Below are 144,179 nucleotides of genomic sequence, written 5' to 3'. Positions count from 1 at the left end.
GAGCTGAGAGGTGTACGGTACAGCAGACGCAGAACAGGGAACGCCACACTACACAGGAAGGCTGAGAACCGATTGGAGAGGAGCGTGACGACAACATCCCAACCCATTCCAACGCTAGCCGTGCCAGGCTACTGCCAACCCCAGGACGCCATGATGATGACCGTAATGATGATGATGGCGATGATGGTGACATGTAGCTCCCTGCTCCTCTTGGGGCTCAAGGCCTCCCAGGTCTCGTCCAGCGGAATTCCCAAGACCAGCGACTCCTCTTCACCCTCCTCATCCTCCTCACACCCATTCTCCTCCTCCTCCCCTCGCATGAAGCTCTCCTACAAAGGTAAGGCCTGCTATGCTCCAGTTGCTATAATATAGAGGCATAGCCTTTTCATAAACACCTCTGAACAGTAGCCAGCAGGACTAATGTGGTCACTGTTGTTCTTGGCCGGGCTCACTGGAACAGGGTTGGGTTCTGTCTCGTGAGTCACTTCAATGTAAGATGTCAGCTCAATGATGAACAAACCCACACAAATTAGGTGCTTTTCTATCCTGCACAAAACACAAGGCCCCAGTGTGGGTTTACCAGCAGTTCAGACACCTACAAGTGTTCCAGAACTACTTCTCATCTACATGATGACACAGGCCCTGTTCGGAGAATGTGCCATTAAATCATGGGATATCCCTGTCTCAACGGTTACAGTTGAACACTGACAGGGTTCCCCAGTGAGAGAGGAGATTAGGCCAAGGAGAGCATGACACTTGCAAGGCTAGGGCTGTGGGTTTATATTCATTGAGTCACCCTTACATTACTGTGAGAAGCTTTGGATAAAAGTGTCTGCGAAACGGCATATATTTGTATTATTATATTATGAGAAGAGAATCTTAGAAGCCAGATCTTAGAAGCCCTGCTGAGACAGCTGATTCCAAAGCTGTAACAGAGACCAGGCTGCTGAGGGGAGGACGGCTCATAGTAATGGATGGAACAGAGCAAATGGAATGACGTAAACCATGTGTTGAATGTATTTGATACCATTCCACTGATTCCGCTCCAGCCATTACCACGAGCCGGTCCTTCCCAATTAAGGTGCCACCAACCTCCTGTGCCATTCTGACGAGTGACACCACTGCCCTGGACTGACCCTGGCAGTAGAACTAAACAACCACTTCCAGTTGTATGGCCTTGTAAAAAACGTCATAACCATCAAATAGGGACTCATTTATCGACATAAGCAGAGCAAAACACCTATTTGCTCTGATGAAAAATGTACATTTCAGGGCCCTTTTGACTAGGAGAGTTCAATGTAATGTCTGTATGATCCACTGTGTGTGTTGTGTTTCAGAGCTGCAGCAGTTCCATGGCGTGCGGCGGTTCGAGCTGGAGCGCTCGTGCTGTTTCAGCGCTCTTTTATTGGATGAGGAGAGAGGACGGCTGTTCGTGGGCGCACGCAACTTCCTCTTGTCACTCAGCCTGGATAACATCGCCAAGCAGGAGCACAAGGTCAGTCTGCCTGTCATCCATTAATCAATCAATCAATGACCAATTTACCCCATGCTATGTGAAAATGTTTACACTAATGTTAGTGAATATCATAAATCTGACATTTTCATGAAACTGAAAAGTAATTTTACATTGATATTTCCTGTGTGTCATTTGACATACATTCAAAATGGTCCAATGATCCATTTTTGTAAAGAATGTGATGTTAAGATAAGATGACCCAGGTTTGGACACACAGATATCTTTGTTATGGTAGATAATCATAGAGATAAGACAACACTCTGCTATGTCATGGTGAATTAGTGGTGCTCTAGCGTGTCACAGTTGTGCTGACAGACTGATGGATCTCATCTCACTCTTATCCTCTCGGAGCAGACATGGGGATCAAGGGTTACCATGGCGATTTGGGGGTCACACAATCTCTGATTACCTGTCAACACCTCTCTCACACACATGCACACGCGTTCAGACAGATGCACACACACACATACGTTTGTTTTACTATCCTTGTGGGGACCAAACAATTGACTCCCATTCAAAATCCAGTTTTCCCTAACCCCTAACCATAACCCTATACCCTAATCACAAACCCCTAACCATAACCCTATACCCTAATCACAAACCCCTAACCCTAAACCATAACCCTATACCCTAATCACAAACCCCTAACCCTAAACCATAACCCTATACCCTAATCACAAACCCCTAACCCCTAACCCTATACCCTAATCACAAAGCCCTAACCATAACCCTATACCCTAATCACAAACCCCTAACCCTAAACCGAACTCCTAATCCTTAACCCTAACCCCTAACCATAACCCTATACCCTAATCACAAACCCCTAACCCTAACCCTAACCCCTAACCATAACCCTATACCCTAATCACAAACCCCTAACGCTAACCCTAACCCCTAACCAGAACCCTATACCCTAATCACAAACCCCTAACCCTAAACCGAACTCCTAATCCTTAACCCTAACCCCTAACCATAACCCTATACCCTAATCACAAACCCCTAACCCTAACCCCTAACCATAACCCTATACCCTAATCACAAACCCCTAACCCTAAACTGAACTCCTAATCCTTAACCCTAACCCTAACCCTAATTGTAAACCTAAAATGTGCCTATTCCTTGTGAGGACCGTTGAAATGTCCCCACATTTAATTTGTTTTATAGTTTTACTATCCTTGTGAGGACACACGCACGCACACACACACACACACACACACACACACACACACACACACACACACACACACACGTAACTCACTAACCCATACCCTATAACCAACCTAACATGCACCCTATAACCCTACACTTTACAGGGTCTGTAGGTTCTTGCAGACTGTGTGAAATCTGAGTGCTGAGCAGATTGTTTGACTCTGTTTGTGGTTTGGTGAGATATGATTTACAGCTTGTTTTCGCACTAGTGGCTCTCTTGTCGTTAAAGCTGTTTTCGCTCGTGGTCGTGTGCTTTTCTACTGTGTGACTTGTGGATTCTCAGCTCTATCATGGTGTGGGGGCCAGGAAGAGAGGAAGAGAGGAAGAGTGATAGAAAGTAGGAGAGAAGAGAGGCGCTCCCTCAGAAATGTCCCTCAGGGTGGCGGGCAGGCCTGTCCCTGCTTGAGGTCACGACCCCAGACCTACCTCCATCCTGCTGCCTCCTCTGACCTCTGACCTGTGCATTTCAGATCTACTGGCCAGCCCCGGTGGACTGGAGGGAGGAGTGTAACTGGGCAGGAAAGGACATCAATGTGAGTAACAGCCACTGCTACCATCACAATACTTTATTTAGAGGTTTTAAACTCTCATGTTTATTCTGATATACAGCATCTCACAGAGGCAGACAGTACATTGGTTCCTGTGACTCTGAGGATGTAAGACTTCTCAGACAGAAATAAACCAGCTGTGAAAGGTCACTTTCCAACACTACTCTTATTCAATATCACCACCCAGTTAAAGCCACAGTATATCCGGACACATCTCACACTCTGATTTCCTAATCCTCCTTTTGCCTTTCACCCACTCACATAGAGCGGAAGTGTTAGTAACTACAGTGTGCTGTATGTCAGTGAACTAAAGGTTTAGTTGACTGGGTTGTTTGTGTTGGATGGTGAATGTGTGTGACTGTCCAATCCTCTCCATTGTTCTGACCTGGGGCCTGAACACTCCTTCCTCTGGCTGTAGGTGGGTGCAGACAGGGTAGGGTTCCACTGACACACCCTACAAACTCCTTAGGCCACTCAGACCACCCAAATATACACTTTGCACATCTAGCTCTCTCACTTAAAGCTAAATGTGTGTCTGTATGTGAGTGTGTGTATTCACATAATGCATGTTCGTGGATGTGCTTGTGTGTTCGTGCACATTCGTGCGTGCGCAGGATCTGTGTGTGAATGTGTGGAGCTCTGGATAACAGAAATCCCTAATCAGTATGATTACACAGCTGGAGGAGACCGACAACGAGCCCCATTCATAATGCACAACTGGCTCCTGTTTCACCTAAAAAACTGTGTGTGTGTGTGTGTGTGTGTGTGTGTGTGTGTGTGTGTGTGTGTGTGTGTGTGTGTGTGTGTGTGTGTGTGTGTATGCTGGAGAGAAAAGAGGTGAGGAAAAGACAGAATGAGCAAAGGAAAGAAGTAGGATCACATTAGGGCCCAAGATAAATGCTTTCATTGTATTTTCCCTCCTCTTTCTCTCTCTTCCGTTTCCTCCCTTTTCTCAATATCACATGGTGACCCTGACCATGTGTGTGTCTCTGACTGTGGACGTGTGCCTACATTCATCTGTGTGTGTGTGTGTGTGTGTGTGTGTGTGTGTGTGTGTGTGTGTGTGTGTGTGTGTGTGTGTGTGTGTGTGTGTGTGTGTGTGTGTGTGTGTGTGTGTGTGGATTAGGCAGTGTCATTATCTGGTCTCCTGGGTGTTTGCTCTGTGGTGTGTTGTGTTTAAATAATGACACAGACAGACTACACCAAGCATCACTGATTGACGTGGGTGTCTGAATGCACTGAGAAGGATGAAACCAGCTGTTTGTCCTCTCTCTCTTTCTCTCCTTTCTTTTTCATAAAATATGTAGGTGAGGTTTTGGTCTTCTGTCTGCATTTGTCTTAAGTCCTATTCGGCCGGGATTAGTTTTACTGGGGAGTTCAGGTGATGTTGGGGGTGGCAGGTAGCGACAGGTAGCGACCGCCTAGTGGTTAAAGCTTTGGGCTAGTATAAATCTGTTGTTCTGCCCCTGAGCAAGGTAGTTAACCCACTGTTCCGAGGCCGTCATTGTAAATACGTTTTTTTTCCCTAACTGACTTGCCTAGTTAAATAAAATAAAAATGTAATTTGGAGGTCAGGTAATGTAATTATGTGCACGAGCACAAAACACCACATCTGTCATTTTAGTCCTGTCCGTATCTGCATTGTCAGTCATTTTTATATGGCAGGAGAGTAACAATTCCAGCCAGAATCATTTACAGTTTTTTGGCAAACTCCAAACTCCTCTGTTAACACTAGTCCCATGCCAATCGAAATTCCATGCCAATCCCTGTGTTTTGAAAGAAATGTCGGAGTTTGACATGTGTTGCTCACGGTTTGAGCAAGAAAAGAATAACTGATTTGATACATTTTATGACGTGCTGCTCATAGCCTATAAATGAAGGGCCTAAATGTTTTTTTACAGTCAATGCTTTTATGACGTATACTGCGGATCGCTAAAATATTCCTCAATTCAAATATAATGGCGACACTTTACAAAACATGGTTTGGTATGGTAAAGAAAGTTGGGAAACAAGCGCGAGTTAACAGTGATGCCCTGTTATCGACCTGAATATCTTCACTACTAGAATAAAAACCTCCAGGCTTCCATCATAACTGTACATTTATTGAAAAAAATGAACAATTACTGGAGGCAGTTTGTAAAAAGAAACTATCCCGTCTGAATTGTCTGCTGGAATAACCGGGTAATAATTACATAATCAACGTTCTCTAGTAATACTAGTCCCGTGCGAATAGGACTTTCGGAGACAAGGTGGGCTGTGCCATAGACAGTGTGACTACATAAGCTCATAAGTCATCCGACTGTGAGGTCCTAATATCACCTGAGAGAGACACACACACACACACACACACACACACACACACACACACACACACACACACACACACACACACACACACACACACACACACACACACACACACACACACACACACACACACACAGTGATCTCACTCTTGACCCCTAATTATAGTGCAGTGTGTGTCTCTGCAGGGAGTGGCCTGAACCAGGGCAGGAAAGAAAAAAGAAGTTCTCTCTCTTTTCCTCTTTCACTATCTGTTTTTCTATCTGTCCTGTTTTTTCCCAGAGAAACAAAGAGACTAATTTCATTTTATGGATGAGCCAGGACTGTCTTGGTCCTGTCTCTCTGCCTCTCACAAATGTGCTCCGTTTTCACAGGGTGATTCTCAGCCCAATGTAGCCGAGGAATCAAAGTCATATTCTGTACGCACTTCACACAGTAAACAGGTCACAAAGGATGAGGACAGATCTATTTCAATGTCTTCGGCTTTCTGCTAGACTGCTTAACCTGCAGTCCTAGCCAAACGTTAACGTGAAATGTTGTCTGGTAATACATGGGATTCATTCCGGACTTGCTAAGTAGAATGGCATTGTGTAAGGGCAAAATAATTAGCAAGCAAAACTGTCCAAGGGTATGCTTTGGATTTTATTCATTTTTTTTACTGCTCAAAATTATTTCCTTCTACTGTAAAGTGCTTAATTATGGGAGCACCCTGCCACTGTGCACCGTGTTATTCTTAGTCATTAACATTATTAAAGGAAGGAATTTCCTGGATGGTTTCTCTATCCTGGTTCTCACAGAGCTCTATTGTACTAAACCCCTGACTGTCAGAGTGCCACTCTCTTACCACAGACCAGCCAAGCGTTCAGCACTCTGAGAGTGAGAGAGAGAGAGAGAGAGAGGTAGAAGGGGCTGGGGGTTAGAGAGATATAGGCAGTATGTATAGTATAGAAGGATAAAGACAGACAGACAGAGATAGAGAATAAAGAAGATGAGAGAAATGAATAGGTAGAGACAGAGATAGAGGTGGGAGAGAGAAAGAGAAAGGAAGGGAAAGAGAGAGAGTAGGATAAAAACAGAGAGAGAGAGAGTCACCCGCCCTTGTGTGCTGTAGTAACCTGCCCTGTGTAGCGGCTGTGATGTGCATGTTCTCAGTCAGAGGAGAGGAGTGTTTAATGAATGGGCTATTGTGGGGTCAGGGGTCAGGTGACCCATGCGAGTGGAGTCAGGGAGAACCCTGGCTTCTGACATTGGGATCACTTACTCAATTCCCCCCTCCCTCTCTCTCTTAAAGCCTCTTCTCTTCATACCTTTTTTCTCTTCTCACTCTCTCTCTAGCTTCTCACTCTCCCTCGCTTCTCACTCTCTCTCTCTCTCGCTTCTCACGTTCTCTCTCTCTCTCTTGCTTCTTACGTTCTCTCTCTCGCTTCTCACTCTCTCACTTTCGCTTCTCTCTCTCTCTTACAGTATTTTTCTCTCTCTCAATCACTCTCTTTCTCTCTCTCTCTTTTATCTCTTTCTGTTTATACCCTTCAACTCATAAGGCTTTATTGACAAGGGAAATGTGTTTAAATTGCCAAAGCAAGTAAAATAGATAATAAACAAAAGTTAAATAATTAATCAAAATGAACAGTGAACATTTCAAAGGAATAGAGATAATTCAAATGTCATATCATGGCTATGTACAGTGTTGTAACAAAGTGCAAATAGTTGAAGTACAAAAGGCAAGACTATGCTCAATAGCAAGGCCATGCTCAATAGCAAGGTCATGCTCATTAAATCTGTACACAGTTAAAGCATTTCTTAATTTTGGGTCAGTCACAGTGGTCAGGTATTCTGTCGCTGTGAACTCTCTGTTTAGGGCCAAATAGCATTCCAGTTTTTGCTCAGTTTGTTTGTTAATTCTTTCCAATGTGTCAAGTAATTATCTTTTTGTTTTCTCATGATGTGGTTGGGTCTAATTGTGTTGCTGTCCTGAGGTTCTGTGTGGTCTGTTTGTGTTTGTGATCAGAGCCCCAGGACCAGCTTGCTTAGGGGTCTCTCCTCTAGGTTAATGTCTTTGTAGATGATGGCTTTGCAATGGAAGGTTTGGGAATCGCTTCCTTTAGGGGGTTGTAGAATTTAACAGATATTTTGGGATTTTTTATAATTAGTGGGTATCATCTTAATTCTGCTGTGCATACATTATTTGGTGTTGTACGTTAGTCACGGAGGATGTTTTTACAGAATTCTGCATGTTGTCTCAATTTGGTGTTTGTTCCATTTTATGAATTCTTGGTTGGTGAGCGGATCCCAGACCTTACAACCATAAAGGACAATGGGTTCTATAACTGATTCAAGTGTTTTGATGTTCCTTTTGATGGCGTAGAAGGCCCTTCTTACCTTGTCTCTCAAATCGTTCACAGCTTTGTGGAAGTTACCTGTGGTGCTGATGTTTAGGTGGAAGTAGGTATGTTTTTTGGTGTGCTCTAGGGAAATGGTGTCTAGATGGAATTTGTATTTGTGGTCTTGGGAACTGGGCCTTTTTTGGATGACCATAATTTTTTTGTCTTACTGAGATTTACTGTCAGGGCACCCAGGTTTGGCAGAATCTGTGCAGAAGATCTAAGTGCCGCTGTAGACCCTCCATGGTTGGGGAGAGAAGCACCAAATCATCAGCAAACAGTAGACATTTCCCTCACCAATTGTTTGATATACATGTTAAAGAGGGTGGGGCTCAAGCTGCATCCCTGTCTCACCCCACGGCCCTGTGGAAAGAAAGTGTTGTGTTTTTTTTGTTTTTTTTGTTTGCCAATTAGGGTGTGCAGGGTGAATACGTGGTCTGTCGTACGGTAATTTGGTAAAAAGCCAATTTGGCATTTGCTCAGCACATTGTTTTCGCTGAGGAAAGAACTAACCTGCTGTTAATAATAATGTTGAGGATTTTCCCAAGGTTGCTGTTAATGCATATCCCAGGATAGTTATTGAGGTCAAATTTGTCTCCACTTTTGTGGATTGGAAGGACCAGTCCTTGGTTTCAAATATTGGGGAAGATACCAGAGCTGAGGAGGATGATAAAGATCTTAAGTATAGCCATTTGGAATTTGTGGTCTTCATGTAAGATACCCTCAACACCACAGGCCTTTTTGGGTTGGGCGGTTTGTGTTTTGTCCTGTAGTTCATTCAATGTAATTGAATGGGTTCTGATAGTCTTTAATAGGCTGATTCTAAGATCTGTAATTGATCATGTATTTGTTTTTGATGTTTGTTCTTTGTTATAGAGACACACATAATGGAGAAGTGGTTTATCCATACATCTCCGTTTTGAATAGATCACTTTTCGTGTTTGTTTAGTTTTTGTTGTTTGTTTAGTGTTTGTTGTTTGTTTAGTGTGTTCCAATTTCCCCAGAAGAGGTTAGATTCTATGGATTTTTCAATTACATTGAGCTGATTTCTGCCATCCTGTTCCTTATTTTTTCCGTAGTGAATTTCTATATTGTTTTAGTGATTCACCATAGTGAAGGCGTAGGCTCAGATTTTCTGGGGTCTCTATGTTTTTGGTTGGATAGGTTGGATAGGTTTCTCAATTACTTTCTTAGGTTTTTGCATTCTTCATCAAACCATTTTTCATTGTTGTTCATTTTCCTAGATTGGCTGGTTGAATTTTTGTTTTTAATAGGGAAGTTAAAGGTCAAATATAATATTTGGCCTTCCCTGCCAAATGTACACCTTCACTATTACAGTGAAACATTTGTCCAGGAAGTTGTCTAAATGGGATGGAAATTTTTGTTACCTAATTCATTTCTACACTACTTTCCTTCCATCGATAACATTTCTTAATATTATGCAGTTCCGTTGGCTGTAATGCCTCAGGGTTGAGTATTGCTCTGTTCAGGTAGACTGTGATTTTGCTCCAATCTGATAGGGGTGTCAGTGGGCTGACTGTGAACTCTGGGAGAATCTGGGTTGAGGTCAGTGATAAAGTACTACAGTACTACTGCCAAGGCATGAGCTGTAGGTGTACCTACCATTGGAGTCCCCTCAAAGCCCGTCGACTATGTACAGACCCAGCATATGACAGAGCTGCAGGAGTTGTGACCCGTTTGGGGGGGGTAGGTGTTTGTCCCCCTGTGTGCTGAGAGTGTCAGGTTAATGTCCAGTTCTGGCATTTAGGTCGTCACAGAGTAGTACATCTCTCTGGGTCTGGATGTGGTTCATCTCTCCATCTAGGATGGAGAAGCTGTCATCGTTAAAGTATTAGTGGAGGTTGGGCCTGTTGCTCTGCTCATGGCCTGGGCATATGTGCGGCTGTCATGTTGAGGTCCTTGCTGAGGGGGCGGAGGCATGGGTGGAGGGCAGAAGAGGTGTAGGTCTGATCTGGAAGGGTTTGGCCAGGGTTTGCTTGGGGGGGGGGGGGGGGGGGTGTATGTCTCCTTGCCGCTGGTGGTTCTCCCGGTACAGGTCCTTCGGGAGGGGTTAGCGCAGGTCTGGGAGGGTGTCCTGCTGGTCTGGGCGGGGTGTCCGTTGCTCTGTTACTCCTGTGTGAGGTGCTGGGGCTCCAGTTGAGGGTGACCTCACCCTTTCTCTCTCTCTCTCCTCCACATTGCCAAACATCAAAGCCTCCCTCTGTCTGCCTCGCTCTGTGTGTGTGTGTGTGTGTGTGTGTGTGTGTGTGTGTGTGTGTGTGTGTGTGTGTGTGTGTGTGTGTGTGTGTGTGTGTGTGTGTGTGTGTGTGTGTGTGTGTGTGTGTGTGTGTGTGTGTTAGAGTGTATGCAATAGGGCTGCAATACCAGAGGGTCTGCCTCCCCCCTGGTCTCTGACAACCCCCCCATTTCTGACCCCCCTTTGGTCTCTGACCCCCATGGTCTCTGACACCCCCAGTCTTTGAAAGCGCCAGGCTCTGTGAAGCCCTTTGTTCCAGACCAGGGCAGCAGGGCTGTGTGTGTCTGGGTTAATGAGGCAGAACTCCGGTTAGCAGGCAGGGCCAGGCTGGGCTACAGCGTCACTGGGTACATAACCCTGTATGTCACTCACTGGGGCGGGGCACAGCCAAACAGGGATAAAGACAGAATAGAGAGAACAGAGACGACTGGTTAACAAACATGTCTAAATTCTAGTTCAACATCAAACACTCACATACAGGCTTAAAGTTTAGTGACACGCACATGCACACATACACACACACACACACATACACATACTTGCCTATGATAGGTGGACTATTCAGTATATTATATTTATTGAGGAGATGAAATGACCTCTTATATATTTTCCCTCCTAGCATTAATAGCTGAAGGGTACAGGCTTTGTAACCCCCCAGATTGACCCAGAGGGACACTGGCTAATTCCAGAGAACAGGACTAGATGGATGAATCAGACACTAAGTTCATGTATACTGACTTATAGGCAAATAGAGACACTGACAGAGAGAGGAGCCGACACACACGAGAAAGAAGAGATACATTGATATCTCCCCAGTGTGGTGTCAGCTCTCTTTGTAAACCTCTTCTCCGGTGTTCCCCCGGGGTCCAGATGGATAAGGGGTGAAACCTGACCCTGGACAGACAGATGTGATGTGTGTGTTCGTGCATGCATACGTACGTGCGTGTGTGTGCCTGTGTCTCCGTGTGTGTTGTTCAATAGCTGGTGTCTGGGGGGTTACTCCACACGCTGGAACCAGTGACCTGCTCAGATGAGCAGATAGAGGAAGGAGGGAGAGGGGTGGGGGGATGGCCCCATAGATAATTACAGTATGGGAGTGGAGAACAGAACAGCTGGTGCCGCACTAAGGGACTGAGGGAAGGGGCAAGTGTAGAGTGGGGGAGTGGTTGTTAACCTCTCTGGCTGTCTCTATCAGAGGTAAAGGCCTTGGTCCGTCTGGTAGGGGTAAACATGGTTGTATGGAGTAAGATGGGTTCCTTTTAAACCTCTCCTCTCCTTTAACCTCCCTGTGTGTGGCTCAGTCACGGCCTGTAGAGTTTACTCATTAACTCAGGGCCCATTGTGCAAGGTGTCCCACCCTGCCTGCCCTCCCTGCCCTGGGCCTGTGGAGCTTGTGTTTCAGCTGCACACTGTTATTCCTGGGGGTCAAAGGGCACCTAGTGCAGGATGTTACGTCAGGGCTTTGTTTTGTCAGTGACCACCGACTTTCTAGAAACGCTGGTATGCTATAGCAAGCGGCCATTACGGGCCGTTGAGGGGTAGGGTTAGGTTTAGGGTTAGGGTTAGCCCTAACCCTCTACTATCCTCTATTCCATTCTACTCCCCTCTACTCCTCTCTGCTCCCCTCTACTCCTCTCTGCTCCCCTCTACTCCCCTCTGCTCCCTTCCGCTCCCCTCCCCTCCGCTCCGCTCCCTTCCACTACCCTCTACTCCACTCGACTCCACTCTAATCCCCTCTACTCCTCTCTGCTCCCTTCCGCTCCATTCCACTCCCTTCTACTTCACTCTGCTCCCTCCCACTCCCCTCTACTCCCCTCTGCTCCCCTCCACTACTAACTAATCCCTTCTACTCCCCTCTGCTCCCCTCCACTACCCTCTATTCCCTTCTGCTCCCCTCCACTCCCATCGACTCCGCTCTACTCCCATCTGCTCCCCTCTGGTCAACTCTGCTCTACTCTGCTCCCCTCCCCTCTGCTCCTTTTTAGGTCTGCTCTTCTTTCCTCTGCCTTGCTCCTCTCCTCTACTGCTCTCCGCTCTGCTCTGTTCTGCCCTCCCCTGCTCCTCTCTGCTCTACTCCACTCTGCTCTGCCTTGCTCCTCTCTGCTCTCCTCTACTGCTCTCCACTCTGCTCTGTTCTGCCCTCCTCTGCTCCTCTCTGCTCTACTCCACTCTGCTCTGCCTTGCTCCTCTCTGCTCTCCTCTACTGCTCTCCACTCTGCTCTGCCTTGCTCCTCTCTGCTCTCCTCTACTGCTCTCCGCTCTGCTCTGTTCTGCCCTCCTCTGCTCCTCTCTGCTCCTCTCTGCTCTACTCCACTCTGCTCCGCCTTGCTCCTCTCTGCTCTTCTCTGTTCTTCTCTGCTCTCCTCTTCTCTCGCCTCTCCTCTCTTCTCTGGCGTCACTGAGGCTGATATCACTGCCAGGAGGCCACCTAGTCATAACTGATGACCAGGATCACTGTGTAATACAAGATATCGAACAAGATACCGAAGGGGACAGTTTATGTCAGACAGAACGGCAGCAGTGGATATGAGGAGGGGAAGAAGGGAGGAGGGAGATGTGGTGCAGACAGGAGAAGAGAATAATAATGTTTTACAAGCAGGCAGTGTAAGATATGTGAAGAATGCACATCATTAAATGCATTGTGAAGGTAGAAAGTTAAAGTAAAATGAGGGGATGCTCTGTTGATGGAGCTTGTAACTGAGGGGAGAAGGGACATTGTTAAACTGGTGTGTGTGTGTGTGTTTGTATTGCAGACAGACTGTGTGAACTATGTGAAGATAGTGCACCACTACAACCGCACCCACCTATATGCCTGTGGAACCGGGGCCTTCCACCCCACCTGCGCCTTCGTAGAGGTGGGACAGAAGATGGAGGTAAGAGGCACACATACAAGAAAACACACACACACCTCCATCTTCCTATTTCCCAGTTCTCTCTCTCTTTCATCCACACAAGTAGAGACCATGGATGAGATCCTATCTGATCACCTGTTATATATCTATGATGGTTCTACTCTGCACTGTAACCCCCCACTCCCTCCCCTCTCTCCCTACTCCCTCGCTCTCTCTCTACCCCCCTCTCCCTCCCCCCCTCCCCCCCCCCTCTCCCCCTCTCCCCCCCTCTCCCCCCCCCCCTCTCTCCCCCCCCTCCCTCTCTCCTCCCCCCCCTCTCTCCCCCCCTCCCCCCCCCCCCCCTCTCTCTCTCCCCCTTCCATCTCCCCCTCTCCCTCTCTCCCCCCTCCAGGACTATGTGTTCAGGATTGACCTGTCCAAGGTGGAGGATGGGAAAGGGAAAAGTCCATATGACCCCCGTCACCCTGCAGCCTCAGTACTGATAGGTGAGTCTTACATTTCTGTCAGCCTCTCAGACAGAGTAGGTGGAAGTTTCTCCTTATCTGATACAGCGTCAAAAGCTTGTCATCCTCTTAACGGTTTAGAATGGTAAATAGTTTAGGTAATCTGATCCTAGATCTGTGGTTAGGGATACATTCAACCTTTAGGCTATCAGCCTACTCTACTAAATGTACTTCCTATGACTGTGATGTGTGCTTGTCCCACCTAGCTACCTAAGATGAATGCACTAACTGAAAGTCGCTCTGGATAAGAATGTCTGCTAGATGACTAAAATGTACACAAGTACACAAGAGCCTTCAAGGCGTCTTTTGGTGGTACGAGATGGCACTGCAGCCACTTACACAGGTACTATAAATTCATTGCGTAGCAACTGCATGTTGTCCCCCTCTCTTTCTGTCTCTAAGGTGATGAGCTGTATGCGGGTGTGGCCACAGACCTCATGGGACGAGACTTCACCATCTTCCGCAGTCTGGGGGGACGACCATCCATCCGCACTGAACAACACGACTCACGCTGGCTCAACGGTGAGTGTGTGTATGTGTTGAGTGTGTGTATGTGTGTGTTGAGTGTGTGTGTGTTGAGTGTGTGTATGTGTTGAGTGTGTGTATGTGTTGGGTGTGTGTGTGTTGAGTGTGTGTATCTGTTGAGTGTCTGTGTGTGTTGAGTGTGTGTGTGTTGAGTGTGTGTGTGTGTGTTGAGTGTGTGTATGTGTTGAGTGTGTGTATGTGTTGAGTGTGTGTGTGTGTTGAGTGTGTGTGTGTTGAGTGTGTGTATGTGTTGAGTGTGTGTATGTGTTGGGTGTGTGTGTGTTGAGTGTGTGTATCTGTTGAGTGTCTGTGTGTGTTGAGTGTGTGTGTGTTGAGTGTGTGTATGTGTTGAGTGTGTGTGTGTGTTGAGTGTGTGTGTGTTGAGTGTGTGTGTGTTGAGTGTGTGTGTGTTGAGTGTGTGTATGTGTTGAGTGTGTGTATGTGTTGAGTGTGTGTATGTGTTGAGTGTGTGTGTGTTGAGTGTGTGTGTGTTGAGTGTGTGTGTGTTGAGTGTGTGCACTGTTTGTCAGTGTGGGTGTGTAGCTGCATATGTAAGTATGTGTTGTTGATACTATTAGCACGATTCCTACGAGACCAAGTTTGTATCTCTAATTGTGTATGATTGTGTGTGTAAGTGGTAACATTTTCTATGAGACACACACATATAATGGCTCATATAAGTGAATGTATATTACCTATTGTGCCTTATAGTGCATTATAACACATGCAGTGTTTTCTCCTCCAGAGCCTAAGTTTGTGGGTTCGTTCTGGGTGCCAGAGAGTGAGAACCCAGACGATGATAAGATCTTCTTCTTCTTCCGGGAGACGGCGGTGGAGGCTCAGGGTCTGGGGAAGTCCACCTACTCCCGCATTGGACAGCTCTGCAGGGTGAGAACGCCACTCAGATTATACTGTACCTGTACTGTATTACATCTTATACTGTACCACACTGTACCATACTTAATCATACTGTATCATACTGTACCACACTGTACCATACTTAATCATACTGTATCATACTGTACCACACTGTACCATACTTAATCATACTGTATCATACTGTACCACACTGTACCATACTTAATCATACTGTATCATACTGTACCACACTGTAACATACTTAATCATACTGTATCATACTGTACCACACTGTACCATACTTAATCATACTTTATCATACTGTACCACACTGTACCATACTTACTCATACTGTATCATACTGTACCACACTGTACCATACTTAATCATACTGTACCACACTGTACCATACTTAATCATACTCTACCATACTGTACCACACTGTACCATACTTAATCATACTGTACCACACTGTACCATACTTAATCATACTGTATCATACTGTACCACACTGTACCATACTTAATCATACTGTATCATACTATACCACACTGTACCATACTTAATCATATTGTACCACACTGTACCATACTTAATCATACTCTACAACACTGTACCATACTTAATCATACTGTACCACACTGTACCATACTTAATCTTACCGTACCACACTGTACCATACTTAATCATACTGTACCACACTGTACCATACTTAATCATACTCTACCATACCTGCCCATACTTAATCATACTGTACCACACTGTACCATACTTAATCATACTGTACCACACTGTACCATACTTAATCATACTGTACCATACTGTACCATACTTAATCATACTGTATCAGACTATACCATACTTTATCATACTGTATCATACTTAATCATACTGTACCATACTTAATCATACTGTACCACACTCCACCATACTTAATCATACTTATCATACTGTATCATACTGTGCCATACTGTACCATACTTAATCATACTGTATCATACTTAATCATACTCTATCATACTTAATCATACTCTACCATACTGTACCATACTTAATCATACTGTATCAGACTGTACCATACTTTATCATACTTAATCATACTGTACCATACTGTACCCTACTTAATCATACTATATCAGACTGTACCACACTGTACCATACTGTATCATACTGTATCATACTTAATCATACTGTATCATTATATACCATACTGTATCATACTTAATCATACTGTATCAGACTATACCATACTGTACCATACTGTATCATGCTGTACCATACTGTACCATACTGTACCATACTTAATCATGCTTTATCATACTGTATTATGCTTAATCATACTGTATCATACTGTATCACACTGTATCATACTTAATCATGCTTTATCATACTGTACCATACTTAATCACACTGTACCATACTGTATCACACTGTATCATACTTAACCATGCTTTATCATACTGTATTATGCTTAATCATACTGTATCATACTTAATCATGCTTTATCATACTGTATTATGCTTAATCATACTGTATCATACTGTATCACACTGTATCATACTTAATCATGCTTTATCATACTGTATTATGCTTAATCATACTGTATCATACTTTATCATACTGTATAATACTGTACCATACTGTACCCTACTGTACCATACTTAATCACACTGTACCATACTGTATCATACTTAATCATACTGTACCATACTTTATCATACTTAATCATGCTGTACCATACTTAATCACACTGTACCACACTGTATCACACTGTACCATACTGTACCATACTGTATCATACTGTACCATGCTGTACCATACTGTATCATACTTAATCATGCTATATCATACTGTATTATGCTTAATCATACTGTATCATACTTTATCATACTGTACCATACTGTATCATACTTAATCATACTGTATCATACTTAATCATACTGTGCCATACTGTATCATACTTAATCATGCTGTACCATACTTAATCATACTGTACCATACTTAATCATACTGTACCATACCGTACCCTAGTTAATACTATTCCATACATTCATAACTTTTCCTTCGCCTCTGGTGGACACATCCAGTATACTGTGTCATTGACACTGTTTTGTATACAACATTGTTCAATGATTATTGTTCATACAACAGTTACATATTATTACGGGTATCTTGACTTTATAATATTGGTCTATAATGTCTATTTGGTTTGTTGTTGCAGAATGATATGGGTGGCCAGCGTAGTCTGGTCAATAAGTGGACCACCTTCCTGAAGACTCGTCTCATCTGTTCTGTGCCAGGCAGTGACGGCAGTGACACCTACTTTGATGAGCTCCGTAAGTAACCGTTAAAGTCTGAGTTATCTGATCCTAACTCTCACTCCAGGCTATATCTGGGCAGGGGATATCTACACACAACCAATGAAGATTCATCTGAGCTAAATGGACAGAGCGGGAGGTTATGTTTGTGTTTCTCTGACGTTTGACCTCTGACCTGTGTACCTGCCACAGGGGACGTATTCCTGCTGCAGACCAGGGACAGGAAGAACCCTCTGGTCTACACCGTCTTCTCTACCTCTAGGTCAGAGTTTAAACAAGGCGATGTATTGAGTTATTCTGTGTGTGTGTGTGTGTGTGTGTGTGTGTGTGTGTGTGTGTGTGTGTGTGTGTGTGTGTGTGTGTGTGTGTGTGTGTGCATGTGTCTTCCCACCCTGTGTGTTACTGTAGTTCCTGACTATGATAGTGTGTTTAATAGTAGGCCTTGTCTCTAACTGTGCGTCCCCTGCCTCCCAGCAGCAGTGTATTCAAGGGATCAGCTGTGTGTATCTACACCATGAATGACATCCGCAGGGCCTTCCTGGGGCCCTTCGCCCACAAAGAGGGGCCAAACTATCAGTGGGTCCCCTTCCAGGGCAAAGTCCCCTACCCACGCCCTGGCATGGTACGTAGCTCTGTGGAAATTTACTGAACGCAGATGGCTACCCGTTGTTTCCACAATTCACTGAACAGAAAATACATCCACCCCAATTCTGCAGGTTTTGCTGCGAAGACACAAAATCATTTTTTGTCGCAGGTTCAGGATTGGCTGAAGAATTGCAACCTTTACCTGGAGTTAACTCTGCCAATAGCACTGCTGGGTGATCTGAAAAGTCATAGTCATTCGATCAATAAAAGCAAGCGATGCTATTATCTGAGCATAGCACCATAGTAAACAAAAGAGAGAAAACATTTAAACCCTGCAGGCGCGACACAAAACTCAGAAATAAAAATATAAATCATGCCTTACCTTTGACGAGCTTCTTTTGCTGGCACTCCAATATGTCCCATAAACATCACAAATGGTCCTTTTGTTCGATTAATTCCGTCCATATATATCCAAAATGTCCATTTAATTTGGCGCGTTTGATCCAGAAAAACACCGGTTCCAACTTGCGCAACTTGACGACAAAATATCTCAAAAGTTACCTGTAAACTTTGCCAAAACATTTCAAACTACTTTTGTAATACAACTTTAGGTATTTTTTAAAGTAAATAATCAATAAAATTGAAGACAGGATGATCTGTGTTCACTACAGGAAGACAACAAACTCAAGCATGCTTTCTGGTCTTGTACCTCTATCAAACAGTACACATGAAGTGACACTTGTTCAAGATGGCCGTACTTCTTTATTACACAAAGGAATAACCTCAACCAATTTCTAAATACTAGTGACATCCAGTGGAAGTGGTAGCAAGTCCCTTAGAAATCTGGAATCCCAATGAAAACTCATTGAAAAGAGGGTGACATAATTAATTTAAAAATCTGAATGGTTTGTCCTCTGGGTTTCACCTGCTACATAAGTTCTGTTATACTCACAGACATGATTCAAACAGTTTTAGAAACTTCAGAGTGTTTTCTATCCAAATCTACTAATAATATGCATATCTTATCTCCTGGAGATGAGTAGCAGGCAGTTGAAATTGGGCATGCTTTTCATCCAAAATTCCAAATGCTGCCCCCTATCCTAGAGAAGTTTTAAAGATACAGCATTTGACAGTCAATGAAAATAATAAACATTAAGTTCATAGATCATAGAAACGCATATTCTCTACATACAATGTTTGGTCTAGGAATGACCTTCTACCCTTTTAACCTTTAGTTAGAGGACCATGTCTGTTTTTCACTTCAGACTCATTTAAATAGGCTTATATGTGTGACATTTGTTACAGCCTGTTTTAACTAATTTTAACCTCCCGACAACCTCATAATAACCTTATAATAACCCTAATAACCTGATAATAATCTTATAATAACCCCAATAACCTCATAATAACCTAACAATAACCCTAATAACCTGATAATAATCTTATAATAACCACAATAACCTAACAATAACCGCTGTGCTGTTACTCTGTTTGACCCCTTAGTGCCCCAGCAAGACGTTCGGCAGTTTCGAGTCCACCAAGGGTTTCCCTGACGACGTGATCCAGTTTGCGCGTCACCACCCTCTGATGTTTAACCCTGTATACCCCCTGAACCGCCGGCCAGTCTTCCTGAGGACCAACGTAGACTACAGCTTCACCCAGATCGCTGTGGACCGGGTGGGCGCCGCCGACGGGCAGTATGACGTCATGTTCATTGGCACAGGTAACTACTTATATGTAGCCCTTACTCGTTATGCTTAGCCTGGTCCCAGATCTGTTTGTGCTCTTGCCAACTGTCAACATGTCATTTTCAATCCAAACATTTTGCATGACAATTCCATTAGGAGTTGTCAAGAGAGCAGAAACAGACTGGCATCCACACTTATACACACTTATACTGATAACAGTGTAAGTGTGCTTTGTTTTCCCCACATTGGCACTTCTGTGTGTTATACTAAGTAGAGTGTATAAAATGAGCCGTGTGTATATGGAATAGTAAGCAGGGATAGAGTGTGTGATCCAGTCGGAAACCTGTCTGTGTTGTAGACAAAGGGACCGTGCTGAAGGTGATCTCTGTACCTAAAGAGAGCTGGAAGAACATGGAGGACCTGCTACTGGAAGAGCTAGAGGTGTTCAAGGTGAGAGGACCCATCCATCATGCTGCCTCCGTATGTATACATTATTGAGTATATTATGGAAGTATATAGTTATGTTTATATTTAGGAGTGGGATAATTAACCATTTATTATTCTCTGCAGGATGCCTCATCCATCATTAACATGCAGATCTCCTCAAAGCGGGTAAGAGACACACTTACCTCTAAAGAATCTGTTAAGCATCTTCTGAGGGGCATAGAAAGGTGGGGGAGAAAATATAAAAATACATTTGCAATGAGAAAAGAGCTAAGCGCTAACATAACATCCGAAGGATAGGCACCAATGTACGAGCTCTCCAAGATGAATTCCAAGATATTTAATATCCATTTGACTGTATGTCACTAACATTGCTCCTCTATCTCTCTCTCTCTGCCCATAGCAACAGCTGTATGTGGGTTCAGACACGGGTCTGGCCCAGGTTCCTCTGCATCGCTGCAGTGTCTATGGGAAGGCCTGTGCTGAGTGCTGCCTGGCCAGAGACCCATACTGCGCCTGGGACGGCACCTCTTGCACCCGCTACCTTCCCAACACCAAACGGTTAACACATTTCCAAATTCTAACGTACAACCTAACATGGTATCTTCCCAACACCAGATAGTAAACAACCTACAGTATATGCTATTTGCCCAACAATGGACCCTAACCAACCTTACCTACTACCTTTAAAACTGTGAACATCACCAAATCTGATCCTCTACCCAGTCAACTCTAAACTCCCCAACCCTACTCTTAGTGTACATACCCCAATGGACTACTACCCTAGTCATTATAATCACAAGAGATCAGACATAGCAACGCTTCGTACTATGTTCTATCAACACTTTGTTCTTGTTTTCCAGGCGTTTCCGTCGTCAGGACGTGAGGAATGGAGACCCCAACACCCTGTGTTCAGGAGGTAAGACTCTTTCACTCTGCTGTAAACTCCCCAACTCAGACTTTCACAGAAATTAGACTGATGTCAATAGGAGATTTGCAGAAAAGTTTTAGTTACACACTCTGATCTCAAGTTAGCATTCAGCGCACTGTGACCAGGATCTAACTCCCTCTCCCATGCTCCCACTCATAGAGGGCAGGGTGATTAGTGGGATTCTGTGCCATAATCTCTCTTTGGCCCGTGCCAAAGCCACATCCTGACCTCACTCACCCCTACATCCCAGACTACAATAGAGCATTCTGTCACTCACAATGACATGAATTATTATACAAATTACCCAAATGGCACGACATGGTGATTTCACACAATTATGTCATATCATGTGCTCAGTGAGGGCGTTGCACAAGAAAGGGAAAGGTCTGTGTGATTATCTCAGAGTTTGGATGGCATATTAACACCCATGCACATTTACTTACACTACTGGAAATAATAAGTTGTCAACCTCAAGACTGTAAAATAAATGTTGAATAAAATTGCAATCTCACATTATCTGATGGGGTACAGACCACCACAAGCACCGCGTGGCAGAGAGGAGGCTGTTTGGGGTGGAGGGGAGCAGTACCTTCCTGGAGTGTATCCCCAAATCCCTGCAGGCCAGAGTGACCTGGACCTTCCAGAAACACCCCCACAACCCCAGGGAAGAGGTGAGAGCACGTAGAGGGAGGTATGAAACTACTAGGCAAAATTACAGTTAACGGCTGTACAGTCGAGAGGTCATTCATAGTAACTCTTTCCCCTCCAATAATTATTTTTTGATTGATTGAAGTGATTTTTGGTTCAGATTGACTGTTTCAAGCTCTAATCTTCAGTTGTGTGTGCTTTAATCATCCAGCTGCGTCTAGATGACCGTGTCCTGCACACAGAGCGGGGACTGTTGGTAAGGAGGGTACTGAAACGTGACACGGGCCTCTACCAGTGCCACGCCATGGAGCACGGCTTCACCCAGACCCTACTGGACATCACACTGGAGGTAGTACCCTCTTCCTCCTCCCCCTCTCCACCCGCTGACCCTCTCCTCCGATTGGACCCCCGTAGCGGCGGCCCACCCTCCACCAGTCAGAAGATGTGGTACCGGGACTTCATGCAGCTGGTGGACCACCCCAATCTTAGCACCGTGGACCAGATCTGCGAGCAGGTCTGGGCGCGCAAGAATGCCCAATCGGGAAAGAGCTTCCCGGCTTCTCCTGCCAAACAGGCCCCGCCCCTCAGCCCTGTGGTCCAGGCCCCTAACAAGAAGTGGAAGCATCTTCAGGACATCCGCAAGGGGAGGAACCGCCGAACCCACGACGGGAAGCCCTCCCCACGAGCACCGCGAAGCGCAGGGGAGTAACAACAGTCAGAGAGAGGAGAAGGAGAGGGACTGATACAGACAGAGTTTAGGGAGAGAGGAAAAAAGAGGAGGAAAACAGAGGGACAGAGACTGATAGAGACCAAGGACTTATGGAGGGGGTCAACCACACACACACAGCACCTCCTTCTTTGTGAATATTTACCTTCCGACACCCCACTATCTACTGCCCCATGATGCTTCACTCTTCCCTGACACCTGACCCCTGACTACCACCCCTTGCTTGTATTGCCTCCTATTAATACCCCATCCTAATTCTATCTGCCCCAGCTGTCAGTCACTTTGTATGCACTCTGCTGGAGAGCTTCTGATAGAGACCTCACCACAGCAGAATAAACTGAACAGACAGCCAGCCAGACAGACAGACAGCCAGACAGACAGCCTGACAAGTTAAAGGATGGCTCAGTGTGTGTAACTCAATCTCTCAACGGAAATACAACTGGCTCATAACTGGAATATCAGAACGGAAACAGACATACACACATTACAACCCATGATGACAATGAATTTGATGATGATATGGATGACAAATCGTAAGATGGACAAAAACAATGGGATCAAGACAGAATACACATAACTTCAAATGCAGATTGATCCACGTAGATATAATCACATTTCACGTGTTTTATATGCAAAGATAACATAATGTAGACGTGTGCTTTGTGGTAGAGCTAGGCTTTGATATACTTCTTAGCATTTTGGTCCAAACAACTACAGATTGGAGAAGGCGCTATACTGTCATTCCAGTATATATAGAGTACTCACAATGAGGGTAGATTCTGAAGCAGAGAGAGTGTACAGGATCAATAGAATGGTTCTATTGTGATTTTGTTTTACAAAATGGCTGACAAGGTAGAGCAAGTGGAAGGTATTCTACGTATATGTTCATGGGGTGACAAGAAATATGTTTTATTTAGTATTTTATTTAAATGACCTGTGTGTATTTTCTGATTGTAATGACTTGTGTTGTGTGCTGACACAATGACATGTGGGAGTTGAGATGGTACTAGTGACAGATTGCTCAACATCAATGTGTAGGTGGGATTGCAAGGCCTTGTGAAAGAATAGTAGACTTTAAATACGACATCCCATCTTTGGGCTAAAAGCATGATATTTATGTGTGAAAACATCTTGATTCTTATTCTAAATGGTACCTACTTTGTTCTTTTACACTGTTTATGTAGATGTGTGTGTCTGTGTGCATGTGTGTGTGTGCATGTGTGTGTGTGTGCGTGTGTGCATGTGTGCGTGCGCGTGTTGGCAAGAGAGCTGAAGAGTGTTTCTGGTCAATTCCCTGCTATGTAATATGTCCATCATATCATAAACACATACAGACAAATTTCACCACTGAGGTGCCAAGAATTGCAAAAAATGACAGTTTTGTCTGAATTCAAGGACAATAATCAGGTACAATAAAACAAAATGATAAAGTACAGACATTATAAAAATTCCCCTCCTTGCTGCTTTTTCTGTAGGCCCGTCTCTGTGTGTCAATTACACAGGATACCGTTGCTGCCTTGTGTTCAGCAAAACCTGTTTGTCCTCTGTGAAGTGGTGTGAGTAGAGCGCAACCTAGTGATTTTTCTGTGTACAGACCTGGCCTGGTCCAAGGACTTTCTGTGGTGATTCAATATACTGACATATAGTCTGTTGTGAAAGACAAGTGGCTTTGTAAAATAAAACATGCTTTTTCCCTTATCCCAGTGGAATCTACGAGAGCGTTTAGAGGTATTAAATCCTGTCTGTTATTTATACCTGCTTTATAAAGATGTCATTATTAACTCTTGAATGACTGAGGAAAATAAGTTAAGTGGACTGTAGTTTTGTGCTCTTTAATTGCATGACCAATGTTAGTGGCTACATATGGACATTGGAGACTTTGGCTGCCTCCCTAAATGGCACCCTATTCCCTAAAGTGCACTGCTTTTGACCAAGGCCTACAGGGTTCTGGTCAAAAGCAGTGCACTATGTAGGGAATAGGGTGCCATTTGGGACATACACTTTGAGATAGCCCAAATGCCTGCAGATGGCGATATTGAGTCATTTCATCTTACCGTCCAAATGGAATGGAATGCAGCCGGCTGTACACTCATGTCCCACGTCGACCTGTTCGTACATAAAACATTCTCCATTCAGGCTACAAATGTATACATTTCATCCTTAACTTGATTTAATGGTGAGAAAGCAGATAGAAATGGGGAAAATATGCATACTTTATGAAACACCATTTTCCACCACCATGCTACAGTAGCTAATGCTAGTCCTGGATGATGCATATCGTGTTCAGCCAATCAGGTTGCAGCAATATGCAACATCCAAATATAAAATAAAATAAAATTGTATTGGTCACATAAACATATTTAGCAGATGTTATTGTGGGTGTAGCTAAATACTTGCTTTTCTAGCTCCAACAGTGCAGTAGTATCTCACAATTCACAACAATACACACAAATCTAAAAGGAAAATAATGGAATTAAGGAATATATAAATATTAGTACTAATATTTAGCTACTCTATCATGATGGTGGAAAATAGTGTTTCATAGTGAGTACGCATATTTTCCCTGTTTTTTCTCTCTACCTTCTCTCAATTAAATTGGGTTAAGGAGAAAATGGACACCTTAGCAGCCTGAATGGAGAATGTTTTATGTACGATCCGGTCCAGGGGAATGGGAGTGTGTACATTCCCTTTGGATGGTAGGATGAAACGACTCAATATCGCCATGTGCCGGCCTTTGGGCTACTTCTGAGAAGTGCGACTGAGTTGAGAAAGCACAATGTCAATATGGTTATGCTATGTATTTATGTGTGCAGATAAGCTAATATGATGTGGAGGATGTTTTTGTTTTCTTGTAGAGACTAAGGGCTCTATTCAATCTGTATTGCTGAAGCGGTAGAGTTTCCACACTAGAAATGTTAAGGCAGTTTCTGATTGAGCTGCCTTTAAATTTCAATTACGCTGTAACGCTGAACCTCTGTGATACGGATTGAATAGAGTGCTTATATTTGTACCATAGGCCTACACATTCTCCCAAAAATACCATCATTTAAAACATCTTTCTGTAAATGTTGATCCGGTTGTCCAATTAGCATCATTGTTCTTTACACTGCCCTCCAATCGCTGATCCTTTCTATTCCTTGCTATGTTACGCACCCCAACATTATTTCTGAGAGAGAAAGAGTGTGTGTGTGTCTGTGTGCGTGCGTGAGTGTTTTGTGTATATTTGGGGGAAAGGAGAGCTGATATTGGTTAAGGAGGAGAGGTGGTCTGTGAAGACAGTTCAAAGTTCAAGGCCAAAGTTGGCATGGTGCACTGTATTACTTCCAAAGTTGGCATGGTGCACTGTATTACTTCCAAAGTTGGCATGGTGCACTGTATTACTTCCAAAGTTGGCATGGTGCACTGTATTACTTCCAAAGTTCTTTGTGGATTGTTATGTCAGATCATTTTTAACACAATAAAATACCCAGTTACTTTACATCTGAGGAGTTTATTGTCATATGTCATCTACTATGTTTTACACTACTACTGCAGCCTTACATCAACAGCCAACAACTATGCAATTCCTATTTCGTACACAGGATGGCATCCCTGTATCGACAGAGGAGAGGGGGGGCTCTGTGCCTGTACTGTGGGGAAGTGGGAGCCCCGTTTCACTCTCCTCTTCCCATTATCTACAAACCAATCTGTGCCTTCATGTCCCCCAACCCCTTATAGGCCACCCCTGCCCCTTAACCCCTTCATATCACTGGGCCCTTGACATTCTCCAGGAGCGGCTTTTGTGGAAAAGGGGGGTTAGTGGAGCAACCATACCAACATTATGCCTCACATTCTTCATAGAAATATCATAATGGCCCTGCTGTCACAGAGCTGATCAATGTTCATGCCCATGCACAAATACACACATGTACAAACAACACACACACACACACACACACACACACACACACACACACACACACACACACACACACACACACACACACACACACACACACACACACACACACACACACACACACACACACACACAATGCAACCATACCAACAGTATGCCTCACATTCTTCATAGAAATATCATAATGACACACACACACACACACACACACACACACACACACACACACACACACACACACACACACACACACACACACACACATGTACAGCCTTATTCAAAAATGGATTGAACTGTTTTTTCTCATCAATCTACACATAATACCCAATAATGTCAAAGCAAAAACAGTTTTTTCAATTTTTTGCAAGTGTGTAGAAAATAATTATGAAATATCACATTGACATATTACTGTATTGCAACCCCCCCCCCCCCCCGTACCCCTTACCGTGCTTGCTAGTAGAGAAGGGCTTGGTATGTGTGTATGAACTCATGAGCTGGGAGGTCCGTGGGGTCCTAGGACCAGCAAGCCTAATTGAGGACTCATTTCCGCAGCCTGTTTTACAGGGTTACAGAGGGGCTTAGATTAACATGCAGTTGAGTACCTCATGCCCTCTCCTGAGATTACAGGGCACTCTCAGAGGGGCACACATTGCACCAACATGTAACAGGATAGTAGTATACACTGTTTGAATGTTTGGTTTTTTAAATATTTTAATTTAATTTATTTAACCCTTATTTTACCAGTAAGTTGACTGAGAACACATTCTCATTTACAGCAACGACCTGGGGAATAGTTACAGAGGAGAGGAAGGGGAATGAATGAGCCAATTGTAAACTGGGGACGATTAGGTAACTGTATGAGGGCCAGATTGGGAATTTAGCCAGGAAGCCAGGGTTAACACCCCTACTCTTACGATAAGTGCCATGGGATCTTTAGTGACCACAGAGAGTCAGGACACCCGATTAAGTTTCCAATCCGAAAGATGGCATCCTACACAGGGCAACGTCCCCAATCATTGCCCTGGGGCATTGGGATATTTCTTTACGCCAGAAGAAAGGGTGCCTCCTACTGACCCTCCGACACCACATCCAGCAGCATCTGGTCTCCCGACTGGGACCAAACAGGACAAACCCTTTCCCTAACCATAACGTCATGTCCATACCCCAGATCAATCCTAACCATAACGTCATGTCCATACCCCAGATCAACCCTAACCCTAATGTCATGTCCATACCCCAGCTCAACCCTAACCATAACGTCATGTCCATACCCCAGCTCAACCCTAACCATAACGTCATGTCCATACCCCAGCTCAACCCTAACCATAACGTCATGTCCATACCCCAGCTCAACCCTAACCATAACGTCATGTCCATACCCCAGCTCAACCCTAACCATAACGTCATGTCCATACCCCAGCTCAACCCTAACCATAACGTCATGTCCATACCCCAGCTCAACCCTAACCATAACGTCATGTCCATACCCCAGCTCAACCCTAACCATAACGTCATGTCCATACCCCAGCTCAACCCTAACCCTAACTTCATGTCCATACCCCAGTTCAACCCTAACTTTAGCTTCATGTCCATACCCCAGCTCAACCCTAACCCTAACGTCATGTCCATACCCCAGCTCAACCCTAACGTTAGCTTCATGTCCATACCCCAGCTCAACCCTAACCATAACGTCATGTCCATACCCCAGCTCAACCCTAACGCTAACGTCATGTCCGTACCCCAGCTCAACCCTAACCCTAACTTTAGATCCTAACCCTAACCCTAGCCAAAACCATAACCCTAACCCTAACTTTAGCTCCTAACCCTAGCCAAAACCATAACCCTAACCCTAACTTTAGCTCCTAACCCTAGCCAAAACCATAACCCTAACCCTAACTTTAGCTCCTAACCCTAGCCAAAACCATGACTCTAACCCTAACTTTAGCTCCTAACCCTAGCCCCCGCCAAGTTCTTTTTTCACTGATTCTCATGCACCTAAGAGAACGCTAACATAATAATAATAATTTGATGGGGGCTTATAGTTGTCCTATTTCAAATATGATTTTGCATATCACAACTCCTCGAGACACCCTCTGAGAGTGGGGTCACAGCCAGGGTCACACACACACACACACACACACACACACACACACACACACACACACACACACACACACACACACACACACACACACACACACACAACCATGTATGTATGTAAATTGTAAAGCCTTTTGTCTGTAATGTCTTTTTCACCCTCTGAGAGTGGGGTCACAGCCAGGGTCACACACACACACACACACACACACACACACACACACACACACACACACACACAACCATGTATGTATGTAAATTGTAAAGCCTTTTGTCTGTAATGTCTTTTTCGTTATGTGTCGGATCCCAGTAAGACTAGCTGTTGCCATTGGCGTTGACTAATAATAATAAATTAAATTAAAATCAAATTATGTAGTTAGGTAGGTAGCTTACAGGTAAAAGTGTTGGGCCATTAACTTAAAGGTTGCTTGTTCCAATCCCAGAGCCAACAATGTGAATTTATTTTTCGATGTGCCCTTGAGCTTTAGGGTGTGTGTGTGTGTGTGTGTGTGTGTGTGTGTGTGTGTGTGTGTGTGTGTGTGTGTGTGTGTGTGTGTGTGTGTGTGTGTGTGTGTGTGTGTGTGTGTGTGTGTGTGTGTGTGTGTGTGTGTGTGTGTGTGTGTGTGTGTGTGTGTGTGCATCTATCAGTTACACATGCAGTACATGTCAGTACATAAATAGTCACACAGGTCACCTGGGGAAAACATTTGAATGCATCTTTATGACTGTTGCTTCCAGGGTTGTTTTGCACATCATTACAACCCTAAGGGGAAACTTTATGGGGCCACCACTGGGCCACTGGAATGTGTCAAGGAGAGTGATCTCCTCATCTCAGCTCTCGGCATCCTGGCCGGGGGAAGAAGAGATAGAAGGGGGGAAGAGAGATATGTACAGTATATACAGTATACAGGGATAGAAGGAGAGACTGTGGCGACTGAGGCAAGTGGCTTCTACATCCAGCAGTCATCATAGGAGAATCATAATTTCTCTGCCTCTCACTCAATGATTTAAGCACTGTGCTTTACTGCCTGAGGAGAGGCCAAGTCTCTTCATTTACTGTGTAATACTCACTGATTTTCTAACTTCCTAATGTAGCTTTCTTTACTGAGCTTATTCATTATTTTTCCTTAGCCAAGCAGGACGTCTACAGTATATGTTTTAAGGTGCATTCTGAATGAGTCTGGCCTCCGTGGTTAAAGAGTTAAAGAGAGGGCCAGTGTCCAGTGCAGGCAGTATGGTGGAAAAACCCTGAAAAGTCTCTCACTCTCCCTCTCCTCACTGCATTGTAACAACTACTTAACGACACATAAACGCAAACACACACACACACACACACATACCCCCCACCCCCCACCATGCAGTGACAGGTCTAATGATGAATGGTTCTAATTAGAAGTAATTATCTCCTTCTTGTTGGAGTGATTAACCCCAGTGTGTTGTGTTGGAGAGAGTGTTGACATAAAGGAGGCAGGGTTTCAGTGACAGCCCTCTCTCGCTCCCTCCCCTCCCCTCCCTGAGCCCTGGACATTGGGCCACGAGAAACACTGACAGATCTAAGCCACAACCACAACCACAACACCCCACAACCCAAACACACACCAACAGAAAGTGTTTCTTTAAAAAACAAACAGCGAGAGGTGGGCAGAGAGCGAAGGAGAAGAACACGGAGAGGAGAGGACAATGAGCAGAGTGTGTGGGGGAGAGGCAGAGAGAGACAGAGAGAGGCTGGGAGAGGCTGAGAGAGGCAGAGAGAGACATAGAGAGGCTGGGAGAGGCAGAGAGAGACAGAGAGAGACATAGAGAGGCTGGGAGAGAGAGAGACATAGAGAGGCTGGGAGAGGCAGAGAGAGACAGAGAGAGACATAGAGAGGCAGAGGGTGCTTACACAGCCTCCAGGGCAATTTACACAGAAAGGATGGAAACCATACCTCAAATTACCACTTAAAATAAGTATGTTTCATTAGGACTTGAACAACATTATCTTAAAGGATCAGATGCTGGATTGATGGGGGCAATGTTGTGGGATTCATTTTTTATTATAATTTTTTAACAAATTCTTATTTACCTACCACCCTAAAAATACTGTGACGTCATCTAGCTGTCTGCTTCCTTGTGATATAGCGTGCCTATGGTCTTTTATTTATATGTCTTTATTTACCCTTTATTTAACCAGGTAGGCCAGTTGAGAACACCTTTATTTAACCAGGTAGGCTAGTTGAGAACACCTTTATTTAACCAGGTAGGCTAGTTGAGAACACCTTTATTTAACCAGGTAGGCCAGTTGAGAACACCTTTATTTAACCAGGTAGGCTAGTTGAGAACACCTTTATTTAACCAGGGAGGCCAGTTGAGAACACCTTTATTTAACCAGGTAGGCCAGTTGAGAACACCTTTATTTACCCAGGTAGGCCAGTTGAGAACACCTTTATTTACCCAGGGAGGCCAGTTGAGAACACCTTTATTTACCCAGGGAGGCCAGTTGAGAACACCTTTATTTACCCAGGGAGGCCAGTTGAGAACACCTTTATTTACCCAGGGAGGCCAGTTGAGAACACCTTTATTTACCCAGGGAGGCCAGTTGAGAACACCTTTATTTACCCAGGGAGGCCAGTTGAGAACACCTTTATTTACCCAGGGAGGCCAGTTGAGAACACCTTTATTTACCCAGGGAGGCCAGTTGAGAACACCTTTATTTACCCAGGTAGGCTAGTTGAGAACACCTTTATTTAACCAGGTAGGCCAGTTGAGAACACCTTTATTTAACCAGGTAGGCCAGTTGAGAACACCTTTATTTACCCAGGGAGGCCAGTTGAGAACACCTTTATTTAACCAGGTAGGCTAGTTGAGAACACCTTTATTTAACCAGGTAGGCTAGTTGAGAACACCTTTATTTACCCAGGGAGGCCAGTTGACAACACCTTTATTTACCCAGGTAGGCCAGTTGAGAACACCTTTATTTAACCAGGTAGGCTAGTTGAGAACACCTTTATTTAACCAGGTAGGCTAGTTGAGAACACCTTTATTTAACCAGGTAGGCTAGTTGAGAACACCTTTATTTACCCAGGTAGGCCAGTTGAGAACACCTTTATTTACCCAGGTAGGCCAGTTGAGAACACCTTTATTTAACCAGGTAGGCTAGTTGAGAACACCTTTATTTACCCAGGTAGGCCAGTTGAGAACACCTTTATTTACCCAGGTAGGCTAGTTGAGAACACCTTTATTTAACCAGGTAGGCTAGTTGAGAACACCTTTATTTAACCAGGTAGGCCAGTTGAGAACACCTTTATTTAACCAGGTAGGCTAGTTGAGAACACCTTTATTTAACCAGGTAGGCTAGTTGAGAACACCTTTATTTACCCAGGTAGGCCAGTTGAGAACACCTTTATTTACCCAGGTAGGCTAGTTGAGAACACCTTTATTTAACCAGGTAGGCTAGTTGAGAACACCTTTATTTAACCAGGTAGGCTAGTTGAGAACACCTTTATTTACCCAGGTAGGCCAGTTGAGAACACCTTTATTTACCCAGGTAGGCTAGTTGAGAACACCTTTATTTAACCAGGTAGGCTAGTTGAGAACACCTTTATTTAACCAGGTAGGCTAGTTGAGAACACCTTTATTTAACCAGGTAGGCTAGTTGAGAACACCTTTATTTAACCAGGTAGTCCAGTTGAGAACACCTTTATTTCACCTTTATTTACCCAGGTAGGCCAGTTGAGAACACCTTTATTTAACCAGGTAGGCCAGTTGAGAACACCTTTATTTCACCAGGTAGGCCAGTTGAGAACACCTTTATTTCACCAGGTAGGCCAGTTGAGAACACCTTTATTTCACCAGGTAGGCTAGTTGAGAACACCTTTATTTAACCAGGTAGGCCAGTTGAGAACACCTTTATTTCACCAGGTAGGCCAGTTGAGAACACCTTTATTTAACCAGGTAGGCCAGTTGAGAACACCTTTATTTAACCAGGTAGGCCAGTTGAGAACACCTTTATTTAACCAGGTAGGCCAGTTGAGAACACCTTTATTTAACCAGGTAGGCCAGTTGAGAACACCTTTATTTCACCAGGTAGGCCAGTTGAGAACACCTTTATTTCACCAGGTAGGCCAGTTGAGAACACCTTTATTTCACCAGGTAGGCCAGTTGAGAACAAGTTCTCATTTACAACTGCGACCTGGCCAAGATAAAGCAAAGCAGTGCAACACAAACAACAACGCAGAGTTACACATGGAATTGTCACGTTCTGACCATAGTTCTTTTGTGTTTTCCTTGTTTTAGTGTTGGTCAGGACGTGAGCTGGGTGGGCATTCTATGTTGTGTGTCTGGTTTGTCTATTTCTATGTTTGGCCTGATATAGTTCTCAATCAGAGGCAGGTGTTAGTCATTGTCTCTGATTGGGAACCATATTTAGGTAGCCTGTTTTGTGTTGGGTTTTTGTGGGTGATTGTTTCCTGTCTTTGTGTTTTATGCACCAGTTAGGACTGTTTCAGGTTTTCAGGTTTATGTTTGAGTTAACTTATTAAATTAACATGAACTCTAACCACGCTGCGTTTTGGTCCGCCTCTCCTTCCCAGGAAGAAAGCCGTTACAGGAATAAACAAACATACAGTAAATAACACAATAGAAAAAAATCTATATACAGTGTGTGCCCAATGAGGTAAGATTATGGAGGTAAGGCAATACATAGGAAGTCATGGCGAAGTAACTACAATTTAGCAATTAAACACTGGAGTGATAGATGTGCAGAAGATGAATGTGCAATTAGAGAATCTGGGGTGCAAAGGAGTGAATAAATAAATAACAATATGGGGATGAGGTACTTGGATGGGATATTTACAGATGGGCTATGTACAGGTGCAATGATCTGTGAGCTGCTCTGACAGCTGATGATTAAAGTTAGTGAGGGAGATATGAGTCTCCAGCTTAACCAGTGAAATAAACCTGCTGGAGCGTGTGCTACGGGTGGGTGCTGCTATGGAGACCAGTGAGCTGAGATAAGGCAGGGCTTTACCTAGCAGAGACGTATAGATGACCTGGAGCCAGTGGCTTTGGCGACGAATGTGAAGTGAGGGCCTGCGAACGAGAGCATACAGGTCGCAGTGGTGGGTAGTATATGGGGCTTTGGTGACAAAACGGATGGCACTGTAATAGACTGCATCCAATTTGCAGAGTAGAGTGTTGGAGGCTATTTTGTAAATGACATCGCCAAAGTTAAGGATCGGCAGGATAGTAAGTTTTACGAGGGTATGTTTGGCAGCATGAGGGAAGGATGCTTTTTGTTGTGAAATAGGAAGTCGATTCTAGATTTAATTTTGGATTGGAGATGCTTAATGTGAGTCTGGAAGGAGGGTTTACAGTCTAACCAGACACCTAGGTATTTGTAGTTGTCCACATATTCTAAGTCAGAACCGTCCAGAGTAATGATGCTGAACGGGCGGGCAGGTGCGGGCAGCGATCAGTTGAAGAGCATGCAGCTGTGGTCTGAGTGTTAGGTTCAGACCACAGCACATTAGTAAATACATTATCTCCATTATGTATTCTAGTCTCTCCTGGATGGAACTGTATGGTGGATAGACTAAACTGGGACCCACTATCAGAGAAAGTTGCATTCTCTTACTATCCAATCCATCAATGACTTCACCTATGTCCAGTAATGTGCTTTCCGAAGCAGAACTACATTGTGTTGCTTTGCGCTACATTGAACTGTGCTGTGCAGAGTAAATAGAGCAGGGCAGTGTATTTGAGCTACTGTAAGTGAGTGGACAGGAATATATGGCTATAAAGAGACAATGCTTACGGCAGGGCCCACACCCACAGGAAGGAAGTAGCACGAGAAGGTGGCTCTCAGAACTGGAGACATCCTGTGATTACAATGAAAGACGGCTGAGTGAGCTGTGAAAACACTGAAATGTAGGGAAATGATTTAACTCATAAGCCATTCATTATTAGTTCTAATGTGTTTTCCTATTGATTTACCCTAATTTGTTTGTATTAGCACGGGATGTAACAGGTTTAAGTGTGTGCGAAAGAGAGGAAGTGAGTGAAGGAAAACAACTGAGAGAAAGAGAGTTTGACTGTATCTGGTATCCATTGTATGACCTACTTCTGAACAGTGTATCTCAGGTTCCTTAGGTCGCTGTGTTATTACTTAGCACAGCTGGTGCAGTTATCACATGGCTGGAGTCACACACTGCCTGTTCCTGCTTTTTCACATCACACTCTACCCAGCCTGCGCTGCGGCCCTCTTTGGTCATTAGTTCTGAGATAACACACACACGCACGCACGCACGCTCACACACACACACACACACACACACACACACACACACACACACACACACACACACACACACACACACACACACACACACATCCTCTGTACTGATTATGACTGTGTTGCACTATCTGGGAGATTCCCATATTGGCTCACAGCGATTGGTTGCCTGTAAATGACAAGAGTTCTTCCCTGTATGACTGTAGTTGGTAATGTTCTGGGAAGAGCAAGATTACGAAAACGAGTCATCTTTTGGCATTATTGTTTAACCTACTATCAAAATGTGTCATTTTTTTAAATACAAATCAATATTTCAGCAATAGCTGGTAGAGATCATGAGGAATTGCACAGCATGAGGAATTCTTTCAAAGACACTGAAATAATTCATTGACATGCCGCTCGCAGGCACACAAGCACGAACACATACGCACACACACACACACACACACACACACACACACACACACACACACACACACACACACACACACACACACACACACACACACACACACCATAGAGCCATTCAAGTTCATCCTTAAACTAAGGACCCTGGGATTAAACACCTCCCTCCGCAACTTGATTCTGGACTTCCTGACGGGCCGCCCCCAGGTGGTGAGGGTGGGAAACAATACATCCTCCATGCTGACCGGGGGCCACGACAGCGTGGCCGCACACGACTACTTCACCATCATTAAGCAACCTCTCCCTCAACGTCAGCAAGATTGTGGAAATTCACATAAATGGGACTGTAGTGGAGCAGGTCTAGATCTTCAAGTTCCACATCACTAAGGAATTATCATGGTCCACACACACCACCAACACAGTTGTGAAGAGGGCACCACAATGCCTCTTCTCCACCAGGAGGCTGAAAAGATTTGACGTGGGACCTCAGATCCTCAAAAAGTTCTACAGCAGCATCTTTGAGAACATCTTGACGGGCTGCATCACCGCTTGGTATGGCAACTGATTGGCATCCAAGCGTAAGGCGCTACAGAGGGTAGTGGGGATGGCCCAGTACATCACTGGGGTCGAGCCACTGCCATCCAGGACCTCTATTGCACGTTGTGTCAGAGGAAGGCCCTGCAAATTGTCAAAGACTCCAGCCACCCAATGATAGACTGTTTTCTCTGCTACCGCACAGCAAACGATACCGATGCACCAAGTCTGGAGCCAACAGGAACCTGAACAGCTTCTACCATCAAGCCATAAGACTGATAAATAGCTACTTAAATAGTTAACCAATAGATACCCGGACTATCTGCATTGACCCTTTTTGCACTGACTCTTTTGACATATACTGCTGTTACTGCTCATGTTCTATCGTGTTGACTAGTCACTTTATCCCTATCTACGTGTACAGTACATTTGGAAAGTATTCAGACCCTTTGACTTTTTCCACATTTTGTTACGTTACAGCCTTATTCTAAAATTGATTAAATCGTTTTTTCCCTCATCAATCTACACACAGTACCCCATAATGACAAAGCAAAAACAGGTTTTTAGAGGTTTTTGCAAAAGCCTGGAATGGAACCCGATCGAACATCGCTTGAGAGACCTGAAAATAGCAGTGTAGCAACGCTCCCCATCCAACTTGACAGAGCTTGAGAGGATCTGCAGAGAAGCATGGGAGAAACTCCCCAAATACAGGTGTGCCAAGCTTGTAGCGTCATACCCAAGAAGACTTGAGGCGGTAATCGCTACTAAAGGCACTTGAACAAAGTACTGATTAAAGGCTCTGAATACTTACACTACCTTTCAAAAGTTTAGTTGTTACAACATGAATTCAAAATGTATTAAATATACGTTTTTTCTCACCCATCTACACACTACACCCCATAATGACATAGTTTTTGAAATCTTTGCAAATTTATTGAAAATGAAATACTTACGTAAGTGTTCACACCCCTGAGTCAATACATGTTAGAATAACCTTTGGCAGCGATTACAGCTGTGACTCGTTCTGGGTAAGACGCTAAAGGGGCCGATTCCGACCCAAGTTAAGTGAACATAAATAGAATGGAAGTCCTTTTTATGCCCTTTCTCTCTATGCGTATTCTGACCTTGAACTTAAGCATGGGAATAACATACTATTCACCAACTATTCATTTAGAGTGGAGATCAAATAAATTAAGGTGTGGCTGAGGTGTATATTTGGCATTGTGTTTTAGGTTATTGTCCTGATGAAAGGTGAATTTGTCTCCCAGAGTGTGTTGTGATCATGTGATCATCCTGTCTGGTTTGCCCCCCCCCCCCCCCCTTGGGTTGTGCCGTGACGGAGATCTTTGATCTCAGCCTCGTCTCAGGATGGTAAGTTGGTGGTTGAAGATATCCCTCTAGTGGTGTGGGGGCTGTGCTTTGGCAAAGTGGGTGGGGTTATATCCTTCCTGTTTGGCCCTGTCCGGGGGTGTCCTCGGATGGGGCCACAGTGTCTCCTGACCCCTCCTGTCTCAGCCTCCAGTATTTATGCTGCAGTAGTTTATGTGTCGGGGGGCTAGGGTCAGTTTGTTATATCTGGAGTACTTCTCCTGTCCTATTCGGTGTCCTGTGTGAATTTAAGTGTGCTCTCTCTAATTCTCTCTTTCTCTCTTTCTTTCTCTCTCTCGGATGACCTGAGCCCTAGGACCATGCCTCAGGACTACCTGACATGATGACTCCTTGCTGTCCCCAGTCCACTGCTGCTGCTCCAGTTTCAACTGTTCTGCCTTATTATTATTGGACCATGCTGGTCATTTATGAACATTTGAACATCTTGGCCATGTTCTGTTATAATCTCCACCCGGCACAGCCAGAAGAGGACTGGCCACCCCACATAGCCTGGTTCCTCTCTAGGTTTCTCCCTAGGTTTTGGCCTTTCTAGGGAGTTTTTCCTAGCCACCGTGCTTCTACACCTTGCTGTTTGGGGTTTTAGGCTGGGTTTCTGTACAGCACTTTGAGATATCAGCTGAACGAAGGGCTATATAAATACATTTGATTTGATTTGATTTGTTGGAAAGTAGACTGAACCAGGTTTTCCTCTAGGATTTTGCCTGTGCTTAGCTCCATTCCGTTTATCTTTTTATTCTAAAGAACTCCCCAGTCCTTCCCGATGACAAGCATAACCATAACGTGATGCAGCCACCACCATGCTTGAAAACACAGAGAGGCACTCAGTGACGTGTTGTGTTGGATTTTCTCCAAACATAACGCTTTGTATTCAGGACATAAAATGAATTTCTTTGCCACATTCTTTTGGTGTTGCAGTTTTAATTTGGTGCCTTATTGCAAACAGGATGCATGATTTTGAATATTTTTATTCCAATCCCTACAACTACCTCATTCTTCTACTGTATATGTGTTCCAGAAGTACTGATACTGGTCACATTCGAGTGTACTGGGATGTTGATGTGACATTGAGTAGCTGAGGTGTATGTTAGATAGACATCTTACCACAGATCCATTAGTCTATCCTTTTTTCTTATGCGCTCAACCAAGGCTTCAATGCTTATAGCTAAATAAATGGGGATAGTGGATATCCTTTCCTCGACCTTTTAGAAATAGAGCACTATCTACAATATACCTTTAAATGGCTATGTTCCAAGTGAATGTATGTTTTACTTAAACAAAAGTCGAATGGGGTTTTCCAGCTTCTGAATCTGGCAGGTAAATGTTGCCAGGAAATGGTGATGTTTCGAATAGGCCTAGCTTGTTCCTAATGGTTGAGATCCATAGAGCACGTAGGGACGATGAAACAATGGAAGCCCATTCATTTAAATGGTTGTGAAATGGGCGGGGCGACTGTCAGGCAATGCAAGCATGGGCGAGGGAGCGGGAACAGGGCAGGACCTAAGTTGGGGAAAGGTGAACTTTATTTAAATACTCTGAACACTGGCGGCAGTAAACCCTGAACCACCAGTGGTCGGTTGATAACAAAGCCCCATATCGGATTATTTTGAGTACATTAATATGAGAGAAAAAAGTTAATGTATGTGTTAGATGGAGATCAAAGGGACAAACCCTTCCAACTTGAAAGTTCACCTGAACAATATCCACAAAGAAGCACTCAAACAATTTGACAAAGTCAGACAGCCACAAGAACTAGCTGCTGCTTTGACAATGCAAATGGCAACCTCTTCCCCAGGACAACAGAGCAGAAACCTGGCAACCTCATTTCAATGAGTATAAAAAAAGCGAAGAAGCATTGGTTCAGTTATTCATTGAGTCTGGCAAGTCCACAAGACTAGCCTCCCATGCCTAGGCTACGTTCTGTCCCTAATAGGGTTGGGTGGTATCCCGATTGTCATATCCTCATGTAACAGTATATCTTTAGACCGTCCCCTCGCCCAAACCCGGGCGTGAACCAGGGACCCTCTGCACACATCAACAACAGTCACCCACGAAGCATCGTTACCCATCGCTCCACAAAAGCCGCGGCCCTTGCAGAGCAAGGGGAACTACTACTTCAAGGTCTCAGAGCAAGTGACGTCACCGATTGAAACGCTATTTAGCGCACACCACCGCTAACTAAGCTAGCTGTTTCACATCCGTTACACTCATATAGTCCTTCTCTCACACCGGGAATTATGGTATTACCGGCTTAGTACACAAGGGGCACCAAAAAATGCAAAAAGGACCATTGGGCATCTATTGCCAGAATTCTAACAACATTAGCACAAGTAATAGCGAATTTCCTTGGAGGCTGCAAGCTAAATATGCTAACGAGCGCAAACAAAAATAAACAAATTGCAAAGGCAGGCAATTCAGCTTATAAAGTTATACATATATATAGGTAGGAGTTACCGAATGTCATTTCTGGTCACTTACATGCGAATGTGAATGAGAAACATTGCAAATTAAAGTTTTGATGCATGCTTGTCTGAAGGAAGAACACTACTGTGTGCACACTGTGTCTATGTGGAGTCTGGGAGTTGCTAGGGAAACAGGCCTGCCTGCTCTGCTTGGAGAAGATAGGGGAGGAGCAGACAGCCCCAGATCTGACAATAAAAAACGCAAGGAAATCAAACTGCAGTGGCAGCTGTACAGAATTCATCCAAAGGGCTTTGACTTCTCAAGCACGGCAGGAATAATATTAATTCAGCCACTTGCTTAGATAACTAGCAAGTTCAACTTAGGAGTCGCCCTGATATTTGGTAAAATGCAACATTAACTTTAAGCAAAACATTTGGACATTTGGCTGATGATATTCTTTCTATGGTAAACATTAGCAATATCATGGTCAGGCACAGTTTCTTTGCAAAAAAAGACCTTGCTTTTACATTGTCAGCTCATTGACTTGTATGGCTGCCAGCCAAATGGTGTTGCAATTCTGTTGTCATCTGATGACAATGAAGCTATTTTCTGCTGAATGTGTTGCACTAATGCATTTTCTGTGAAGGACAACTATAGTTGCATGTCCCTGATCACTCGATTGAAGCAAAAAAGCAATGACTTGAAATATAAAAGTGATCCCTGTCAACACACAGCTGAACTCACCTGCCCCCGCTTTCTCCTGTTGTGTTATTTACAAATGAACACGTGACTGGCTCAACTGTTTTGGGGAACTACGGTAAGCTTCATAGTGCAAAATAATGTGACAGGGGAAATGAAGAACGCAATCTGCTTTATCTCCAACATATTTCACAAGTTGATTGCATGCATTTACTTAAAAGTAGCTACAAATATAGAAATGTATTGAAAAACTATGGTAAAAACCATCCCGGGACTATTTCCAAATACCCCGATATACGCTATACCCACCAAGCCTAGTCCATAATACTACAACTGAAACTTAAAATAAAAAAAATCAAATAAATGTTTTTATAAAATTAAAACTTACTAGTAAATAAAGTCTGAATACTAACAAACAGAATTATATATATATATACATATATCTTTGAAATGTATATAAATAAAAACACAACTATAATAACCTTGAATCATTCTTCTTCCACCTCTGTCTGTGTGTCCCACCAGAGGAGAGGTGAGGTCTGCCCCTGGCTCTACTGGCAGCTGAAGAGTGCCAGTTACACACAAACTGTCTGTCAGACCCAGAACTTTGTCCCAACCTTCTGCCTCCCAGAACACCACATTGGCAGTTTGACTGCAGGTTGGGGCTAGAGACAGAAATCTGATCTGGGAACAGTCATCAAATCCTCTCATGTCTGATTCTGGTGGACGTTTCAAAGACTTCATAGACCAGACAGTTGTCAAAAGCTATGAGCTGTTTGGATTGGGCTCTGTGGATGGTGTTTTTTCTCTGGTGTATTTTCAGTGATTACCCTGTAGACGGACTCAACCTCTATTACATCCAGGTTGAAGCCATGACTAGCAGTTTAACAATTGCCAATTTCATCTGTGCTCTATAGCAAACACAACCCCGGATGGCGTGTTGCTGCAGATACATGCTGGGATTTCTACACCTGATAAACCACAATGTGGACATAAGTCTGTACATAGCACATTCATGGAGCAGCAGTATCTCTATAGACAGTCAACTAACAGGGTGTGTTTTGTGTATGAATCAACAACCAGCAATTATGTCACCAGAGTGATGTTGGATTGGGCCTGTGGCATTATTACAGTGTTTTATATTGTCTAAACGTTATATAAAGTGTGTTTATGGGATGTTAAACAGGGATAGTGGTTATGTAAGTTTGTGCGTACTAGCTGGTGAAACCATTAACTAAGGCATGTACATTATATTGTCACTGTCGAGGAGTACTGTAGTGAACTATGTAGTAATATAACTACATTTTGCAGTAGCTTGGCGGTAGTTGAACTAATGCAAATATTGGTAATGATTTCCGTAGTTAATTTCATTTTTGCCATGTTGATATGTGGCTTACTACTGGACCTGCACACTGCTTTTTTGCAAAAATAAAATAATGGTGAAGTAGCCAAGAATTGATTTCATTTTTCAATATCAAACCTGCCAATTGTCACTTGAAACAGTGTTAAATAGGCTAAATGACACATTCTGTTGACATCTGACACCAGAGTGATCTGTTCTCGCAATTTGTAGTCTGACATTTCAGATTTAGATATGATAATTTACCAGAAAGTAGTTTGGATGTAGTGAACTACTTTTTCAAAGTACATTTAGTTAAGTAAACTATATTTAGCTATAGGGTAGCTTAACTTCTTCCAGTGTGAAGTAATTGGTAGCTTGGTAAACTATATTTTCAGAGTAGCTTCCCAACACTATCTATAGGGGTACTTTCTCTGCCTGTAAGCATTTTTTCATTTACATTTGAGTAATTTATCAGAGGCTCTTAACCAGAGTGACTTACAGGAGCAGTTAGGGTTTAGTGCCTTGCTCAAGGGCACATCAACATATTTGGCACATAATCGTCTCTGGGCCTGTTTTAGTGTGTACATTTTATATTTACTTAACACAATGGAATAGGTAAGGTTGACATGGAGTTGTATGGCCCAGCATATCACAATGCAACGTCATTACATCATTCATATTAGGAAACCCCCTTAGTTGTCAAAAAACGTTGTTCACGTTGCAGGCCTTAATGCTCAAATCTGTCTAAAGCCTTGTTCACGTTGCAGGCCTTAATGCTCAAATCTGTCTAAAGCCTTGTTCACGTTGCAGGCCTTAATGCTCAAATCTGTCTAAAGCCTTGTTCACGTTGCAGGCCTTAATGCTCAAATCTGTCTAAAGCCTTGTTCACGTTGCAGGCCTTAATGCTCAAATCTGTCTAAAGCCTTGTTCACGTTGCAGGCCTTAATGCTCCAATCTGTCTAAAGCCTTGTTCACGTTGCAGGCCTTAATGCTCAAATCTGTCTAAAGCCTTGTTCACGTTGCAGGCCTTAATGCTCAAATCTGTCTAAAGCCTTGTTCACGTTGCAGGCCTTAATGCTCCAATCTGTCTAAAGCCTTGTTCACGTTGCAGGCCGTAATGCTCAAATCTGTCTAAAGCCTTGTTCACGTTGCAGGCCTTAATGCTCAAATCTGTCTAAAGCCTTGTTCACGTTGCAGGCCTTAATGCTCAAATCTGTCTTGTTTTTCAACAAGTGACCAAATCGGATTTGTGTGTGTGTGTTCAGACAGCAGTAATTTGCTGACATGGCTATGCTAGTTGTCATAGTAACAAAGGATGGGTGAGCAGTGGTGAAGGCTGGTTGGTGGTGCTTGTGCTTCCTATCACTCAGAATATGTACAGTATTTATAAATAGAATTTTGTAGCAATTGAAGGTGACAACAACACCTTCCATTGATGTTTCCCAGTTGCTTTGAACGTTTAAAATCATAGTGTAAAGCCTCAACGAATAAGATGATCCAAATGTCAAAGTTCTTTTTGATTAGCCACAGCAGTCAACTAGGTAGCTGTGTAGCTTTTTAGCTCATTCACTAATGTGTTTGTAAACAATCAACATGCTAGTTAACTACCACATGTTCTTGTCAAACTGTCAACAGGGTAGCTAGTAAGCAACAAGACATGCCAAGTATCAGTCTAAAAACACTTGAAGGCAAATAAATCAGATTGGACTGTTCAGGCACACGCATATTAGGGCTGACTGGCTATCGTTCAGGCAAATAAGAAAGTGCACTCAGGCTATCCAGAAGGCCAAAGTTAGTTACTTTAAAAAGGATCTGACCCTTTTTTTCAATTTTCACCTAAAATGACTTACCCAAATCTAACTGTGTCACGCCCTGACCTTAGAGAGGGTGTGATTTGGGTGGGCATTCTATGTTTCTTTTTCTATGTTTTGTATTTCTTTGTTTTGGCCGTGTATGGTTCTCAATCAGGGACAGCTGACTATCGTTGTCTCTGATTGGGAACCATACTTAGGTAGCTTTTTCCCACCTATGTTTTGTGGGTTGTCATTTTCTGTTTAGTGTTTTCTGCACCTGACAGGACTGTTTCGGTTTCGTTTATTCTCTTTGTTATTTTGTTCCAGTGTTCAGTTCAATAATAGTCATGAAAAATTACCACGCTGCGCTTTGGTCCTTCAGACGACGACACCCGTTACAATTTGCCTGTAGCTCAGGCCCTGAGGCACCATTTGAAAGGAAACACTTTGACGTTTGTGGAAATGTAACATAACAGAAGTGTATGTGCAACGTTTTAGACTTATCTAATGAACCATTTAATTTCTGTTCAAAATGTTGTATCAAGACTCCACAAATGTGCCTAATTTGTTTATTCATTAGGAGTTCTCAGTTCTCTCTCTGTGGGTCGATCCCCAAGAAGTTCTGGAAAATGGTTAAAGACCTGCAGAATAAACCCTCCTCCTCACATCTGCCCATGTCCCTTAATGTTGATGATGTGGTTGTTACTGACAAGAAGAACATGGCTGAGCTCTTTAATCACCACTTCATTAAGTCAGGATTCCTATTTGACTCAGCCATGCCTCCTTGCCTGTCCATTTCCTCATCTCCCACCCCTTCTAACGCAACTATCCCGATGCTCCCCCCCCCCTGCCCTGCTACAAAGTTTCTTCCTGCAGACAGTCACTGAGTCTGAGGTTCTCAATGAGCTGCTTAAACTTGACCCCCAAAAAACATCTGGGTCAGATGGTTTAGACCCTTTCTTCTTTAAGGTTGCTGACCATATCATCGCCAAGCCTATCTCTGACCTTTTTAACCAGTCTCTCCTTTCTGGGGAGGTCCCCATTGCTTGGAAGGCAGCTACAGTTTGTCCTTTATTTAAAGGGGATCAAGCTGATCCTAACTGTTATAGGCCTATTTCTATTTTACCTGTTTATCAAAAGTGTTGGAAAAAACTTGTCAATAATCAACTGACTGGCTTTCTTGATGTTCATAGTTTTCTCTCTGTACCAAGGAAAAGCTTTTGATACGGTAGACCATTCCATTCTTGTGGGCCGGCTAAGGACTATTGGTGTCTCTGAGGGGTCTTTGGCCTGGTTTGCTAACTACCTCTCTCAAAGAGTGCAGTGTATAAAGTCAGAAAATCTGCTGTCTCAGCCACTGTCTCTCACCAAGGGAGTACCCAAGGCTCGATCCTAGGCCCCACACTCTTCTTAATTTACATCAACAACATAGCTCAGGCAGTAGGAAGATCTCCCATCCATTTATATGCAGTAGATACAGTCTTATACTCAGCTGGCCCCTCACCAGATTTTGTGTTAAATGCTATACAACAAAGCTTTTTTAGTGTCCAACAAGCTTTCTCTACCCTTAACCATTTTGGACACCTCCAAAACAAAGTTCATGTGGTTTGGTAAGAAGAATGCCCCTCTTCCCACAGGTGTTATTACTACCTCTGAGGGTTTAGAGCTTGAGGTAGTCACCTCATACAAGTACTTGGGAGTATGACTAGATGGTGCACTGTCCTTCTCTCAGCACATATCAAAGCTGCAGGCTAAAGTTAAATCTAGACTTTGTTTCCTCTATCGTAATCGCTCCTCTTTCACCCCAGCTGCCAAGCTAACCCTGATTCAGATGACCCTCCTACCCATGCTAGATTACAGAGACGGCTAGATGTTCTTTAAAAGTCAGCCATCAGATTTTCCACCAATGCTCCTTATAGGACACATCATTGCACTCTATACTCCTCTGTAAACTGGTCATCTCTGTATACCTGTCGCAATACCCACTGGTTGATGCTTATTTATAAAACCCTCTTAGGCCTCACTCCCCCCTATTTGAGATATCTACTGCAGCCATCATCCTCCACATGCAACACCCATTCTGCCAGTCACATTCTGTTAAAGGTCCCCCAAGCACACACATCCCTGGGTCTCTCCTATTGTCTGTGCCCAATTATGTTAGTACCATGTTTTGTGCTGCTACCATGTTGTGTTGCTACCATGTTGTTGTTATGTTGCGTTGCTACCATGCTGTGTTGTCATGTGTTGCTGCCTTGCTATGTTGTTGTCTTAGGTCTCTCTTTATGTAGTGTTGTGGTGTCTCTCTTGTTGATGTGTGATGTGTGTTTTGTCCTATATTTATATAGTATTTATTTTTTATTTTGAATCCCAGGCCCCCGTCCCTGCAGCAGGCCTTTTGCCTTTTGGTAGGCCGTCATTATAAATAAGAATTTGTTCTTAACTGACTTGGCTAGTTAAATAAAGGTTAAATAAAACAATACAAGTCTTATGGCCAGGAATCAGATTTGTATCTGATTTCAAACCACCTACAAAAGTGGTTTGAAATGTGGGTTGAAACATCAGATTCAACGTGCTTATTGGCTGTTCAGACTGAAAAAAAAGAACAGATTCAAATCAGATATGCAAAAAAATTGGGTTTGAGCCACTTCAAACTGTCGATATGAACAGGACTTAACAGTCCTGATCTCCCTCCCACACTAGCTTGCCTGGCACCCAGGCTTCTTCAAAAGAGGTAAAATTATTGAAGGAGACCCACCTGTTTAAGCTAATCCTTGGTGGCTCCTAACGAGCACCTAAAGTGACTGTAACCAGTGTGCAATGCTGATCTTTAACGAGTTAAGGGCCTTAAGTGAAATGGCTGCAGCAGCTGGAGTTCCCATCACCCCTGCTGTGTGGATAAAGAGGGTTTATGGGGGATTGGGTCCAACGGAGCCTCTACGGTTAATGCTGCTGCCCATAAGTCTGTCCCACTAAAGCTGCGTTTACACAGGCAGACCAATTCTGATATTTTTTCCACTAATTGGTCTTCTGACCAGTCACATCAGATCTTTTCACGAATCTTTTTCATAGGTGATCTGATTGGTCAAAGTCCCACTAAAAAAACAGAATTGAACGGCCTCTGTAAACGCAGCCTATGTCCCTCCGACAATGTCACATTGTACCACTCTGCGGTTTTGTTTCACACAGTGAAGAATGTGGACAGAATGGGCTGAGGTGTTTTACAGTTTCAGGACAGACTCGGTGGTTGTGTCTGTGCTCAGGTTGTCAAGGCATTTAGGTGGTTGGGTTGGGGTTGGGTTTATGAGACCATGTCTTTTGCTTCCCCGACAAAAAACAAAAAACAATTCTAAGCTTTTATACAGATGTTACCCTGGCAATTACGCTACAATTACACGCAAGAGTACCTTCATTGATAACAATAACAAGGCTGGGGGCTGGAGTTCGCCAACTAGGAGTTCAAAAATGAAATGCACCATAACCTGCTGCACGTTTACACTCAAATAGGGCATATCTAATGTTTACACTCAAATGGGGCATGTCTAATGTTTACACTCAAGAAAACATTTTATCCTAGAATCAATTCAATCTTTTTCAGACTCATTGGCTGTGTTTACACAGGCTGCCCAATTCTGATCTTTTTTTCACTAACTGGTCTTTTGACCAATCAGATCAGCTCTGAAAAAAATCTGATGTGAAAAGATCTGATGTGATTTGTCAAAAGACCAATTAGTGAAAGAAATATCATATTTGGGCTGCCTGTGTAGACAAAGCCCCTGAGATGTTACTCAGGGATAGTATTACAATTGATTTGGCATACTTCATTAGCCTGCTCCAAACATGCCAACAACAGACAAAACATTGAACTGCCAGATGACAAACAGACACACTCATACACAGAGCAGCCGCTGATCCCTGGACACAAATACTTGCTGCAAAGGCACGCAAGCAAGCATCTTGTAGATTGATAAAAGCAGTCTGGTCTGTCTGTGTGATTGCATTATTCCTGGCTCTGATCAGGACTCTCCTTCCTCTCTGACCTGACAGAACTAATCTCTACCACTGGACAACATCCCACATCCCCACACCCTTGCCTACAACTCTCACAGCCTTAAAAAGCAACAAATCCCTTTGAAAACGGCCTAAGTGATATGAATATTAGTTAGAAACAGTTATTTTAGTGTCAAAATTGACTTCAACGTGTAAACAGGATAAGTTTGGTCTTAAAGTCAGTCTCGTCTAAAATGGAGTTTGGAACATTCGTGTGTCACAATGGGTAAATTAAGGTTGGGTTTTGATTTGACAATGTACATTTGCCCACTAACCTGTGGTGAACGTACTTGAAAATAAGAATTTGTTCTTAACTGACTTGCCTAGTAAAATAAAGGTTAAAAAAAACCCAGCTGCGGTGATTGCTCTCTATCCAATGGCATAGACAGTGAGGCAGACCTGCTCAGCAGCCCGACTATGTTTACGTGAGCCAAGATGGCCATTTTTTTTTAACTTGAGAATAATGCACCACACACCTTAGGTAGATTTACAATTGCCAACTGAAACATTCTCAGTAAAAACTTAATTTAATCACAGATTTCCTATATTATCTTAGACTCATTCAGGGAATTTTGAGGAAGTGAAATATGCTTCCGTCTCTACAGTGTCTCAAGTGGGACAAGCATCATTAACCAAACGTGGAATTGGCCAGGAAACACACCTACAAGACAGAAGTCTTGTTTTTCTAATTGGCAACAGAAAACCACATGTGCCAATCTGCTTGTTCAATGGCTCGTTAAACCATTCCCCACCCATATAGGCCCACAAATTTACAACACCACAAACCCACCACAACCTGGTCCCTAAACGTCACCACGCAAAACATCACAGAAGCTCTCCTACAGAAAGACAGACAAGTGTATGGGAGTCAGCAAGAAAATGCAGTCAGAGGTTTATGTTTGGGGGGAAGAAATGCATTTATACAGTTCCAGTCCAAAGTTTGGACACACCTACTCATTGAAGGGTTTTTCTTTATTTATACAATTTTCTACATTGTAGAATAATAGTGAAGACATCAACACTATGAAATAACACACATGGAATCATGTTGTAACCAAAAAAGTGTTAAACAAATCAAAATATATTTTATATTTGAGATTCTTCAAAGTAACCACCTAGATGACAGCTTTGCACACTCTTGGAATTCTCTCAACCAGCTTCATGAGGTATTCACCTGGAATGCACTTCAATTAACAGGTGTGCCTTGTTAAACAGTTATTTGTAGAATTCCCTTCCTTCTTAAATGCATTTGAACCAATCAGTTGTGTTGTGACAAGGTAAGGGTGGTATACAGAAGATAGCCCTATTTGGTAAAAGACCAAGTCCATATTATGGCAAGAACAGCTGAAATAAGCAAAGAGAAATGACAGTCCATCATTATTTTAAGAAATGAAGGTCAGTCAATCCGTAAAATTTCTAGAACTTTGAAAGTTTCTTCAAGTGCAGTCACAAAAACCATCAAGCGTTATGATGAAACTGGCTCTCATGAGGACCGCCACAGGAAAGAGTAGGTGAACGGATGATCTCCGCATGTGTGGTTCCCACCGTGAAGCATGGAGGAGGATGTGTGATGGTGTGGGAGTGCTTTGCTGGTGACACTGTCTGTGATTTATTTAGAATTCAAGGCACACTTAACCAGCATGGCTACCACAGCTGGTTGTGAGTGAAGTGAAGTAAAAGCAGCTAACAAGTGCTCAGCATACAGTATGTGGGAACTCCTTCAAGACTGTTTGAAAAGCATTCCAGGTGAAGCTGGTTGAGAGAATGCCAAGAGTGTGTAAGGCTGTCATCAAGGCAAAGGGTGGCTACTTTAAAGAATCTCAAATATATATTTGGATTTGTTTAACACTTTTTTGGTTACTACATGATTCCATAGTTGTGATGTCTTCACTATTAATCTACAATGTAGAAAATAGTAAAAAATAAAGAAAAACCCTGAGTAGGTGTGTCCAAACTTTTGACTGGTACTGTATGTTAAGTACACTTACACCACATGCAGAAGAGCTCATTAAATAAGACATAAATACAACATTTAAATGAGGCTCTTCCCTGTGAAAGAGACCAGCCAATGAGTTACAAACCACACGTCATCGACATTGGAAGTCTCACTTTATGTTGTAGTCTAAGATTGACATTTTCATAACAAAGCATGTCAAAACAACTGTTTTGTTCTTTAAACTATTGCTGATAGTAACTGCGAGATGGAGCTCCAGAAAAATCTAAAACAAATGGCATTTTGTCAGTAACCTTTTCATTGTTTTATTCATATTCACTGTTATTGTTTCTTTTCGTTACTCAACAAGCCTGTTTTTGCATAGTTGTGTGCCATAAGCTATTGTGTTGTGTGCAGCAGTGTATTTTCCCCTTTGGTGAAAAATACTGTGTTAATGCCATCTTTATAACCAATCAGAATAAGATCTGGTACTGTATAGTGAACCACTCAAACCAGGGCATACCTACAGTAATCCAATCATCAATAGTCATCAACTCCCCATTCTTGTCTATACAAGTCCTGCGACACTCTCTCCGTCACATCTGGTCGGTCTAACATACGATCAGAAACAATATTTGGAGAGAAAGGAGAGGACAGGAGGACAGGAGGCTAATAATTGCTCTCTCTCTCTCCCAACCTCCGCTACAACCAGCGCCCGTGGAAGGAGAGCTTCCAGTGAAGTATGTTAGTGAAACATTGTATTTCAACAACGGAGACAGAAATCCTGTATTTAAATTAAGAACCAGTGTTTACAAAGCATCAGCAGAACATTCAGCCAGCGCCAATGACCCTTTTTATTTTCCTTCCTTTGTCAGGAGTGAGAACAACACCTACGACACACAAAGGAATAGTGGGACCTGGAGTCTAGCTGATAATACAAAGCAACAAACAGGCCTTTTCTCTGTTGAACCGTCAACAATCGTCTCATGGCAACTTCCAGTTAAAGCAATTGTCTGGTGTGTTGTTATGGCTGGTTGAGTGAAGGTTGTGTGAGTGTGCTGGTGTGTTGTTATGGCTGGTTGAGTGAAGGTTGTGTGAGTGTGCTGGTGTGTTGTTATGGCTGGTTGAGTGATGGTTGTGTGAGTGTGCTTGTGTGTTGCTATGGCTGGTTGAGTGATGGTTGTGTGAGTGTGCTTGTATGTTCGCTCAACAGTGTGTGTGAGTGTGTGTGGATAGAATTTGCTGTTGTGAATAATTTGCAGGGTGATGGGATTACACTGCTAAAAAATAACGGTGCTTTGGGGTTCTTTAAATAACTTTTTGAGTGTATATGAAGTGAGCCATAGGACAATGTTTTTTCTAGCAGTGTAGGGTGTGTTGAGGTGCAGGGTAAGGCAAAGGCTCTGGAAATGCAGTTTTAAGGGGTACAGAGCAAAGAACACAGAAGCAGCCACAGAATGGGTAACATGGAATGGGCTCAATGACCTAAGAGAAATGAGTTCAATGTTGGGTTGAAGGAGATCAGTTGTAGCAGTCTGACACAAACACTATTTGCAGCATGTTACAGTCAATCCATAATCATACAGAGACACTGAGGTTGCAAGGGTGCGTGGAGAGGAGAAGGGTCCCTTTGTGGAAACAGTTGAGAGTTTTTCATGAAGCAAATGAGAGTTGATGAGTGCCATGAGTACCTGTCGCTCTCTTTCTCCTCCTCCCTTCTGCCTCCAAATCAGTCTCAACCCTCATCCCTGTTGGCAGTACATCTTCCTACAATAGATATCACTACCACATCTTCGTTCTCTCATTCATCATGTCATGTAGTCCTTCTCTTTTTCCTCCCTTCATCTGTTTCTCCCTCCCCTCTACGGCTGTCGGTTACTGACGTCCCGCGGTGTCCGGTTGCGTTCCCCGGAGCCCTTATTGCGGGTCTTGCGCGCGCTGTCCTGTGCCTGCCGGTACTTGTCCAGCATGCTCTTGTGTTTACGCCGCAGCTTGTCGTTGCACCACATCCTCTCACAGTACTCCTCCACGTGCGGCAGGTTGGACGGGCCAATCAGCTGCATGATGTCCTTGAACCAGGGGCGCAGGTGGCTGAGGGGGTTGGTGCTCCTGTAAGCATGGCAGGGTGGCCAGGACCGGTACCCCTTTACCCCCAGGGGACCGTCGAGGGGGGTGTCGTCACGGGCCAGCAGCTCACTCAGTGTGTTCCCCTGCAGGACCTCCAGGGAGAGGTGGGTGAGGGTCTGGGTGAAGCCGTGCTCACGGGAGACACACACATACACACCCTCATCCTGACGGAACACGCGGCGGAAGAGCAGGCCCTGCTCCATATGCATCACTCGGTCATCCAGCTTCACCTACAGGGAGAGAGGGAGGGTGAGGGAGGGAGGGAGGGAGGAAGAGAAGGGAAATAACAAGAGAGAGATATGGAGGGAGAACAGAAGAGATTGAGAAGGGGAGATAGGAAGGCAAGAGGGGAACATGTAGAGGTCAAAAATAACAGAAGAAATAAAGAGGAGCAAAGTGGTGGTGAGATGGAGGGATGAGGGGATGCAAAGTGGTGGTGAGATGGAGGGATGAGGGGATGCAAAGTGGTGGTGAGATGGAGGGATGAGGGGATGCAAAGTGGTGGTGAGATGGAGGGATGAGGGGATGCAAAGTGGTGGTGAGATCAAGGGATGAGGGGATGCAAAGTGGTGGTGAGATGGAGGGATGAGGGGATGCAAAGTGGTGGTGAGATGAAGGGATGAGGGGATGCAAAGTGGTGGTGAGATGGAGGGATGAGGGGATGCAAAGTGGTGGTGAGATGAAGAGATGAGGGGATGCAAAGTGGTGGTGAGATGGAGGGATGAGGGGATGCAAAGTGGTGGTGGGATGAGGGGATGCAAAGTGGTGGTGAGATGAAGGGATGAGGGGATGCAAAGTGGTGGTGAGATGGAGGGATGAGGGGATGCAAAGTGGTGGTGAGATGAAGAGATGAGGGGATGCAAAGTGGTGGTGAGATGAAGAGATGAGGGGATGCAAAGTGGTGGTGAGATGGAGGGATGAGGAGATGCAAAGTGGTGGTGAGATGAAGGGATGAGGGGATGCAAAGTGGTGGTGAGATGGAGGGATGAGGGGATGCAAAGTGGTGGTGAGATGGAGGGATGAGGGGATGCAAAGTGGTGGTGAGATGGAGGGATGAGGGGATGCAAAGTGGTGGTGAGATGGAGGGATGAGGGGATGCAAAGTGGATGAGGTATGGCACAGAGAGGGGGAAGGGGTGAACGTTGAGTTTTTGTGCTGTTTTCTCAGCTTGGAAGGCTATGAAGAATTTTGCCATGAAATTCAGCAGTAGTTTTTTTGTCCTTTCTCTCTGCCACGGTGTGTATTTGTGCCAAAGCAAACAGGGCAGCCTGGTTTTTCCAATTGACAGCTGAGAGACAGGTTTATTTGGTGGGAAATAGAAAGCTGCTCTAATGTCTTAATACGTACATGCTTGACTGAAACACTCCATTAAGCCTAGAGGAACCATAAAGAGACCCTGGCATTGAGGAAACAGGAGCTTTACTGTACATGTAACAGGGCACTAAGCTGGAGCGGACTTGTCTCTCTCTCTCCCTCTCTCTCCCTCGCTCTCTCCCTCTCTCGCTCTCTCCCTCTCTCTCCCTCTCTCTCTCTCGCTCTCTCGCTCTCTCAAACATCTCTTTAAATCTCCCCCTGAGGTCTTTCAGTTTAAAAAAAAACTTGTTCTCTGCTTTTTGTCTCATACCTCTTATTGCTCCATCTCTTGCTCTATCCTCCATCAGACTTTCCCTCTCTTTCTCCCCATCTCTTTCCAACACTCTCGTGATTCCTCCATCTGTCTCTCACACTCTCTCCCTCCCTCCATTGATCAATCTATCTCACCTCTTCCTTGCGGCCGTCTCGTTGGAGCAGCCATGTAACAGTGGCCTGTGGGGAGCGGGGGACACACTCCAGGAAGGTGCTGTTGTTCTCTGTCCCGTACACAACCCTGTCTTCTGTTACGTCCAGCTCCTCCACTGTAACACAGCAGACACAACATTAGAATATGTACACTTAGAAATGTGATCTTCAGAGTATGGTGTGTTCTCAGTAGGCCCTGTGACTTTGGTCATGTCATCTTCAGCTATGGTAGACACAAAATCTCCCTTTTTAGTACCTTTATTCAATGTCAGTGTAATGCAATCCAACCCTAAGGAACTCCTAGGCCTGGCAGAGAACTTTCATCACCCCTCACACACACCTTCGGGTGAGCAAACACACATTCTCCGCCCCTCTGACTGCTACACCCTTCCTTCTTTTGTTCCCCCTCTCTCCGCCCTTCTGTTCCCCTCTCACACCATGATAAACCGACAGGGATCTGTCTTATTCTCAGCACAGGCGTGTCAAGGTTCAGTGAAGCTTCTCCATAAATACAACCTAGTTTCCATTACTTGGTAAATTAAAAGGTTCTTAAAGACCCTCTCATTCAGCCCACGGCTTGTGTATGATGTCATTTCTTACACAATGCTGTGTATTTCAACTGCACCATAGCATATGTTTCATACCTATAAGATACAGACAAGGAACCCAAATACAGCACAAGTTGTGTATATTTGTGATAATCTGTGTTACAGTATCTGTCTGTGTACAGTATATACACAAGTGTGTTGTTTTAAGATAAAGCATGTGTTTCATGTTGCTATCACTCTGGCTCCCAACAGAGGGATGCACATTTTACACAGGGACCTGACACCTCAGTCAAACACAGCTTGTGTTCTATCAGATAACAACTTCGCTCTAGACCTGACACAGGGATATACAATATAAACTACACATGATTTCCACTTCCCTCTACAGTCGTGGCCAATAGTTTTGAGAATGACACAAATATACATTTTCACAAAGTCTGCTGCTTCAGTGTCTTTAGATATTTTTCTCAGATGTTACTATGGAATACTGAAGTATAATTACAGGCATTTCATATGTGTCAAAGGCTTTTATTGACAATTACATGAAGTCGATGCAAAGAGTCAATATTTGCAGTGTTGACCCTTCTTTTTCAAGACCTCTGCAATCCGCCCTGGCATGCTATCAATTAACTTCTGGGCCACATCCTGACTGATGGCAGCCCATTCTTGAATAATCAATGCTTGGAGTTTGTCAGAATTTGTGGGTTTTTGTTTGTCCAACAGCCTCTTGAGGATTGACCACAAGTTCTCAATGGGATTAAGGTCTGGGGAGTTTCCTGGCCATGGACCCAAAATATCAATGTTTTGTTTCCCGAGCCACTTAGTTATCACTTTTGCCTTATGGCAAAGTGCTCCATCAAGCTGGAAAAGGCATTGTTCGTCACCAAACTGTTCCTGGATGGTTGGGAGAAGTTGCTCTCACAGGATCTGTTGGTACAATTCTTGGCTGGCTGGCTGTGTTCTTAGGCAAAATTGTGAGTGAGCCCACTCCCTTGGCTGAGAAGCAACCCCACACATGAATGGTCTCAGGATGCTTTACTGTTGGCATGACACAGGACTGATGGTAGCGCTCACCTTGTCTTCTCCGGACAAGCTTTTTTCCGGATGCCCCAAACAATCGGAAAGGGGTATCATCAGAGAAAATGACTTTACCCCAGTCCTCAGCAGTCCAATCCCTGTACCCTTTGCAGAATATCTGTCTGTCCCTGATGTTTTTCCTGGAGAGAAGTGGCTTCTTTGCTGACACCAGGCCATCCTCCAAAAGTCTTCGCCTCACTGTGCGTGCAGATGCACTCACACCTGCCTGCTGCCATTCCTGAGCAAGCTCTGTACTGGTGGTGCCCCGATCCCGCAGCTGAATCAACTTTAGAAGATGGTCCTGGCCCTTGCTGGACTTTCTTGGGCGCCCTGAAGCCTTCTTCACAACAATTGAACCGCTCTTCTTGAAGTTCTTGATGATCCGATAAATGGTTGATTTAGGTGAAATCTTACTGGCAGCAATATCCTTGCCTGTGAAGCCCTTTTTGTGCAAAGTAATGATGATGACACGTGTTTCCTTGCAGGTAACCATGGTTGACAGAGGATGAATAATGATTCCAAGCACCACCCTCCTTTTGAAGCTTCCAGTCTGTTATTCGAACACAATCAGCATGACAGAGTGATCTCCAGCCTTGTCCTCGTCAAAACTCACACCTGTGTTAACAAGATAATCACTGACATGATGTCAGCTGGTCCTTTTGTTGCAGGGCTGAAATGCAGTGGAAATATTTTGGGGGGGATTCAGTTAATTTGCATGGCAAAGAGGGACCTTGCAATTAATTGCAATTAATCTGATCACTCTTCATAACATTCTGGAGTATATGCAAATTGCCATTATACAAACTGAGGCAGCAGACCTTGTGAAAATTAATATTTGTTTCGTTCTCCTAAACCTTTTGGCCACGACTGTAGAACTGACACTGGGCTATACAATATAAACTACACATGATATCAACTGGCCTTTGGTCATCCAACCTATACATTGTTTACAGTGTATGTCTTGTTCGCTCTCCCCTAAGAGAAAATCAGAGATGCTATTTATATTTATTTCTCTACAGACCCAGGTTGCAGCCCAAATGGTACCCTATAACCTATATACTGTAGTGTACTATACTTTTGACCAAAGCCCTGTAGTCAGGGTTGGGGTGTAATCTGGTTACAAACTGTAATCAGTTATGTTACCAGCACAAATATTGTAATCAGATTACAGATACTTTTGAAAAACTAGATGATTACTTATTGGATCACTTTTACATTCAGACAAACCAAATTTATGATGACACACTACATGTGTTTGATGGGTCATTTTTGTCTTCATCTAATGCCTTTTAAAGTAACTGAAAGTAATCAGTTACCGAGTTTGGGTAATCCAAAAGTTAATCCAAACATTCCCGATAAACATTTTGGAGAGGTAACTAGCAGCTATAACGGATTACATTTAGAAAGTAACCAAACCAATCCTTCCTGTAGTACACTATGTAGGCAATAGGGTACCATTTACGATTTGTTATTATTTTTTAAAAAAATATTTCACCTTTATTTAACCATAGTTAAATATAGTCGCATAGTTGAGAACAAGTTCTCATTTACATTACAACTGTGACCTGGCCAAGATAAAGCAAAGCAGTTAGACACATACAGCAACACAGAGTTACACATGGAATAAACAAACATACAGTCAATAATACAGTAGAAAAAGTCTATATACAGTGTGTGCAAATGAGGTAAGATAAGGGAGGTAATGCAATAAATAGGCCATGGTGGCGAAGTAATTACAATATACCAATTAAACACTGGAGTGATAGTTCTGCTCCAGAAGATGAATGTGCAAGTAGAGATACTGGGGTGTAAAGGAGCAAGATAAATAAATAAATAAATAAATACAGTATGGGGATGAGGTATTTGGATGGGCTATTTACAGATTGGCTATGTACAGATGCCGTCCCAGTGTTTGTCCTACCTCACCTCTCAGTCTAATGCCTCTCAATGGACAGGTTTTACCTCTGTGACCTCCCTGGAGCAAATACTTTGGGTCAATTTCCGCTTGGCCACCATGACAGCCAGACTAGCTCACTCCCCTCACCCCTCTGTCATGCACAACATTGTAATAAGCATTTATCAACAGGATATTAGAGTGCCCTACTTTCCTCCAAGGGCACTTGGCATGTTGTGAGTCTCCGTACTGTATATCCTCACATAGTCTATCATCTTCATTTTGTAATTCATTTACACTCATTTCATTCCCAAGCTTTTCATTCCCACCCTTTACCCTCCATCTCCCCCTCTCTCACCACTGAGGTTCTGGTCCATACACTGCAGGGCCGGGTTGCCATGCCTGATGTCCTGACGGCGATAGCGGCGTCTGCTGAGCGAGGTGTAGCGAGTGCAGGAGGTGCCGTCCCAGGCACAGTAGGGGTCTCTGGCCAGGCAGCACTCAGCACAGGCCTTCCCATACGTCTCACACCTGTGAAGCCTCAGCTGGGCCATACCCACCGGAGAACCCACGTACAGTGCTTGCTGTGTGCGGAAAGGGGTCAGAGTACAACCAGAGAATGAGAATGTAATGTTTTTATCGTGGTGTTGGCTTCAGTGCTTGCATGTTTTCTTTAAGTTTATGTCAACTGTGATAAATCATTTACATTTACTCACCCTTTTTACTGAGATCTCCAAAGAGGTAATGGGAGTTGGCACCTTGATAACATAAAAATCTGATATTTCATTCGCATTCAGACATTGTGAATTGGTTAGACTTTTAAATACATGAGGAGGAGGGGAGACAGAGGAGAAAGGAGGCATCTTATCTAGTTACCTTAAAGACCTGCATCTCCTCCAGAGTGACCTCTTCTGTGTCCAGAGTGTTGCCGCTGCGCAATGCAATGACCTTCAGAACAGTGCCTATGTCTGGGGTCAGAGGTCAGAGGTCAAAATGGTCAACTTACATCCCAATACACTCATGTTTCCTGACTAGTCACCACTCAGACTAATTACAGAAATGTGGAGAAGTTAGGACGAACCGGTGCCTATGAACATGACGTCATACTGTCCATCCTCTGCCTCTACACGGTCCACCACGATCTGTTTGAGGCGGTAGGGCAAGTTGGCCTTGACCAGCAGAGGCTGCTTCATGGCCGGGTACACCGGTCGCCACATCAGGGGGTGCCCTCGGGCAAACTGGAGCACTGCATCTGGGAAGTCCTTGGTACTGCCAAACTGTCTGCCAGGCTGGTTGGTGATCTTACTGGGGCACTGGAGATGAGAGGAACTCTTTAGTAATCATTTTATAAAAACATATGATTTGTGTTAAATGTAAAAGGGGGAATGTGACATGAACGTTTTATTCAGCGGTGTTTTTAGAGATCAATTGATGAGTCATTTAGTAAGTTAGGTCTGTGTTTCTCTGTGACTCCCTTACAATGTTTGGCTGGGAGTTATATTCAACACTGATTGGGAAGATTTCTTAAAATTCTGTCATAACATTGACTAATCCATAGGCACTTCTGACAGCATTGCAAAAAATTATTTCAGTTACTGTAAGTTGGAATGGACATAGAATGGACGTGTACTCATAGATGCCAACGGAAGCCAGGCTTCCCCCCCCAAAAATGACAAAAAATATATATATAAAATGTATCTTTCGTCTCTATGTTTCATCATTTTCCTTCAAATCGCAAGAGGCTGAATGTATCTGACCGGAGATAGCACCCGAGCGAGCAAAACAGCCCCTCTGTATGTGTAGGCCATCTATCTAAAGCAGTCTGGTCCAAAAGAGTATGACAGTGTTGCTGCCCATAACATTGAATGTAAGGGATGCCCGTGACCATTTGGCCCCCCTTGATCATTTAAAAAAAATAATAGCCAATCAGCATTGGTCCTGGCGCACCAAAAAAAAAGTGTAAAGGGAAGCCAGTTTGGATTTGGCGTCACTCCTATCAAATCGCATCGAGAGCATATGTCATTGACAGAAACAACTTGAATTGTTGCATCTTGTTGTGTTGCTGCCCTTTTCTAAATTAGCCATGGATGGAGATGGGGATTTGATCTTGTGGTTTTACTTAATTCTATGTACTAGCCAATGATTATAACGCCGATTCTGATCCAACCAATGTTTGCTACATTGTGCACCTAGCCTGAGACGATGGGAGTTCAATATGTAGCTAGATGTAGAAGGCTAATGTTAACGAGCTAAAGTTGCCAATGAAAATAAGTTACGCTAGCTAACAAGCATTTTAGCCAGGTAGCCTAAACAACAAAAAATTCAAGCGGGTACTGTATGACAAAGTTTTGGACTAAATTGTGTTTAGTTTCTTTGAGTTGTCGCTGTATTAGAGTAAACATTGGTGATTTGATGATGTGGAAATGTTGAAATGGTGCTGGAATAATGGAGGCATCTCCTGTGATGAAACAAAGCTGTGGTTGAATTTATTATGCCAATATGTCTTCTCTTTGTCTCGGCCTTTAGGCCTATATATCACAGTCGCAAGGCATATGAACTAACAGGATACAGAGCAAACAATGCAATTATCACAACACAATACAGCACAAGTCTAGAGTTTGGACACACTACTCATTCAAGGGTTTTTCTTCATTTTTACTATTTTCTACATTGTAGAACAATAGTGAAGACATCAAGACTATGAAATAACACATAAGGAATCATTTAGTAACCAAAAAAGTGTTAAACAAAACAAAATATATTTTAGATTTTAGATTCTTCAAAGTAGCCACTCTTTGCCTTGATGACAGCTTTGCACACTCTTGGCATTTTCTCAACCAGCTTCATGAGGAATGTATTTCCAACAGTCTTGAAGGAGTTCCCACATATGCTTAGCAATTGGTGGCTGCTTTTCCTTCACTCTGCGGTCCAACTCATCCCAAACCATCTCAATTGGGTTGAGGTCGGATAAATAAATAATTTACAGTGTCACCAGCAAAGCACCCCCACACCATCATACCTCCTCCTCCATGCTTCACGGTGGGAAACACACATGCGAAGATCATCCATTCACCTTCTCTGCGTCTCACAAAGCGAATGGAACCAAAAATCTCACATTTGAACTCATCAGACCAAAGGACAGATTTCCACCAGTCTAATGTTCATTGCTCATGTTTCATGTCCCAAGCAAGAATCTTCTTCTTATTGGTGTACTTTAGTAGTGGTTTCTTTGCAGCAATTTGACCATGAAGGCCCGATTCACACAGTCTTCTCTGAACAGTTGATGTTGAGTTGTGTCTGTTACTTGAACTCTGTGAAGCATTTATTTAGGCTGCAATTTCTGAGGCTGGTAACTCTAATGAAGTTAACCTCTGCAGCAGAGGTAACTCTACTTTGAAGAATCTGTTTTTGTTTAACACTTTTTTGGTTACTACATGGTTCCATATGTGTTATTTCATAGTTTATTCTACAATGTAGAAAATAATAAAAACCCTTGATGAGTAGGTGTGTCCAAACTTTTGACTGGTTGTAGGTTGTAATAATGCTTTTTTTTAGCTTCCCCAGTGATTTCACCCACGCACCACTACTGCTATCAAAGCCTATCTAAATTCCTGAATTGACAGGAATGGAGAAAAAATTGTTGCCAAATTCTTATCTACTCTCATTACGGGTGTGAAAACTATGCACACCGCCTAAGCACTAAATCACAGAAGATTGCACAATAGCTTGCAGAAACAGTACAGCTGAGGTGATCTCTGTTTGAGGGAGGAGATAGCCAAATGTCTCCACAGTGCCAAACAGAGGATACATCCAAAATGGCTCCCTATGGACAATGGACAGAAGTCGTGTACTTTATAGGGAATAGGGTGCTATTTGAGACACACACAGATCCAAGCCAGTCAGCTATATATTGATCCAGTAATTTAGGGTGTCTTTGGCTTAGGAGTGTTTACATTGGTGAACCTCAGGAATGAGCAAACTGGAGCAGATTCCCCAAGCATATGTAGAGTATTAGTATAGGAGCATGTACACAGTAAATTCTCCAGTGTCTATACGGGTCCACACTTGTCAGTGTTAAATTTACACAATGCTCGGTCGGGTAAAGCCATATTTGAATATTTCCCAGAGTGCCTTGGCTTTCCAGTGAATTGTAGTTAATACCCATGACACATTTTTTTTGATGGACACATGGTTGTTGCATTCATCGATTTGTAGACCTGTGGTCTTCACTAAGTGAGATCCTAAGCGAATATGTTATCATTAACATTCAATTCTTTAACACAATACAACGTACAAAGTATTTATTAATGAGGTCTTATTTTGAGGGCCTAGTTTTACCCTAATACAATGACCTAAAACTCATGGGTTTCAGGCCTGCAAGTCACATTATGATGTGTATTTCCTATTGGAATCCATCCAGAGTGGGGATATCCAACATTTTGAATTATTCAGAATAACTGCCAGGTTGGGAAAACTACTAATACAGCATATGAGACCATTACATCTCAATCAGACAACACATACACTAACCATTTAAACTGGAACAACAAGTAACATATTGGATTAGTTTAGATAAATATATATTATTTATATTTGAGTAGCATTAGATGAATTAATAAATCAATTTAGTTGCAAAAACATAGAGATTGAAACAAACCATTTTAAAAGGTCAACATTGCTGGGGTTCTTTTACAACAATGGGTGTAAAAGAAGCCTAGTGGTTAGAGCATTGGACTAGTAACCGAAAGGTTGCAAGATCGAATCCCTGAGCTGACAAGGTAAAAATCTGTCGTTCTGCCCCTGAACAAGGCAGTTAACTCACTGTTCCTAGGCCGTCATTGAAAATAAGAATTTGTTCTTAACTGACTTGCCTAGTTAAATAAAGGTCAAATAATTGTTTTATTACAGGCGTGCCCCTGAATGTCCTCTCTCTCTCTTTCTCTCTCTCTCTCTCTCTCGGCCAGGACACACTTCTTAATCAGGCCTGTGTGTGTGGATTGAAACCACAGAGGTGCCGACTCTGCTCTGACACTCGGGCCCTGAATGAAGCTAAATTACAGCGATGTGGATGACAAGAAAACATGAGGCAGAGCTGCTGAGGGGAGGACCAACAGTAACCACACGGGACTAGCTCTTTATCCCTCTGTTGAAGTTTCTTCTTCATTCTCTCTGTCGCTGTCTGTCTCCCTTTCTCATTCAATTTCTCTCTCTCTCGCCCCAGTTTGATCACCTGATCTCTCTCACACAAGCAAGCTGACAAGGAGTCTGAAACAAAGTATTAGTTTGTAGATATGCCATGGTAGCCTGCAGTATGGTACTGTATGGTATTACTCACCACCCCAGGTCTTGGATAGGGCACTCTGCCCTCGTAAGCCCCCCACTGGTAGTCAGGTCCCTCCTTGTGTGCAAAAGGCCCGTTGAAGGCTTCTCTGATGTCTGCCATACGGTACACACAAACTGCAAAGCCTTGGAACACGTTACTAGGGGAGAGAGGAACGTTTAACGTTAGGGACTGATTTCATTAGGGTTTGGTTCCTCCATTGTACATGTTAAAGCTACAGACTGGGATTTGAAAAACAACAAAATATCCGCCTTGCCGCTTGTTTTTGGTAAGGGATGGGTCTGGAGGAATGCAACCACTGTCAAATTCATAGACGGCGATATGGACGTGTGTAACCATGTGTGGAGCTCACCTGATGGTGCTGAAGATTGCATAAACATCTGGGTTCTTCTCATCCTTGCCTCTAAGCAGGAAAACATCCTCTGTGAAACAAAATACAAGGGTTATTGAGTACTTTTGTTAATGTGCTCAGGTTTGGTGCCTGCGAGCATACATTATTTGTGCTTGTGTGTGTATGTGTGTATGTGTGTCTCACCCAGCTCGTCAAAGTGTGTGTCAATGCCATGAGGCCCAGGTACAGAACACACCAGTCTGGCCTTGATGAAGGTGCTCCATTTATTCACCAGCACTCTCTGTCCACCTACATCATTCTATAGAGGACACAGACAACACGCCACCACCATCACCATAACATTTCAATCACACAGACAACTCACCATCACCATCACCACCATCACCACCATTACATCTCAAACATACAGACAACTCACCATCACCATCACCACCATCACCACCATTACATTTCAATCACACAGACAACTCACCACATCACCATCACCACCATCTCAAACATACAGACAACACATCACCACCACCACCATCACCATCACCACCACCGCCACCATCACCACCACCACCACCACCATCACCACCACCACCACCACCACCATCACCACCACCACCACCACCACCACCACCACCACCATCACCATCCCCACCACCACCACCACCACCACCACCACCACCACCACCATCACCACCACCACCACCACCACCACCACCATCACCATTACATCTCAATCACACAGACAACACATCACCACCACCATCACCACATCACCACTACCATCACCACCACCACCACCATTACATCTCAATCATACAGACAACACATCACCACCACCATCACCACATCACCACTACCATCACCACCACCACCACCACCACCATTACATCTCAATCATACAGACAACACACCACCACCATCACCACCATCCCCACCACCACCACCATCACCACCACCATTACATCTCAATCATACAGACAACACATCACCACCACCATCACCACATCACCACTACCATCACCACCACCACCACCACCATTACATCTCAATCATACAGACAACACATACACTAACCAAAAGAGGGAGGGAGAGAGGAGAGATGGCTCACACTGACTAGACATACAGTATAATTGTCAATACGAGGCAAACAAATAGAGTTTATCAGTTACACCCAAACAAAGAATAACCATTATCCATACGACAGCAGGACTAAAAAGCATAGAAGTACATACTGTAGCTAACTAACTCTGTCTGTCCTCTCCCGTGGGAAAGTTGTCTAGTAAACCCTTCTATAACCATGCACTGGACACTGGGGAGACAGAGAGCACGGGTTATAGAGATGTAATCATATGAGCTTGTCTTCTCCTCCATACTGTTTTATAGTGTATTGTTGTAGCGCTAGCATACTGGCAGCGTACAGACAGACAGGGACGTTTAATAGACACCAGGGCTGTGTAAGCTGTCTGGGATCAGATCATTGCTTTCTTGGAAGGATGTGGTCCTGTTCTGGTGGAGCTGATAATAGCAGGCAGTGTTTAACAACGCCTTGGGGAGGGATGTACAGGAAGAAATATAAGATGTATGGAGAGAGATTTGGGGGGGACTGTGGGGACTGTGGGGACTGTGTGTGTTTGTTTGTGTGAGAACCATAGACTTGTAAGTGTGAGCAAAGGAATGTTACACTATAAATTGCCTAGACTCTAAAACAGATGGCGAATCTAAAGCAGGTTGCGAACTTGTCAGCTGTGGTGTGTGTGTGTGTGTGTGTGTGTGTGTGTGTGTGTGTGTGTGTGTGTGTGTGTGTGTGTGTGTGTGTGTGTGTGTGTGTGTGTGTGTGTGTGTGTGTGTGTGTGTGTGTGTGTCAGAAGGGATGTATGACTGTGTGAGAGAGATGGGAGCCATGCACACTCTGACGCTCATACCAGAGCACATCCAACAGCTGTGTGTGTAAGGAGGAAGAAAGACGCCAATTGTTGGGGAATGTCAGCTCTTTCCCTCCAATGTTGGTGGATCAGTGTAGTATGTGTGAGTGTGTGGGTAGAGTCCAGTGAGTGTGCATAGCCTAGTGGCTAGAGTGTTGGCCTGGGAACCGAAAAGTTGTAAGATCAAATCCCTGAGCTGACAAGGTAAAAATCTGTCGTTCTGCCCCTGAACAAGGCAGTTAAGCTACTGTTCCTAGGCTGTCATTGAAAATTTGCATTTGTTCTTAACTGACTTGCCTAGTTAATTAAATAAATAAAAAATTGCATTAGTGCAAGAGAGTCAATGCAAATAGTCTATGTAGACATGTGATTAACTGTCCAGCAGTCTTATTGCAGTTGCCATACCATGTGGTGACGCAGCCAGACAAGATGCTCGCAATAATGCAGCTGTATAACTTTCTGAGGGTGTGAGGGACCATGCCAAATCTTTTCAGCCTCCCGGGGGGGAAGAGGCATTGTCGTGCCCTCTTCAAGACTGTGTTGGTGTGTTTTGACTGTACAGGCTTTGCTTTCTCCATTTATGTTTTGAGGTTGGACTTTAGCGTGTGTAGCTCGTTAGCACGTAGGGCGCACCATTGGGGTCACCTCGTTCGTTAGCACGTAGGGCGCACCATTGGGGTCACCTCGTTCGTTAGCATGTAGGGGGCGCACCATTGGGGTCACCTCGTTCGTTAGCACGTAGGGCGCACCATTGGGGTCACCTCATTCGTTAGCATGTAGGGCGCACCATTGGGGTCACCTCGTTTGTTAGCATGTAGGGCGCACCATTGGGGTCACCTCGTTCGTTAGCATGGAGGGCGCACCATTGGTGTCACCTCGTTCGTTAGCATGTAGGGCGCACCATTGGGGTCACCTCGTTCGTCAGTATGTGTTATACCTGTGCTGGTTGCCATCTCGTTAGTGGGAAGGTGTTTCACCTGTGCTGGCCCATGTGCTATTTAAGAGTGGCTGGCCCATGTGCTATTTAAGAGTGGCTGGCCCATGTGCTATTTAAGAGTGGCTGGCCCATGTGCTATTTAAGAGTGGCTGGCCCATGTGCTATTTAAGAGTGGCTGGCCCATGTGCTATTTAAGAGTGGCTGGCCCATGTGCTATTTAAGAGTGGCTGGCCCATGTGCTATTTAAGAGTGGCTGGCCCATGTGCTATTTAAGAGTGGCTGGCCCATGTGCTATTTAAGAGTGGCTGGCCCATGTGCTATTTAAGAGTGGCTGGCGCATGTTCTATTTAAGAGTGGCTGGCCCATGTGCTATTTAAGAGTGGCTGGCCCTTGTGCTATTTAAGAGTGGCTGGCCCATGTGCTATTTAAGAGTGGCTGGCGCATGTTCTATTTAAGAGTGGCTGGCGCATGTTCTATTTAAGAGTGGCTGGCCCATGTGCTATTTAAGAGTGGCTGGCCCTTGTGCTATTTAAGAGTGGCTGGCCCATGTGCTATTTAAGAGTGGCTGGCGCATGTTCTATTTAAGAGTGGCTGGCCCATGTGCTATTTAAGAGTGGCTGGCCCATGTGCTATTTAAGAGTGGCTGGCCCATGTGCTATTTAAGAGTGGCTGGCCCATGTGCTATTTAAGAGTGGCTGGCCCATGTGCTATTTAAGAGTGGCTGGCCCATGTGCTATTTAAGAGTGGCTGGCCCATGTGCTATTTAAGAGTGGCTGGCCCATGTGCTATTTAAGAGTGGCTGGCCCATGTGCTATTTAAGAGTGGCTGGCCCATGTGCTATTTAAGAGTGGCTGGCGCATGTTCTATTTAAGAGTGGCTGGCCCATGTGCTATTTAGAGTGGCTGGCCCATGTGCTATTTAAGAGTGGCTGGCCCATGTGCTATTTAAGAGTGGCTGGCCCATGTGCTATTTAAGAGTGGCTGGCCCATGTGCTATTTAAGAGTGGCTGGCCCATGTGCTATTTAAGAGTGGCTGGCCCATGTGCTATTTAAGAGTGGCTGGCCCATGTGCTATTTAAGAGTGGCTGGCCCATGTGCTATTTAAGAGTGGCTGGCCCATGTGCTATTTTAGAGTGGCTGGCCCATGTGCTATTTAAGAGTGGCTGGCCCATGTGCTATTTAAGAGTGGCTGGCCCATGTGCTATTTAAGAGTGGCTGGCCCATGTGCTATTTAAGAGTGGCTGGCCCATGTGCTATTTAAGAGTGGCTGGCCCATGTGCTATTTAAGAGTGGCTGGCCCACCTTTAGTTGGCACTCCCTATTTTTTTTAATTAAATAAAAAATAACATTCCTTTGTCTGATTTCCCTGATTTAATTTTGCTCCACATTTTTGGTTTGCTTCCTGTCTTTAAGTTTATTGTGGGGGTTTTCTTTTGTTTGCCTCTTCTTAGGCAAATTTAGTGGTCCCTCATGGTGAGTGTCGTTTAGGTTCCAGTTATTGTTGTTAGTCAACTTTCAGTGGACACACCCATGAGTGTCTTACAGAACCCCTGCTAAAACCCACCTGTTTTGTGTAGTTGTTGTCAGTGACTCTGTTAGTTTCTGTTTGAGCAACATTATTTGGATTTCTAGCTGGGGAACGTAGCAGGACCATGATAGGTCCTTAGTGATGTGGATACCAAGGAACTTGAATCTCTTGACTGGCTCCACTACAGCCCCGTCGATATGAATGGGGGCATGCTCGGCCCTCCACTTCCTGTAGTCCACCATCAGCTCCTTTGTGTTGCTGGCGTTGAGGGAGAGGTTGTTGTCCTGGCACCACACGGCCAGGTCTCTAACCTCCTCCATATATGCTGTCTCAGCGTCTTTGGTGATCAGGCCTACTACCATTGTTTCAGTAGAGGCAAACTTAATGATGGTGTTGGAGTCGTGCGCGACCACACAGCCTCTGGTGAACAGGGAGTACAGGAGGGGACTATGCACGCACCCCTGAGGGGCTCCCATGTTGAGGGTCAGCATGGTGGATGTGTTGTTGCCTACCCTCACCACCTGGGAGTGACCCGTCGGGAAGTCCAGGATCCAGTTGTAGAAGGTGTTCAGTCCCAGGGTCCTTAGCTTAGTGATGAGCTTGGAGGGAACTCTGGTGTTGATTGCTGAGCTGTAGTCAATAAACCACATTCTCACATAGGTGTTCCTTTTGTCCATTTGTGAAAGGGCAGTGTGGAGTGCAATAGAGATTGCATCATCTGTTGATCTGTTGGGGTGGTATGCGATTTAGTTAGGTGCAACTGTATGTATATTTCTCTTACCGCACACACACGTCCTATTCGGGTGTGGATGGCCCCCTCTCTGTTCCCGGCCTCCATGGCCTTCTCCGTGAAGAAGAAGTACACCTTGTCATTGTCACGGTCATCATTATCAGGGATGAGGTGGGCCGCAACAAACTTAGGATCTGGAGAGAGGGAAGAAGAGAGAGTAGGTGAGTGGGTGAGTGGGTGAGTGAGAGAGTGAGAGAGTCAGTGAAAAGAAAGAGAGCAAATAGGAGTTATTTCTTAGCAAGTAGTGTCTATAGAAGATGTAAGAACCAAGTGGTGTAGAATGGGTGTATAATTGATATTGGTTTAGGTGTGTATTCAGTGTGGGTGCTGAGTACAGTACAGTTGTTGTACCATGCAGCAGTCTCTGGTCCGTCTCAGTCCTCATGGTGGAGCGACCTCCCAGACTACGGAAGATCACTGAGTCTCTGCCCAGGAAGTCTGCAGTCAGCCCTGTGTATAACTCCCCACCTGGGAACAGACAGAGAGGAAAGGATGGAGGAAGAGAATGAAAGAGGAGGGGATGAGGAGAGAGGATGAGGAAATAAGGGATGGCAGGGGAAAAATGTCACGATTACAGGAATACAAAATTGGCCAATATAGTAGACATACCCCAAGCCACATGTCCTGCATCCCTAGAGAAGGTTCATAGACTGGACAAAGATCAGATCAACTGTCTGTAACAGCATCTCCCATTGAATCAGACAGCATTCCCAACTGAACTCGTATCAGATGAAATGCTATCCCTACTCTACATGACAGAGCTCAGGTCATGCTCCTAACAAGAGTATATTCATCTACAGTGGCCGTGTCATAGCTCCCTAAGCCCTGCCATCACTTCACTGACTGAGGATGGAAGTGCCTATGTGTGCGAGCACACGTGTGTGTATCTATGGCTCAAATGATCGTTTCCCAACCAAGGAGCTGAATTATAATAGCAGATAGCTGTACAGAGACAGTGGGGCTGCCTTACACCCCTGAGCACAAACAGATAGTCAGTCTGACTTGGTCCCACAGAGTTTTGAGAAGTGTGATTAATGCAGACTCTGGCCCCGCTGAAAGGCAATAGCTTCTTTCAATAGCTGATCCCAGAGAAAGAAGAGATGCAGAGAAACATCAGAGGGATGCGTGTGTGTGAGGAAGCAGGGAGGAGGGTTACTGACCTCCTGTCCTCCCCCTGCCAAAGAGCTCTCTTTACTAGTGGGACACAATGGCCATGACAAATACACTCTGTCTTCCTCTCTCTCTCTTTTTCTCCTTCTCCGTCTCCCCTTCTCTTTCTCTCTATTTTATTTCTTCCCCCATCTCTCTTTCTCTCTCTATCTCTGTCTGATGAATCTATCCATTGCGACCAGAAATTACACCTTAATCATGATTCAAAAGTCCCTACAGAATGAATAGAGGATAATAGATGTGTGATTCAACAGTGTAGAACATGTACACAACGTGTGTGTGTGTGTGTTTAGTGTGTTTTTCCATGTTAGCTTTATACAGTGTATGTGAGTGAGCATTAGTGGAATATTACGTTGTTTGTGTAGGGTTTGTCTTTTGTGTATCAGTGTGCTCAAGGATAGACTGCTGGGCCTTTGGCCGTCCCTGTGTGTCTGCCTGCCAGATCCAATGCATTTTGGGACAGATCCTGGAGTTTGTGGGGTTCAGCAGCAGAGGCAGGGTGGGAGGACACACGCGCACACACACACACACACACACACACACACACACACACACACACACACACACACACACACACACACACACACACACACACACACACACACACACACACACACACACACACACACACACGCACACACACACACACACACACACACACACACTTTTCACCCCTGCGACTTCTAGAGTTGCATGCTGATGCAGTAAATCTGGCTTATTTCACAAGCTATGTGGAATGACAACAAGAGAGGAACACCCTTACTACAGTGTATCTCACAGAATCAGAAACCTCAAACCCCTTCCGGCTGTTGTGTTGAGATAAACATACTGGACTAATAAAGACACAGAATACAGGACCTACCAATTAAGGTGCTAGCGAAGGGGAGGCTGGGGTCGTGAGGAACCTTCCCCCGTCCGTTCTCCATTTTGGTAGGGTCCATGGTGAAAACATGCTGTTTAGGGGAAAAAAAGAGAAATGGGATTAGGAAAAATTCAGATATCACATATCATATCACATATCATTAAAATATTAGATTAGAAGTTTAATAGTCACATGTCCAGGGTTGCAAGTGCAAATACAGGCTACAGTGAAATTCTTAAGAAAGGCTATGCATACCAAGGCTATGCTCACTGAGTCTGTACATAGTCAAAGCTTTCCTTAAGTTTGGGTCAGCCACAGTGGTCAGGTGTTCTTTCTTTCTTTCCCTCCCTCCCTCCCTCCCTCCCTCCCTCCCTCCCTCCCTCCCTCCCTCCCTCCCTCCCTCCCTCCCTCCCTCCCTCCCTCCCTCCCTCCCTCCCTCCCTCCCTCCCTCCCTCCCTCCCTACTTCATCCATCTCTCCCTCCCCTCTCTCTCTACTTCATCCATCTCTCCCTCCCCTCTCTCTCTACTTCATCCATCTCTCCCTCCCCTCTCTCTCTACTTCATCCATCTCTCCCTCCCCTCTCTCTCTACTTCATCCATCTCTCCCTCCTCTCTCTTTACTTCATCCATCTCTCTCTCCCCTCTCTCTACTTCATCCATCTCTCCCTCCCCTCTCTCTCTACTTCATCCATTTCTCCCCCTCTCTCTCTACTTCTCTACTTCTACTATACCTCATTCTCTATACCTCATTTATCCTCCTTACAGCACCTCTCTACTCTCTTTACTTTACCTCCTCTCTTTTGCTTCTCCCTCCTCTCTCTACTTCATCCATCTCTCCCTCCTCTCTCTCTACTTCATCCATCTCTCCCTCCCCTCTCTCTCTACTTCATCCATCTCTCTCTCCTCTCTCTATACTTCATCCATCTCTCTCTCCCCTCTCTCTACTTCATCCATCTCTCCCTCCCCTCTCTCGCTACTTTCATCCATCTCTCCCCTCCCTCCCCTCTCTCTCTACTTCATCCATCTCTCCCTCCCTCCCCTCTCTCTCTACTTCATCCATCTCTCCCTCCCCTCTCTCTCTACTTCATCCATCTCTCCCTCCCCTTTCTCTCTACTTCATCCATCTCTCCCTCCCCTCTCTCTCTACTTCATCCATCTCTCCCTCCCCTCTCTCTCTACTTCATCCATCTCTCCCTCCCCTCTCTCTCTACTTCATCCATCTCTCCCTCCCCTCTATCTCTACTTCATCCATCTCTCCCCCTCTCTCTCTACTTCATCCATCTCTCCCTCCTCTCTCGATACTTCATCCATCTCTCCCCTCTCTCTCTACTTCATCCATCTCTCCCTCCCCTCTCTCTCTACTTCATCCATCTCTCCCTCCCCTCTCTCTCTACTTCATCCATCTCTCCCTCCCCTCTCTCTCTACTTCATCCATCTCTCCCTCCCCTCTCTCTCTACTTCATCCATCTCCACCCTCCCCTCTCTCTCTACCTCATCCATCTCTCCCTCCCCTTTCTCTCTACTTCATCCATCTCTCTCTCCCCTCTCTCTACTTCATCCATCGCTCCCTCCCCTCTATCTCTACTTCATCCATCTCTCTCTCCCCTCTCTCTACTTCATCCATCTCTCCCTCCCCTCTCTCTCTACTTCATCCATCTCTCCCTCCCCTCTATCTCTACTTCATTCATCTCTCCCCCTCTCTCTCTACTTCATCCATCTCTCCCTCCTCTCTCGATACTTCATCCATCTCTCCCCCTCTCTCTCTACTTCATCCATCTCTCCCTCCCCTCTCTCTCTACTTCATCCATCTCTCCCTCCCCCTCTCTCTCTACTTCATCCATCTCTCCCTCCCCTCTCCCTCTACTTCATCCATCTCCACCCTCCCCTCTCTCTCTACTTCATCCATCTCTCTCCTCCCCTCTCTCTCTACTTCATCCATCCTCTCCCTCCCCTCTCTCTCTACTTCATCCATCTCTCCCTCCTCCCTCTCTCTCTCACTTCATCCTCTCTCCCTCCCCTCTCTCTCTACTTCATCCATCTCTCCCTCCCCCTCTCTCTCTACTTCATCGATCTCTCCCTCCCCCTCCTCTACTTCATCAACCTTCTACTCCATCTCTCCTCTCCCTCTCCCTCTCCTCTCTCTACTTCATCCCATCTCCCTCCCCTCTCCCTCTACTTCATCCATCTACTCCCTCTCTCTCCTCCTCCTCTCTCCCTCTACTACTCTCTACTTCTCCATCTCTCCCTCCCCTCTCTCTCTACTTCATCCATCTCCTCCCTCCCCTCTCCCTCTACTTCATCCATCTCTCCCCTCCCTCTCTCTCTATTCATCCATCTCTCCCTCCCCTCTCTCTCTACTTCATCCACTCTCTCGCCTCCCCTCTCTCTCTACTTCATCCATCTCTCCCTCCCCTCTCTCTCTACTTCATCCATCTCTCCCTCCCCTCTCTCTTACTTCATCCATCTCTCCCCTTCCCCCCTCTCTCTCTACTTCATCCATCCTCTCCCTCCCCTCTCTCTCTACTTCATCCCTCTCTCCCTCCCCTCTCTCTCTACTTCATCCATCTCTCCCTCCCCCCTCTCTCTCTACTTCATCCATCTCTCCCTCCCCTCTCTCTCTACTTCATCCACCTCTCCCTCCCCTCTCTCTCTACTTCATCCATCTCTCCCTCTCTCCCTCCCCTCTCTCTCTACTTCATCCATCTCTCCCTCCCCTCTCTCTCTACTTCATCCACCTCTCCCTCACCACCCCCCTTCTCTCTACTCCCTCCCTCCCTCTCTTTCTCCTCCTGGCTAGTCTCTGTCAGATCCAGTCTCTCTGTGGTAACTCGGTGCAGAGCGAGGGGACTGGCGCTAGTCATGTCTGTTGTCGTTCTGTAGTCAGCCCTGCCAAGCCAAACAGCCCAGCAACCCCACTACGAAGCCTGACACGACTACTGGCACACACACATGCTCTTTGATGCGCGCACACACACACACGCACGCGCACACGCACGCACGCACACACACACCATAGGAGGTTGGTGGGACCTTAATTGGGGAGGACTGGCTCGTGGTAATGGCTGAAGCAGAATAAGTGGAATGGTATCAAATCTTAAACATATGGTTTCCGTTATGAGCCGTCCTCCCCCAGCAGCCTCCACTGCCACACACACACTAGTTTTAAGACCGCAGGACTTCATTGCTAAAAAATGTTTTTGTTGTTGTTGTTTCTTTTATCCATTCATATTTTATTTGCTCATGGGGGGGGGGGGGTCATGAACCTTCAGGCCGGTTTGTGGGTGGGATGACCTTTGACAGGGTGTTTCCCCTCTGTTCCAGGCCTCCCCAGGACAGATGTGCAGTCAGCTGCCTTACGTCGCCTTCACACCTTAACACACTGTATCCATCTACCAACACACACAGGCACAGAGAGACATAGAAACACACGCACAAGCATGCACACACACACACACACACACAAACAAACACACACACACACACTATGCTGCTCTACTCTACAAAGTAGATGCATTGTTCTCAGTGTCATGGTGAGCTTGTCAGAGGCAGCACAGAGATAAGACCTAAAGGTTTTTAATGAAGTGTCATAAAGCATAGGTCCAAACCACACAGGATGATGAATTTAGAGAGAGGGTCAGCATGGCAGAACACACAACCCTCCGCAGTTAATCCAGCAGCCTCCACCCTAACTACCAACACACACACAAACACACTAAGACCCCCAATATGACCACCACAGACAGACCACCCTTCCACTCCCTGCCTATAAATATACCCTCCCTGTCTCACATAACACCCTGTTGGTTCCACAACCTCCATCCCCCAACTTGAATAGGTGGAACCCTCACCAACCCTCCAAGCCCAGTGCCTCATTCCCTCATGCCCAGTCCGATCCCCTCCTGCTGGGTGAGCCACATGGGCCTGTGTGCAGCTTTGTGGGGTTTCACCACATACAGGCACCTACAGAGGGCCTCACACCAGGGCAGCAGGGCCCCGCTGGACAGCTGCATGCTCGAGCACAACCCTGGGTCATGTGTCCTCAGCCTGGAGCTCTGAGCCTGGAGCCAGAGCACTGAACGTTACTGACGGCTACAGGCTGCTGCCTCTTTCTGTACACATTGTCTCAGAGAGAGAGAGAGAGAGAGAGAGAGAGAGAGAGACTGGATCCAATAAGACAGTATCAGGTATCAAATACTATACAACGGAGACAGACAGACAATCCATAGGGAGTAGTTGGTACTGCCATGATCACAATACTACAGCTTTACAACGAGGTGAGGAGACTGAGGCAGTCAAAGGTATGGGAGTCAGTCAGCATAAGACCAGACCAGACAGCCTCATCTGATTACTGGCTGCTGGAGGAGAGAGTATGTAGAGCAAAACCAGGGTGACTCATCTGTCAGAGCCTCTGTGTGTGTGTGTGTGTGTGTGTGTGTGTGTGTGTGTGTGTGTGTGTGTGTGTGTGTGTGTGTGTGTGTGTGTGTGTGTGTGTGTGTGTGTGTGTGTGTGTGTGTGTGTGTGATGCAGTGGGGTCTTACCTCTCCACGGTAGCCCACGTACACATAGGTACACATGGGTTGGAATGCACCCGTACCACAGGCCAGCAGATGGGTGCGGTTATAGGGCTGCAGCAGGCGCACAAAGTTGGCACACTCCGTCTGTGAACACACACACACACACAGGTTAAATAAATACACATACACAGGACAACAATAAACTGTCAACCAATTTCTGACCATTTTGTGTAGAGCAAAAATATTTCTTAACAAAGGCCATTGATTCCACATGTTAGCAATAAGGGCCAAGAACAAGATTTGAAAAGATGAAAAACAATAAACTTGAACAAACGCTGGGCTTCCCAGATCTTTCCCACAGCTAAAGACAGGGCCACATGGAGGGATCAGGCAACAGAGAGAAGAGAAGGAGAAAGATGGAGAGCTAGAGAGAGAGGGGTAGGGGGAGAATAAGAGAGGAGATCTAGAGACAGAATAAGATAAAATTGAATCCTCGAGCCCTCAGGAAGAGTAGGGCACAGATGTATCCTTTTCTTAAAGTTTCACAATAGAAGCTGAGGAGTGGTGTCACAGTGACCAACAGGAAACAAGCCAAGAGTGTCACTGCCCTAGGGTGAGAGGGTCAAACTCGTCCACTTAGCTGCTGTGTGTGTGACTTAAAAAAATAATAATAACCAGGAAGGGCTCATTGAGATTAAAATCTCTTTTTCAAGAGTGCCCTGGCCAAGATAGGCAACACCAAGTCATTACAAAAAAATTACAGACAGACAACATGAAAAACTACAAGTAATCTAGTAAAAACCATTGACTTCACAAGAGTATAAAACAGCAAATGATAAACATAAGTCAACATGGGCCAGCATGGGCCAGCATCCCTGTGGAACGCTTTCGACACCTTGTAGATTCCATGCCCTGACGAATTGAGGCTGTTTGAGGGCAAAGGGGGGTGCAACTCAATATTAGGAAGGTGTTCCTAATGTTTTGTACACCCACTGTACAGTATATTGGAGGTTTGGAGTGAAGCCAGGTGTGCGTTTTATCTATCAGCCAAACATGACTCGGCTCTCCTTCCTGTCCAGACTATAGCTGAACGCACGCACGCACGCGCGCACACACACACACACACACACACACACACACACACACACACACACACACACACACACACACACACACACACACACACACACACACACACACAAACACACACTCCTCACAAACACACTCCTCACGCACACACCCCTCACGCACACACTCCTCGCGCGCACACACACACACACACACATATACACACACACAGACATACACACACACACACACACACACACTCCTCACAAACACACTCCTCACGCACACACTCCTCACGCACACACTCCTCACGCACACACTCCTCGCGCACACACTCCTTGCGCACACACACACACACACACACACACACACACACACACACACACACATACACACACACACTTGTCATGCACACACTCCTCATGCACACACACACACACACACACACACACTCCCTCCTCACGTAAACACACACACTCCTCACGCACACACACCCCCCACGCACACACACACACACACACACACACACAAACACACCCTCCTCACTTAACACACACACTCCTAACGCACACACACACACGCACACACACACACCTCACGCACACACTCCTCACGCACACACTCCTCACGCACACACGCACACACACACACTCCTCACGCACAAACACACCCTCCTCACGTAAACACACACACTCCTCACGCACACACACACACACACTCCTCCTTACGCACATACTCCTCCTCTCAGGTTTTAATTACCCAAAACGCTCCCTCACTCCCTCTCTTCACCTACCACCATCCCTCTCTCCTCCCCTGCTCTGGTAGAGTATAGAGGGTAGGTTGTAGTGAGACGGACTGTAGAAATAGACTCCAGACTGGTCCCAGTGGAGAGAAGCAGCCTCCTGGCCCTGTCTCCTCCATATTCCTAATGTTTTATACACTCAGTGTATAAACTGATGAGTGGCAGATCCTTCGTAATGTATTTCTCTATAATATTGAGTGTGTAACAGACAGGCGGGGTGGTAGGGTAATACCATCAGACCTCAGATGAATATACTGAGGGATGGAGACATCTTGTTCCAGTGTAAACAGCATGCATTCACTGGAGAGCAATCAGCGCTGTTAACACTAACAGGAAATCACGACCATCGTTGAGGGAAACACACAAACACACGCAGAGAGAGAAAGACAAACACACACACCCTCAAACAGGCGTACAGCTGTGCACACACACTCGAAGACACACATGGATGCAAACACACACAAAGAGGCACACACAAAGCTGTTTTGGAAAAAGCAGGATGCTTCAGTCCAAGTCTCTGTGGTCCACACAGCTGGAGCTACATGGAGAAGAAAGAGCAAAGAAGCAGTGTGCTGAGGAGAAGGCCAGATGAGCAGACTACAGATGTGAACATTGATAACTTAGACAGACACACAACACAATCCCACCAGCTCCCAGACAAGTGGTAGACACAAGCGTAGGCATCAAATGCACTATAAGACGTGTTCAACTCCTAAAGTTTGGTTGCTTTAGCCCAGCAGTAGTTGTTCATACCAAGTAAGCTTAGACTTACTGTTAGCCGAGAGCGATCCACAGTGTCTGTCTGCATATTTGTCCTTGGTTAGTAGATGATTCACTTTTTAAACCAAGTCACTTCCACGTTTGTACCCATAAGTACGGCTGTACCCATTAATGAACATAGTGGAATGTTTCCTCTGGCAGTGCTGGATAATGCCAGGGCACTGTGCCAAATGGCACCAAGCTGAGTTTCCAGCTCCCTGATGCATGAAGTCTCAGAGTCTCACAAAGTTCTTCAAAAGTCTCCTACAAATCCTTTAAACATTCAAATCTCTCACCCATCAACTCAGACTAATAACTCTCCCAAAGCCCCAACCCCGGTAGTTCCTGCTTTGTTATTGTCTGGTTCCTGCTGAGGGAGGGGCTGTGGGACATCTATGTCTGCTGGGGGCAATGAAATTAGGGGTCATGTGGTCGCGACCTGTGAGAAAGGCCATCATAAAGCAAACACGTTAGGTGTTACCCAGTGGTCAACCAGCGGGGTCACACAGCCCCATTGAACAGCCGGGTCCCCTCCTTTAGCCAGTCAATAAAATACCCTCACAGACACGCACCCACCTCTAACTCCTCCATCCCCTCACAGTCAATGGAGGGAAGTAGTATGCACATCCTACAGCTCCAAGACACAGACACATTGTTTATAAGGGAAGGAGACAGATTGCGACCATCAGAACGCTGAATAGGTGCAACAATAGTAACACAACGCGCTCCGGCTTTAAAACCAGCCAGGCTGTCTAGTCAGTGTCTAGTCAGTGTCTAGTCAGTGTCTAGTCAGTGTCTAGTCAGCGTCGAGTCAGTGTCTAGTCAGTGTCTAGTTAGTGTCTAGTCAGCATCGAGTCAGCGTCTAGTCAACGTCTAGTCAGTGTCTAGTCAGTGTCTAGTCAGTGTCTAGTTAGTGTCTAGTCAGCGTCTAGTCAGTGTCTAGTCAGTGTCTAGTCAGTGTCTAGTCAGCGTCGAGTCAGTGTCTAGTCAGTGTCTAGTCAGCGTCTAGTCAGTGTCTAGTCAGTGTCTAGTCAGCGTCGAGTCAGTGTCTAGTCAGTGTCTAGTTAGTGTCTAGTTAGTGTCTAGTCAGCGTCGATTCAGCCTCTAGTCAGCGTCTAGTCAGCGTCTAGTCAGCGTCTAGTCAGCGTTGAGTCAGTGTCTAGTCAGCGTCTAGTCAGCGTCTAGTCAGCGTCTAGTCAGTGTCTAGTCAGTGTCTAGTCAGTGTCTAGTCAGTGTCTAGTTAGTGTCTAGTCAGTGTCTAGTCAGCGTCTAGTCAGCGTCTAGTCAGTGTCTAGTTAGTGTCTAGTCAGTGTCTAGTCAGCGTCTAGTCAGCGTCTAGTCAGCGTCTAGTCAGTGTCTAGTTAGTGTCTAGTCAGTGTCTAGTCAGCGTCTAGTCAGCGTCTAGTCAGTGTCTAGTTAGTGTCTAGTTAGTGTCTAGTCAGCGTCTAGTCAGTGTCTAGTCAGTGTCTAGTCAGTGTCTAGTCAGTGTCTAGTTAGTGTCTAGTTAGTGTCTAGTCAGTGTCTAGTCAGTGTCTAGTCAGTGTCTAGTTAGTGTCTAGTCAGTGTCTAGTCAGCGTCTAGTCAGCGTCTAGTCAGTGTCTAGTTAGTGTCTAGTCAGTGTCTAGTCAGCGTCTAGTCAGCGTCTAGTCAGCGTCTAGTCAGCGTCTAGTTAGTGTCTAGTTAGTGTCTAGTCAGCGTCGAGTCAGTGTCTAGTCAGTGTCTAGTCAGTGTCGAGTCAGTGTCTAGTCAGTGTCTAGTCAGTGGCAGCGCCCGCTTCACTCCACAGTGTTTGTTTAATGGGAGGTCTCCATGTCCAACACTGCCTAACAAAGTTAGAGAGGGAGGGATAGCTCTGTCCTCACTCACCCGCCCGCTGGCATAGGCAGACAGGGTATATTTAGAACACACATTTAAATGTCCATCTGTGACGGAATGATCTGCTCTGTACACACTCACATGTCCCTGCACCCACTGGGATAACATCAGTCCTCAGGAAGGGTTGTGAACCAAGCCTTTCTCTCTGCCAAGAACACAAACAAGTCCATTTCAACCAATCAAACCAACACCTATCCATGCCTTTGCAACTTTTTGACTTATGACATTGCCTGGGGTTTTGTCTAGCGGGGAAAGGTGCAAACAGAGCCCTGATTGAGTGTGTGTCCATGTCCGAGTCTTTGTCAGGTAGAGAACAGCGGCAGAGAGGGCACCCCATCAATGACCCAGAGACAACGACATAACTGGGCCTGTCCACTGGGGACCACCCCCTCTTACATAGGGTAAACAACACATACAGTACCTGAAAGCCTTTCTCATGGAGTCCCTAGCCTCAGAGGGCACTGAGGTGGAGGTGGTGTGTCATATTCCGGTTGGGAGGAACTAGAGGTGAGAAGTGTTACCGATGTGACCCTGTACACACATTCCCAGCAGACACACTTCGCCTCTACCTCCCAACCCAGTCATTGTTAATGATGCTAGACACTAGACTAGAAACATGGGCCCCTCTTCCTCTCTGACAAACAACGTATCTCCAGCAACAGATTCAGTCCAGGCCTGTTTAAAAGAACGATGGAGAGGACAAGAACCAACTCCACTTGAACTGTGGTCTGAATGAGTCTGATGGTAGGTGAGTACTTCTGGGGTGCATGGGGGTGTCTCCAGGGGTATGGAAGGGAGCTTAAACACACACAGCCCACAGCTCCCTTGGCACAGGTTAAATTGAGTTACCGTGGGCCCAACTTTAACCTGTCACGACTGCTCCTCTCCCCTAAGAACACCAGCTCACATACCTCATACAGGAGGAGGAAACGCGTAATAACTCCTGATATTAGATACCCTCCTCACCTGCCACTTCAAACGCCACAGTTACCTATAGGGCCAGTGTTGACGCCCAATGTGGGGGTCTTAAACTTCCCTCCACATCCACAGAGACAGATTAGTCCTGTTTTACAGGCCAAACCACTTAACCCAGACCAGATGCAGGGGTTGTTTCACTTTCTGTCGTTACCCAAGGCTTAGGGGACAGAAGATATTAAACATGGAACCGCAAGTGTCTTTAGAGTGTCTGACTGGGGAGTGAGGGCCAGTTTCAATATGGGCAGTCTTCTTAAAGATGTAATTACTGGTGTTCATTGTGTCGGGAACCCGACTCTGAATACCTCAGCCATGTGGGAGGGGATATTACTAGATATTGAAAGACTCCCTATCTCGTTCACTGGCTGTTAAACAACTTCACTGTACCCAGGGATGGAGGCATGGATAGAGGATGGGATGGTGGGATGATGCATGGGACTATGGCTGTCGCCTGTAGGATATAGGAAAAGGGAGTGTTGACACAGCAAGCCAACTGTCGACATCAATTTGCTGGTTAGCTTCCTGATAACATGATCCAGATGTGGCAATGTAGAATGTACAGTACAGTCAGTAAGGTAACTAGAATGTTACTGTCTAGAGTGGCTGATAGAGCAGCTGAATAGGCTAGACCGGTGGAAACCATAGATGTGACATTATTTGAGTAAATAGGAAGTAGAGAGGCCTGAGAGGCCTGAACTGAGCTGTCACTCACCTGAGAATCTTTCCCTCTCTGGACACATTCATCTCTGTTACCAGGCAACGGAGGCCAGTAGATCTACAATGGGGGAGAGAGAGAGAGAGAGCGAGAGAGAGAGAGAGAGAGAGAGAGAGAGAGAGAGAGAGAGAGAGAGGGAGAGAGAGAGAGAGAAATCACGTCATAACATTGTACACTGCCTAAATCCACAATATAACTACAGGCAATTAGAGCATGAGAACATTATTAGCCACAGTTTAAACAATGAAAACGTACTAGATCACATGAAATCCAAGCAGGTATCTCACTAAGTCTTTGCTCCCACACAATCATCCATGGGCTAATCAGTGCTAATTGATGTGGGTGGGTCGAACATGGAACTGTAATCACAGTGTAGTAATTTAGGCCGTGTGATACATTTACAGTGTGTTCTATATCATCAATATCCAGCTTATTCAAGATTGTTTTTGGAAAGCCCCTCTTTGGCACCATCAGATACTGTGTTGTAAATTACTGAATCGCAGATGGCTTTTTTGTGTGTTTCATTTAAAAGCTTATTTTGCTTTCGGGAAGAGGTCTATACAGAGTACCAAGAAAACAATCAAGGAAGCAGTAACTTTCTGTGCCAGTGTGCGTACGTGTCCATTCGCAATGGTGTCCATGTGTATTTGTGTCTGTGCTTATGTGTATGTACATGCGTGCTCCTACATTATAGTGCATGTACATGCGTGCTCCTACATTATAGTGCATGTACATGCGTGCTCCTACATTATAGTGCATGTACATGCGTGCTCCTACATTATAGTGCATGTACATGCGTGCTCCTACATTATAGTGCATGTACATGCGTGCTCCTACATTATAGTGCATGTACATGCGTGCTCCTACATTATAGTGCATGTACATGCGTGCTCCTACATTATAGTGCATGGCCATTCATCATAAGAGAGAAAACGACACCTGATACAGGTGCTTTTCTGTAACACAGCTATCATATTATAAATGAATGTTACAGAAAGGATTAGGGCCTCCTCTATAAATCACACTTTATCCCTTTATCGAGCCTGTCTGGAACTGAACCACAATAAATCCCTGCCTGCCTGTCTGAAACATGCCTTTTTATGGTCTGAACCACAGAATCAGTCAATCTGATAGTCAACACTGCGCTATTTATACTAATATTCCTTTCCTGGATTCAAATAGGAAGTACTGTGGTCATCATGTTCTATTTGTCTCTATAACTCCGTCCCTCTGTTTAACCATCCTGACATGTTAGTCATCAACACCAATTGCAGGATAAAGTTTCCCCTATGTCTAGACATTGATCTGGTCAGCTTGGGTTTCTGTGTCTTAGGGCAACTTCTTACCAGATCTTGGCTGTCAGCGCGCTGATTAACTTCCTAGTAGTGTCATCCATTGGCCGGAAAGCCCAGGCACCAGCCAATCATAACAAGCACTGACAAACCCTGGCATGAGCTGGCCAATCAAGGACCTTACTGTGGCATGCATCAAGTAGATCCATAACATACTAAACTACACACAGACCGTATGTTTAAATCTACTCTTATCTAGTCTCTAGTGTGACTGAAACTAGGGGGTCATGTTTGTTAAGAACCGACCACATTTATGGCAACATAAAACAAGTTTGGTTTTACACACAAACGCTCCTCAAAAGCTAAAGGTCTATATCGAGCTGCAATCATTTCAGTTTAGAGTCAAATATTTACATGTTAATGTGGCACATTTACATGAGTTTAATGGGCATGTGTTTGTTTTATTTCTGCCATGGTTGGTCATTACCATTAAGACTGTATTGAAACAGTTCAAACACTTCCCAAATATGATATGCCAGAGTGGCTGTTGAAGCTCTTAAGAAGCGGTGGTGGGCAGTGGGTAGTGGGCAGTGAGCTGTGGGCGGAGGGCAGTGAGCTGTGGGCTGAGGACAGTGAGTAGTGGGCAGTGAGCTGTGGGCTGAGGACAGTGAGTTGTGGGCAGTGAGCTGTGGGCTGAGGGCAGTGAGTTGTGGGCAGTGAGCTGTGGGCTGAGGGCAGTGAGCTGTGGACGGAGGGCAGTGAGTAGTGGGCAGTGAGCTGTGGGCTGAGGGCAGTGAGCTGTGGGCTGAGGACAGTGAGTTGTGGGCAGTGAGCTGTGGGCTGAGGGCAGTGAGCTGTGGGCTGAGGGCAGTGAGCTGTGGGCTGAGGGCAGTGAGCTGTGGGCTGAGGGCAGTGAGTTGTGGGCAGTGAGCTGTGGGCTGAGGGCAGTGAGCTGTGGACGGAGGGCAGTGAGTAGTGGGCAGTGAGCTGTGGGCTGAGGGCAGTGAGCTGTGGGCTGAGGACAGTGAGTTGTGGGCAGTGAGCTGTGGGCTGAGGGCAGTGAGCTGTGGGCTGAGGGCAGTGAGCTGTGGGCTGAGGGCAGTGAGCTGTGGGCTGAGGGCAGTGAGCTGTGGGCTGAGGGCAGTGAGTTGTGGGCAGTGAGCTGTGGGCTGAGGGCAGTGAGTTGTGGGCAGTGAGCTGTGGGCTGAGGACAGTGAGTTGTGGGCAGTGAGCTGTGGGCTGAGGACAGTGAGTTGTGGGCTGTGAGCTGTGGGCTGTGGGCTGAGGGCAGTGAGTTGTGTGCAGTGAGCTGTGGGCTGTGGGCAGTGAGCTGTGGGCTGAGGGCAGTGAGTTGTGGGCAGTGAGCTGTGGGCAGTTCACAGGCCAACCTGGTCTCTGTGACCTCATCTCTCAAACTCATCCATGTTTGTTTCTCCCTGTCTAAGACTAGTGGGCCCAGCCAGACTGAGCCTAGGAGTATAGACATTACTAATAGTGAGTTAACTTAAAATATACATAAAATGTATATAGTATGTATAAACTGGAATTACAGGCCTAAGCGTTGTTGTTCACTAGTTTGCTCCAATTGAGGGAGGGGTGGTAGGGTTGGAGGGTAATAAAGGAAATATGTATTTTTTTAAAGATATGTATATACAGTTGAAGTCAGATGTTTACATACAATTAGGTTGGAGTCATTAAAACTCGTTTTTCAACCACGCATTAAAACTTGTTTTTCAACCAAATTTCTTGTAAACAAACTATAGTTTTGGCAAGTCGGTTAGGACATCTACTTCGTGTATGACACAAGTCATTTTTCCAACAATTGTTTACAGACAGATTATTTCACTTATAATTCACTGTATCACAATTCCAGTGGGTCAGAAGTTTACATTGACTAAGTTGACTGTGCCTTTAAACAGCATGAAAAATTCCAGAAATGATGTCATGGCTTTAGAAGCTTCTGATAGGCTAATTGACATAATTTGAGTCAATTGGAGATACCTGTGGATGTATTTAAAGGCCTACCTTCTTTGCTTGACATCATGGGAAAATCTAAAGAAATCAGCCAAGACCTCAGAAAAACAATTGTTGACCTCCACAAGTCTGGTTCATCCTTGGGAGCAATTTCCAAACGCCTTAAGGTACCACGTTCATCTGTCCAAACAATAGTATGCAAGTATAAACACCATGGGACCACGGAGCCATCATACCGCTCAGGAAGGAGACGCGTTCTGTCTCCTAGAGATGAATGTACTTTGGTGTAAAAAGTGCAAATCAATCCCAGAACAACAGCAAAGGACCTTGTGAAGATGCTGGAGGAAACAGGTACAAAAGTATCTATATCCACAGTAAAACGAGTCCTATATTGACATAACCTGAAAGGCCGCTAAGCAAGGAAGAAGCCACTGCTCCAAAACCGCCATAAAAAAGCCAGACTACGGCTTGCAACTGCACATGGGGACAAAGATCGTACTTTTTGGAGAAATGTCCTCTGGTCTGATGAAACAAAAATATAACTGTTTGGCCATAATGACCATGGTTATGTTTGGAGGAAAAAGGGGGAGCCTTGTAAGCCGAAGAACACCATCCCAAACGTGAAGCACGGGGGTGGCAGCATCATGTTGTGGGGGTGCTTTGCTGCAGGAGGGACTGGTGCACTTCACAAAATAGATGGCATCATGAGGGAGGAAAATGATGTGGATATATTGAAGCAACATTTCAAGACGTCAGTCAGGAGGTTAAAGCCTGGTCGCAAATGGGTCTCCAAGCATACTTCAAAGTTGTGGCAAAATGACTTAAGGACAACAAAATCAAGGTATTGGAGTGGCCATCACAAAGCCCTGACCTCAATCCCATAGAAAATTTGTGGGCAGATCTGAAAAAGCGTGTGCGAGCAAGGAGGCCTACAAACCTGATTCAGTTACACCAGCTCTGTCAGGAGGAATGGGCCAAAATTCAAAACTTATTGTGGGAAGCTTGTGGAAGGCTACCCGAAACATTAGCCCCAAGTTAAACCATTTATAGGCTATGCTAGCAAATACTAATTGAGTGTATGTAAACTTCTGACCCACTGGGAATGTGATGAAAGAAATAATTATTTATTTCAAATTGTATCTCTACTATTATTCTGACATTTTCACATTCTTAAAATAAAGTGGTGATCCTAACTGACCTAAGACAGGGAATTGTTACTAGGATTAAATGTCAGGAATTGTGAAAACTGAGATTTAAATGTATTTGGCTAAGGTGTATGTAAACTTCCGACTTCAACTGTTAATATATGTATGTACGTATATGCGCCAACAAAATATATGGGGATTGGAAGTGATGCAGACAATTACATTGATGGAAGCTACAATATATCTGCAATATTAAAGCTGATCTTCTCCCTACATAAAAAAAGATATATAACAAATAGTGAGTTAACTTTCTAAATAGAGTCTAACAGTAAACTGGTACATAGCAGGTTAAGTGATATACAGAGGCAGGGAGGGAGGAGCAGAGAGCTTAGTCTATGATCGAGGACCAGAGAGAAGGAGGGATAGAGGGGGATTAAATCATTCTAGAGGTAATGATATGTGAGGAGGAGGCTGGAGAAACCTGGGGCTATGGTTAAGCTTTCTCTCCGGTCTCTTTTTTTCAATCACTCTTTCTCCCTCTGCTACCCTATCAGGTGGGAAACCACAGAGACCTGATAAGAAGAGACCAGCTTAGTGTAAACTCTAGACCAGGGTAAGTGTGACACACACAGGAGGATGTATATCACAGGGTGAATGAGGACACAGCCAGCCAGACAGACAGACAGACAGACAGACAGACAGACCGCTCAAGCAGTGATTCCCACAAACTCAAACTGTTAAAGTGTTAATCTCTACAGGGATTAAGTTAGGAATCCTAAAATTGGAGCTGGATTAAAGAGAGATGATTTAGAGACATTTGAGGTTGGTATTCCTGTGTGGTTCAGCTGGTAGGGCATGGCACCTGCAATGCCAGGATTGTGGGTTTGATTCCCACATGTGACCAGTACAAAAAGTATGATTTATGCACTCACTACAGTAAATTGCTCTGGATAAGGGTGTCTGTTAAGTGACTATAAGGAGTCCTGGTGAGATGTACATGCCACCCTAGTCAGCAGCTCAAACAACAACACTAAGACAATGGGTGAGTTTAGAAATAATTATTTATGTGGGGTTTATTGTACATGAGTTGACAATATATATTACAGGGAACATGGACTCACCTCTTTGGAGTCCAGGTTGGTATGGTCCAGTCTCAGGGAGTAGAGGACGTCTTTGCCCCCCAGGAACAGGCGGTCATGGTACTCGTCCAGAAACAAAGCGCTCAGGGAAAGCTGACCGTGGTGACCACTGAAGATAGAGGACCGGTTGGTGGCTACAAGGTCTGTGGGAGGAGGAGGTGAAGGAGGATGGATGGATGGATGCAGAGAAGAACAGAGTGGGCATGTGAAGATATATAAACCCAGTGGAAAACTAAGCAAAACATCAACATGCAGTAGGTCAAGGAGGTGTGTGGGTCCCGGAAGAAATCTCACCTGACCCGGTCTCCATTCATGGAGTACCTAGAAACCCATTGGTTGAATCAATGTTGTTTCCACATCATTTAGTGGAATAGATGTTGAATTGATGTCTGTGACCAGTGAGGAGCCTGTCGTTTAGATGATGTCTCTGTTGTATTTCAGCACATGCAGTCATGTCCTATGTTATTAGCCATACTGTGCAAATATGGAGTAACCTGTTTTTAATGATGTTTCTCTTTCTTTTTTGTATGAAATACATCAATATGGAGGACTACTATAAATCTGCTCAATATGCTGGAGAAAAGTCAGTTTGTGATTAAGATGGAATTTGGGTTTTTGTCTGGGTGGGCTCCCTGCTGGGAAGGAGATCTCCATGTTTGTTCAGAGGTATTCAGGGGTCTTCCAGAACATTAGAGAACTGGAAGGTTTGGCTCAGCTAGAGAATGACTCAGTGTTCTGTGTTCTGAGATGACAAATAAAGATCAATAGCAGTTTGAGTGGAGTCCCAGTGTTTATAGGATGTCATACGCCTGTAATACACATTAGTTGCAGAAAGAGTTATCTGGGCTTGACATGGAACGCGCTACTCTGAGGTACACCACCCATCAACACATACGCATGTTTGCTCACACACACACGCACACACACGCACACACAACACTAAAAACAAATGGTTCTATATACAGTGCCCTCTGAAAGTAGTCAGACCCTTGCCTTTTCCACATTTGGATACATTACAGCCTTAATCTAAAATTGATTAAATATATATTTTTCCTCATCAATCTACACACAATTCCCCACAATGACAAAGAAAAAACAGGTTTCAGACATTTTTGTTAATTAAAAAAAGGATATGGTAATATAAATATCACATTTACATCAATATTCAGACCCTTTACTCAAGCACTTTTGGCAGGGATTACAGCATCGAGTCTTCTTGGGCATGACGCTACAAGCTTCTATAACGCTACAATCTGTATTTGGGGAGTTTCTCCTATTCTTCTTTGCCGATCATCTCAAGCTCTTTCAGGTTGCTGCACAGCTATTTTTAGGTCTCTTCAGAGATGTTCGATCGGGTTCAAGTCCGGGCTCTTGCTGGGCCACTCAAGGACATTCAGAGACTTGTCCCGAAGCCACTCCTGTGTTGTCTTGGCTGTGTGCTTAGGGTCGTTGTTCTGTTGGAAGGTGAACCTTCGCCTCAGTCTGAGGCCCTGAGCAAGCTGGAGAAGGTTTTCATCAAGGATCTCTGTGTACTTTGCTCCGTTCATCTTTGCCTCGATGCTGACTAGTCTCCCAGTCCCTGCCGCTGAAAAACATCCCTACAGCATGATGCTGTCACCACCATGCTTCACCGTAGGGATGGTGCCAGGTTTCCTCTAGTCGTGACGCTTGGCATTCAGGTCAAAGAGCTCCATCTTGGTTTCATCAGACCAGAGAATCTTGTTCTTCATGATCTGAGAGTCTTTAGGTGCCTTTTGGCAAACTCCAAGCGGGCTGTCATGTGCCTTTTACTGAGGAGTGGCTTCCGTCTGGTCACTCTACCATAAAGGCCTGATTGGTGGAGCACTGCAGAGATGGTTGTCCTTCTAGAAGATTCTCCCCTATCCACAGAGGAACTCTAGAGCTCTGTCAGAGTGACCATCGGTTTCTTGACCACAGCCCTTGTCCCCGGCCGGCCAGCTCTAGGAAGAGTCTTGGTGGTTCCAAACTTCTTTCATTTAAGAATGATGGAGGCCACTGTGTTCTTGGGGACCTTCAATGCTGCAGAAATGTTTTGGTACCCTTCCCCAGGTCTGTGCCTCGACACAATCCTGTCTCGGAGCTCTAAGGACAATTCCTTCCACCTCATGGCTTGGTTTTTGCTCTGACATGGACTGTCACCTGTGGGTGATATAGGCAGGTGTGTGCCTTTCCAGATCATGTCCAATCAATTGAATTTACCACAGGTGGATTCCAATCAAGTTGTAGACACAACTCAAGGATGATCAATGGAAACAGGATGCACCTGAGCTCAATTTCGAGTCTCATAGCAAAGAGTCTGAATACTTATGTATATAATTTCTAAAAAACAGTTTTCACTTTGTCATTATGGGGTATTCTGTGTAGATTGCTGAGGATTTTTTTATTTAATCCATTTTAGAAAAAGGCTGTAACGTAACAAAATGTGGAAAAAGTCAAGGGGTCTGAATACTTTCCGAAGGCACTGTAGTGCCATATAAGGGTTATTTGGCTTGGAACCCATTTTGGCATTATATGGGCTGGGAATTGAAGGTTCTATAAATAACCATGCTCATACGGTTCTAAATGGAACATGTATGGTTTCATAAATAACACTTTCCTAAGGTTCTATAAAGAATCATAAGAAAATGTTTCTATATAGCACCAAAAAAAGGATTCCGCTATGGTTACAACCCCAATAATTCCGCTATGGTTGCAACCCCAATAATTCCGCTATGGTTACAACCCCAAGAATTCCGCTATGGTTACAACCCCAATAATTCCGCTATGGTTACAACCCCAATAATTCCGCTATGGTTACAACCCCAATAATTCCGCTATGGTTACAACCCCAAAGATTCCGCTATGGTTACAACCCCAAGAATTCCGCTATGGTTACAACCCCAAGGAGTCCGCTATGGTTACAACCCCAATAATTCCGCTATGGTTACAACCCCAAGAATTCCACTATGGTTACAACCCCAAGAATTCCGCTATGGTTACAACCCCAAGAATTCCGCTATGGTTACAACCCCAAGGATTCCGCTATGGTTACAACCCCAAGGATTCCACTATGGTTACAACCCCAAGGATTCCACTATGGTTACAACCCCAAGGAGTCCGCTATGGTTACAACCCCAATAATTCCGCTATGGTTACAACCCCAAGAATTCCACTATGGTTACAACCCCAAGAATTCCGCTATGGTTACAACCCCAAGGATTCCGCTATGGTTACAACCCCAAGAATTCCGCTATGGTTACAACCCCAAGGATTCCGCTATGGTTACAATCCCAAGGATTCCACTATGGTTACAACCCCAAGGATTCCGCTATGGTTACAACCCCAAGGATTCCGCTATGGTTACAACCCCAAGGATTCCGCTATGGTTACAACCCCAAGGATTCCGCTATGGTTACAACCCCAAGGATTCCGCTATGGTTACAACCCCAAGGATTCCGCTATGGTTACAACCCCAAGGATTCCGCTATGGTTACAACCCCAAGGATTCCACTATGGTTACAACCCCAAGGATTCCACTATGGTTACAACCCCAAGGATTCTGCTATGGTTACAACCCCAAGGATTCCGCTATGGTTACATCCCCAAGGATTCCGTTATGGTTACAACCCCAAGGATTCCGCTATGGTTACAACCCCAAGGATTCCACTATGGTTACAACCCCAAGGATTCCGCTATGGTTACAACCCCAAGGATTCCACTATGGTTACAACCCCAAGGATTCTGCTATGGTTACAACCCCAAGGATTCCGCTATGGTTACAACCCCAAGGATTCCACTATGGTTACAACCCCAAGGATTCTGCTATGGTTACATCCCCAAGGATTCCGCTATGGTTACAACCCCAAGGATTCCGCTATGGTTACAACCCTATTTGCTCCTAAATAGAACCCTTTTTATGATTCTTTATGGAACCTTTATGGAAGGTTCTTTGTAGAACCATACATGGTTTTAATTCTAGATTAATAGCCATATTATATTGTTAAACGTCCATATGTGTTATTATTGTGTTTATTAGTAAGTTGAATCAGCTGTGCTAGCTCTGGAATGGCTGGTGTTCCCTGTGCAGAAAATGAAGAATTACTGATTTAGTCAACCATTCTCAATTACCATACGTGAGTTTTCACTGGCCATAGTCATATACAGTACAACGTGTTTCTATTAACATTTCAGTCATTTAGCAGACGGAGCGACATACAGTAGTTAGTGCATATATTTTCATATTTGTTCGTACTGATCCCTGGTGGAAATTGAACCCACAACCCTGGCATTGCAAGTGCCATGCGCTACCAACTAAGCCAAATGGGACTGTCATAGCGTAACACAACAGATTAGAACAACTGGAATGACACTACCCTTCATCACTAAAATAGGAAACAATCCTATTTTGAACTGAAAATAACCATTGAAGGCCTCAAAGGATTATTTGGGACAATATGGTTCCATACTGAAGAATCACCCAAAGAACCCTTGAGGAACCCTACTTTTTAGTGTGCACAGTATCCACTCAGGGCCTTCTTCTTACTGGCTCTCTACAGTGCAGACCCAGATCGACCAAACGCAGACCATAAACATAGAGCACAGTAGGGAGGCCAGGCATGCTCCCCTGACATATTGGCTGGAGTGTTGTAAGAGAAGACAGAAAAACTGTGTGTGTGTGTGTCTCTGTCGGTGGTCTCTGTGAAGTGTTGCCAGACTGGTCTGTACACATCAGATCTCCCTCTTCCCAAAACCAATCGAGAGTCAGGAGGTGGAACTCAGAGAGAGCGAGAGAGAGAAAATCCTTTGATCTCTAACCATCAGATCAGAAGCGTTGAGCTCATTAAAAGGCAGAGTGGTACCTAAGGTATTATTCAGCTCAGGGAGTGTTGTAATTATATTTCAAACATCTCTTCAGCCTGCCATTTCTACTCTTTAATGTCTCACAGACATTAGTTCACTGTTGGATCTCCAGCTATTCTGGCAACAACATCAAATAACAAACACATCTACAGTCTCTCTCTGCAAGAGTGGCCTAGATACGCAGTTCAAGTTCGATGTGAGGTGGTGGTTTGTATGTTTTTGCCTGATCAGCCCAGTGTGTGTCGGGAGGGGGGTCTCTCTGTGTCTGGGGGTGGGGGGTTGTGTGTGGGGTGTGTGTCTCTCTCTCTGTGTCTTGTGAGGACCTGACGCCCAGAACTCTGTAGGGCCCCACGGATGGACAAGGTGTCGATGGGTACAGAGGGGACCTTGTGCATCACTCAGCGAACACTGAGGAGCACTGAGTGACAGGGGCTTGTCTATCAGCGTGTGTGTGTGTGTGTGTGCACGCGCGGAAAGGCCGAGAGACTCAGTAGAGAAGGTGACAGCGGAGAGATGACAGACATGCAGAGACATACACTGATGATATCATACAAGCTCTAGGCATTGGTCTTCCCATGTACATAAACACTATTACAGCTTTTTAACAGCCAGCTAAACACCAACACACACAGTTATCCCTCATCACCATAATGAACTGTAGAAAGCATTGGAGAACACTTTTCACTTTACAGTGTTTTTCCCCTCATATATTTCCTAATTGTGAATAAAATGTATATGAATGGAAAAGCTGAGGTGGCACGAGTCAGACCCAACCCCTTTAATTGGAATCTGATGAAACCATCGCTACAGCAGAAGCCAAACAACAGGGCTGCCTGTTATTAAGAGCTTATAAAAGTTATTTGAAGTCTTTTCCAATTCAAAGACTAAGCCTTCCTCCCAACAGAACGCAGCCTAAGGTACCACTGACTCAGCATACAGACATACGGATGGACAGACAAACTGACAGACAGGAGATCTAACTCACAGACACAAAACAGGTCCTGTAGACATGAGCATCAACGGGGAGAAATAGAGGAAGGGGGGGGGGGGTACTGACATACATTCCTAACAGACAGGGGAGCACAGAGATAAGCACAGATGAGGGCCACAAGGCCACAGGTGACATATGTATACCTATATATATACTGGAGACAGACAGGTTAGCAAATACAGACAGTACAGAAGAGAGATACCTAGAGGGGTAGTAGGGTTGAGACACATGTACAGTATAAGCAGAAGGAAACATCCATCAATACTATTCTGTAGCAGATCATGTTACAGACAAAGATACAGTGTCTAACTGAACAGAGTCTAACTAAACAGAGTCCAACTGAACAGCGTCTAACTGAACAGAGTCCAACTGAACAGTGTCTAACTGAACAGAGTCCAACTGAACAGAGTCCAACTGAACAGTGTCTAACTAAACAGAGTCCAACTGAACAGTGTCTAACTGAACAGAGTCTAACTGAACAGAGTCCAACTGAACAGTGTCTAACTGAACAGTGTCTAACTGAACAGAGTCTAACTGAACAGAGTCCAACTGAACAGTGTCTAACTAAACAGAGTCCAACTGAACAGTGTCTAACTGAACAGAGTCTAACTGAACAGAGTCCAACTGAACAGTGTCTAACTGAACAGAGTCCAACTGAAGAGTCCAACTGAAGAGTCCAACTGAACAGAGTCCAACTGAACAGTGTCTAACTGAACAGAGTCCAACTGAACAGTGTCTAACTGAACAGAGTCTAACTGAACAGAGTCCAACTGAACAGTGTCTAACTGAACAGAGTCCAACTGAACAGAGTCCAACTGAACAGAGTCCAACTGAACAGTGTCTAACTGAACAGAGTCCAACTGAACAGTGTCTAACTGAACAGAGTCTAACTGAACAGAGTCCAACTGAACAGTGTCTAACTGAACAGAGTCCAACTGAACAGAGTCCAACTGAACAGTGTCTAACTGAACAGAGTCCAACTGAACACTTGCAGAAATTCAGTCACTGTTTTCATTTTAAGTTATCAGCGTACACCTGTAAATGCATGTAGGGGTCAGTGTTTTCCACTGTTCTGTATGAGCTGAGGATAGATTTCAGTCTGGAGTGAGTGTTGAAGCTCGAGATAGCCAACTATGAGGTCGAGATCTGTTGCTCTGTTCTCACCTCTGTGTTTTGACAAGAGAGGAGGAAATGAAACCTATCAGTGATGCAGCTCCTACTCCATTCCTTTAGCCACTATCTCCTCTCCCTGTTCCCAACCCCCCCAAACTGAAGATACTGTGCAGTACACATAAAACACACACAATCAAACACACACGCAGAAAGGTGGTGGCGGCAAGCTAATACCTAACAGATTTCAGCTCATCTGTAGCTTGTTATCACTGTAACAGCCTGACGCCTCAGAAAACAGTCCTACTTCACAAATACGCCACACACTTCTTCTCTTTTTCTCCTTCGCTCTCCATCTTCAACTCTGTCTTTTTACCTCTTTAAAAAACCTCACGACAGTAAAACATCTGGCAAATCGTTTAGAACCCTACAGTTACCAAAACAATAACCTCAAATGTAAAGAACATCATTGTACATATGGAGATAAATATGCCACATTTACATTAACGCAATGCTCCAAAATAAGAACATCCTTGCCAAATGTAAGTATTAACCATTTGTTGTCAATGTGTCAAATATTGATTATCACAGCAAAACCCTCTGCCTTAAACTCAACAAAACAAACTATGCTCCTACATGCAGCTTTTAACCAACATCCACTGTCTTCCCATTGCAGTGTCCCACAGACACAAATAAACAGAGAAAGAGGGGTCACTCTCTGAGGGTCTGGGGCTTTGGGAACCAAACACTGGAGACTGGGGAGAGAGAGGAGGGGATCAGAGAGGGTGGGAGTCTATCGAGGGTTCTCCTCCTCCTCTCCCCTCTTCAGTCTTCCTGTGTGTTTATCCAGTGGATTAAGAGTGTAAACATCTGGTCTGAGCCCTTCATCTGGTCGCACTATACTGGCACCCCATAGGCTAATGCCCCGTAATAGTGTGTGTGTGTGTGTGTGTGTGTGTGTGTGTGTGTGTGTGTGTGTGTGTGTGTGTGTGTGTGTGTGTGTGTGTGTGTGTGTGTGTGTGTGTGTGTGTGTGTGTGTGTGTGTGTGTGTGTGTGCGTGCGTGTGTGTGTCCACCTCCCTGTCTGGATGGTCCTCAGAGCTGACACCTGAGCCCAGGGATAATATTGATTCAACAGATAAGACAGCCTAACCAAGGAAATCCCAGACTAACCCAGACTATCCAAATACTAACCCAATACCAATTCAATATTAATGCAGAGTGTCCCTGATTATGGTCTGTCTGAGTGCTAACCACAACACCATTGACCCAGACGATGCCTCAGCCACCTACTTTGACTAGGGATAATGATGCTCATTGGGCACAGACGTCAGTTCAGCGTTTTGATTTACATTAGGTTGAGTTGTTAATTAACATGAACTCAACGTGAAATCTACAACTAATATCACCCTATCATTGGATTTAGGTTAAAAGATGGGTGAAAAAAAGACTAAATGCCCTTACGTTGATGACTTTTTGCAAATCCAATCAGATTTCCGCGTTGCTTCAACGACATCACATAGATTTGGGGGGTTGGAATTACGTGGAAACAACGATGAGTTAACCCGTTTTGCCTAATGGTAACCTCTGACCAACTCCAGGCTTGGGAAAAAACTCACAAAACATTCAACATGCAATTTCCTACATTCTCTGTAACCATAACATCCAATCACTTCTGGGAAATTGTACTCAATACAGATCCTCTGGATGCCAGAGCCACATGCCAACATGTTCCTCCTCCATCACAGCTGTGTATGTAAAGACATTTTCTGATGGATGGGGTTTCTCATAGACATAACCCCAATCTAGCTGTATTATTTCAGTGCTTAGACAGGAAAATAAATATTTAAATAGTGTGAGAAGGAGAGACTAAGGCAGAGAGAGAAAGAGAGAGAGAGAGAGAGAGGCTGGTGAAAAGTAGGCTGTGTGTAAGGGAGTGTTCAAGACTCTTCTATCTGACTGTATCATCTGTAGGTACAAATTGTGCCCCAAGCCAAGCAGTGTTAGTAGTTAGTGTATTAAGGGCTGGCTGGAGGAGTGTTATTCTGAGCTCAGGGTGAGGAATGAGGGGGTGATAGGAGAGGGGCAGAGGAGGGGGGCACATCTGATGCCCATTAGACCCCCGTAGCCACACTATGGTGAAACACTCACATCCCTTCTCTCATTGTCTCCACCTCATGCCTCTCATCGCTACATCTCTAACCCACCTTCTCCCTCCATCTGACAGGTTCACACACAATGTTAAAAAAAAAATTGTAAGGCAATCAGCTGCAATAAGTTTGCTTAAAATTTGGTGATATATTAGAACCAAAATACATTCTCTGGTTGAATTGTATGATCACTCAATTTTGAAATGTAGGTTAAGTGAAGATACAATTCCGCTTGAGAATGTATTCTACATTATTTGCATATTTCTCAGAGGCCTTGCCAAGATTGATTATTGAGCTACCTAAATCATATGAACTGGAACAGCCATCTCACTATCGGGTACATTAAGTCCAATAACTAACACATTTCATTATTTTAGAAACATGTATGATATTTATCGCTGTGTGGCATACGTTTAATCAACTATGGTGGGAAGTATGATAATGACGGGTGTAGTTTTGAGGGATTTTGAGCAAACATGAATTTGTAATTTTACTCAACAAGCTTGTTGATATTCAGCTCACTTTGAGCAGAGTTTGCTGAGTAAACAAACTTGAACACATTAGCTCAAATTCTTGTCCTTTTAAAGTAAACTCAACTCACAGTAGAATGCTGTTTAAGCAATTGGTTATATTGGCTTTTTTTTAATAGTGCACACACACAGAGAGACACACACACACACACCACACACAGACACACACACACCACACACACACACACACACACACACACACACACACACACACACACACACACACACACACACACACACACACACACACACACACACACACACACCACACCACACACACACACACACACACACACACAGTCTTGTATAACTAATCTTGTGGGGACAGACAATTCAGTCCCATTCAAGATCCTATTTTCCCTAACCCTAAATCTAACCCTAACCCTAAACCTAACCCCAGCTCCTAACCATAAACTTAATTCTAAAACTAATTCTAAACTTAACCCTAAACCCCATAGAAATAGCATTTGCTCTTGTGGGGACTAACCAAATGTCCCCAGTTGGGACTTCTAGTCCCCACAAGTATAGATAAACACATGCACACACATGCACACACTCAGACACACATACACTAAAGTTAATACACTACTAAAAGACTTCCCAGGCCAGTGTTCCTTGTTTTAGCACTGTTGTATATTATTGCTGTGTGCCAAGAATGGCAGGAATCTGGGTCTACACACAAATCAATCCTCCCACCTCCTCCTCCATCTTTTCCACATTGTCTGGACTACCCACCCCATCCTCTGTGCACGGACCCACAGGGGACCCACTTGGCTGCCACCATTATCTGTGTCCACCTGCCCCACCACAGATGCCCATGACACATGAAAGCCCTGTATTTTCTGCCCACGGAGACTACGGAGACTACCATCTCCGGGCCTGTCATATATAACCGACCACAGAATCATACACACACAAGTAAGCAAACTTGCACGCACACACAGATACACAGACAAACAGGAAAATAACAATTTCACACAGAAAAATAAGTGCTGTGTATCATCCCCAGAGCTGTTCTTTCCTAATTAGATCATATTTACAGGGAAGATCTCAACTGCATTCTCCTTAGGTCCTCTCACCTCATCTCCTTCTCAAAACCCATTGGTTGAGAATGCCAGAGGTCCCTCCCTTCTGAGCTTCTCCTCCAATGGGTTTTGAGAAGGAGAAGAGAAGAAAGGAGAGAGGGACGCAAGGAGAATGCAAACGAGATTCTTCCACAGTGTATGGAGACTGTGAATCTCTATGGGGTCTATTATGGCTACTTGAGTCTATGGGACAGAAGTCAGGTGTTTGTCTTGGCTGGTGACACAATACTCTGGGTTACTACTGACTGGTATGGACCTGGCCTTTCTATGGCATTATATGGTGAAGCTCTACACTGAATATGTGTGAGGGAGTGCCTGTGTGTCTGTTTGACAGAGAGAGTAATGTACACATTGAAGGTGCGTTGGACCTTCCCTCAACTCTTAAGCTCGTTCTTTTGCTTCTTAAAAACCCATTTAGACATTCTGTCTTAGACCTCACATAGTGTTGTGAAGGTCCTCAGTGGAGACATAAGTTGTCCCTGTGGATTCTGAGGTAGAGCTGTAGTACATTCTTCACACCACTGCCAGGGCTCTGTCTGAAGGGATCCACTGGACACTGACACGCAAACACGCACGCACGCACGCACACACACACACTAGATTTTGCTTGCTTGAAGTAGAGTATATTGTGATAAACTGCAGACCACGCTACTTGTCTAGAGAGTTCTCAGCTATACTTTGTGTTGCTGATTATTTACCACCACAGACAGATGCTGGCACTAAGAACGCACTCAGTCAGGTGTATGAGAAAATAAGCAAACAGGAAACCACTCACCCAGAGGTGGCACTCCTAGTGGCCGGAGACTTTAATGCAGGGAAACTTAAATCAGTTCTACCAAATCTCTATCAACATGTTAAATGTACAACCAGAGGGAAAGAAATTCTGTACCTGTACTGTACTCCACACACAGAGATGCGTACAAAGCTCTCCCTCGCCCTCCATTTGGTAAATCCAACCACAACTCTATCCTCCTGATTCCTGCTTACAAGCAAGAATTTAACCAGGAAGCACCAGTGACTCGGTCTATAAAAAAATGGTCAGAGGAAGCAGATGCTAAACTACAGGACTGCTTTGCTATCACAGACTGGAACATGTTCTGGGACTCTTCCGATGACATTGAGGAATACACCACATCAGTCACTGGCTTTATTAATAAGTGCATTGAGGACGTCGTCCCCACAGTGACTGTGCGTACATACCCCAACCAGAAGCCATGGATTACAGGCAACATTCGCACTGAGCTAAAGGGTAAAGCTACCGCTTTCAAGGCGCGGGAAGCTTACGAGAAATCCCGCTATGCCCTGCGACGAAACATCAAACAGGCAAAGCGCCAATACAGGGCTAAGATTGAATTATACTACACCGGCTCCGACGCTCATCGGATGTGGCAGGGCTTGCAAACTATTACAGACTACAAAGGGAAGCACAGCCGTGAGCTGCCTAGTGACAACAGCCTACCAGACGAGCTAAATCACTTCTATGCTCGCTTCGAGGCAAACAACACTAAGGAATGCATGAGAGCATCAGCTGTTCCGGACGACTGTGTGATCACGCTCTCCGTAGCCGACGTGAGTAAGACCTTTAAAGAGGTCAACATACACAAGGCTGCGGGGCCAGACGGATTGCCAGGACGTGTGCTCTGGGCATGTGCTGACCAACTGACAGGTGTCTTCACTGACATTTTCAACATGTCCCTGATTGAGTCTGTAATACCAACATGCTTGAAGCAGACCACCATAGTTCCTGTACCCAAGAACATAAAGGCAACCTGCCTAAATGACTACAGACCCGTAGCACTCACGTCCGTAGCCATGAAGTGCTTTAAAAGGCTGGTAGCTAACCGGGCTATCGGCATTGTGTCCCACCACCCGCCAAACCCCTATTTTTTACGCTTCTGCTACTCTCTGTTCATCATATATGCATAGTCACTTTAACAATACCTACATGTACATACTACCTCAATAAGCCTGACTAACAGGTGTCTGTATATAACTTGCTATTTCACTGTAAGGTCTACTACACCTGTTGTATTCGGTGCATGTGACAAATAAACTTTAATTTGATTTGGGTTTATCGTCGAAGGAATGAGCGTTACACCGAGGGCTGTACTCTGGAGCGGGACCGATTTGGAGGTGGATGGTCCGTCATGGTCTGGGGCGGTGCGTCACAGCATCATCGGACTGAGCTTGTTGTCATTGCAGGCAATCTCAACGTTGTGCTTTACAGGGAAGACATTCTCCTCCCTCATGTGATACCCTTCCTGCAGGCTCATCCTGACATGACCCTCCAGCATGACAATGCCACCAGCCATACTGCTCGTTCTGTGCTTGATTTTCTGCAAGACAGGAATATCAGTGTTGGCCAGGGAAGAGCCCTCTGAGCACGTCAGGGACCGGTTGGATCGGAGGGTGAGGGCTAGGGCCATTCCACCCAAAAACTTGCAGGTGCCTTGGTGGAAGAGTGGGGTAACATCTCAGAGCAAGAACTGGCATATCTGGTGCAGTCCATGAAGAATGCAGCTGGTGGCCACACCAGATCCTGACTGTTACTTTTGATTTTGACTCCCCCCCCTTTGTTCAGGGACATATTATTCAATTTATGTTTGTCACATGTCTGTGGAACATGTTCAGTTTATGTCTCAGTTGTTGAATCTTGCTGTGTTCATACAACTATTTACACATGTTAAGTTGGCTGAAAATAGTTTATATCAAATGCAGCGGGCGTTGTTGCTCTTGGCACTTCCTGTCAACAGCTCCAGGGTGGAATGAATTGACTGCTGAGACAATTTTTTATTATACCTTTATTTAACTAGGCAAGTCAGTGAGGAATAACGTCTTTATTTACAATGACGGCCTAACAGTGGGTTAACTGCCTTGGTCAGGGGAAGAACAACAGATTTTTACCTTGTCGGCTCTGGGATTCGATCTAGCAACCTTTTGGTTACTGGCCCATTGCTCTAACCACTAGGCTACCTGCCGCCCCAGAAAGCGTGGGGTGATGGGAACCTCGCACGAGGAACAAAGTCCGTGTCCCAACAAAGTCCGTGTCCAAATGCAGCCTGCAGTGGGGGGGATTGTTCACAGCGACGCACATCATTGTGAGCGACACTAACTTTGTTCCCCGTGCGCTGTGAACGCTCTCAGAGGGGGTTCCCATCACCCCACGCTTTCTCCTGCTCACCTTTCACTGGCCCCACAGCCACACAACTCTGGATCTCTAGTGCGAAGACATGGGTAGACACATGTATATACACACACATTACACTAACTGACTAACACACACACACACGCACAGAGACAACATACAGACAGACTCCAAGTTAATTCCTCATCCAATCTAATTCTACAATACTCAACATTACACCCACACACGTAGCCTCACCCAGACCAACACACTGAGACCACAGGACCTTCCTTACACTCTACCAATCCTCTGTTTCATTTGCCAAAAGGCAAGAATAATATTCTCAGCTTCCTGTGTTTACTGCACTGAACATCAGCCAATAGGAGAAATCAGAGAATCAGAGAATTAGATGTGACATTCAATCAATGTGATTACAGTAGTATGGGGGGGGGGGTAAATGTACAGGACCCCCTTGCATTTAGACATTCTTATCAATACTACTACCCCCCCAACCTCCCTCCAGCTCCCCAGACCCCCAGTACCATAGCCCAATGAGACCCCCAGGACCACGGCCCTGCGACCCCGGTTGAAACTGTAGCCCTGTTCACTAACTCTCTCACCGGGTCAACTAGCCACGGCAGAAAGGGCCAACCCCACCAGCAGTCAGAAAATATACAAACCCCACTCACTCCTCACAGAGTAACAGTGAATGCAGGGATTGCTGTAGGTTGAAAGCCTAAAGTAAATACTCCTCCCAAATGTTCTCCCTCCTTCTTTCTTTGCCTGCACTACGGGCCAAGCAGGACCTCTTGCTCTCTCTTTCTCTCCAATGAAATATGATGAAATATGCAGAGGTCTGAGCTGTTTACCCAAGACTAGGAGAGGGAGAGCCTTTTATGAAGAAACCGAGAGCCGACATCAAATCCCTGGCATCCATCACCTTTAAAGAATGAGTTGCACCTAAACAGGAACTAATCCCTTTAAAAAGGTCTATGTGGCATTGATACGAGTCAGAAACCGTTATTCTAGTGTCAAAATTGACTACAAAGTGTAAATAGGATAATTTTGTCATTCTCATCCAAAACAGAGTTTGGATCCTCAGTGATGTCAAGAAATCATACCCCCTTTTGCCAAGCTCCACGTGCAAATTGCCCCTCTTCCCACTTCGGTTCCCTTCATTGAGGGGAATCGATTAATCTGGCCCTTGAAAGAAAAGAGATACTGTTGGTTATGTAACGTTATTATTTGATAATAGTAGCGAGGCAGGCTAGCTAGCTAGCTACATGCTAGCTAACGTTAGACTACAAGTCGGATTTGCAAGTTAGTTCGTAGCTCATACAAAAATATTCTGTATTTTATAGGGCAAAACTAAATAATGGATTCAGCTATGGTGGTAGCTACCTCATGTCTGAGTCTGACTAAAACAGTGAATTAGGAGCAACAAACTGTAATGGCGTCACCAGCCTAAATCTAATCCAATCTGGAGCTACAGTCAGTCTACATCTGTAAAGCATAGAATTAGGGGTTTCCACTAGTTAACACAGCCACAAAGTCTATAACAAAAAAATATTAGATTAAGATTAGGGTTAGGCATAAGGTTAACAGTGTGGTTAAGGGTTAAGGTTAGGGGATAGTAACATTAGTAGTCTCTAAAAAAATATATACTTTTAGGAAAACGTTTTTTATGTTTAGCTCACATAATTTCATTTAAATGTTCACATTAAGGTTTTTGTAATATAATGAATCAAATCAAATTCAAATCAAATTTATTTATATAGCCCTTCGTACATCAGCTGATATCTCAAAGTGCTGTACCGAAACCCAGCCTAAAACCCCAAACAGCAAGCAATGCAGATGTAGAAGCACGTTGGCTAGTAAAAACTCCCTAGAAAGGCCAAAACCTAGGAAGAAACCTAGAGAGGAACCAGGCTATGAGGGGTGGCCAGTCCTCTTCTGGCTGTGCCGAGTGGAGATTATAACAGAACATGGCCAAGATGTTCAAATGTTCATAAATAACCAGCATGTTCAAATAATAGGTCTGGGACAGGTAGCACGTCCGGTGAACAGGTCAGGATTCCATAGCCGCAGGCAGAACAGTTTAAACTGGAGCAGCAGCACGGCCAGGTGGACTGGGGACAGCAAGGAGTCATCATGCCAGGTAGTCCTGAGGCATGGTCCTAGGGCTCAGGTCCTCCGAGAGAGAGAAAGAAAGAGAGAAAGAGAGAATTAGAGAGAGCATACCGAAAATTCACACAGGACACCGGATAAGACAGGAGAAGTACTCCAGATATAACAAGCTGACCCTAGCCCCCCGACACATAAACTACTGCAGCATAAATACTGGGGTCTGTGACAGGAAGGGTCAGGAGACACTGTGGCCCCATCCAATGATACCCCCGGACAGGGGCAAACAGGAAGGATGTGTCAAAAACTAATTTAGACATTAATGAATGTTTTTCTATAGCTTCCAAACTCTTTTTTTATAATTGAGGAGGAGAACCAAGATGGCTGCATTATGGTTTCAATACAGTGTCCTCAGTAATCCAGCGTTTATACACATCACTGATTTATACACCTATACAATACACACGCACACACACACAATCAAAAATACAGATGACACACAGATACTTATGCTGTAATGTATAGTGTGTATATAGACAAACAGACTTGCACAGACAATCTCTCTCTCACACACACCAACACACACACATTGCTAGCCCTCCTTGTATCCTCCTTCCATTGCTATACCACCATCCTCTCCATTCATGCATTCATCAATCCCTCTCTTTTCCCTAACATTCCCTTAACACACACACAGTCCTCCTATAGAGCCAGGCCTGTAGAGGCCTGCCACACTGACCCAGCTGTTCTCTATGGTGCTGCTTTAGTTTGTTAAAGCTGGACCCTAATGGTTCCACAGACAATGATCTACAGAGAGGTTAAAGAAACAGACCAAGAGATGAGTCTATCAGAGTGTGTGTGTGTGTGTGTGTGTGTGTGTGTGTGTGTGTGTGTGTGTGTGTGTGTGTGTGTGTGTGTGTGTGTGTGTGTGTGTGTGTGTGTGTGTGTGTATGGTGTGTGTGTGTGTGTGTGTGTGTGTGTGTGTGTGTGTGTATGGTGTGTGTGTGTGTGTGTGTGTGTGTGTGTGTGTGTGTGTGTGTGTGTGTGTGTGTGTGTGTGTGTGTGTGTGTGTATGGTGTGTGTGTGTGTGTGTGTGTGTGTGTATGGTGTGTGTGTGTGTGTGTGTGTGTGTGTGTGTGTGTGTGTGTGTGTGTGTGTGTGTGTGTGTGTGTGTATGGTGTGTGTGTGTATGGTGTGTGTGTGTGTGTGTGTGTGTGTGTGTGTGTGTGTGTGGTGTGTGTGTGTGTGTGTGTGTGTATGGTGTGTGTGTGTGTGTGTGTGTGTGTGTGTGTGTGTGTGTGTGTGTGTGTGTGTGTGTGTGTGTGTGTGTGTGTGTGTGTGTGTGTGTGTGTGTGTGTGTGTGTGTGTGTGTGTGTGTGTGAAATCAATCAAATGGACATGACTCCAAACAGAACGGCTAAACGCATGGGAAAGCCCAGAGTTAGCCCTTAGTGACTTGGATAGACCAACACAGTACAGTAACTGTAGCTTATCAGAACCAAATCTAAACACTGAAAACATCTCAACATCAGATCACTCTCCACTCAATACGGAACCTGGCCATTACAGACCGAAAAGCCCAGACCCCGACCAGATGAGACAGTATGGGGAGAGGAGCAAGGGAAACGGAGGGAGAAAGGCATGTTACCTAATTAGAGGCCGTGTATAGCTCTCAGTGATAGTCACCAGTGGACTGGAGGAAGCCACGGGTCTCTCATGATGGAGCTCCAGCCATGGCTGTGTAATCATTACTTCCCAGTCACACTGACATGCCCTTACTGGGACTGGGAGATATTGGGGGTGCTGGGAGTAGAGGGGGTCTGAGGAGTAGAAGGGGTCTGAGGAGAGGTTGCGTAGAGTTCATAACCCCACCTGCTTTCACTGACTTGATGAGGCATTACAAAAACCCTCTGGTTCCACGTCAAATGATCTGTCCTGACAAGAAATATGTTTTCCTCAATATCACTTCATTGTAATTTCCTTTATAGGCATAAAGAGAAACACAATAGGTTTGCCAGAGTCCGGAGAGTTTCCATAGGTCTGACAGGTGGAACTTTTTCTTGGGCTCTTTCTTTCTCTCTTATATTTTCCCAGCCTCCCCTCTCCTCTCTCACACATCTCATGTGTTCCTCTCCCTCTCTCCACTCCTCTGTCGGTGCTGTGTGATCTGACGGCATTGTCGTCTGGGAGCTGTAACTTCAGAGTGCTGCGGCAGAGGTGGCAGACATGGTGACACTTTATCAGGGCTCAGACACCAGACACACACGTGTGAGAGCGTCACAGAGTGTGATAAGAGAAGAGATGACAGCGCTGAGGTGTCGGGCGTCTAGCAGATAGCTACCTGCTACTGTCACCATTCCTGCATAGCAGCAGCAAGGCAGCCATCTTGTTTTTTGAGATACTGGAACACACAGACATTGTTGATGGACATTCTAGAACAATCCACCACTCAATGGTAGACAGTCTATATTATAAACTGTGTGGTTTGAGCTCTATATCAGACCGTATAGCAAGGTTATGATAAAACATATATTTGAACTGCTTTAATTATGTTGGTAACCAGTTTAAAACCGTAATAAGGCACCTCTGGGCCTAAGAACAGCCCTTAGCTGTGATATATTGGCCATATACCACATCCCTTCGGGCTTTATTGCTTAATTAGAACAACTCCTCAGACTTTCTTGAGCTTCTGCTTTCCTAAAGTGATTCCATAATGACTATTTTCATGGATACACACCCTAAACACACTCCTGGAGTTGAGCTGAGAGGCAATGCCAGCAGGAGCTAGTCCACTCCAATTCTGTCCAACCTCTGTCATAGACCAAAAGGTTTTACTCCGTATTTCACTCTCGGAGCTGTACAGTATGCTGTTAATTGATGTGATGAGCCAACTGGATTGGTTTCTGAGACCCCTTTTTCTGCCTTATGTTTCTAGATTATTGCAGAAGTCTGGGAGCTAGAGAGAGAGGGATGGAAACACCCAACATTCCAGCCTCTGGATCTCCAGACAATGACAGATTATTCAGCTCCTTCTCAATCCCCCCTCAACAACATCTGGGAAACACTGTAAAACAAACACATTAATGAATTAAAACAAACAGCCTCTCCATCTGCAGTACTCTGGAAACAAATTGAATCCTTTCAAAGTGGATGAAGATGAGGAGCCCTGTGTTTGTGTGTATTTGTGCTTGTGTACATGTGAGCAAGAGAGAGGTGTGTGTGTGTGTGTGTGTGTGTGTGTGTGTGTGTGTGTGTGTGTGTGTGTGTGTGTGTGTGTGTGTGTGTGTGTGTGTGTGTGTGTGTGTGTGTGTGTGTGTGTGTGTGTGTGTGTGTGTGTGTGTGTGTGTGCGTGCGTGCGACTGTTTGTGTCAGTGCATTTGAGCGTGTACAAGCTTATTTACCCTGCTGAGGTCTACATATGCCTGATGGGGCAGAGGAGGGGGAGGAGGGGGAGAAGGGAGGACATGGTTGAAGGTGAGGAGACAGAGGGCCAGGGGGCTGGGGGTCTCCATCTACAAACACTCACCAGCACACACAGAACAGACCTGGGGCTACAATGACATCCCCTGAGACCCCTAGTACACACCCGGCCCCTAGACCCCCATCCCCGGGGACCCAGACCCACTTTAAGAGCCCACCACCAGGGGTTCCCCACTTCACATCACAAACACTGCCTGCTCCGACACCAACCATCCATCCAGCCTGGCACCCAGACTAATCACACAGAGCAGGAGGCAGGGGCACCACCAGATCCAATACCAACATCAACCTATACCACCAGGGGGCGAAGAGGGTTAGAAGGAGGGGAGGGGGGAATGGGGGAGTGAAGGGGGGGAAGGAGTAAAGGGGAGGGTTAGGGGGACCTGGGACTCTAGTCTGAAGGACGATTGGAGGCTTAACAGTCTGATGATTATCTTTGAGTGAAGGAGTAGATGGGAGGAGGGGTGTAACAGATGGAGGGAAGGAGAGGTAGTGGTGCTTTAAATACCCATACTAATAGATGAAATAAGATAATTACACTTTTTTCCTTTTTCTAAATTGCCTCTAAATCCCCAGGGAAGGATGATATCTCAGGGCTTTATAGTGGGATCTGGCTAGGGGAAAGATTTGAGTCAATACCAGCTACATTTTACAAGTCAGTCAGATGTGCCATTTTTTCAGCAACAGGATAAAGAAAATATGAGCATAATTATTTTCTATTGAAAACATCTAGTCCAACAGGAGGAAATCCCGTTGGACTTTTATCACTAATGCTTGCAGACCCACTGGGACTGGAGAAGGGCCATGTTTGTGAACACTGACCAGGAAATTACAACTCTATGTTCCCGCCAAATCAAGCATATACATATACAGGCAGCCTGAGATGACAAAGATACTCAGGGGTATCACATGTTCAAGGCATGTACAACCATAATTCCACATTTCTAACCTTGTGAGATTGATTTATCCCACTCGAGTCTATGAGCCGCAGATAAAACAGCAGTTGAATGTAAGTGGTTAGACAATACATTATGAATCCATATATTGTCATAGTTGAGTGTGCGAAGACAGAGCCTAGAGGTTTCCGTCTCGAACAGCAGTGTCCGCTCGCTCTATAAAACTTAATTGCGGCGCAGGAATGAAATAAACGTCTCGCGCGCCACGGTGTGCCAGACCGCAAGGAGGTGAAAATACACCAAAAATCCCTTCAGGGAGAAAGGTCGGCGATGTATCCACGTTAAAACCAACAAACTAAATGTGGGGCTTCTACTAACCGCTCGCTGCCTACAGTAGACCACAATCAACCATATTTAAACAATCATTTCCCACCTTGACAAGACCCTCCAAGAAGCCTGTGCGTGGGATGTAGGTTATAACACTGAGGAATTAAAATATTTAACTCATCCACATTATATAAAACAGGCCTGTGCATTAAAAAAAACTCAGAAGCTAAATTTGTAGCTATAATATACCTATAGAATATTGTATTTTTTGTATCTAGGCCTATTTAATTTTTTCTATGTTCTCAAAAATCTTACACATTAACTCATGTTCTCATGAACTGAACAATAGAACATACTGTATTTCTTATTGTCCAATAAATTATGTAGATTACATTGAATTCAACAGCACATAGAATATAATTTCATTAACACCAATATATTTAATTGCCTTTATCCCATTGTCTGAATTGTGCAAGCATTGGCCTATAATACTCTACAATATTATTTGCAACACACCTTTAAGAAAGTCATACTGTTGCCCACAATTGGGATCACACGCTTTGAATGGCTCTGCTCTGTGGAGAGCCCTGGCGTCTGTGATGTGTCTTGTCGAAAACACAGGCGAACACAAACACAAACACACACTAGCCTTTGAGGTGCTTACATGGGAGTGGGTAGCCTAATAATGGATACAAAGCAATAGGCTATAATTCACATACACGCCCTGGAAAAAGTAATGCACATGTTCAAACACCTTGTGCGCATTCTGTCAAAATCTATTTTCAAATGATGACACATAGTTGAATATGAATAGACTATTAGGCAAAATAATATTTTAATTATTCCCCAGTTGTAAGCCTAGATCGGTCAAAACGTTCCTCCCCATCCGGGTCTTAGACGTTGTTGAAATAAGAAAACATTTGAAAATAAGAAAAATAATCAATATAGCTGACCAGAAAACATAAATGTGATCAAATGAATGTATTTGAATGTATTTTACCTTTGTATGAAAGTCTGAGTCGTGGTACGTTCATCTTGGTAGCTGAGACTGTTGTTAGAAGAAAAGCAAACCGAATCATCCGCTGGCAGAAATATGATAATTCCTTCATCCTTGGAAATGTCCTTTTGAATTTCGATAGATCTTTGAGTTTGGGAAGTTTTGCAATTCACTTCTGTAACAAACGAATATTTAAATTCAAAATGATTGTAGCACTGTATTTTCATAAGTTATAAAACTGTTTGTCATAAACGTGAAGGACTCAGTCACTCCTGTATCTAGACTCGGTGCATAATTTTCTCAGATATTGGTTTGTTCCGGGTCCACCACTCTCTCTGTGCCGGGCTTGACAGCGTGGGTTTGTTTCTACCTCTGAAAAGACTTCGCTATACAACCCCGCCTTTCTCTGGAGGAGCAAGAGAACAGAGCAGCAGCCAGCATAGGGAAACGTTCCAAGCGACCCGCCTCTCGCCAGACACGCTCTCAACGAAAATGCTCATCGGAGAGTCCACTTTACACACTATGTGATAAATAAGTGTGTTACATTATTTTGTCGACGAGGGGCTGTAATTGAGTAAAGCTCAAACCCTGCGTCTGTTTAGGTATTTTAACCTAACATAAAGTGAAACGAATAAATTATCATGGTCTGTGCGCAAGAAGTACTATTGGATATTTGGGGCAAAGTGATGCAATCTCAAGAAGACCTTAAAGGATTTACATTTAACTGAAAAACATATTGAACAAAGTAACAATTAGTGGTGTAAAAAGTACCCAATTGTCATACTTAAGTAAAAGTAAAGATACCCTCATAGAAAATGACTCAAGTAAAAGTGAAAGTCACCAAGAAAAATAATACTTGAGTAAAAGTTTAAAAGTATCTGATTTTAAATATACTTAAGTATCAAAAGTAAATGCAATTGCTCAAATATACTTATGTATCAAAAGTAAAAGTAAAACTATAAATCATTTCAAATTGCTTATAATAAGAAGATCAGATGGCACAATTTTCAATAGATTTTTTAAATGTACAGATATCCAGGGGCACACTACAACGCAGAGACATCATTTACAAGCGAAGCATTTGTGTTTAGTGAGCCCTCCAGATCAGAAGTAGTATGATTGAGAATGTCATAGAGAATGTTGAACTGCTTATATTCTCTCTCTGTGTGTGTGTGTGTGTGTGTGTGTGTGTGTGTGTGTGTGTGTGTGTGTGTGTGTGTGTGTGTGTGTGTGTGTGTGTGTGTGTGTGTGTGTGTGTGTGTGTGTGTGTGTGTGTGTGTGTGAGTGTGTGAGTGAGAGAGAGAGAGAGAGAGAGACAGAGAATGATTATGTCTGGGTCTGTCTCTATGACACACTCCATGTCCAGTCGGGCCATACTGAGGCCATATTGAACATGCAGACACACACACACAAGTCTGACAGCACCTATCATCAAGATAAAACACATTGAAAACAACCACTACACAATGACAGATGCCCTACTATACTATCCAAGTGCTTAGATTACATTTTTATCAAGTCACATGCAGTGTACAGTAAATACTGAAGCTACAAGCTTAAGTGTGAAGTATAAAATAAAATTAAAATAATACATATACTGAACAACACATATAAACGCAACATATAAAGTGTTGGTCCCATGTTCCATGAAATAAAAGATAACAGAAATGTTCCATTTGCACAAAAAACGTATTTCTCTCCAATTCCGTGCAGAAATGTCTTTACATCCCTGTTAGTAAGTATTTCTCCTTTGCCAAGATAGACCATCCACCTGACAGGTGTGGCATATCAAGAAGCTCATTAAACAGCATGCTCATTACACAGGTGCACCTTGTGCTGGGGACAATAAAGGGCCACTCTCAAATGTGAGTTTTGTCACACAACCCAATGCCACAGATGTCTCAAGTTTTGAGGGAGTGTGTCTGTCTGTATTAAAGCTCTTTTGTGGGGGAAAACAAATTCTGATTGGCTGGGCCTGGCTCCCCAGTGGGTGGGCCTGGCTCCCAAGTGGCTGGGCCTATGCCCTCCCAGACCCACCCATGGCAGCGCACCTGCCCAGTCATGTGAAATCTGTAGATTAGGGCCTAAAGAATTTATTTAATTTGACTGATTTCCTTCTATGAACTGTAACTCAGTAAAATCTTTGAAATTGTTGCATGTTTGTTTATATTTGTGTTCAGTGTATACAACTGTGACAATCATAGTGTGAGGCTTCTTGATTAAAACATTTTAACGCATTTTCTTCACTATATTTTTCTCCTCCCGTCCAATGCCCCTGTATTGAGGGTCATAGTGTGATGTCACTCAGATGTCCACATACTCAGTGAAGGTGATATAACTGTACGATACTAACTTAGCTGTCCGCTACCCTCCATGCATGGTCTCCATGTTCCCTGCTCTGCTCGCTAGAGGAGGCAGTGGTGGGAGAGCCACAGCCAGCGGGCAGCCTATCCATTAGAGACAGGAAGGGGGGGTTCATAAATGTTTCATCCCTCTCTGGAGCTGAGCTGCGTGTGGACACTGGGAGTGGAAGTGGATCAGAGCGGAGTGAGGAGAGAGGAGCAATAGGCTGCGTCTCTCCACTGGGACCAGTCTAGAATCTATTTCTACAGTCTGCCTCACTTCAGCCTATCCTCTGTACTCTTCCAGAGTAGGGGAGGAGAGGAGAGAGGGATGTGTGTGCGTGCGTGTGTGTCTGTGTGCAGCTATAGTCTGGACAGGAAGGAGAGCCGATATATATAGTACCTTACCTCCAATATATATAGTATCTTAGTGCAGGTGCAGAGTGACTGTAGATGGGTCTGGATGTGTTGAGGGAAAATGGCTACACAAGTCGTACATTTCATGAGACAATGTACCTGCCACCCTACCTATCAGCCACCTGGGTTTCCATGGTTATATCAGTGGGCCTAACCCCCAGGCTCATGGACCTAGCCTAGTTACATTTTACCTTTGACCCTGGGGGTTGTCAAGGGTGCTCAGGAGCCCTGTAGACACCCCAGAGGGCCCCAGGCTAAGCAGACCCTAATTGCAGACTGACCTGTACAGTGACCGCTGACCGGTGCCTTTAAACACAGCAGCATGGGAGGGAGCTGCTTACTAGGAGGAGCTTCGTAATCAACAGACTCAACGCTACTACTGCCTCAAATACATAGTCAGAATGAACAACTGATACTCAGTCAAAAACAACACATATTGTATTACAATAATGCAAGTTTCGATTCATGTACTGAAATAAACAAAGACACGGTTAACTATACAGTACATGTAATTTGAAAAGCCTTTCTAACTGCGCTGAGACTGAGAGGATATTGTTTTTGACTCCCAGACACACAGTTGTAGATTGTGGTTTCGCCTGAAATAGAGCAGTCCCAGTTATACCTTCTTTCTGGTTTTATTCCCCATTGAGGAATAATTACCCTTTTCACTGTCCCACACTAACCCATCCTCCTCCCACTCGCTCCCCTCAAATACGTCATGAGCTCTCCCTACTCCCTTCTATCTGCACAACACTCCTTCTTCTCTCAACCCTGCCCTGACCAAGAATTTTCCTTGTCCCTCTGTCCCACTCCCACTCTCACTCTCTCTCACCGTGCTACTCTGTCTCTCCTTTCCTCCCCAATACCCCATGACCCATTTCATAGCGTCGCCTGTGCTCTCAGTAACATTCAGTACCATGGGGACTTTGAAACAATCTCTGGAGTTCCTCAGGGATCTACAGTGCATTCGGAAAGTATTCAGACCCCTTGACGTTTTCTACAACTTCATTAGAGTCCACCTGTGGTAAATTCAATTGATTTGACATGATTTGGAAAGGCACACACCTGTCTATATAAGGTCCCACAGTTGACAGTGTATGTCAGAGCAAAAACCAAGCCATGAGGTTGAAGGAATAGATGTGCCAGAGACAGAATTGTGTCGAGGCACAGATCTGGGGAAGGGTACCAAAAAATGTCTTCAGCATTGAAGGTCCCCAAGAATAAAGTGGTCTCCATCATTCTTAAATGGAAAAAGTTTGGAACCACCAAGACTCTTCCTAGAGCTGGCCACCCGGTCAAACTGAGCAATCGGGAGAGAAGTGCCAATGGTCACTCTGACAGAACTCCAGAGTTCCTCTGTGGAGATGGGAGAACCTTCCAGAAGGACAACCATCTCTGCAGCACTCCACCAATCAGGACTTTATGTAGAGTGGACAGACGGAAGCCACCCCGCAGTAAAAGGCACATGACAGCCTGCTTGGAGTTTTCCAAAAGGCACCTAAAGGACTCTCAGACCATGAGAAACAAGATTCTCTGGTCTGATGAAACCAAGATTGAACTCTTTAGCCTGAATGCCAAGTGTCAGGTGTGGAGAAAACCAGGCACCACTCATCACCTGGCCAATACCATACCTACGGTGAAGCATGGTGGTGGCAACATCATACTCTGTGGATGTTTTTCAGCGGCAGGGACTGGGAGACTAGTCAGGATTGAGGGAAAAATGAACGGAGCAAAATACAGAGAGAGCCTTGATGAAAACCTGCTCCAGCATGCTCAGGACCTCAGTCTGGGAGAAGGTTCACCTTACAACAGGACAACGACCCTAAGCACACAGCCAAGACAAAGCAGGAGAGGCTTCAGGACAAGTCTCTGAATGTCCTTGAGTGGCCCAGACTGACTTGAACCTGATCGAACATCTCTGGAAAAACCTGAAAATAGCAGTGCAGCGACGCTTCCCATCCAACCTGACAGAGCTTGAGAGGATCTGCAGAGAAGAATGGGAGAAACTCCCCAAATTCAGGTGTGCCAAGCTTGTAGCGTCATACCCAATAAGACTCAAGGCTGTAATCGCTGCCAAAGGTGCTTCAACAAAGTACTGAGTAAAGGGTCTGATTACTTATGTACACGTGATATTTCAGTTTGTATTTGTAATAAATGTCATTATTGGGCATTGATGAGGATTTATACATTTTTTTAATCCATTTTAGAATAAGGCTGCAATGTAACAAAATGTGGAAAAAGTGAAGGGATCTGAATACTTTCCGAATGCACTGTATTCTTGGAACTCTCCAAAACCTTCATATCTCTAGAACGGCGTGACTGCTCAATAGCCCTCTTATCCACTACTGACCAAACTGATAGCTCCCTGGCTCCTAGCCTACACCCAGGAGGGCTGAGGGATGGTTCCCTGGCCCCAGGCCCCAGAGTAGTGCTCCCTCTATGGGGAGACATGTCAGGATAATCTCCCTTCCTGATAGATGGTTTTATCATCTCTAGAGTGTCTGGAATCTGGAAGACACTCTGACTAAATAAGTATTTATGATATGCAACGATAATGTTAAGTACGGCAGATAGTCCATTACATTTGGCTCAGGGACAGTGATGCTGCGCTGTGATTGGTGCAGAATGTTAAGGTCGTGACCAGAACACAGATGATCACAGCAGCATTGTCATTCACCGTGACCTATAACCCCTGACCCAGAGATCATGGTTTCTGATGTTTATTTGTTTACCCCCTCCGTCCAGAAAGCCATTCATCAAGTCTGTCAAAGGGAGGGTGGCAGTGTGGTTGTGTATAGCACTGCTTTACTGCTTTGTGAGCCTAGAATGTGTTGTGTGTTGAGTGATTGTTTTTTTGGTCAATATTTAGGTCTGTTTGATTTTAGTGTTACACACAGGTGGTCTATCAGTGTGTGTGTGTGTCTGTGTGTGCCCTTTGTGTGCGTGTGTGTGAGTGTGCGTGTGTATCTTCTGGGTGCCTTCAGGGTTTACCGTTATAGTCCAGCAGGGAGAGAAATGTACTGGACTCTATAGCACTCCCCACAGACCACACACACACTCTCCAGTCAATACATGCCATTACCATCTCTCACCAGTCCCGATCCCCAGTGAATCTTCCATACAGTAGGAACAATATGTGTCAAGCAGCCCATAAAGTTGGAGAAAGAACATAAGACCAATCCAAAGCCAAACCATTTATCTTACAGGTAGGGGAGGTATTTTACATTCAGCATCACTGCGTCAAGGGAAATGTAATCTTCTTTCTAACAAAGATATCTACCTATATTTCAGGATGTTAGGTATCCCTGGAAATAATCCAAATTCATGTAAAAAGTAGTGGTGTCTTGGCATAATTTACCCTGGGTATGGGGTAAGTGGTAAATTAAGCCGCCTACACATTTTTGTACTGAATTAAACATTACCACTACCACAACCACTAATTCAACAATTCAAGTGTTGTTATTGTCAAGTGCAAATGTTTAGGAGCACAGCTCAGCCGCGAAGTGGTAGGCCACACAAGCTCACAGAATGGGACCGCCGAGTGCTGAAGCACGTAGACGGTAAAAATAATCTGTTGCACTCACTACCAAGTTCCCAACTGCCTCTGGAAGCTACGTCAGCACAATAATTGTTTCATGAAATGGGTTTCCATTGCCGAGCAGCCGCACACAAGCAGTCACCATCTGGCAGTCCGATGGACGGATCTGGCTTTGGCGGATGCCAGGAAAACACTACCTGCACCAATGCATAGTGTCAACTGTAAAGTTTGGTGGTGGAGGAATAACGGTCTGGGGCTGTTTTTCATGGTTCAGGCTAAGCCCCTTAGTTCCAGTGAAGGGAAATCGTAATGCTACATCTTACAATGACATTCTAGACAGTTCTGTGCTTCCAACTTTGTGGCAACAGTTTCAGCATGACAATGTCCCCGTGCACAAATCGAGGTCCATACAGAAATGGTTTGTCGAGATCAGTGTGGAAGAACTTAACTCAACCTCATCAAACACCTTTGGAATGAATTGGAACGCCGACTGCGAGCCAGGCCTAATCGCCCAACATCAGTGCCTTTGGTCATGTAGTGTATAACCATCATGAACCCTCTAACAAAATCAATTAATTTGACTTGGTGAAAATATTTTTGGGGGACTTAACTTTCTTACCACTTGTTCCATGTGGTTTCTTCCTTCACAAGGGTGACTCAGTTTACTCTTTTGGCTCAACTTACCCCATTCTCCTGAACATGACACCTTCTTTCAACTAAAATCTAATTTGTCTTAAAATTAAGAAATGGTCCTGTTTCAACTAAACCAGACCCCTGCCTACAACACAGCAGAGTGCTGGGCCCAGTCCTTAGACTGAGGTAAACTGGATTATTTGTGCCTTTGATGGGCCGATCACAGCGCTGCCTTAATGCAAGCACGTAGCCGCGACCAGTGAGTGTGTCACTGAAAGGGCATATTGTTGGCCCCAGATCAGTTTGAGTGATCAAACCCAACTGGAAACAGATGGATAGGGGGCTTTCCCTTTCACACACCCTAAGTCTTGGCTGGTTTTGTGGTCCCACTCCCTATACACAGTGACATGTTCAAAGGCTATGTGGTCCAGCCTGTCTGTGTTGATCCTGTACCTTGTCTGTACTGATCCTGTACCTTGTCCTGTACCTTGTCCTGTACCTTGTCCTGTACCTTGTCTGTACTGATCCTGTACCTTGTCCTGTACCTTGTCTGTACTGATCCTGTACCTTGTCCTGTACCTTGTCCTGTACCTTGTCTGTACTGATCCTGTACCTTGTCTGTACTGATCTTGTACCTTGTCTGTACTGATCCTGTACCTTGTTCTGTACTGATCTTGTACCTTGTCTGTACTGATCCCGTACCTTGTCTGTACTGATCTTGTACCTTGTCTGTACTGATCCTGTACCTTGTTCTGTACCTTGTCTGTACTGATCCTGTACCTTGTCTGTACTGATCCTGTACCTTGTCCTGTACCTTGTCTGTACTGATCCTGTACCTTGTCCTGTACCTTGTCCTGTACCTTGTCTGTACTGATCCTGTACCTTGTCCTGTACCTTGTCCTGTACCTTGTCCTGTACCTTGTCTGTACTGATCATGTACCTTGTCCTGTACCTTGTCCTGTACCTTGTCTGTACTGATCCTGTACCTTGTCCTGTACCTTGTCTATACTGATCCTGTACCTTGTCTGTACTGATCCTGTACCTTGTCTGTACTGATCATGTACCTTGTCTGTACTGATCCTGTACCTTGTCTGTACTGATCCTGTACCTTGTCCTGTACCTTGTCTGTACTGATCCTGTACCTTGTCCTGTACCTTGTCTGTACTGATCCTGAACCTTGTCCTGTACCTTGTCTGTACTGATCCTGTACCTTGTCTGTACTGAGCCTGTACCTTGTCCTGTACCTTGTCTGTACTGATCCTGAACCTTGTCCTGTACCTTGTCTGTACTGTGCAAACTTCCATCCCTGCAAGGTGCTTAACTCTTCTAATTTAGTTTTGGAGACCAAACCAAGTTCTAAATGAATTGGATTGGTGGAATATATGTTCTTTTGGAGCTGGAACTCTGGTTCCTCTCCCTCTTCATCCCTTTCTCCCTTAGCTGTGGGGAATTGAAGGGCAGGGAGTTTTGCTCCCCCCCCCCCTCTCTCTCTCTCTCTCTCTCTCTCTGAATGGATGGGTCAAAGTGTGAACAGATAAACAAGGCTGTGCTGATTACAGCTAATCTGAGATTTCCTCTTGCTTATCAGTCTCTGCACCGAGGCCACATCTAAACACTGGGACAACCTCTGCCAGATGAATATCTGTCCCTCCCTCCCTCCCTCCCTCCCTCCCTCCCTCCCTCCCTCCCTCCCTCCCTCCCTCCCTCCCTCCCTCCCTCCCTCCCTCCCTCCCTCCCTCCCTCCCTCATCAGTCTGTCTCAGCATATCCCTTTTTCCTTCTTTTTACATATACCAGCACAGCCTGTCTGGGCATTATGTATTGTGCATATTAACTACAGGAAACACTATAACACATTGTAAAAGAGTAGAGAACTGAAAGTGCATTTTTAATTTTCTGATGATGTTGACCTGAAACAAGGAAATGTAATAATAATAAAAAATGCAGTACCAGTCAAAAGTTTGGACACACCTACTCATTCAAGGGTTTTTCTTTATTTTTACTATTTTCTGCATTGTAGAATAATGGTGAAGACATCAAAACTATGAAATAACACATATGGAATCATGTAGTAACCAAACAAGTGTGAGATAAATAAACAAATATATTTTATACTTGAAATTCTTCAAAGTAGCCACCCTTTGCCTTGATGACAGCTTTGCACCATCTTGGCATTCTCTCAACCAGATTCATGAGGAAGTCACCTGGAATGCATTTCAATTATTAATTATCCATTTTCGCCTAAAATGACATACACAAATCTAACTGCCTGTAGCTCAGGCCCTGAACCAAGGAGTTGCATATTCTTGGTACCATTTGAAAGGAAACACTTTGAAGTTTGTGGACATGTGAATTGAATGTAGGAGAAAATAACACAATAGATCTGGTAGAAGAAAATACAAAGAAAAAAAACGTTCTACCACCATCTTTGAAATCCAACAGAAAGGTCCCAAATCTAGCCATGACACTGCTTGTAATTCCGATGGTGTCCACAAGAGGGTAGCAGTGTATGTGCAAAGTTTCAGACTGGTAACTTGAAGTATGAGCAAGATACATTACATTTAGTGTGAAGTCACCCAGGTGTCCTTCACGATTTGCCCAAATGTACATTTACATTACATTTTTCTGCAAGAATATTGTCAAATCTGTATACTTGGAATTTGATTTAGCTTTTCCAGTATTAGTAGCCATATTGTAAGTTCAACATTTGCAAAACACCTAGTTTTAATAACTTCACAACTCTCCATATTCTTGAAATTTTTGTCCAAAAGGAAAATGCTTGCTGTCGCACAAGGTTAGCAGCAAAATTGTGCATACTCCCATAAAGCCCAGCTCATTGGCTATCTAGCTAGCTTTGTTAAATCCCGATTGGTGCTTATTTGACAAAGTTACAGTCAATCAAGTGAAGACCTCCTGTGTCATCGGTGTGCCTTGAAGGCGTCGCTTTCTGACCAAATTTGGTGTCCTATAGGATATAGTACACTCCTAATGATATAGTGAAGTCTGGATACGTTCTAGGATCTCTGAGGAATAAATATGAATGTAATTTGACTGGTTGAAACAACATTTAGCGTTAGATTTTCACAGATTCCTTTCTCTGCAAATTGAACGAGTGGAAATACAAAATTAATCGTGCAGGATATATGGACCTTTTTAGAATATGAACAATTATTTTATCTAAACAAAACGACACTTCATGTTATCTCTGGCACGCTTGAAATGATAAATCAGAGCAAGATTTCAGAATGTAAGTATACATTTCACCTTCAGAGGTGAATTTATCAAACGTTATCAGTTGAAGTCGGACGTTTACATACACTTAGGTTGGAGTCATTAAAACTGGTTTTTCAACCATCCCTCAAATGTCTTGTTAACAAACTATAGTTTTGGCAAGTCGGTTAGTACATCTACTATGTGCATGACAAATAATTTTTCCAACAATTGTTTACAGACAGATTATTTCATTTATAATTCACTGTATCACAATTCCAGTGGTTCAGAAGTTTACATACACTAAATTGACTGTGCCTTTAATTAAACAGCTTGGAAAATTCCAGAAAATTATGTCATTGCTTTAGAAGCTTCTGATAGGCAAATTTACATAATTTGAGTCAATTGGAGGAGTACCTGTGGATGTATTTCAAGGCCTACCTTCAAAATCAGTGCTGTCTCCTAGAGATTAATGTACTTTGGTGTGAAAAGTGCAAATCAATCCCAGAACAACAGCAAAGGACCTTGTGAATATTCTGGAGGAAACAGGTACAAAAGTATCTATAACCACAGTAAAACGAGTCCTATATCGACATAATCTGAAAGGCAGCTCAGCAAGGATGAAGCCACTGCTCAAAAACCGCCATAAAAAAAGCCAGACTACGGTTTGCAAGTGCACATGGGGACTAAGATTGTACTTTTTGGAGAAATGTCCTCTGGTCTGATGAAACAAAAATAGAACTGTTTGACCATAATGACCATTGTTATGTTTGGTGGAAAAAGGGGGATTTTTCCAAAGTTGTGGCAAAATGGCTTAAGGACAACAAAGTCAAGGTATTGGAGTGGCAATCACAAAGCACTGACCTCAATCCCATTGCAAATTTGTGGGAAGAACTGAAAAAGCGTGTGCGAGCAAGGAGGCCTTCAAACCTGACTCAGTTACACCAGCTCTTTCAGGAGAAATGGGCCAAAATTCACCCAACTTATTTTGGGAAGCTTGTGGCTACCCGAAACGTTTGACCCAAGTTAAACAATTTAAAGGCAATGCTACCAAATACTAATTGAGAGTATGTACTCTTCTGACCCACTGGGAATGTGATGAAAGAAATAAAAGCTTAAAGAAATAATTCTCTCTACTATTATTCTAACATTTCACATTCTTAAAATAAAGTGGTGATCCTAACTGACCTAAAACAGGGGATTTTTACTAGGATTAAATGTCAGGAATTATGAAAAACTGAGTTTAAATGTATTTGGCTAAGGTGTATAACTTCTGACTTCAACTGTATATGTACCGACATTTGTTGTTTCTCTAAAATCTGTGATCATGACACAAGGCACTACATGATTTAGACCAGTTTACACCAGTTTACACCAGTTGACGGGACGCCTTTCACTAATTAACAGGTGTGCCTGGTTAAAAGTGAATTTGTGGAAATTCTTTCCTTCACGCATTTGAGCCAATCAATTGTGTTGTGACAAGGTAGGTGTGGTATACAAGAGATATCCCTATTTGGTAAAAGACCAAGTCCATACTATGGCAAGAACAGCTCAAATAAGCAAAGAGAAACAACAGTCCATCATTACTTTAAGACATGAAGGTCAGTCAATACGGAACATTTCAAGAACTTTCAACGTTTCTTCAAGTGCAGTTGAAAAAACCATCAAGAACTATGATGAAACTGGTTGTCATGAGGAACACCACAGGAAAGGTAGACCCAGAGTTACCTCTGCTGCAGAGGATACGTTCAATAGAATTAACAGCCTCAGAAAAAAGTAACACATCTCAATATCAACTGTTCAGAGGAGACTGCGTGAATCGGGCTTTCATGGTTGAATTTCTGCAAAGAAACCACTACACAAATAAGAATGAGAGACTTGCTTGGGCCAAGAAACATGAGAATTGGACATTAGACCGGTGGAAATCTGTCCTTTGGTCTGATGAGTACAAATTTGAGATTTTTGTTTCCATGTAGATGCGAAACGCAGAGTAGTTGAACGGATGATCTCCGCATGTGTAGTTCCCACCATGAAGCATGGAGAAGGTGGTGTAATGGTGCTTTGCTGGTGACACGGTCAGTGATTTATTTAGAATTCAAGGCACACTTAACCAGCATGGCTACCACAGCATTCTGCAGCGATACGCCATCCCATCTGGTTTGCTCTTAGTGGGACTGTCATTTGTTTTTCAACAGGACAATGACCCAACACACTTTCAGGCTGTGTAAGGGCTATTTGACCAAGAAGAGGAGACATGGAGCGCAGCATCAGATGACCTGGCCTCCACAATACCTTGACCTCAACCAAATTGAAATGGTTTGGGATGAGTTGGACCGCAGAGTGAAGGAAAAGCAGCCAACAAGTGCTCAGCATATGTGGAAACTCCTTCAAGACTGGTGGAAAAAGATTCTGAAGAGTATTCAGACCCCTTCACTTTTTACACATTTTGTTATGTTACATCCTTATTCTAAAATTGATTACATGTCAGAGCAAAACCAAGCCATGAGGTCGAAGGAATTGTCCATAGAACTCCGATACAGGATTGTGTCGAGGCACAGATCTGGGGAAAGGTACGAAAAAATGTCTGCAGCATTGAAGGTCCTGAAGAACACAATGGTCTCCATCAATCTTAAATGGAAGAAGTTTGGAACCACCAAGACTCTTCTAGTGGCTGCCTGTCAAAACTGAGCAATCAGGGGAGAAGGGCCATGGTCAGGGAAGTGACTAAGAATCTGATGGTCACTCTGACAGAGCTCCAGAGTTACTCTGTGGAGATGGGAGAACCTTCCAGAAGGACAACCATCTCTGCAGCAATCCACCAATCAGACCTTTATGGTAGAGTGACCAGACAGAAGCCACTCCTCAGTAAAAGGCACATGACAGCCCTCTTGGATTTTGCGAAAAGGCACCTAAAGACTCTAATACCATGAGAAGCAAGATTGTCTGGTCTGATAAACCAATATTGAATGCCAAGCTTCACGTCTGGAGGAAACCTGGAACCCGGAGCCTGGACTTGAACCCGATTGAACATCTCTGGAGTGACCTGAAAATAGCTGTGCAGCGACACTCCCCACCCAACCTGACAGAGCTTGAGAGGATCTGCAGAGAAGAATCGGAGAAATACAAATCCAGATCTGCCAAGCATCATACCCAAGAAGACTCGAGACTGTAATCACTGGCAAAGGTGCTTCAAAAAAGTACTGAGCAAAGGGTCTGAATACTTATGTACATATGTATTTCAGTTTTATTCTTATATATAAATGAGGGGAAACAAGCTATTTAATTAATTTTAGAAGAAGGTTGTAACGTAACAAAATACCTTCCTAATGCACTTTGTATATACAGTACCAGTCAAAGGTTTGGACACATCTACTCATTCAAGAGTTTTTCTTTTCTACATTGTAGAATAATAGTGAAGACATCAAACCTATGAAATGACACATATGAAATCATGTCATAACCAAAAGAGTATTAAACAAATAAAAATACATTATATATTTTAGATTCTTCAAAGTAGCCATCCCTTGCCTTGATGACAGCTTTCCACACTCCTGGAGTGAGTGAATCTCTCAAACAGATTCACCTGGATTGCTTTTTCAACAGTCTTGAAGAAGTTCCCACATATGCTGAGCACTTGTTGGCTGCTTTTCCTTCACTCTGTGGTCCAACTCATCCCAAACCATCTCAATTGGGTTGTGGACGAATGATTGTGGAGACCAGGTCATCTGATGCAGCTCTCCATCACTCTCCTTCTTGATCAAATAGCCCTTACACAGCCTGTAGGTGCATTGGGTCATTGTCCTGTTGAAAAACAAAAAATGACAGTCCCACTAGGCGCAAACCAGATGGGATGGCGTATCGCTGCAGAATGCTGTGGTAGCCATGCTGGTTAAGTGTGCCTTGATTTCTAAATAAATCACTGACAGTGTCACCAGCAAAGGATGCCCACACCATCATACCTCCTCCTCCATGTTTCATGGTGGGAAACACATGCGAAGATCATCCATTCACCTTCTCTGCGTCTCACAAAGACACAGTGGATGGAGCCATTAAATCTCACATTTGGACTCATCAGACCAAAGGACAGATTTCCACCGGTCCAATGTCTATTGCTCACGTCTCTTGGCCCAAGAAAGTCTCTTCTTATTATTGGTGTCCTTAGTAATGGTTTCTTTGCAGCAATTCGACCATGAAGGCCCGATTCGCTCAGTCTCCTATGAACAGTTGATGTTGAGATCTGTCTGTTACTTGAACTCTGTGATGAATTTATTTGGGCTGCAATTTCTGAGGCTGGTAACTCTAATGAACTTATCCTCTGCAGCAGAGGTAACTCTGGGTCTTCCTTTCCTGTGGTGGTCCTCATGAGAGCACGTTTCATCATAACACTTCATGGTTTTTGCGACTGCACTTGAAGAAACTTTCAAAATTCTTGACATTTTCCATATTGACTGACCTTCATGTCTTAAAGTAATGATGGACTGTCGTTTCTCTTAGCTTATGTGAGCTAATGTGGACTTGGTCTTTTACCAAATAGGGCTATCTTCTGTATACCACCCTTACCCTGTCACAACCAGCGGCGTAGCCACAGGTAGGCCAGTTTAATCTCAGGCCTACCCCAAAAAAGTTCCAGAAATGATTCCATATACATTTTTATTTGTATTTATTTTATTACATTTTTTAAATAAATGCATGTGAGATTCACTTTCTATGTAACAAAGAAATAGTCTGTGACAATCAATTTGGCTTCCGACAATTGGTTACATTAAAAAGAAAATGTATATGGTGGTTTACCTGAACTACCTGGCAATTTCACGTGGAACTTTGTAGCAAATAAACTTGCAAGCTCTACCACGCTAGCTTACTCAAATTGACTCACTAGCTAAGTTAATTTAGTACTTCTAGCAATGGCAAACCAAATGTCGATCGATAGGTTTTTCAAAAAAAGACGTCTGGAGGAATAGGAGTGTGTGCCAGAAAATAATTTGGATCAATTTACAGATGGCTTCCAGAATGAGACATTAACAGGTGGTGCCAGGATAGAAACAACCGCAATCGCCATCACAACCGCCAATGCCCCATTGAGCCAGGCATGCTTGCCTACCCCACCGTCTCCACTCTTTCTTGATGCTTCGGGCAGGGGTGAACCTGCAGTAGGTCCACTGACAGATTTGTCTGCCGTTGATGATCCAGCCTGTCAACCAAAGCTAGCAAAGTTCCCTTCAAATATGATAAATGGCAAATCATGCTGCTTCTCTTCAAGGTGGTATGACCAGTTTGTGTGGATTGAGTATAGTAAATCAAAAGATGCAATTTATTGTAAGTTTTGTAGGCATTTTTCTGGGGCAAATGTCAAATTCAGACATTTGGAAACTCACAAGAAATGCTTGCTGCAAACACGAGAATAGCAAATTACATGCTAGTGCCCTTGAAAAATGTGAATCCTAAAAGGCGAAACCATGGGCCTAGAATTCGTGGGACTGTGTTGAACCAAATACATGCTGATGCAAACATGGATTTTATAGAAGGAAACCGTGCACATGTTAAAGTGGTCATAGATATTGTTCAATTGTGTGCAAAGCAGGAAATTCCACTCAGAGGGCATAGAGAAACCAAAGAGACAATCAACAAAGGTAACTTTTTAGAAATCTTCAATTTCATCTCAAAGTATGACTCAGGAATACAAAACAGGTTTAATGAGCTACCTCACAATGCCATGATTATGAGCCGTGAAATTCAGAAGGAGTTGCTGGAGTGTGCAGCATCATTGTTACTGTGCAGGATAAAAGATGAAGTTCATTCTGCGCCTTCCACGTAGTTCAAAATCAGGGTCTGTGTGTAAAGTGCTGTTATTGCTAGACATTTCAGAGGTTCTTGCAGAGATCTTTTCCAGAGGCTTGTGGACAAACCACATTAGAAGCTGATGCCCTCTTACAACAAATCCAGAACAAGAAGTTTTTATTCCTGTTAGTCACGTTTAGTAAATTGTTTGACACTAGTGATTTTGCTACGAAGGGATTACAAAGCTCTACATTATCTGTGACGGACTGTATTGGTTTAATTGAAATCCTCAAAAGCAGCTTTTCTAAGTTCAGAGAACTCAGGGGGAGACTTTGATAAAGTTCTCAAGCTAACTGAAGAGATGAGGATTAAGCATGATATTAGTAATTGGGGTGTGAGCGCATTACGGCAGCGAAAACTGCCTGTAAAATTGACAGACAGTGTAGTCACAACTTCATTAGGGAAAATATCCAGCATCAAGAGTGACGGTGACCTGAGGCACCTTTGGAACAATATTCTAGACAGACAGATTACTGAGTTAAACTCAAGATTTAAAGAAGACACATGTGGGATCATGCAAGCGGCAGCCTCCTTTTCCAAAGAATCCCAAACCTGCGGCCTTAAAGAGCAGCTGAAGACCACATGCGATCATTATGCAATATCAATTGAGGTTACTGAATTCACTGTTTTTATTCAGCAGTTGAGTCGCAAAATGAACATGGGAAAGAGTGACTTTTCCTCCATAATGAGTGTACTTGACAGTTGCCCTGATGATATTTTAACTCTCTGTTAAGGATCATTGTCACACTTCCAATGACATCATGCAGTGTGGAGAGACTTTTCTCAACAACAACTAGGATAAAAAAAATCATCTTCGCACATCAAAGACCACCGCCCGGCTAAATCACTTCAGCCGGGCGCTTACTGTCTTTTGGCCGTGAACTGACAGATACATTGGATTATGAGGAAATCATCACCATATTCAACTCAAAGCCTCGCCGGCTGCACCTTGTGATGTAGGTCACGCCTTATGATACGTCTACTAAAGGTAAGGTACCTTTTTATAGTACTACTGCCCGCCGTGGTATAAATGGTAACATCAAATATAGACTTGTTTTCCCATCGAGATTAAAGTGCGCATGAAGATACATTTTATGTTGTTGGCAAGTTGGCAACTGGTCTAAAATTACTGTCTTATTTTAATATGCCGGGATTGGTAATTATTTGTATATGTAGCGAGGTTGTATTACAATACAAACAATTGTATTACGAAGTAACATACCGTGCACATCGCAATTTTTTTTTAATAGATAAGTCGAAAAAATACCTATCCAAATTATTCGAGGCCTATCCCCCCAAAATAATTCTGTCTACTCCCCTGGTCACAACACAACTGATTGGCTCAAACACATTAAGAAGGAAAGAAATTCCACAAATTAACATTTAATAAGGCAGACCTGTAAGTTGAAATGCATTCCAGGTGACTACCTCATGAAGCTGGTTGAGAGAATGTCAAGAGTGTACAAAGCTGTCAAAGGATGGCTACTTTGAAGAATCTCAAACCTAAAATCTATTTTGATTTGTTTGACACTTTTTTGGTTCCTAAATGATTCCATAGTTTTGATGTCTTATTATTCTATAATGTAGAAAATAGTAAAAATAAAGAAAAGCCTTGAATGAGTAGGTGTCCAAACTTTTGACTGGTACTGCATTTTTTATTATTATTACATTTTCAGGTCAACATCATCAGCAAATTAAAAATGCACTTGAGTACAGTAGGTGTCCAAATGTTTGACTGGTACTGTATATATACAGTATATCACAAAAGTGACTACACCCCTCACATTTTTGTAAATATTTGAGTATATCTTTTCATGTGACAACACTGAAGAAAGGACACTTTGCTACAATGTAAAGTAGTGAGTGTACAGCTTGTATAACAGTGTAAATTTGCTGTCCCCTCAAAATAACTCAACACACAGCCATTAATGTCTAAACCACTGGCAACAAAAGTGAGTACACCCCTAAGTGAATATATAATATTATTAATATATATATATTCAAAGGTTTGGGGTCACTTCAAAATGTCCTTGTTTTTTAAAGAAAAGCAAAAAAAAATGTCCATTAAAATAACATCAAATTGATCAGAAATACATTCAACAGTGGCCTTCTAGGCAGAGTTGCAAAGAAAAAGACATATCTCAGACTGGCCAATAAAAATAAAAGATTAAGATGGGCAAAAGAACACAGACACTGGACAGAGGAACTCTGCCTAGAAGGCCAGAATCCTGGAATCGCCTCTTCACTGTTGACGTTGAGACTGGTGTTTTGTGGGTACTATTTAATGAAGCTGCCAGTTGAGGACTTGTGAGGTGTCTGTTTCTCAAACTAGACACTCTAATGTACTTGTCCTCTTCCTCAGTTGTGCACCGGGGCCTCCCACTCCTCTCTCAATTCTGGTTAGAGACAGTTTGCGCTGTAGTACAGGGAGTAGTACACAGCGTTGTACGAGATCTTCAGTTTCTTGGCAATTTCTCGCATGGATTAGCCTTCATTTCTCAGAAAATAATCGATTGACAAGTTTCAGAAGAAAGTTATTTGTTTCTGGCCATTTTGCGCCTGTTATCGAACTCACAAATGCTGATGCTCCAGATACTCAACTAGTCTAAAGAAGGCCAGTTTTATTGATTCTTTAATCAGCAAAACAGTTTTCAGCTGTGCTAACATAATTGCTAAAGGTTTTTCTAATGAGCAATTAGCCTTTTAAAATTATAAATGTGCTTTTCTTTCAACAACAAGAACATTTCTAAGTGACCACAAACTTTTGAACGGTAGTGAATATATATATATATCTTAATTTATTTCCACAATTGACAAATAATATGCGTAGTAATGTAAGCACTTCCTACGAAGGATTGTTACTTATAACAAGGGCTGGCAGTACAAAATCTACATTTTTGCCAAACAATTGTTATAGATTTTACATTACAGCTTGTGATTCCATCCTATACTGTCCCTAACATCAATACCCCACAGCAACAGATGTGGGATATATACAAGCACTCAACCAAAATTACAGTGCACATAAAAATGTGGCCCTGCGTAAATGTTTATGCTGCTGCTGAAGTGTTGAATGGCAGCCACTGTGAGGGATTATGAAGAGCATGAATGGAGGGGGGCAACTATCAATCTCTCTCTCCCCCTCCTCACCTGGCCATCCACTCCACATGGTACCTATCTATCTAAACACAGGGTATAGCCCCTATGTAACGTTATTCCCACCCTCGGAAAACCCTCAACGATATACTGTGTGTCCAATCCAATTATGCCCTCCGAGGCCAACGCCTCAATACTGCTCCTTTCGAAAAGTAAGTGCAGCTGAACAATGTTTATTGCACAGGGTTAGGAGAGAGGAGGAGAGGAGGAAGTACGGCAGTATAAGTAAGTGTGCTATTTCTCAAGGTTCCAATCCTCACAGTCACACAAACACACAGAAAAGTGGGAGCTGTTCTGTGTGTGATGATGATGTTGGTGGCACCCCTGTGTCTCCAGCCGTCCCTTACAGCCTTCAATCTTATATTGGTTAGCCTAGCGCTAATGAACCACACAGGGACATCAGCCATATTCTCCTGTAGTTTAAGCCTGTTCTGCCGCTGGTGTGTGGGGTGAGAGACCCCTGGCAGGCGGCCATTAAAGGTGCTTAGTGTATAAATATGGGGGTGTAATGAGGGGCCTAGCACCTCCTCTGATCCGCCTCTGTACACTGTGCTCTCCTGATGGAGGCCAGGTGCTCCCATAATCCTGTTTTAATTCTAGACAAATATCAATCCCAGCCTGGAGTTAAACACTCTTCCTACCTACAAGGACTCTTTTACATCCATAGATGTGTAGAATCATGTTGGGAAGGTAAGGGTAAGTGAGGGGGATACAAGTTTCCATAGGGTCATTATGTAGTGATCAATAAATCAGTCACATGTATTTATAAAGCCCTTCTTACATCAGCTGATGTCACAAAGTGCTGTAGAGAAACCCAGCTTAAAACCCCAAATGGCAAGCAATGCAGGTGTAGAAGCACGGTGGCTAGAATAAACTCCCTAGAGTGGCCAGAACCTAGGAAGAAGCCTAGAGAGGAACCAGGCTATGAGGGGTGGCCAGTCCTCTTCTGGCTGTGCCGGGTGAAGATTATAACAGAATATGGCCAAGATGTTCAAATGTTCATAGATGACCAGCAGGGTTAGATGATAATAATCACAGTAGTTGTCGAGGGTGCAAAAAGTCTGCACCTCAGGAGTAAATGTCAGTTGGCTTTTCATAGCTGATCATTCAGAGTATCTTTACCGCTCCTGCTGTCTCTAGAGAGTAGAAAACCACAGGTCTGGGACAGGTAGCATGTCTGGTGAACAGGTCAGGGTTCCATAGCCGCAGGCAGAACAGTTGAAACTGGAGCAGCAGCACGGCTAGGTGGACTGGGGACAGCAAGGAGTCATCAGGCCAGGTAGTCCTGAGGCATGGTCCTAGGGCTCAGGTCCTCCGAGAGAGAGAAAGAAAAGAAAGAAAGAAAGATGGAAAGAAAGAGAGAAAGAATGAAAGAGAGAAAGAATGAAAGAGAGAAAGAAAGAAAGAAAGAGAGAATTAGAGAGAGCATACTTAAATTCACACAGGACACCGGATAAGACAGGAGAAATACTCCAGATATAACAGACTGACCCTAGCCCCCAACACATAAACTACTGCAGGAAAAATACTGGAGGCTGAGACAGGAGGGGTCAGGAGACACTGTCTGACGATACCCTCGGACAGGGCCAAACAGGCAAGATATAACCCCACCCACTTTGCCAAAGCACAGCCCCCACACCACTAGAGGGATATCTTAAACCACCAACTTACTATCCTGAGACAAGGCCGAGGATAGCACACGAAGATCTCCGCCACGGCACAACCCAAGGGGGAGCGCCAACCCGGACAGGAAGATCACGTCAGTGACTCAACCCACTCAAGTGACGCACCAATCCTAGGGAAGGCATGGAAGAGCACCAGTAAGCCAGTGACTCAGCCCCTGTAATAGGGTTAGAGGCAGAGAATCCCAGTGGAGAGAGGGCAACCGGCCAGGCAGAGACAGCAAGGGTGGTTCGTTGCTCCAGTGCCTTTCCATTCACCTTCACACTCCTGGGCCAGACTACACTCAATAATAGGACCTACTGAAGAGATTAGTCTTCAATAAAGACTTAAAGGTTGAGACCGAGCCTGCGTCTCTCACATGGATAGGCAGACCATTCCATAAAATGGAGCTCTATAGGAGAAAGCCCTGCCTCCAGCTGTTTGCTAAGAAATTCTAGGGACAGTAAGGAGGCTTGCGTCTTGTGACCGTAGCGTACGTGTAGGTATGTACGGCAGGACCAAATCAGAAAGATAGGTAGGAGCAAGCCCATGTAATGCTTTGTAGGTTAGCAGTAAAACCTTGAAATCCGCCCTTGCCCAGGAAGCCAGTGTAGAGAGGCTAGCACTGGAGAAATATGATTTAAAAAATTGGTTCTCGTCAAGATTCTAGCAGCCGTGTTTAGCACTAACTGAGGTTTATGAAGTGCTTTATCCGGGTAGCCGGAAAGTAGAACATTGCAGTAGTCTAACCTAGAAGGGACAAAAGCATGGATAAATATTTCTGCATCATTTTTGGACAGAAAGTTTCACATATTTGAAACAGTCTTGATGTGTTCGTCAAAAGAGAGGTCAGGATCCAGAGTAACGCCGAGGTCCTTCACAGTTTTATTTGAGACGACTGCACAACCATTAAGATCTGCCTCCATCCACTTCCTTCTGTCTGTAACACAGGCTTCCAGGGAGGGCAATTTTGGGGCCTCACCATGTTTCATCGAAATGTACAGCTGTGTGTCATCTGCATATCAGTGAAAGTTAACATTATGTTTCCGAATGACATCACCAAGAGGTAAAATATATAGTGAAAACAATAGTGGTCCTAAAACGAACCTTGAGGAACACCTACATTTACAGTTGATTTGTCAGAGAAGAAACCATCCACAGAGACCAACTGATATCTTTCCGACAGATCTAAGATCTAAACCAGGCCAGAACTTGTACGTGTAGACCAATTTGGGTTTCCAATCTCTCCAAAAGAATGTGGTGATTGATGGTATCAAAAGCACTAAGGTCTAGGAGCTCGAGGACAGATGCAGAGCCTCGGTCTGACGCCAATAAAAGGTAATTTACCACCTTCACAAGTGCCGTCTCAGTGCTATGATGGGGTCTAAAACCAGACTGAAGTATTTTGTATAAATTGTTTGTCTTCAGGAAGGCAGTGATTTGCCTGCGCAACAACTTTTTCTAAAAAGTTTCAGAGGAATGAAATGTTCGATATAGGCCGATAGTTTTTAAAATATTTTCTGGGTCAAGGTTTGGCTTTTTCAAGAGAGGCTTTATTACTGAGTTTGGTATAGAGAGCCGTTTATTATGTTCAACATAGGAGGGGCCAAGCACAGGAAGCAGCTCTTTCAGTAGTTGGATCAGTATGCAGCTGGAAGGTTTAGAGGCCATGATTATTTTCATCAGTGTCAAGAGATATAGTACTAAAAAATGTGAGTGTCTCCCTTGACCCTAGGTCCTGGCAGAGTTGTGCAGACTCAGGACAACTGAGCTTTGGAGGAATAAGCAGATTTAAAGAGGAGTCCGTAATTTGCTTTCTAATGATCATGATCTTTACCTCAAAGAAGGTCATGAATTTATCACTGCTGAAGTGAAAGCCATCCTCTCTTGGGGAATTATGCTTTTTAGTTAGCGTTGCGACAGTATCAAAAATACATTTTGCATTGTACTTATTTTCCTCAATTAAATTGTAAAAATAGGATGATCTAGCAGCAGTGAGGGCTCTTCAATACTGCACGGTACTGTCTTTCCAAGCTAGTCGGAAGACTTCCAGTTTGGTGTGGCGCCATCTCCGTTCCAATTTTCTGGAAGCTTGCTTCAGAGCTCGGGTATTTTCTGTATACCAGGGAGGTAGTTTCTTATGACAATTGTTTTTTGTTTTAAGGGGTGCTACTGCATCTAGGGTATTGCGCAAGTTTAAATTGAGTTCCTCAGTTAGGTGCTGAACTGATTTTTGAACTCTGACATCCTTGGGTAGGTGGAGGGAGTCTGGAAGGGCATCAAGGAATCTTTGGGTTGTCCGAGAATTTATAGCACGACTTTTGATGATCATTGGTTGGGGTCTGAGCAGATTATTTGCTGCGATTGTAAATGTAATACAAATGGTGGTTCGATAGTCCAGGATTATGAGGAAAAACATTAAGATCCACAACATTTATTCCATGGGACAAAACTAGGTCCAGAGTATGACTGTGGCAGTGAGTAGGTCCGGAGACATGTTGGACAAAACCCACTGAGTCAGTGATGGCTCCGAAAGCCTTTTGGAGTGGGTCTGTGGACTTTTCCATGTGAATATTAAAGTCACAAAAAATTTGAATATTATCTGCCATGACTACAAGGTCCGATAGGAATTCAGGGAACTCAGTGAGGAACGCTGTATATGGCCCAGGAGGCCTGTAAACAGTAGCTTTAAAAAGTGATTGAGTAGGCTGCATAGATTTCATGACTAGAAGCTCAAAAGATAAAAACATATTTTTTTTGTAAATTGAAATTTGCTATCGTATATGTTAGCAACACCTCCACCTTTGCGGGATGCGCACGGGATATGGTCACTAGTGTAACCAGGAGGGGTGAGGCCTCATTTAACACAGTAAATTCATCAGGCTTAAGCCATGTTTCAGTCAGGCCAATAACATCAAGATTAAGATTGACTATAACTGCCTTGGAAGTGGGGAATCTAACATTAAGTAGCCCTATTTTGAGGGCTACTTAACATTAAGTAGCCCTATGTGAGGTTTCACAAACTCTTTCAATAATGGCAGGAATGGAGGAGGTCTTTATCCCAGTGAGATTGCTAAGGCGAACACCGCCATGTTTAGTTTTGCCCAACCTAGGTCGAGGCACAGACACGATCTCAATGGGGATAGCCGAGCTGACTACACTGACTGTGCTAGTGGCAGACTCCACTAAGCTGACAGGCTGACTGACAGCCTGCTGCCTGGCCTGCACCCTATTTCATTGTGGAGTTAGAGCCCTGTCTATGTTCGTAGATAAGATGAGAGCACCCCTCCAGCTAGGATGGAGTCCGTCACTCCTCAACAGGCCAGGCTTGGTCCTGTTTGTGGGTGAGTCCCAGAAAGAGGGTAAATTATCTACAAATTGTATTTTTTGGGAGGGGCAGAAAACAGTTTTCAACCAGCGATTGAGTTGTGAGAATGCTGTAGATCTCATCACTCCCCCTAACTGGGAGGGGCCAGAGACATTTACTCGATGTCGGCACATCTTTCTAGCTGATTTACACGCTGAAGCTATGTTGCGCTTGGTGCCCTCTGACTGTTTCATCCTAACATCGTTGGTGCCGACGTGGATAACAATATCTCTATACTCTACACTCGCCAGTTTTAGCTTTAGCCAGCACCATCTTCAGATTAGCTTTAACGTCGGTAGCCCTGCCCCCTGGTGAAACAGTGTATGATCGCTGGATGATTTGTTTTAAGTCTAATACTGCGGGTAATGGAGTCTAGGGTTTTCAATTTGTCAGAGCTAATTGTGGGAGGCTTCGGCGTCTCAGAATCCGTAACAGGAGGGGGCGGCAGGGTAGCCTAGTGGTTAGAGCGTTGGACTAGTAACCGAAAGGTTGCAAGTTCGAATCCCCGAGCTGACAAGGTACAAATCTGTCGTTCTGCCCCTGAACAGGCAGTTAACTGTTCCTAGGCCGTCATTGAAAATAAGAATTTGTTCTTAACTGACTTGCCTAGTAAAATAAAGGTACATTTAAATTTAAAAGACCAGAGAAGGCTAGGCCTCTGACTCTGACTTGCTGCTTAATGGGAGAACCGGATGAATGTTTGTCGGCTGAATGAGCGACACCGGTTGAGCATTCCTACAGCATTTCCCTCCAGAAGCCATGAGAAAGTTGTCCGTGTGGGGGGATTTATACTAACGTTACTATCTGTACTTACTGGTGGCACAGATGCTGTTTCATCCTTTCCTACACTGAAATCACCCTTGCCTAACGATTGCGTCTGAAGCTGGGCTTGCAGCACAGCTATCCTCGCCGTAAGGCGCTCGTTCTCCTGTATATTATGAGTACAGCGACTGCAATTAGAAGGCAATTATTTTCCGGGGTGAAAATAATTGAATGAAAAAAGTCGAGCGAGGGAAAAAAATAAAAATATAAACGGTAATTAAAAAATTAAAAACGTAAAGTTGCCAGGTAGCAAAGTAAGGTTAGCAACAAACCGCACAGCAACAAGTAAGCAAGTCTACAAACAAGTCTACAAGGGAGGGGGGTAAATGGGTGATAGGTGAGACCCACTAACTCTGCTCCTATAGGTCATGGGGATGCCAACTGCCTCAGGTCCTGACTCCTATCCACAAACCTACTTACCCCCTCCCTAATTCTAGACAAATATCAATCCCAGCCTGGAGTTAAACACTCTTCCTACCTACAAGGACTCTTTAACATCCATAGATGTGTAGAATCATGTTGGGAAGGTAAGGGTAAGTGAGGGGGATACAGGGATACATATTTCCATAGGGTCATTATGGAGTGATATAGGGAGGGGGGGTAGTCAATGGGGGATGGGTGAAACCCACTAACTCTGCTCCTATAGGTCATGGGGATGCCAACTGCCTCAGGTCCTGACTCCTATCCACAACCACACTTACCCCCTCCTTCCCCTCCAGATGTCACCCTCCTACTCCCCTCTTTCCCCATTAACCATCAACCACAGAACCATCTGCCAGCTCATCAGTTGAAAGGCTCTCTGGATGGATACCTATCCCAACACAGAACCACACACCTCCCCCTAAAGCCCTCTCTGTGCCTGCTTTTTTTAGTTTTTATTTTAAAAATATTCCTAACAGAATCTTTCCACCCCTGCCTACCCGCCAAATCCAAGCAAACAGTGTGTACTCTTGCATGTGTGTTTGTTTCTTGCAGAGCGCCTGCACAGAGCCTTGCAAGACACACACGCAAACAATGGGTGGCGCCTGTGGTGTCTGGCATGTGTGCGTGCATGTGTGTGTGTGAGTGTGTGTGTGAGTGTGTGTGAGAGTGTGTCTGTGTGTCTTGCAAAACAGAGATCAGAGAGATTTTTCTACAATTTGAAATCCTTGGACAAGCCAAACAGTGTAAAGCAAAATAACACAGCATTAGCCATGGCAAAGTGCTTAGAATGGCAGAAAATGTGCTTTAAAATGGCAACATTGTCTCTCAGCACCATGGCAGAATGTGTAGAATTGCAGTAAATTTGTTTAAAAACTGCAAAGATTTGTCTCAGCTCCTCTAAAATTGTCTCTAAAATTCAGCCGCGCCCACTGCCACAACCCCTGACACGCCCACTATCAGCCCCTTTTTGGCCCAGAAAAAAAGCTGCACACACACAGTTCAGCACCAGGCTAATTTCCCATTTCCAAGTGGTGCCTAGACCTAACCCTCCTGTGTGACCAAAACGGTCTAGTCCCAGCTCCTCTCCACCTCTATCCAAACAATGTGTACAGACAGACACATATTGTATGTACATATATTGTCAAAACTTAATCACAGATAAAAACACAAATATTGAGATATACACAAAAATGCCAAATGTTACTCACAGGACAAATATACTCACAGGACATACTCACAGGACAAGATCAATCAAATGTAGTGGATACCACTTTGAATATCAATGAACATGACCTCTTAACCTTTTTGGGATAGGGGGCAGCGCTTTCACTTTTTCACTTACTCTGTCCCAGATGCTAATATATGCATATTATTATTAGTATTGGATAGAAAACACTCTGAAGTTTCTAAAACTGTTTGAATGATGTCTGTGAGTATAACAGACTCATATGGCAGGCAAAAACCTGAGAAAAATCCAACCAGGAAGTGGGACATCTGAAGTTTGTAGTTTTTCGGCCTACCGAATACACATTGAGATATGGATGAGGTTGCACTTACTAGGGATTCAACTAGATGTCAGCCATCTTTAGAAACTGGCTTGAGGATTCTACTATAAAGGAGGTGCTCCTGAGACCTGTTTGAGTCAGTGGTCTGGCAGAGAGCCTCGGTCTCATGACGCGCGGTCCCGACAAAGTTACCACTCATTCCAGAACTTTTCTGAAGACAAAGGAATTCTCCGGTTGGAACATTATTGATGTTTTATGTTAAAAACATCCTAAAGATTGATTCCATACACCGTTTGATATGTTTCTAAAGGACTGTAACGGAACTTTTTAGAATTTTTGTCTGGATGAAGTGCCTGCGCCTCATGAAGATGGATTACTGGGCTGAACACGCTAACAACAAGTGGCTATTTGGACATAAATGATGGAACTTTATGGAACAAATCAGTCATTTATTGATGAACTGGGATTCCTGGGAGTGCCTTCTGATGAAGATCATCAAAGGTAAGTGAATATTTGAGGATTCTACTATAATGGAGGTGCTCCTGAGACCTGTTTGAGTCAGTGGTCTGGTAGAGAGCCTCGGTCTCATGACGCGCGGTCCCGACAAAGTTACCACTCATTCCAGAACTTTTCTGAAGACAAAGGAATTCTCCGGTTGGAACATTATTGATGTTTTATGTTAAAAACATCCTAAAGATTGATTCCATACACCGTTTGATATGTTTCTAAAGGACTGTAACGGAACTTTTCGAATTTTTGTCTGGATGAAGTGCCTGCGCCTCATGAAGATGGATTACTGGGCTGAACACGCTAACAACAAGTGGCTATTTGGACATAAATGATGGAACTTTATGGAACAAATCAGTCATTTATTGATGAACTGGGATTCCTGGGAGTGCCTTCTGATGAAGATCATCAAAGGTAAGTGAATATTTAGGGTGTTGTTTCTAACTTTGTTGATTCCAAAATGGCGGATATTCCTCTGGCTGTTTTGGGTTCTGAGCTCCGTTATCATTTTATGCTTTTTCCGTAAAGTTTTTTTGAAATCTGACACAGCGGTTGCATTAAGGAGAAGTCTATCTTTAATTCTGTGAATAACACTTGTATCTTTTATCAATGTTTATTATGAGTATTTCTGCAAAATCACCGGATGTTTTGGAATCAAAACAATCCTGCACGTAAGGTGCCAATGTAAACTGAGATTTTTGGATATAAATATGCACATTATCAAACAAAACAGACATGTATTGTGTAACATGATGTCCTGTGAGTGTCATCTGATGAAGATCATCAAAGGTTAGGGATGAATTTTATCTATATTTCTGCTTTTTGTGTGTTGGCTGTGTGTTTTTTAGACTTGGCTATGACCTAACATAATCATATGTTGTGCTTTAGCTGTAAAGCATTTTTTAAATCGGACACGATGGGTAGATTAACAAGATGTTTATCTTTCATTTGCTGTATTGGACTTGTTAATGTGTGAAAGTTACATATTTCAAAAAAATATGTTTGAATTTCGCGCACTGCCTTTTCAGCGGAATGTTGTCGAGGGGTTCCACTAGTTCCACTACAATTTACTCATAATAACTCATAACTGTGTCTTGTGTGACACCCACTTGAGGTTCAAGCGATCCCTTAGCACATAAGCATTCATTAGCCTACAGCATCAGCCACATTGACAGAGGCAGCCCTGTACGGAGCTGGAGCCAACCTTGGCCTGGCCAACACACCAGCCTTTCCCACAGCCACAAACCAAACTCCTCCCAACCCTGGGCCCAGACTCCCCAGGGAAACACAGATTAGCCCTGGCCAAAGACCACTAATCCCATCACATACTTCCACACACAGACCTCAACCCCACCTCACCCCAACCTCAGCCCCAGCCTAGTCCAAGCCCCAGCCCCAGCCAAGACCCCTCTCCTTATCTGCCCTGACTGGCTGGCTACCTACATACAGTCCAGTGGAAGCTCCTCAGAGGAGGAAGGGGAGGAACATCCTCCTCAGTGAATTTCAAGAAAATTCAAATATCCTTTTTAGATAAAACTATTCTAAATATAATCACCTGTCACCAAATAATTGATTAAAACACACTATTTTGCAATGAAGGTCTACAGTTGTCACGCCCTGTCAGGGCTAGGGGGGTATCTAGGTATTATATTTCTATGTTGGTGTGTGTGTATGGTTCCCAATTGGAGGCAGCTGATTTTCGTTACCTCTAATTGGGGATCATACTTAGTGTGCCCTTTTCCCACCTGGCAGGTGGGATATTGTTTTGTGTGAGTGCCTATGTGAACTACGTATTTCACGATCATTATATCTTAGTTGTTTTTGGAAGTTTCACTATCATTAAAATGTGGAACTCTACTCACGCTGCTCCTTGGTCCAATTATTCATACGACGGTCGTGACAGAATATCCCACCATAGCAGGACCAAGCAGCGTGCCCAGGAGGTGAAGGAGAGTTGGTCATGGGAAGAGATACTAGGTGGATGCAAGACCATTCCTTGGCGGGAGTCGCCGAGGAGTAAAGGAGGACAGCGACGATGCCGGGGTCCGCGGCCTAAATCAGCCCAAGGGCATCCCCAAGGTTTTTCTTGGGGGGGGCACAAGGGGCGGTCAGCCGAGCCCGAGGAGAGAGCCAGTAACAGTCTGGGAGTTGATGAAGCAGTATGAGGAGGGATATCGAAGAGAGATGTTGGCTAGGAGTATGCTGCAGCGCAGGCGTTTTGAGGAGCGTGTCATCAGTCCGGTGCAACCTGTGCTGGCTCCACGCACCAGGCCTCCAGTGAGCCTTCCTAGCCCGGTACGTCCTGTGCCGGCTCCCCGCACTCGCCCTGAAGAGTGTGTCACCAGCCCGGTGCAACCTTTGCCGGCTCCACGCACCAGGCCTCCAGTGCGCCTCCCCAGCCCCAGCACTCGTCCACCAGTGCGTGTGTACAGTCCGGAGTCTTCAGCGACGGTCTACAGCCTGAAACCTCCAGCGACTTTTCACAGTCCAGAGCTTCCAGCGACGGTTCACAGTTCAGAGCTTCCAGCAACGGTTCACAGTTCAGAGCCTCCAATGACGGTCCACGGCCCGGAGCTTCCACTGCGCCGATGCCCAGTCCAGGCACAGTGTCCAGTCCCGCTCAATAGCGGGAGGCTTCCTCTGCGCCGGTGCCCAGTCCAGGCATGGCGTTCAGTCCCGCTCCATGGCCGAAGCCTTCCTCTGCGCCGGTGCCCAGTCCGGGTACGGCGTCCATCCCGGCTCCATGGCTGGATCTGCAGTCTGAGCGGGTGCTACGTCCCACACCGAAGCTGCCACCGACGCTAGTTGCCAACCCTAACCCTCCCCATCTAGTTTCAGGTTTCGTGGTCGGAAACCACACCTTTGGGGGGGTACTGTCATGCCCTGACCATAGAGAGCCCTCGGGGTTCTCTATGGTGTAATACGTAAGGGCGTGACTAGGGGGGTTATTGTTTTGTGTGAGTGCCTATGTATTTCACGATCATTATATCTTTGTTGTTTTTGGAAGTTTCACTATCATTAAAATGTGGTCCAATTGTGGTCCAATTATTCACACGGTCATATTATTCAGACGGTCGTGACAACAGTAACCTCAACAGCACTCTGTAGGGTAGCACCATGGTGTTGCAGCTAGCTTCTGTCCTCTGCTGGGTACATTGACTTCAATACAAAACCTTGGAGGCTCATGGTTCTCACCCCCTTCCATGGACTAACACAGTTATTAATACAACTTCCAGAGGACCTCCTCCAACCTATCAGAGCTCTTGCAGCATGAGGTGACATGTTGTCCACCCAATCAAAGGATCAGAGAATGAATCTAGTACTGAAATCATAAGCTACAGCTAGCTAGCACTTCAGTGCATAAAACGTGGTGAGTAATTGAGTGAAAGACAATAGTTGAACAGTTTGGAACAAATTAATTCCTTCCAAAATGAAGGAGAAGCAAGAGGGAGATCGTATTTTCACTTTCAGTTTCACTTACTTAGCTAGCAAATGCAGCTAGCTAGTTTAGCCTACTCAAACAACCTGCTCAAACAGAGGGATGCCATGTTAGCTAGCTGGCTATGACTATCCAACACAACACTGGAACTCTTCCAAGTCAAGGTAAGCTTTTGGTTTTACTAATATATTGCCACTGGGACCCGCCGGTGTAACTGCTGAACTGTTTACACTGTAACGCTACTTCATGATTGTACGTGATGTTTTGCTCACATAAGCGAAGGGAAAGGGTAAGAGGAGGAGATGCGAGAAGGAAAACAACATTGCTGCTAAGAAAGTGAACTGTGTTTACACTTGATCAGGGGTGTATTCATTCTGCCGATTCTGCTGAAAAATGGGATCCTGGGATTAAAAAAAGTATAAATACAATATAAATATAGGACAAAACACACATCACAACAAGAGAGACAACACAACACGACATAAAGAGAGACCTATAAGACAACAACATAGCAAGGCAACAACACATGACAACACAGCATGATAGCAACACAACATGGTAGCAGCACAAAACATGGTACAAACGTTATTGGGCACAGACAACAGCACAAAGGTCAAGAAGGTAGAGACAACGGTACACAAAGCAGCCACAACTGTCAGTAACTGTCATGCCTTGATCTGTTTCACATGCCCTTGTGATTGTCTCCACCCCCTCCAGGTGTCGCTGATTTTCCCCAGTGTATTTACCCTGTGTTTCCTGTCTCTCTGTGCCAGTTTATCTTGTATGTTTCCAAGTCAAACAGCATTTTTCCCAGTTCTCCTGCTTTTTGCGTTCTCCTTTTTTTGTCCTCCCGGTTTTCATCCTTGCCTGTTTCTGGACTTTGTACCCAGCTGCCTGTCTTTACCACGAGCCTGTCTGCCACTCTGTACCTCCTGGACTCTGATCTGGTTTTGACCTTGTTGCCTGTCCATGACGATTCTCTTGCCTACCCCTTTGGATTAATAACCATTTTAAGACTCCAACCATCTACCTCCTGTGTCTGCATCTGGGTCTCACCTTGTGTCATGATAGTAAGTGTGTCCATGATTGAGTCTAAAAACTGTCCAGTTTGAGTGTTTGTTGCAGCTCATTCCAGTTGCTAGCTGCAGAGAACTGGAAAGAGGAGCAACCCAGGGATTTGTTTGCTTTGGGGACCTTTATAAGAATGTGCCAGGCAGAACGGGTGTTGTATGTGGAGGATGATGGCTGCAGTAGATATCTCAGATAGTGAGGCTTAAGAGGGTTTTATAAATAAGAATAGGGGGTGTGAGGCCTAAGAGGGTTTTATAAATAAGAATAAACCATTGGGTCTTGCGACAGGTATACAGAGATTGCCAGTGTACAGAGAAGTATAGAGTGCAGTGATGTGTCCTATAAGGAGCATTGGTTGCAAATCTGATGGCCGAACGGTAAAGAACATCTAGCTGCTCGAGAGCACACTTACCTGCCATTCTAAAAGGAGCGATTAAGAAGGAGGTAACCAAGTCTAGATTTAACTTTAGCCTGTAGCTTGATATGTGCTGAGAGAAGGACAGTTCACCATCTAGCCATACTCCCAAATACTTGTATGAGGTGACTACCTCAAGCTCTAAACCTGCAGTGGTAGTAATAACACCTGTGGGAATAGGGGCATTCTTCTTACCAAACCGCATTACCTTTGTTTTGGAGGTGTTCAGAACAAGGTTAAGGGCAGAGAAAGCTTGTTGGACACTAAGAAAGCTTTGTTGTAGAGCATTTAACACAAAATCTGAGGAGTGGTCAGCTGAGTATAAGACTATCTGCATATAAATGGATGAGAGATCTTCCTACTGCATGAGCTATGTTGTTGATGTAAATTGAAAAGAGCGTGGGGCTTAGGATCGAGCCTTGCGGTACTCTCTTGGTGATAGGCAGTGGCTGAGACAGCAGATTTTCTGACTTTATACACTGCACTCTTTGAGAGAGGTAGTTAGCAAACCAGGCCAAAGACCCCTCAGAGACACCAATAGTCCTTAACCCGCCCACAAGAATGGAATGGTCTACCGTATCAAAAGCTTTGGCCAATCAATAAATATAGCAGCACAATATTGCTTAGGGCAATGGTGGCATCATTGAGGACCTTTAAGACTGCAGTGACAAACCAGATTGCATACCCAAGAGAATACTATGAACATCAAGAAAGCCAGTCAGTTGATTATTGACAAGTTTTTCCAACACTTTAGATAAACAGGGCAAAATAGAAATAGGCCTATAATAGTTGGGATCAGCTCTATCTCCCCCTTTAAATAAAGGATGAACTGTGGCTGCCTTCCAAGCAATGGGAACCTCCCCAGAAAGGAGAGACAGGTGTGGTGATGATTGGGGCAGCAACCTTAAAGAAGAAAGGGTCTAAACCATCTGACCCAGATGTTTTTTTGGGGTCAAGTTTAAGGAGCTCCTTTAGCACCTTGGACTCAGCGGGGCAGGGAAAAAAGAGGGAGAAGCATCGGGGATAGTCACAATAGTTGGGGTGGGAGATGAGGAAATTTTGGACAGGCAAGGAGGCATGGCTGAGTCAAATAGGAATCCTGACTTAATGAACTGGTGATTAAAAAGCTCAGCCATGTGCTTCTTGTCAGTAACAACCACATCATCAACTATTAGTGACATGGGCAGCTGTGAGGAGGAGGGTTTATTCTGCAGGTCTTTAACCATTTTCCAGAACTTCTTGGCGTTAGACCCACAGAGAGAGAACTGCTCCTTAAAGTAGCTAACTTTGGCCTTCCGGATAGCCTGAGTGCACTTATTTCTCATTTGCCTAAACGAGAGCCAGTCAGCCTGAGTATGCATGTGCCGAGCCTTTCGCCAAATGCAATTTTTGAGGTGGAGTAACTCTACAAGATCATGGTCGAACGATTTTCTGTATGGGGGCGTGTTTGTTAACAATATCACTGAAAATATAAGAAAAGAAGGTCCAAGAGTCTTCGACAGAGGAGATCAAGCTGATTCTATACCATTTTACAGAGGCCAGTTCATGAAGGAAGGCTTGCTCATTAAGGTTTTTTAGCAAGCAACTATGACAAATCAGGACAGGTCATTTCACTGAGCAGCCATTATGAACACAGGCTGTAAAACAGTGATCACTAAGGTCATTACAGAAAAAAACAGACATATCTGTCAGGATTATTTATGAAGATAACATCGAGACGAGTAGCCTTTTCTGAGTGTTTGGAGTCATTCCTTGTGGGATTGGTGATAATCTGAAAAAGATTTAGAGTCCCATTGCTTTAGGACTTGATCAGGTGGTTTAAGCATGTCCCAGTTTAGGTCATCTAGAAGGACAAATTCAGACTTAGTGTATGGGGCCAGGAGAGAGCTTAGGGCAGGTAGGGTACTGGCTGGTCCTGACGGAGGACGATAGCACCCAGCAACAAAGAGCTATTTGATAGTTCAATGCTTAAAACCAGCAAATCAAATTGTTTGGAGACATACTTGCTGGAGACAACCAAGCACTGAAATTGATCCTTGGTAATGACTGCCACTCCCCCACCTTTGGAAGATCTGTCTTGCCGAAAAATGTTATAACCAGAAAGGTTAACATCAGTATTCAAAGCCCACTTTCTTAACCACGTCTCAGTAATGACCTACACATTTGGATTGGAGCTGTGAGCCCACACTTTTAATTGATCCATTTTAGGTAATAAGCTTCCAGTGTTAACGTGCAGAAAACCCAGGCTTTTACAAGAGCAGACATCAGGGAAGCAGAGTCAGAATTGGGGCTATCAACAGTAGGTGGGCCAGGGTGTACATGCACATTTCCAGATATCATTAACAGTAATACAATCAAAGCACAGCATAGTACAGAGAGAGCTCTGCAGTGCTGAATTATGACATCTGAATATGCATCAGATGGCAACAAGATCATATTGTACAGCAATTTCATCAGGTAACATGAATACAAACCAGCGAGAGGTGGTTAGAATAGGATGGGAGGCCAAAAGTCTGTGTAACCAATAGAGAGTCAGAGTCCCGAGTGTGGGAACGAACATAGTCTGTCCCACGGTTGGGTAAAGAAGGTTTGTAGTCAACCAAGTATGCAGGAGCCATGAGGCAAATAGCAAAATGTCAAAACGCACAAGAAAAACATATGTATACGTGTATAATGACTTGAGGCTAGCGATTGTAAGTTCAGGGTCATTCGCCACAGCAGTGTGTGTGTGCTGGAGGTGAGCCAAAACTCAGGAGAGAGGGGTGAGTGTGGTGGGGGTACCTGTACCAGACAGGGGGAGACAGGCCAGGGCAGACGGTGAACAGAGAGGGGTGAGTGTGGTGGGGGTACCTGTACCAGACAGGGGGAGACAGGCCAGGGCAGACGGTGAACAGAGAGGGGTGAGTGTGGTGGGGGTACCTGTACCAGACAGGGGGAGACAGGCCAGGGCAGACGGTGAACAGAGAGGGGTGAGTGTGGTGGAGGTACCTGTACCAGACAGGGGGAGACAGGCCAGGGCAGATGGTGAACAGAGAGGGGTGAGTGTGGTGGAGGTACCTGTACCAGACAGGGGGAGACAGGCCAGGGCAGATGGTGAACAGAGAGGGGTGAGTCTGGTGGAGGTACCTGTACCAGACAGGGTGAGACAGACCAGGGAGAGAGGGGTGAGTGTGGTTGGGGTACCTGTACCAGACCGGGGGAGACAGACCAGGGCAGACGGTGAACAGATCGCCAGGTGGAATCCAAGTAGCAGTGCAGCAGGCAATCAAATCAAATGTATTTATATAGTCCTTCGTACATCAGCTGATATCTCAAAGTGCTGTACAGAAACCCAGCCTAAAACCCCAAACAGCAAGCAATGCAGGTGTAGAAGCACGGTGGCTAGGAAAAACTCCCTAGAAAGGCCAAAACCTAGGAAGAAACCTAGAGAGGAACCAGGCTATGTGGGGTGGCCAGTCCTCTTCTGGCTGTGCCGGGTGGAGATTATAACAGAACATGGCCAAGATGTTCAAATGTTCATAAATGACCAGCATGGTCGAATAATAATAAGGCAGAACAGTTGAAACTGGAGCAGCAGCACGGTCAGGTGGACTGGGGACAGCAAGGAGTCATCATGTCAGGTAGTCCTGGGGCATGGTCCTAGGGCAATGGGAGTAGGTGTCACCCACTTGGGAGAAGCTTTTATTTCTGGAGGCAGATTTCTTGTATAAAATGCCAGTGAATGGTCTTTGAACAGCAGGAGTGGGCTTCAGAGGACGCTTCAAAGACTCCTGACACTTGTTGTGCCCAAAGGCCTTTTACTTCACACCTTAGTGCTAATTGAATTTGTATCTGGCCTGTCCTTGCAAGCATGGGAGCCTTAACTCAGCATTCATTCCCCATAAAGTAAAATATTGTAAGGGTTTTCCTGTGGTGAAGGAGAAGCGGACCAAAATGCAGCGTGGTGGTTATTCATGTTCTTTAATAAAGGAACTAGACATGAAATAACTAACAAAACAATAAATGTGGAAAACCAAAAACAGTCCTATCTGGTGCAAACACAGAGACAGGAACAATCACCCACAAACACACAGTGAAACCCAGGCTACCTAAGTATGATTCTCAATCAGAGACAACTAATGAAACCTGCCTCTGATTGAGAACCATACTAGGCCGAAACATAGAAATACCCAAAACCTAGAAAAACAAACATAGACTTCCCACCCAATCACGCCCTGACCATACTAAATAAATAAACAAAACAAAGGAAATAAAGGGCAGAACGTGACAAATATATCATTGTAATCATTGTAATGCATTTTTTCAATTAGCTTTTTCTTCTTGGCTTCAAAATAGCATCCCTGCCTACAGACAGAAACTAAAACAAGAGGCTCCCACGCTGAGGTCTGTCCAACGCTGGTCCGATCAAGCTGACTCCACACTCCAAGACTGCTTCCATCACGTGGACTGGGACATGTTTCGTATTGCGTCAGATAACAATA

The 144,179-nt window shown here is 44.4% G+C and overlaps 2 protein-coding genes across 2 annotated transcripts in view; one reads left to right on the top strand and one right to left on the bottom strand.

Annotated features, from left to right (window-relative positions):
• Positions 1-25,772, top strand: part of sema3b (sema domain, immunoglobulin domain (Ig), short basic domain, secreted, (semaphorin) 3B) — a 78,541-nt gene extending 52,769 nt beyond the window's left edge. Inside the window, exons 2-18 of the mRNA XM_020459685.2 lie at positions 1-337; positions 1,338-1,495; positions 3,196-3,258; positions 12,969-13,088; positions 13,459-13,552; positions 13,973-14,092; positions 14,841-14,983; positions 17,175-17,289; positions 17,464-17,533; positions 17,749-17,893; positions 19,360-19,579; positions 19,903-19,994; positions 20,115-20,156; positions 20,392-20,549; positions 20,852-20,907; positions 21,451-21,590; positions 21,779-25,772. The exon at positions 1-337 is cut by the window's left edge and continues 39 nt beyond it. Coding sequence (XP_020315274.1) covers positions 151-337; positions 1,338-1,495; positions 3,196-3,258; positions 12,969-13,088; positions 13,459-13,552; positions 13,973-14,092; positions 14,841-14,983; positions 17,175-17,289; positions 17,464-17,533; positions 17,749-17,893; positions 19,360-19,579; positions 19,903-19,994; positions 20,115-20,156; positions 20,392-20,549; positions 20,852-20,907; positions 21,451-21,590; positions 21,779-22,276 — 2,421 coding nt within the window. The 5' untranslated portion in view covers positions 1-150 and the 3' untranslated portion in view covers positions 22,277-25,772. The remainder of the gene's footprint in view (positions 338-1,337; positions 1,496-3,195; positions 3,259-12,968; positions 13,089-13,458; positions 13,553-13,972; positions 14,093-14,840; positions 14,984-17,174; positions 17,290-17,463; positions 17,534-17,748; positions 17,894-19,359; positions 19,580-19,902; positions 19,995-20,114; positions 20,157-20,391; positions 20,550-20,851; positions 20,908-21,450; positions 21,591-21,778) is intronic.
• A 23,489-nt stretch (positions 25,773-49,261) lies between these two features.
• On the bottom strand, positions 49,262-107,749 carry LOC109869745 (semaphorin-3G-like). Its single transcript, XM_031803930.1, has 16 exons — positions 107,358-107,749; positions 85,664-85,824; positions 80,129-80,191; positions 73,962-74,081; positions 69,423-69,513; positions 67,742-67,858; positions 67,382-67,524; positions 62,404-62,518; positions 62,221-62,290; positions 61,863-62,007; positions 57,609-57,840; positions 57,404-57,495; positions 57,244-57,285; positions 56,886-57,111; positions 52,991-53,124; positions 49,262-51,459 (listed from the first exon to the last, which is right to left on the bottom strand). The coding sequence occupies exons 1-16, from the start codon at positions 107,464-107,466 to the stop codon at positions 50,965-50,967; spliced, it is 2,355 nt and encodes a 784-aa protein (XP_031659790.1). The 5' UTR covers positions 107,467-107,749; the 3' UTR covers positions 49,262-50,964.
• Between the last annotated feature and the right edge of the window lie 36,430 nt (positions 107,750-144,179).

The sequence above is a fragment of the Oncorhynchus kisutch genome, linkage group LG24, assembly GCF_002021735.2.
Source record: "Oncorhynchus kisutch isolate 150728-3 linkage group LG24, Okis_V2, whole genome shotgun sequence".
Taxonomy (NCBI): Eukaryota; Metazoa; Chordata; class Actinopteri; order Salmoniformes; family Salmonidae; genus Oncorhynchus; species Oncorhynchus kisutch.
The sequence above is the reverse complement of the archived record's forward strand: the minus strand, read 5'-3'. Positions and strand labels throughout refer to the sequence as shown.

What these genes read in the sequence shown, in the direction of transcription:
- LOC109869745 (XM_031803930.1), bottom strand. Translation starts at nt 107,466, where the DNA reads ATGAAGGAATTATCATATTTCTGCCAGCGGATGATTCGGTTTGCTTTT. An exon ending in AGAGAGGGAAAGATTCTCAG is followed by an intron (nt 74,082 to 80,128) that starts GTGAGTGACAGC and finishes GTGTGTTCACAG; the next exon opens with ACGGAGTGTGCCAACTTTGT. An exon ending in CTTCGCTAGCACCTTAATTG is followed by an intron (nt 67,859 to 69,422) that starts GTAGGTCCTGTA and finishes GTCTGTTCCCAG; the next exon opens with GTGGGGAGTTATACACAGGG.